The sequence below is a fragment of the Diceros bicornis genome, chromosome X (genome assembly GCF_020826845.1).
Source record: "Diceros bicornis minor isolate mBicDic1 chromosome X, mDicBic1.mat.cur, whole genome shotgun sequence".
NCBI lineage: Eukaryota > Metazoa > Chordata > Mammalia > Perissodactyla > Rhinocerotidae > Diceros > Diceros bicornis.
Genome location: NC_080781.1, coordinates 45,996,526 through 46,140,704, shown reverse-complemented (window position 1 = coordinate 46,140,704; position 144,179 = coordinate 45,996,526). Strand labels below are relative to the sequence as shown.

General features: G+C 39.6%; 1 protein-coding gene and 1 non-coding gene across 6 annotated transcripts; one reads left to right on the top strand and one right to left on the bottom strand.

Moving 5' to 3' along the window:
- Positions 1-38,606: 38,606 nt before the first annotated feature.
- PHF8 (PHD finger protein 8) lies at positions 38,607-141,726 on the bottom strand. 5 transcript variants are annotated; one of them, XM_058535922.1, is made up of 23 exons: positions 141,063-141,726; positions 140,617-140,844; positions 139,964-140,146; positions 117,610-117,695; positions 117,111-117,219; positions 114,099-114,259; positions 113,338-113,479; positions 111,564-111,750; positions 108,775-108,937; positions 100,896-100,983; positions 100,432-100,538; positions 98,744-98,835; positions 95,832-95,921; positions 93,666-93,968; positions 92,788-92,891; positions 88,485-88,663; positions 88,105-88,190; positions 87,457-87,590; positions 86,534-86,847; positions 68,908-69,003; positions 43,704-43,813; positions 39,662-39,998; positions 38,607-38,726 (listed from the first exon to the last, which is right to left on the bottom strand). In XM_058535922.1, exons 3-23 carry the CDS (start codon positions 140,059-140,061, stop codon positions 38,638-38,640), a joined length of 3,075 nt encoding a protein of 1,024 aa, XP_058391905.1. In that variant the 5' UTR covers positions 140,062-140,146; positions 140,617-140,844; positions 141,063-141,726; the 3' UTR covers positions 38,607-38,637. The 5 variants fall into 5 exon arrangements, with proteins under 5 accessions (XP_058391905.1, XP_058391904.1, XP_058391903.1 ...); XM_058535921.1 differs by having other exon boundaries at positions 139,964-140,142; XM_058535920.1 differs by lacking the exon at positions 140,617-140,844 and having other exon boundaries at positions 139,964-140,142.
- A 1,136-nt stretch (positions 141,727-142,862) lies between these two features.
- On the top strand, positions 142,863-142,970 carry LOC131401531 (U6 spliceosomal RNA). Its single transcript, XR_009217729.1, has one exon. It is a non-coding gene; the product is annotated as a U6 spliceosomal RNA (small nuclear RNA).
- The last annotated feature ends 1,209 nt before the right edge of the window (positions 142,971-144,179 follow it).

The window sequence follows — 144,179 nt, the reverse complement described above, 5'->3', positions numbered from 1 at the left end:
TTGGATTAATGACTCCTCCTAGTACATCAATATCTTTTGTTGCTAGTCCAGAGCATCCTTTTAACAAACCAAAGGTGTTTCTGGGAAATTGTACCCCTATCCCAGTAGGGACTATAGATTGCTTCTTAGGGGGCAATTGAATAGAATAAACAGTGGTTAAGTCCAATTCAGCCGCTTCGGCCGTGGCACGAAAAGACGGGTTAGCAGATTGAGTCAAGGGCCAACAGGTTAAGGTCATAAGCTCATGGGTGGTGGCTGCCACTTTTGTAATCTTTGCTGGTAATAACCTTGACAGAGGAGCAGTACTTAGATGTTTGCGCCACCCCTTTAATGAGCCATGACTGAGTTTTTTCAATTGTTGTTTAAGCAATCTATTTATTCATTTTATGAGGCCTGCAGCTTGGGGATAATAAGGTATATGATAAATCCATTCTATACGATTTTTTTTTGTATAAGTTTGAATCAACTTACCTGTAAAGTGGGAACCGTTGTCATTCTGAATCTGCCTTGGTGTTTCATAGAATTTTATGGCACTCTGTTGGGTGGCTGCTTTAGCCGGCATAGCTAATAAATAACGAGAATATGTATCAACAGCAGTGCAAGCATAAACACATCCACAAGAATTTGGCAATGGTCCAATAAAATCTATTTGCCAGGTATGGGCGGGAAATAATCCCTTTTGAATATGACCTTGATAGGGGTGTGGAACTCCCCGTTTGTTTAACTGTTGGCTTAATTGACATTGTTGTACTGCAGTGGCTATATCATCATGACAAGGATTCCCCTTTGTTGTGCCCACCTGTATGAAGTTTGTTCTCCCAAGTGCCCACTCTTTTCGTGGACCCATTGTGCTAAGCCTGGGTTGTGTGCTGTACGACTTTGCATCAGCTAATCAGCATAAGAGTTATACTTTTGTTTTGTAGAAATTAAAGAACTGTGAGCATCAACATGAAATATAGTAACAATTGTATTTTGGCACCATAATCATATGTCTTTTTATAATTTTTTTAAGTTAAAAAAATTTTAATTTTGGCAGAAGTTTATTAAAAATATCAAAAGATTTAATTAATTAATTAATTTATTTATTTTAAAGAGAATTCTCAGTTTATAAACATTTTATTTATTTATTTTTTCCCCTCAAAGCCCCAGTAGATAGTTGTATGTCATAGCTGCACATCCTTCTAGTTGCTGTAAAAGATTTTAAAACAGTTGATTAATTAGGAAATAATTTTTAGTTATTTATTTAATCAAGTTGACAACAGAAACAGTCAAAGGCAAATAGAGTTAAAATAGTCAAAAAACAAAAAGAAAAACCTTAATAGAGAGATTTTAGTCCTTTTGAACATAGGAAATTATTTTAACAAAACAGGTGTTTTGTTTTTTATATAGATTTATTTAAAGGAATATCTTTTAATTTTTACATAAAGAGCAGACTAAAAGTTTAAGAAAATTACCTTTATAAAAGAGAAAGTCAAATTTTAATTTTTTATTAGCTTATTTTAGCCAATTTGATTATGTATAAAATTTTTTAGGGCTTTATTTTTATAAATTTTTTGTTATTTATTTTTTATATTTAGAATGTCTCCCATGTCTTTTATTTTAGTATTTTAGGATAAATTTATTTTTTAATAAAATAAATAAAAATATTTTTATTTTTTATATTTTTTTATGGATAATATATATTTTGGTTTTTTTGTATATAGATTTTTTAGAAATGTGTACTTTTTGTAGAAAATTTCTTAACATGTATAGAACATGTTTATCCATAAATGTAAGTATCTTTTAGTGTCTCTGAGATAAGAAACCAAAGGCAGACAAATCTATGTTTAGTAACAAATTTTTAATGTTTTATCTTATGTGGAAATGACCCAGAGACTCAATAAATTTTTATTAACTTAATTTAGCAAAACTCTAAAGTTTTAAGTCACCAAAAAGATTTTGGAAGCTGTTTTTGAAATAACTTTGTCTTTTAGAAGTCTCTGTGTATTAATTAAAGATTGCATTTCATCGTGAGAGGTTTTGAATCCTCTCTTTTAAGAGTGACCCTTAAGGTGAACTCATCTGAAACAGAAGTTTTCCAGAATAGCCATCACAAGTTTAAATTACTTCAAAAGTTTATTTATTTTTATTTGTTTAATTTCAGATCAGGAATTTCCGGGGAGTTGAAGCAGGGAAGCTCAGCAAGAGAGGGGAGAGGAGCAGCACATTTAGCTTGGGCTGCTGGCATGTTTACTTACTTAATTATTTTCTCTTAAAGAGGCAGTACAGTATTTCTGATTTTATTTAAAAACCTCAAAAGATTAAAATAGGCTTCCCACTAGTTGTTTAACTTTTTAGCTGGCTTTTTCCAATTGCATAAGCAAATATATCAGTTTTGGTAAACTGAAATTGCCCCGTTTTGGCCATTTTTTCTCTGGAGTCTATGGGATATTGTGGCCATGTGGTGTTACAAGAAAAAACTATCTTCTTCTTGGACATGGGCTCCTAGCTGAAGTCAGCCCATTTAGCCAAGAGGTGGCCCAGAGGGCTTTTTTTTGGGGGCAGATGGAATTGCCCCCCTTCAAAATTACAAACATACAGAACAGACAGTCAAATGGGATCCCAAACAGAACAGACAGATGCATCTAACAGATTCTGGGTAAAAGTCCTACAACTATTCCCACTCCAGTAGGGATAGCCCTGCCTCTTAAAGAGACAGGACCCCAGATGGAAGGGAAGGGAGTTGGTTTAAGCAAAAACAAATAAACAAATAGACAAACAAACAAATAATTCTAGAGCCTGTTTCCCTGTCATAAGAAAACATGTCCAGGGTCAGTGGTGCCGGGTCAGATGGAAAGCACTGGGAGCAGTCCCTAGGGCAAATCACCCAGGCAGCTGCTGGACTGTTTCCCAGGACATCCCACCCGGCCCAGGGCGGCGGAGGCACGGACAATGAGCCTCCCAGCTGGCTCGCCAAATTATTATTGGACACACATTCAGGCTATTTGTCACTTAAGAGGGGCCAAATAAAACTAGAATGCCAGGCTCATGGCAAGGAAAGTGTTCCTATTTTGGGTGACATCAGCCAGGACTGTAAATCTGAAACTTTCTTTTTCAAGTGTACCTTCTCCCTTGTATTTTATCCCTATCTTCCACAGCCCGATGATAAGCAGTCAATAAACACCAACCTCACCGTGCCAGAAAAGAAACATCATCTCTTTCTTTTTTTTTTCCCACCGTCTGCAAAGCTTTGGTCACATCCAATGATTCATATCTCGCAGACGAACATCCCAAGATTCACATAATCCTGACCTATGAGCCCACTCCCCAGCCAGAGTGCAAGAGGGAGGGTCCTCATCCTGGGATCTCTTCCACCTTGGCTTCAGTTACCTTTTGTTTGAATAGGAAAGCCATCTCCTTAATCGAATCCTGCTCACAGCGCCAATTATGTTGAGAGGTTCGGGGATTTGATCGGAGACGTAAAAGAAACTTTCCACTCCAAACAAATGGACTGAAGGTATATTTTATTATATAGAGGATAGTAAAGGCGATAGTCCGCAAATAGATCCGAATAGGTCAAATAATAAGAGGGAAAAAACACCAGCTCGACTGGAAAGGGAAAACATTTAAATCAGCTGAGATAGCAGCAGATTTGAATAGGTCATATAATAAGAGGGAAAAATATCAGATCTATCGGAAAGGGAAACACCAGATCGACTGAAGGGAAGTGACACAAATTAACTGGAAAGAGAAACACCAGGTTGACCGAAAAGAGAATACATCAGATCAATTGCTTTATAATAAATCAATTTCTCATAACATCCACGCCCCACTGCCGGGAGAGTCCTGTCAATCGACACGGCTGGGGAAGGATCACATGTCCTGGGCAAGGTGTCTCTTCCACAGGTGGAATTCTCACCAGGCCTTGGTTTTCAGCAGTTTATATAAGCAGTTACAGAGTTTATAGAGCAAGTATTTAGTGTTTCCATGCACAAATGGTTATCAGTGGCATACGTGCATTGAGCCCCCTGGCTATCGTCCCAGCCAAGTAGTTGTGTACATGCATTGTTTACCCTGCTTATCGTCCCAGCCCAGCACAGATGGCCAGTCTGTCCCAGGCTGCGGTGCCCAAAGGGCCTTGAAATTTTTACACATTGTAACTATCTCCATGGGAGAAGGGCCAGTTCCCACCATGCAGAAAGCAGCTTTTATATTTCTTTTTGTGCTGGTGGCTGTAGGTCAATGGAGCGGCCAAACATGGCTGTACTCATGTCAAGACAGGCATTTAGGAAAAAAAAAAGAACTTGTGACTCACAAAGTTAAAAAATTTAGATTATCACCAGACTTTTCAACACAAACATTTTGTACCAGAAGAAAAGGGGTTCACATATTTAATATAGTTAAAGACAGAAAGTGTGAGCTAAGGATTTTATATCTAGCAAAACTGACTTTCGGTTATAAATGACACAGAGAAACTGTCATCAATATGCAATACTCAGAGAATATCGTTCCCATGAGCCCTTCCTGAAGAAGAATCTACTAGAGAACCAGCTCCAGATAACCAGATACATGTTTATAACCAGACATAAAGACCGGTTGTGAGCATTAAACATATAATTATTGTGGAACTAAGAATCAACATGTGTTAAGTGGGAGAGAGTATTATATAAACTATATGCTCTGACGATGTAAATATAATATGACCATTTTAAAAAATTGGTGGAGGAGGAAAATGAGAACATGTGCCACAAATGTTTTAATATCTCCAGTAATTATATTGGTAGTATTATTGGTATAAATACAAATGGTAAGGAAGGGAAAAGATGAAGGAGAGATCTCTAGATTTGTGGGCAATATTCAACTATAGTGTCTAGGGATTCACATTTAGGTGATAAAACTACAAAAAAATACAAGGAAGTAATTACTGTAAAAGTCAGGATAGTGGATTCTTATTGGGTGCAGGAGAGTCTGTGATTGGGATGTGGCACACGGAAGGGGCTTCTTGGGTGACTAGCAAAGTTCTATTTCATACCTGGGTGCTTTTCACTTTGTAATAATTCATTAAGTCATATATTTGATTCATGTGGCTTTTTGTTTCTATGTTTTATTTTACAACAAAAAGATTATTTTTAAAAAGAGAGTCTCAGAAATAGATTTAAAAGTTGTCCCCTTCCCTCTGTAGCTACAGAGAGTTACCATTCTTCATCCCAAACTATTTAAAAGAATCTGATTTGATAAAGTGTTGTTGGCTTGAAAACATTCACAATATAAATTTTGTTTCTCTGTGCAAAATAGAGACTTTTGTGTATTGAATAGCTGTTATCAGTTATTATATTCTCTCTTCATATAAATCTAGCCTTGGAAATATCATTTGTACAACAGGATCTTGTAAGATTCCAAATCTTGAGAAATTGTTGCCACGTCCTGTGAAAATAGCCTCTGAAAGGAACCAGTAATTCTGATTGTCTGGTTGTCTTATTTGATAAATTTTTGCCCTGATAATAATGTTGTAATTGGCATCTCTATGTTACTAAAGGATTTAAATAATTATTTGTAAGGTTGCTCTATCAAATCAGAAGTCAATCATTGGCACTTTTTCCCCTCCCATATCAATGATTTTTGAAAGCCCCCTTACTTTGAAAAATTTCTCATTTTAACCAAAAAAGTATATTACAAGATGGAAAACTCTATAATAGTGATAATGAATGAGCTACCGTTAGACACAACAGGGCTGAATTTCACAAACAATGCTTAGCAAAAGAAGCTAGAGACAAAAGACTATCATACTATATAATTCCATTTATGTAAAGTTCAAAAACAGGCAAACCTCATCTAAAATGTTAAAAGTTATGATATTGGCTAATATTTGGAGAGACTTAGTGACCAGAAGAGAGCATGGGCGGAGGGGAATCTTATGAGGAGAAATAACTAGGAATACATTGAGGTGGGATCCTACCATTACAGTTGTAGGTGGTATCAAGCTAGCAGGCATTTGGAATTGCATCTTATTTTTCATTTGTCATTTTCCCCGGCATGTATCTCTGCAGTTAGAACTTTATTGGAGTGTTGACAGCGATCTGGGGAAAGATTCCATTATCCCTGGGTCCTCTGACAATCATATCATCTTAATATCATAAAAATTATACCAAAATAAACCAAATTCCTGGGAGAGAGACTCAGAAGATCGATTCATCAAAATGGTGGAAGAAAAACAGTGCAACCACAACAAGACTCTAATTCAAAAAAGAAAGAAGAGATATTTAGTTATTATCATCTGTTCAGTGCATATATTGCATCCAGCAGGGCACATAAGCGACAGGACAGTGAATCTCATGTCATCAGTTGTTGGATTACATCCTTGGAAGGGAAACAAGTCTCTTGCCAGCAAATCTGGCTGCCCTAGGTTCTACCTCCTGGCAGATTTCCCTTGTCTTTGTCCTTCAGGGACAGTCCTGGGAGGAACACTGGGGATGATTGACCCCAGAAGGTTGTATGGCTACATCAGCCCATCTCTGGCTGGGGCTGGTATCTTTCTCCTGGAGCCTAGGGATTTCCAGAGAAGCTAAGACTCCCTGCCATGGTGGGTTAAGTCATACACAGGCCCCTGTTCTCGAGGCTTGGGGTTTTTCTGGTGACACAACTCTTGTTGGTGATCTGTCAATTTTGATTTTGTTTTGAAAGACTCTGTTGTCTATAGGCCAATGCCAGAAATTGCTCCACAATCTTCTAGCATTCAAATTTGGGAATGAAACTACTGAAGTTAGTTTGATACCCTTTCTTTTGTAAGTATCCCTTTCTGTATGAAAAGTTAGTGCAGTGGTTCACAATTACATAGATCTGATTTTTTTAACCTTAAAATGTTTTTTTATTTTGAAATAATTATAGATTCACAGGCACAGATCTTATTTTGAGTCTCAGCTCTGCCACTTGTCAGCTGTGTCCTTGGCAAGTTATTTAAACTCTCTGAACATAAATTAAGTCCTTGTAACATTTCCACCACTGCACTTACCCTCACACCCAACTCTCAGGACCATGCACTTGCCAACACCGATCCCCATCCACAGAAGCACTCCATCAATTAGACGCTGAACCCGAACTTACAGCATCCTCTCCACTACCCCATACCCAGTGCACTAGGCAACACCACTGCATCTACCTTACAGCATGAGAGTCCTTGAAGTTCCTAGGGCCAGAAACACATGGTCCATTATGCTGGCTTTGGAACTTCTCCATCAGTCTGCAACAGAATTCCGATAGTGTTAGTGTCCGTTAACCTATGGTCAGAAAACAAACAAACAAACTAACTTATGGTCAGGACTTACTATCTTGACAATCTAGTGACCTAGCTAATTCCATCCTGCCTCCAATCCCTGTTTTGCTCGGTCACTGCCCAGATCAATGCATTTTCTCATTTTTCCTCTCTCTCTCATGCTCTTGCTTCTTCTACTTTCATGTACTGCAATCTACCCGTTCTCCTTGGTCTCTCAGGTACTTATAATGTGTTCCCTAGAACTTGTGTTCTGTGATACACAGACTCTCCTACATTTTCAACTTCTCTGAATATTCTTTTCTTTTCTTGCCTTAACTCAACCCTAGCTATCCCCAGTCACCCTACTTCTACAGCAGCCCTCTGCAGTGAGGATACTCATTCTCATACTCCCCACATATAGCAGGGTGGATACATAAATTTGGTGTCATTATGACTCCACAGTGCTACTGTCAACCAATAGTCCCTCTCTATCATGAAAAGGGCCATGCTCCTTTGCGGCTTCTGCCATTTGGCTCTACCACTCTTCATCACTGCCACCTACAAACCCATTAGACACACCTCTTCATACATTTATAACATTGGCACTTGGTTCACAGTCCTCTTCATCTCAACTCCTGCCACCATCCTGGATAAATTCAATATTCATCCTATCCAACAACCTGTTCTCCTTTCCTTGATCTCATCTCTAATGCCCTTTTCCTCCACTCATCTCAGTTCCTTATGTCTACAATCACATTCTGGATTTTCTCATAAAGTGAAATTTCTCTACTTCAGAAACTTCTTATTTAAATATCCTACTCTGACCAAAGCCTTCTCACCTTACAGTTTGATACTCTACTGCTTTCACTCCACCTCTTCTTAGATGTCATCAAGATTGATAGGACTGACCCATCTACTTTCTCCCTTTTTTTTCTTTTTCCTCTCACCTGTGTTCTTTTTTCCCCTATCCAAATTAGAATCCATGGTTCGTGTTTTCAATCACTGTCTTGCAAATACTCCCAATTCCCTTTCCCTATTGAGTTTTCTTTGCAACCATTAGACAAATCCCAACCATGGATCACTATGTCCCCTCCCTGCTTGCACTTGGCTGCCAAGCACAGCTACAGAATGCCGTATAATGTGTCATAATGTTACCATTCTAGATAAATGGTAACAAATGAACCCTTTAAACTGCCCAGGGATGCTACTGTACTTCTCTTGTGAATTTACTCCTTCATTATCATCAGATCTCTCACTCTACCTCCTATCTCCTCATACTCAGCAAATGACCTTGTCTTCTCCTTCACGGAGAAAATAAAAGCTCTCAGTTGGGAACAACCTAACCTTTCCACTACTAAATCTAGAAAGCTATCCCTATTTGCACCAAACCTCCCTCTTTCCGTCCTCTTATCCAAACCTCATGCACCACCTGTACTTTCTTCATCCTTCTGGCATTCTCATTATCTTGAAGTATTGGTAATCCCATTTGCTGCTGTTTTTTCAAATTACGTGTATTGAAAGAATAGTCTATATGGCACTGTCCTCATTTCCTCATCATTCATGCACTTCTCAACCTCCGTCAGTCTGGTTTGAGCCTCAACCACTCCTAAACATTCTCTTGCTCAGCTCATCAATGACCAACAAAATACTAAACTCAACGGCCACTTTTAAATCCTCATCTCATTGACCGCTCAATATCATTTAACACAGAGTTGATTACTTTCTCACATTTTGAATAGGTAGCCTTAGCTTTCTTGTTAAAACATTCCTACCATTTGCCAGAAACGTTTACTATACGCAACAATTTACTTTGAAAACTCTTGATATATTTCTCCTAATGCTCGTCTTCTTTCTTCCTCTTTTTTTCTGTACTTTCCTCTTAAAAAAATCTCATACACACCTAAGGATCAAAGTACCATCTGTATGCTGATAAAAAATACTCATTATAAGAAATTCAAGCAGTACAGAAAGGTACGAAGAAGAAAGCAAAAACATCACCTTAAAATGCCATACTCCAAAACAGCCATCATTAACATCAGGTGAACATCATTTCAGACACCTCCCAACGCATGAGAAAATGTTGTTGTTAGTTTTTCTATAAGATGATGCACTAGTGGGCAATTTTCTTCTCTCCCTTGGGTTGTGTTTTCCTTCAAACTAGGTTTTAAACCTGTCTTTGCATATTATGTTCCTGCTTACTTTGTTGCTTTACTGTGTTTGTATAATAGCTTGTTTCTTTTCATCTTGTTCACGCTTAAATGGAAAGCCGTGTTCTGTCCACTGTTTTCTCTGATATGGGGTGGGTGAATTCTCCCACACTCATATTTACCTTATCTGGAAACTTCTTGCCCCCCTTCTCAGGACTACACTGTAAGCTCTGTGTCTAATTGTCCATCTCACTGTAGCTTAAGTGTTCCCGGAATGGTGGTAATAGTGGTGGTGGTGAATAGTCACTTGGAAGGTCTGGGCTCTACCACTTTTCAAATTTATGGCATGAGCTTAGCTTCCTTCCTTGGTTTGTTGTGGCTTGGTGTGCTTTTTGCCGGACTTTTCTATTTTTCTTTTGGGTTCATTTTAGTAGGCACTGGAGGAGGGAAATTCTGTGATTTGACTTTATGCCACTATGTTTTTCCCTGGCAGCTGACAGCATAATTTATATTTCCAGTCTGGACTTCTCTTTTGCTCTCTAGACCCATATAACCAAAAGAGTCATTGAAATCTCCCCTTCTGTGTTGTGGCAATCACTGTCCTTGGCCTGCCCAACAACGATTTTCCTGCCCCGCCTTTCCCATGCAGATACTTCACAGAGATCCCTTGATTTCATGGAGGAAATGAGAACTGATCTAAATGAGCGATAGTGTTCACAATCCTCTTAGTTATTGATTGGCTTAAGAGTGGGCGTGCAAGAGAGGCTAATTCCATGCAAGAGGAATTCTACTAGGGAGAACCTTCCTTTTCTGAACAAAATGACAAAGCCCCAAAGGAAGGAAAGAAACCTTTTCCCGCTTATCCCTTCTTCCTGCCTTGGACTTGGATGCATTGAACAGCATTTGTGACCATGAAGAAAAAAGCCAAAAGAATGATAGGGATGTCAACATCGACATTTTAAATCACTGAACCAACTCCAACAACCAGCTTCACCTAGACCTTTTGTTTTGTCAAGGTTCAAGCCCCATTTGTTTCAACTACCCCTAGTTGGGTATTCTCTTGGCATCTGCATTGGTATCAGCAGCCAAAAGAATTACTAACTGTGACACATTTATTGCACACACCTCAAAATGAACATAAGTGAACTCATGATCCTCTCCACTAAACTTGATTCTCTTCCAGTCTCTTCTGTCTTAGTAATTTTTACACCATCCACTCAGTTGTCTAAGTCAAAAAACATGAGTTTCCCTTGAATCTGCCCCCCCACGCACACCTCAACATTTTATCACCAAATGTTGTCAATTCTCTCTTAAATATCTCTCCAATCTTTCCATATCTGCTGCCACCACTCTAGTCCAACTCGGCAGCATCTATTGCCTGGACTACTGACAATGGTACTCACCACATTTCCTCTGGCCCATCTCCAAAACATTCTCCAAAACCAGTAATAGTGATGTTTTTAAAGAAACATATCTGATCAAGTCCGTCCCCTTGCTTAATATTCTCTAGCAGTTTCCCACTTAGAGTTAAGTCCAAACTCCTTACAGGGCCTATAAGACCTTAAGTGATGTGAACCTTGCCCACCTCTCTAGTTGCATCTCAAACTTGTTCCTCCTCAATCTCTAGACTGGCATTACTGGTTTTCTTTTACTTTCTCAACCACTGTAAGCTCTTTTTCATGTCAGGAATATATATATAATATTATTTTATGTATATATAATATATATTATATATCATTATATATTTTATTTTAATATATTTTTATTTGAATATATATTTTTATATATATTATATATAAAATGTATATGTAGTACATTATATTTATAATATAATTATATATTTTATAGAATGTATGATGTGATGTATAATATATGACATGATATGCTATATAATATATGATATGGTATATAACATTATATATATAATTGTACAATATATAAAATGTTATTATAAGATCATATATTATTAATTATGTATTATATAATTCCCTCAGCCTAGTACACTTTTCTCCCAAGCTTTGCCTCAGTAACTCTTACTCATCGTTCAGGTGTCAGCTAAAACGTCATTTCCTTAGTAAGCCTTCCATGGACCCACGAGACTAGGTCAAATCCTTCACTGAATGCTACCACAGCACCATGTTCCCTTTAAGCACATATGACTTCTAATTATTTACTCTGTTTTTCTGCTGGACTGGAAACCCCTGAGCACAGGCACTGTGTCTGCTTTGAAACAGAACCCTCATCTTCCCACCAACAAATCTTTAAATCTATGTTAACTCTACACCCAACTTCTTCTTCCTCCTGTTACAAGGGAGAAAATGCCTCTCCTCCTAACCCTTCACTTGTACTTTGGATCCCATCCCCCCTCATCTTCTCAAGCACTTTGAACATATGACTCCCCCCCGAAACACACACTTTTCAGAGTCATTAATCTCTCCCTCTCCTCTGGGTCATTAACATAAGCATTTAAGCATGTTCTAGTAGATCCCATCTTAAAAAGAAAGAAAAAAAATAAACTCTCACTTGACTCTACATCTGCCTCCTGCTACTCTACTACTTTTCTACTCTCCTTCATGGACAGTTTCACAATGAAGAGATTGGCAAAATTTTGAGATTTTAGAGAGTAGAATTTAGATAGGTATTTATAGTAACCTAGTGAAGTCACAGATGCCCATAATCTATGATCCAGCAAATTCCACTTTTAGGTGTATATCATAGAGCAACACTTGTTCAAATTGCTGGCTGTGACACTTTAGTGAATGTGTTGTGAAATTAATTTAGTGGGTTGTGACTACCATTAAACAAATGAAGTAGAAGAAAACAATAGAAAATATCAGATTGTATTGCACGTAGTAAGGGTAAGTATTGTTTTATGAAAATTTTATTTCATTTACATATACATGGGGGTGCTTGTATGTGTGTAAGTATGTAGATGAATGTTTGTGTTTTCCAGGGCACAATACAAAACATATTTCATTCTGGAGTTTCTGTCAAAAAAGTTTGCAAAACACTGTCCTAGAGAATCTCTTGAACGTGTGCCAAAGGAGATCCGTACAAGAGTGTTCACTGCAGCATTGATCAAGCCCTAGGAAAGAGGCTGACTGGCTTGCACAGAGGGTCCCTTATAATTCACCTAGTCATTAAGAGCCTCCTTCACAGTAGTGGCTGTTTGGTGAGCATTCACATGGGACACTAATATTCTCAAATTCTGGGTCTGTTTGGAGAGGTCCATCCACATACCTCCTCCTCAAACCTTGTTGCCAATCTGCCAATCTTATTCCATCTCCCAATCATTAACCCCATACATCAATGTAAATCCTGACTTCAGTCCTCTGTACCTTTTGGGAAAATGGGCAGACAGTAAGATGTATTTATCAAAGTTCTGCTCACTGTGAGGATTTCCCTTTCCCCACTGTACTTCAGGGCCACATCTCATTGGGACTGTAATATCATAGCAGTCCATTTCCACGTGGTTCCAGCTCATCCTGTAGAGCCCTTCATTAAACCAGACTATGGGGTCTTTCTCCCCAGTCACCAGGTCATAAGAAACTCCCAGCGAACCCGTATGTGTGGGTTGAGGAACAGGTGACGGCATAGGGAGGAATAAAAGCTCAATTTTGACTATACCCTTTTCCTTTGGTGATGGAGTTCTACCGGCTACACTAGACCTTATGACTTAGTGGATTCGTCAACACCCAGTGCACGATGGGCGGCTCAAGTCACATATTATCTGGTTTCTCACAGTCAGTCTCTACCAGGGCCAGTAGCAAGCTAGGAGCTGTTTCTCAAAAAGACAATAGCTAGGCAAGGATTTGCTTCAAACCTATGGTCCACTGATATGATTCTCTTATCAGGGATTACCGCAGACTCCACATAGTATCGTGATCTGTTACAGACACTTCAAGCACCACTGGACTCCCTGGGTCATAAGGGCTTCACGGCAGAGCTGCTTGAATTGCAGCCTGGGACAATCAGAGGGCTTCCATTTGCTCTGGGTCCCACTCAGTACTGGCCGTTTTACTTGCCACCTACAGAATGGGTTGGAGCAGGACACCCAAACGTGGAAAATTTTATCTTCAACATCCAAATTGGCCCACCAAGCACTGTGCCTTATTACTGGTAGGGGATGAAAATTGAAGTACCTTGTCCTCTACATTGGAGGGAATATCTTGACATGTCTCAAGCCACTGGCTCCCCAGCAAGTTCACAGAGGGAGCAGGCTCCTGTAATTTCAAAGGATTTAGCTCAAAGCCTCTGGAACTTCATGAGTCTTTCCAAGGTATCTAGGGTACTTGCTCCTTCCTCCTCTCTAGGTCCTATCACCATGATGTCATCAACAGTGGACTAGCATAATTCCCATTGGATGGTGGCGTGGTTAAAATCTCCAAAGACTAAACTGATGATCAGACTTGGAGATATATCTCTGGACAGGACAGTAAACATATAGAATTTTCTATGCCAGGGAAAGCAAACTGCTTTTAGTGTTCTCTGCTTACTGGAATCTAGAAAAGAGTATTGATTTGCTTCAGTAAAGAGGCCACATCTGGGACAGCAACTGCTGTGGAGTCACCACCTGATTATATTTATGATAATCCACAGCATGAGCTCCAAGGTCCATCCATCTCTTGCACTGGCTAAAATTGGAATGGGAATGAGATACAAATCACTACCTCTGCATCTTTTAATACTTTCTTGGTGGTACAAAAGTTCTGGCATTTCCACAAGTGTGTGATATTGCTTTTGATTTAGTACCCTGTTAGGGAGGGGACAATCTAGTGACTTCTTAGCCCTTCTTAGCACAATAGCTCTTACTCCATGGATTAGAGAGGCAATGCGGGAGGTTCTTCTAGTTCAAAATTCATCATCTGACCCTCATGAACCTCCCTCTGGCTGATGGACCATGGTGACATTCTGCATTCCAAGGCATTGGTATTAGTTTAGAGTCAGTGTCCAATAACCACTAAAAGGTTTGGGTGTTTCCCTTTCTGTGGTGCACATGTGCTTAACTAAACGGCTGCAAGTCCCTTGGAGAAATGCTAGAATGATGGTTCACATTATACATTTGTGTTTGTTCCCTGGCTTTCCCTTCATTTGAAGGGCTCTGGGTCTGTGAATTGACTCAAGACAGGGACTGAAGTTCAGTGGATGGTGATTCAGATGACTCTTTCTTCAACAGACCTCCAGGGTTCTAAAAATTGTCTTTACACATATAAAATATGCCAGTTTGCAATCAGTTTTCTTTTTTTTTTTCTTCTTCTTCTTTTTTTTTTTGTGAGGAAGATCAGCCCTGAGCTAACATCCATGCCAATCCTCCTCTTTTTGCTGATGAAGACCGGCCCTGAGCTAACATCTATTGCCAATCCTTCTCCCTTTTTTTTCCCTCTTTTGCTCCCCAAAGCCCCAGTAGATAGTTGTATGTCATAGTTGCACATCCTTCTAGTTGCTGTGTGTGGGATGCCGCCTCAGCATGGCCAGACAAGCGGTGTGTCGGTGCATGCCCGGATCCGAACCCGGGCCGCCAGTAGCAGAGCACGCACACTTAACCGCTGAGCCACGGGGCCGGCCCCTGCAATCAGTTTTATTTCAGTCAATTTCTTTGATTAACATTTGTTCCTGCATCTGGGTACAACTTTCTTCCTCTTGAGGTACCTGTTTAAAAGTTCTTTCAGTCCATGTTTGCCTGAAAATATCTTTATTTTGATCTCACTCTTGAAGTGTAGTGTAGCTGGGTACACAATTCCAGATTGTCTCCTGACTTCCATTATTCCTTGCAAAGTCTTCAGTCAGTCAAATTTTCATTTCATGATGGTAATCTGTATTATCTCTCTGTCTGCTTTGTCTTTGATGTTCTGTAGTTTTACTATGATGTGCCTAGTTATAGCTTTCTTTCTTTTCCTTCTTTCTTTTTTTTCTTTCTTTCTCTCTTCCTCTCTCTCTCTCCCTCTCTCTCTCTTTCTTTTCTCTCTCTCTTTCTTTCTGTCTCTCTCTTTCTCTTTCTTTCCTTCCTTCCTTTCCTTTCTTTCTTTCTTTCCTTCCTTCCTTCCTTCCTCCCTCCCTCCCTCCCTCCCTCCTTTCTTTCTTTCTTTTCTTTTCTTTTCTTTTAATCCTGCTCAGGATTTGTGCTTCCTGAATCTAAGGATTTGTGTCTTTCAGCAATTCTGAAATATCCTCAGCCATTAACTTTTAAAATATCTTCTCTAGACACTCCTCCTGGGACATATATTAGATGCATGTTGGTCCTTCTCAGTCTATCCTCTGTGTCTCTTAACCTATCTTTCATAGTCTCCATCTTTTTACCCCTTTGTGCTGTTATTCTGGATAATCATATCAGACCTATCTTCTAGGTCATTACTTCTCTCTTCAGCTTAATGGTCTGTTTAACCTGTATATTAGGTTTTTCTTTTCAATGACTATATCTTTCAGTTATAGAAGCTTTCTTTGATTCTTTTCACATCCATCCTTTAAAAATACAATCTTGTTCTTTTCTTATTTTTGCATTTCTTCTTCTACGTCTCTTACTTTAACATAACTATTTCTTAGCCTCTGTATGATCATCCTATTAGCTGAAATTCCTAGGGGTCTAATTATGCTGTTTGTTGTTTCTACTGACTCTTGTTCATGGCAGATTGTTTCTTCCTGTCTTTTGTGATCTTGAAATTTGGGCTCTTATTTGGCAGGGCCTTGTGGGAATCCTGTGGATAGTGCCCCTCCAGAGAAGTTTTGTGTTTGCTTCTGCTGGGCAGACAGCCTGAGGTCTCACCAGCCTGGGAGCATATTCAATGTTAATTTATCATGCTGAAGGATCATGGACCATAGATGGAGTATAAATTCTAACCCCAAATCATCTGAGACATAGGCTCATTTTCGTTTCCAACTCCCTACCAACAATGGCTCTAAGGTCTTGTCTCTCATCCTCACATGGTCATTGAAACCCAATTGCTATGTTACCAAAACCAGTAACCTACCTCAGAGAAGCCATGGTGTCAGCTTATGTGCATACAGCATTGTGTTTTGGTTTTCTCTTCATTCTTGGCCTCTGTGTATTTCCTTTAATATTTTTGTGACTTCAGTTATACATTTGAAAGAAGGTTTGTTCCATTTATCTAACATGTCTAGGAGTTTTGTAGTATGTGGGAAGGGAGAGGGTGTTAAATCAGGATATCTAGTCTTATATATTTCTAGACACAGTCATTCTTTAAATCTCTCTCTGTCTCTGTCTCTGTCTCTGTCTCTCTCTCTCTCATCTCTGTGCCTCCATACATGCTATTTTCTCAGCTGAGAATACCCCTTTCTCTGCCTTTTGCCTGGCTAACTCCTTCTGATGCTTCAGGTCTAAGTTTAGCAGTCAGTTCCTCCAGGAAAAGTTTTCTGATGATCCTTGCCACATCTGTGCTCCAGTAGCTCCTGTATTCTCCTACTATGGCACCATTACACTGATTCCTATCAACATGTCTACCTTCCCTTCTAGCCTATGGTAGTAGGTATCTTGGCTCATGACTGTTTCCCCAGTGTCCCCACAGTGCCAAGCACATACTTGTTGATCAACAAATATTTTTTGAGTGAACGAACTTTCCCTCAGCCACTCTAGCTTTGGGAACTCAGGAATGAGCCCAGAGTCAGCACTCCAAGCTATCTGCCTCACTCCATCTCACCATGTCAATCTTGTTCTGCTCATAGGGGATGTCAATGCCACAAAGAATTCCCCAAATCCCACAAAACCTTAGTGGGTGTCCATCAGATTCATGCCTCCAGACTCCGTGATTAGTTCACTATAGCTAGTGATCTGTAATATCAAGCCATTGTGACAACCACCTTGACTTTGCTGCCCATTGTGATCACCACAGCCACATTCCCTGTGATGTTAAAATGTGATTACCTGGCTTCTGCCATTCAGGGATCTCCACGTCTTCATTGAAGCCAGGGATTCCGGTTTAACCCCAGTGTCTGCCAACAACATTCCATGCCTGTTGCAAACATCTGATAAAGCATTTTTAAAATATACTGGCATTTTCTTCACCAACATAGTCTCAAATTGTGGAGGGAGACCCTGTGGTCCCACTCAGGTGACATAGTCAGGGATTAGGGTGACATACATGATAGTTCCCATCCTGCTTTCCCCAAAGTTTTTAGTTACTTTCCCTACAACATACCAAGGTATTTCTTGTATTTCAAATTGTTTTAGAGAGAACAAGGAATGGATCTAGTTCATGTTAACCATCCCCAGAAACTCATAGAGCCACACTTAGCTGCTGGAGCTAGCCCACAAATTCCAAATTTTTCAAAGTGCATCCGTGTTGGCAACTCAGCTCAAAGTAAAAGTGTGTCTCCCTCTACCTTCCTACATACTACAAAACTCCTAGACATGTTAGATAAAATGGAACAAATGTTCTTTCAAACTGGACAGCCACATGCAAAAGAATGAAAGTGGACTATCTGCTACCGCCATTCACAAAAATTAACACAAAATGGATCAAAGACCTGAAGGTGAGACCTGAAACTATAAATTTCATAGAAGAAAATATAGGCAACACACTATTTGACATTGGTCATAAAGGAATCTGTTCGGATGACATGCCTACCCAGACTAGGGAAACTAAAAAGAAAATAAACAAGTGGGATTTTATCAGATTAAAGAGCTTCTACAAGACAAACGAAACCAGAATCAAGATGAACAGACAACCCACCAGCTGGGAGAGAATATTTGCAAAACATACATCTGACAAGGGGTTGATCTCCATAATATATAAAGAACTCACACAACTGAACAACAAAAAAAAAACCCGATCAAAAAAATGGGCAGAGGAAATGAACAGACACTTCTCCAAAGAAGATATACAGATGACCAATAGGCACATGAAAATATGTTCAACATCACTAATCATCAGGGAAATGCAAACCAAAACAACACTAAGATATCACCTCACGCCCGTTAAAATGGCTATAATCACCAAGACAAAAAACAACAAGTGTTGGAGAGGATGTGGAGAAACAGGAACCCTCATACACAGCTGGTGGGAATGCAAACTGGTGCAGCCTCTATGGAAAACGGTATGGAGATTCCTCAAAGAATTAAAAATAGAGATGCCCTATGACCCAGCCATCCCACTACTGGGAATCTATCCAACGCACCTGAAATCAACAATCCAAAGAGGCTTATGCACCCCTATGTTCATTGCAGCATTATTCACCATAGCCAAGAAGTGGAAGCAACCTAAGTGTCCCTCGACTGACGATTGGATTAAGAAAATGTGGTATATACATACAATGGAATACTACTCAACCATAAAAAAAGACAAAATCGTCCCATTTGCAACAACATTGATGGGCCTGGAGCGTATTATGTTAAGTGAAATAAGCCAGACAGAGAAAGACAAACACTGTATGATCTCACTCATATGTGGAATATAAACCAACACATGGACAGAGAAAACTGTATTATGGCTGCCAGGGGCAAGGGGGGTGGGGGGTGGGCACAAGGGGTGAAGGGAGTCATATATATGGTGATGGACAAACAAAAATGTACAACCCAAAATTTCACAATGTTAAAAACTATTAAAACATCAATCAATCAATCAATCAATCAATCAATCAATAAACAAACTAGTTTGAAGGAAAACACAACCCAAGGGAGAGAAGAAAATTGCCCGCTAGTGCATCATCTTATAGAAAAACTTAACAACAACATTTTCTCATGCTTTGGGAGGTGTCTGAAATGACGTTCACCTGATGTTAATAATGGCTGTTTTGGAGTATGGCAATTTTAAGGTGATGTTTTTGCTTTCTTCTTCGTACCTTTCTGTATTGCTTGAATTTCTTATAATGAACATTTTTTATCAGCATACAGGTGGTACTTCTATCCGTAGGTGTGTGTAAGATTTCTTAGAAAGATTGCAGAAAATACACAAAAGTATTAGGCGATATCTCTGAGGAAGTTTTGTATTTATGGTTGCATATAGTAAAAATTTCTGACAAAATAGACTTAGAAGAGTAACCAGAGGGTAGGAGGTAAATCTAGAAGTGTTATATCAAGGAAGATAAGGCCAGAATGTAGTTTAAATGGGAGGGAGTGATAAGCTTTGTGTTGAATGCTGATGAGACGTCAATGAGATGAAAACTAAAAGTGGTCATGGAGTTTAGCAATATTTTTTTCATTACCAAAGCACTTTTAGGAGCAGTGGAGGCCCAACCAGACTTATGTGGGTTGAGAAGTGCATGAATAGTGAGGAAATGAGGACAGTGCCACATAGAGTATTCTTTTAATACACATGTGTATTTTCATACTTATGAGATGTAGTCATTAGAGAAGGAAATGTTGTAATACAGTAACATAAGGGGATAATGACTGAAGCTTGACGCTAGAAAATGCAGGAAGGGAACTAAGTGCAGGTGGTGGGTGAGTTTTAGTTAACAGGAAGGAAGGAGAGGAGGTTGGGGAAAACGGAGATAGGTTTATAGATTTAGTGGTGAAAGGTGTAGTTCATCTATACTGTAGTATGTTTCAGTACTTCATCCCTTTTTATGGCTGAATAATATTCCATTGTATTGATATACTACATCTTTTTATCCATTCATCTGTTGATGGACATTTGGCCATCATGAATAGTGCTGCTATGAACATTCATGTACCAGTATTTGTTTAGATACCTGTTTTCAGTTTTGATGGGTGGAGTATATACCTGGGAGTGGAACTGCTCGGTCATATGATAATTCTATGTTTAACTTTTTGAGGAACTGAAAAACTATTTTCTACAGTGGCTGCACTATTTTACTGTCCCATCAGCAATATACAAGAGTTTCAATTTCTCCATATCCTTGCCAATAATATTTTCTTTTTAAATTATGAGAGCCATTCTAGTGGGTGTGAGTGGCATCTCATTGTGGTTTGAATTTGTATTACCCTAATGATGTTGAGCATGTTTTCATGTGCTTATTGGTCATTTGTATTTCTTTTTTGGAGAAATGTCTATTCAAGCCCATGTTTTAATTGGGTTGGTTGTCTTTTTGTTGTTGAATTGTAAAACTTCTTTATATATCCTGGATATTAGACCATTATCAGATATATGATTTGCAGACATTTTCTCTCATTCTGTAGGTTATCTTTTCACTTTCTTCATAGTGTCCTTTGATGCATAAAAGTTTTTAATTTTGATGAAGTCCAATTTATTTTTTTTCTTTTGATGCTTGTCCTTTTAGTGTCATATCTAAAAATCCATTGCCAAATCTAAAGTCATAAAGATTTACTCTTATGTTTTCTTCTAATAGTTTTTTATTTTTAGTTCTTACATTTAGCTCTTTGATTCATTTTAAGTTAATTTTTGTATGTGGTGTGAGATAGGGATCCAATTTCATTTTTTTGCATATGGATATCCAGCTGTCCAAGTATCATTCTCTTGCAGTTGAATGGTCTTGGAACCCTTGCTGAAAATCAATTAATCATAGATGTATTGGTTTATTTCTGGATTCTCAACTCTATTTCATTGATATATATGTCTATATTTATGCCAGTATCACACTATTTCAATCACTGTAGCTTTGTATTATGTTTAAAATAGGAAAGTGTGGGGGCCGGCCCCGTGGCTTAGTGGTTAAGAGCGCACGCTCCGCTACTGGTGGCCCGGGTTCGCATCCTGGGTGCGCACCAATGCACCGCTTCTCCAGCCATGCTGAGGCCGCGTCTCACATACAGCAACTAGAAGGATGTGCAACTATGACATACAACTATCTACTGGGGCTTTCAGGAAGAAAAAAAGGAGGAGGATTGGCAATAGATGTTAGCTCAGAGCCGGTCTTCCTCAGCAAAAAGAGGATTAGCACGGATGTTAGCTCAGGGCTGATCTTCCTCACCCACACACAAAAAATAGTTTACCACTTTTGGTTGCTGAGTAGTATTCAATGGCATGGATGTACCACAGTTTGCTTAACCATTTACCTATTGATGTACAATATGTAACCTTTTGGAACTGGCTCTTTTCACAAACATAATGCCCTTGAGGTCCATACAAGTTGTATATATCAAAAGTTCAATTCCAGTTTTTTGCTATTACAAATAAAGCTGCTATGAACATAAGTGTAAAGGTTTTGTGCAGACATATTTTCATTTCTTCAGGGTAAATGTCTAGGAGTAGAATTGCTGAGTCATACAATAAGTGTATGTTTAGTTTTTTAGGAAACCAAAAAACTGTTTTCCAGGGTGGCTGTACCATTTTACATTCCCACCAGCAATGTGTGACAGATCCAGTTTCTCCTCAGTTTTGTCAACATTTGGTATTGTAATTTTTTTATTTTAGCTGTTCTAATAGATGTGTGGAGATATCTCATCATAGTCACAATTTGCATTTCCCTAGTGGCCAATGACATTGAACATCTTTTCGTGTATTTATTTGCCATCTGTATATCCTCTTCAGTGAAATGTCTATTCATGCTTTTGGACCATTTTCTAATTGTATTGGTTTTTTTTTTTTAATGTTGAGCTTTTTTTTTTTGTATATGGGATGCCACAACAGCATGGCTTGATGAGTGGTGCAGCGGGCTGCTCCCCGGATTTGAACCTGCGAACCCCATGCTGCCGAAGCGGAGTACACGAACTTAACCACTATGCCACCAGGCCAGCTGTAAATGTTGTTTTGAGAGTTCTTTATGTATTCTAGATATAAGTCCTTTGTCAGATACATGGTTTGCAAATATTTTCTCCCAGTCTTTAGCTTGCCTTTTAATCCTCTTAATGGGGTCTTACACAGAGCAATTTTTGTTTTTTTTGGTGAGGAAGATTGGCTCTGATCTAACATCTGTTGCCAATGCTCCTCTTTTTGCTTGAGGGAGATTGGCCCTGAGCTAACATCTGTGCCAATCTTCCCTATTATGTATGTGGGTTGCTGCCACAGCATTGCTTGATGAGTGGTGTAGGTCCATGCCCGGGATCTGAACCTGTGAACCCGGGCCACTGAAGTGGAGCATGCTGAACTTAACCACTATGCCACCAGGGTGGCCCCCCAGAGCAAAATTTTGATGAAGTCCAATTTATCAATTGTTTTTCTTTTATGGACTTGTTTTTAGTGTTATGTCTAAAAACTCTTCACCAAGCTCTAGGTCCCAATGATTTTATCCTATGTTATATTATAAGAGTTTTATAATTTTATGCTTTACATTTAAATTTATGATCCATTTTGAGTTAATTTCTGTATAAGGTGTGAAGTCTAGGTTGAGGTTCACTTTTTGCCTACAGATATCCAATTGCTCCAGCATCTTTTTGTGGAAAAGACTATCTTTCCTCCATTAAATTGCTTTTGCATCTTTGTCAAAAATGAGTTGACTGCATTTCTGTGTAGATAGGTTAGCTATTTCTGGGTTCTCTATCTGTTCCATTGATCTCTGTGTCTATCTTTCTGATAAAACCACACAGTCCTGATTAGTGTGGCTATACAATGTGTTGAAGTCAAGTAGAGTGATTCTTCCAATTTTTTTTTCCTTTTCCAAAATTGTTTTAGCTATTGTATTAGTTTGCTAGGGTTGCCATAACAAATTATCTGTCACAACCTTGGTGGGTTAAAACAGCAGAAATTTATTCTCTTATAGTTCTAGAGGCCAGAAGTCTGAAATCAAGCTGTTGGTAGGGTCACCTTCTCTTCAAAGGCTCTAGGAGAGAGTGCTTCCTTTCCCCTTCCAGCTTCTGGTAACTCCAGGTGTTCCTTGGCTTGTGGCTGCATAACTGCAATCTCTGCCTCCATCTTCACATGGTCTTATCCTTTGTTTCTGTGTCTTCTCTTCCATCTCTTAGAAGGACAGACAGCATTGCATTTAGGGCTCACCCAGATAATTTAGGATGATCTCATCTCAATATCCTTAATTTAATCATATTTGCAAGGATCCTTTTACTGAATAAAGTCACATTCACAGGTTTTAGGGGTTAGGAAATGGACATATATTTTGGGGGACCACCATTCAACCCACTAAAGTTATTCTAGTCCCTTTGCCTTTCCATACAAATATTAAAGTAATCTTGTCTATGTATAAAAAAATCTTGCTAGGAGCTTTGATAGGAATTACATTAAACTTTGTCAATTTGGGAGAACTGATATCCTTACTATGTTGAGTCTTCTAATCAATAAGCACAGAATGTCTCTGTTTATTTAGATCTTCTTTGATTTCTTTTATCAGCATTTTGTAGTTTTCAGCATACAAGTCCTATACATGTTTTGTTAGATTTACATATAAGCATTGCATTTAATAGCGATTGTACATCTTAAGTTTACATATTTTAATTTAAATAATCTTAATTAAAGCTTTCAGGTGTCAATTTCTAGTATATAGAAATACAATTGATTTTTTGTATGTTGATCTTATATCCTGTAGTCTTGCTGAAGTCACTTATCAGTTCCAGGAACTGTGTTCATACTGAATCATTTCTATTGTTCTATCTTCAAGTTCTCTGATTATTTTCTCATTTGTCTTCATTTTGCTGTTGAACCCATCCACTGAGTTTTTTGTTTTAGTTATTTTATATTTTAGTTCAAAAATTTCCATTTGGTTCTTCATTATATCTTCTATTGCTTTGCTGAGACTTTTTATTTTTTCATTTATTTCAAGTAGGCTTGTAATTGCAACACTTGTCAGATGATTCTATCATCTGTGTCATCTTGGTGTTAGCATCTGTTGATTGTCTTTTCTCATTCAATTTGAGATTTTCCTGGTTCTTAGTATAATGAGTGATTTTTTATTGAAACCTGGACATTTTGAGTATTAAGTTATGAGATTCTGGACCTTAGTTAAATCTTCCATTTGAGCTCGCCTCTTCTGAGAAGGCTCTGGCAGGGGAAGGTATGGTGCCATCTCATTACTGCCAGGTGAGGGCAGAAGTCCAGGTTCTCTACTTGGCTTTCTCTGACACTACCTTGGTGGTGGGTGGAGGGAGGTTGGAGCCTTTCATCACAGCCTGGAAAGAGTCTAGGTTCTTGACTCTTTCTTGGTGAGGGTTGGGGTGGAGCCATAGTTTTTCTGTAGTTGGCTAGAGAGGAATGGTCATTGTCTAAAAGTTTTCTGTGTTGCTAGGTTACCCTTTATTGATCCTTTGGCTAGAGAAATCAGGCTTTTCTTCGGGTTTTTGTCTGCATCTGTTGGTGTTTGTGGGTTGCCAGCTCCCCCAGTATCCAGGCTAGGATGCATGAGGCAAAAAGAAAACCAAGGAACTTACTACTGTGTTGTTCCTCAGGTCCCAATGCTTTTAGTTGATCTGGCTTCTCTCTACCTTTCAAAGACCTATGTTTGTTTTATATATAATATCCAGGGTTTTTAGTTGTACTTAGTGGATGAAATAGGGAAAAGTATATCTTTTCCATCTCCTCTGAAGTGGAAGTTTCTGACTTATATTTTTTAAAAGATCCTTCTTGGGGCCGGCCCGGTGGCGCAAGCGGTTAAGTGCGCACGCTCTGCTGCGGTGGCTTGGGGTTCTCCGGTTCGGATCCCGGGCGCGCACCGATGCACCGCTTGGCAAGCCATGCTGTGGCAGCATCCATATAAAGTGGAGGAAGATGGGCACAGATGTTAGCCCAGGGCCAGTCTTCCTCAGCAAAAAAAAGAGGAGGATTGGCAGATGTTAGCACAGGGCCGATCTTCCTCACTAAAAATAAATAAATAAATAAAGATCCTTCTTGATTCCATGTGTTAAGATTGGACCATAGGGAAGCAATGGAAGAAACAGTGAGATGGGTTAGAAGGCTATTGTAATTTTCCAGGTGAGAAATGATGATGGTTCTGGTCAAGGCAATAGCAGTGGAGATAGTGAAAAGTAGTCAGATTCTGGAAATATTTTGAAGGAAAGCCAACAGGATTTGCCTACAGCTTAGATATGGGGAGTGAAAGAAAGAGATGAATCAAAGATTAACCAAAGTTTTTGGCTTGAGCAACTGGAAGGATAAAATTGCCATCTACTAATATGAGGGAGGCCAGGGGAGAAGCAGATTTGGGAAGGAAGATCAGGATTACATTTTGGATACATTTCCAAGTGAAAATGTTGAGCAGGCAGTTGTATGTTACTTTTCCCATCTGTTCCCCCTATTTATTCGTTCTGTAACTTCAATTACTCATTTGTGAGACCTTCTCATTCTGTCCTCCAAATATCCTAGCCTCTTATCTTTTTCCTCTATTTAACTCTATGTGCTATTTGCTGAGTAATTTCCTAAGATCTGTCTAATCTATGTTTAACTCATTCATTGAGCTTTTAATTTCAATTATGGCATTTTTCATTTCTAAAAGTCTCTTTTGCTTCTTTTTTTCAAATCTGTCTGTTCTTTTTTTAATGGTGCTTTTTGCTTAGTAAATTTTAACATACTTTATTAACTCTATTAGATTCTTCTACTATCTGAAGTTCATGGAGGTTTAATCCTACAGTTTGTTGTGTTTGTTGACTCTTGTTTATTGTGGATTATTTTGTTCATGTTCAACTGGATTTTATCTATGAAAATCCTGTTCAGCCTGGCTTGCAGGCATGTTCATACTGAGAGATTTGGTGTTGGCTTTTGCCAGATGCTTCAGAGAGACCAATTTTTCTGTTAATTTCACAAGTTGTAGGTTTTGGGACCATATAAATATTATAGGCTTTAACTATAACAAACCCACGTGAAGCTCAGTTGCATGGTTAAGAATTCATAAAGGAAAAATTTGTCTCCCATCCAAAGCCCAGGCCAAGACAGACAAGCTGCCTCATTGTGTCCCTATGCCAGTAGGAAGGCTATTTTCTAGTCCCTTTCCTTGAGGGTATAGCTCTTTAAGGGCCTCCTCATCTCAAGTGGGCTGATGAGAGCATCTCCTATCTCTTTCATGTTAAGACTCAATCCCCTAGGTGCTACTTATTATATTTCTTGAATTGGGTAATGATTACATGAATGTGTTCACTTTGTGACAATTCCTCAATCTGTACATTTAGAGTTTGTGCCCTTCTTTGTATTATATTATATTTCAACTAAAAATTATATAAAAATCTAAAAGTATTTTAAAACCCTCAACAATATGTCAATTCTCTCCAAATTGATCTATAGATTTAATGCAATTCCTTTCAAAATACCAGTAAGGTATGTGTAGGCACAGAAAAGCTTATTCTAAAATTTATATGAAGAGGCATAGGCCCTAGAATAGCTAAACAATCTTGAAAAAGAAGAGTAGAGTGGGAGGAATCACTCTATTTGATATTAAGCATTACTATATAGCTACAGTAATCAAAACACGGTGGTATTGGTGGAAGGATAGAAACATAAGATAAATGGAACAGACTAGAGATTCCAGAAATAGACCCATACAAGTCTGGCTACCTGATTTTTGACAAAGGGGCAAAGGCAATTCAATAGAGAAAGAGCAGTTTTTCAACAAGTGATGTTGGTACAATTGGACATTTTATAGGTTATAAAAAATAACTTTCACCTAAACTTCTTATCGTATACAAAAATTATCTCAAAATGGATCATAGATATAAGTGTAAAACATAAAATTTTTAGAAGATAACATAGGAGAAAATTTTCATGACTTGGGGTTAGTCAAAGAATTCTTAAACATAATAATCCAGAAAATAAATAAAATTGAAAAATTAGAATTTATCAAAATTAAAAACTGTTGCTCTGTGAAAGATACTGAGAAGAGAATAAAAAGACAGCTACAGACTGGGAGAAAATATTTGCAAATTAGATATCCAACAAAGAATTTGCATCCTAAGCATATAAAAAGCTCTCAAAGCTCAACTGTGAGAAAACAAACAACCCAATTAAAAATATCAAAAGACTTAAGCAGGCACTTCACCAAATAGGATGTATAGATGACAAGTAAGCACAAGTGGAAGTATTGTGTTATGTGCAGTCACCTTGTTACCATGAAGAAGTATCCTGGAGTCAATGAAGAAATCAAAGGAGAAATAAAAACATACATGGAGATGAATGAAAGTACGACACACCAAAATCTATGGAATGCAGCAAAAATGGTACCAAGAGAGACAATACAGGCCTACTTCAACAAACCAGAAAAATCTCAAATAAACAACCTAGCCTTACACCTAAAGGAACTAGAAAAAGAACAAATGAAACCCAAAGTTAGCAGAAGGAAGGAAATAATAAAAATCAGAGTGGAAATAAATGAAATAGAGACTAAAAAGACAATAGAAAGGATCAACGAAACTATGAGCTGGTTCTTAGAAAAAATAAACAAAATTGACAAACCTTTAGCTGGACTCAGTAAGGAGAAAAGAGAGAAGACTCAAATAAATAAAATTAGAAACAAAAAAGGAGACATTACAATGGATACCACAGAAATACAAAGGATCATAAGAGATTACTGCAAACAGCTATATACCAACAAATTAGAAAATCTAGAAAAAAAAATGGATAAATTCTTAGAATCCTACAACCTTCCAAGACTGAACCACGAAGAAATGGAAAATCTGAATAGACTGATCACTAGTAAGGAGATTGAAACAGTAATCAAAACCTCCCAAAAAACAAAAGTCCAGGACCAGATGGCTTCACTGGTGAATTCTACCAAACATTCAAAGATTTAATACCTATTCTTCGCAAATTCTTCCAAACAATTGAAGAGGAAGGAATGCTTCCTAACTTATTTTATGAGGCCAACATTACCCTGATACCAAAACCAGACAAGGACAACACAAAAAAAGAAAATTACAGGCCAATATCTCTGATGAACATAGATGCAGAAATTCACAACAAAATATTAGCAAAACAAATACAACAATACATTAAAAGGACCATACACCATGATCAAGTGGGATTTATTCCATGGATGCAAAGATGGTTCAACATCCACAAATCAATCAACATGACACACCACACTAACAAATTAAATGATAAAAATCTTATTATCATCTCAATGGAAGCAGAAAAAGCATTTGACAAAATTCAACATCAATTTATGATAAAAACTCTCAAGAAAATAGGTACAAAAGGAAAGTGCCTCAACATAATAAATGCCATATATGACAAACTCACAGCTAACATCATACACAATGGTGAAAAATTCAAAGCTCTTCCTCTGAGAATAGGAACAAGACAAGGATGCCCACACGCCCCACTTTTATCCAATATAGTACTGGATGTCCTACCCAGAGCAATTAGGCAAGAAAATGAAATAAATCCAAATTAGAAAGGAGGAAGTAAAGCTGTCACTACTGGCAGATGACATGACTTTATATATAGAAAACCCTAAAGACCACCAAAAACCAATTAGAAATAATAAACGAATATAGTAAAGTCACAGGGTACAAAATCAACATACAAATATCTGTGCATTTCTAAACACTAACAACAAACTATAAGAAAGAGAAATTAAGAAAACAATCTCATTTACAATCACAACAAAAACAATAAAATACCTAGGAATAAATTTAACCAAAGAGCTGAAAGATCTGGACACTGAAAACCATAAGGCATTATTGAAAGAAATTGAAGATGACACAAATAAATGGAAAGGTATTTCGTGCTCATGAATTGGAAGAATTAACATTGTTAAAATGTCCACATTACCTAAAGCAATCTACAGATTCAATGTAATCCCAATCAAAATCACAATGGCATTCACAGAAATAGAACAAAGAATCCTAAAATTTGTATGGAACCACAAAAGACCCCAAATAGCCAAAGCAATCCTGAGAAATGAGAACAAAGCTGGAGGTGCCACGCTCTCTGATTTCAAACTATACAACAAAGCTATAGTAAACAAAACAGTATGGTATTGGCAGAAAAACAGGCACACGGATCAATGGGGAAGAATTGAGAGCCCAGAAATAAACCCACACATATATGGACAATTAATTTATGACAAAAGATCCAAGAACATACAATGGAGAAAGGAAAGTCTCTTCAATAAATGGTGTTGGGATAACTGGACAGCCACATGGAAAAGAATGAAAGTAGATCCCTATCTTACACCAGACACAAAAATTAACTCAAAATGGATTAAAGACTTGAATCAAGACCATAAAACTCCTGGAAGAAAACATATGCAACGCTCTCTTTGACATCAGTCTTAGCAACATCTGCCTGAATATACCTCCTCATACAAAGGAAACAAAAGAAACAATAAACAAATAGAACTATATCAAACTAAAAAGCTTCTGCACAGCGAAGGAAACCATCAACAAAATGAAAAGACAATCTATTGAATGGGAGAAGATATTTGCAAATCATATATCTGATAAGGGGTTAATATTCAGAATGTATAAAGAACTCATACAACTCAACAATAGAAAAACAAACATCCCAATTGAAAAATAGGCAGAGGATCTGAGTAGACATTTTCCCAAAGAAGATATACAAATGGCCAACAGGCACATGAAAGGATGTTCAACACCACTGATTATTAGGGAAATGCAAATCAAAACCACAATGAGATATAACCTCACACCCCTTAGAATGACTATTATTAAAAAGACAAGAAATAACAAGTGTTGGAGAGGACGTGGAGAAAAGGGAATCCGCATACACTGTTGGTGGGAATGTAAATTGGTGCAGCCACTATGGAAAACAGTATGGAGATTCCTCAAAAATTAATAGAAGTACCATATGATCTAGCTATTCCACTTCTGGGTATTTATCCAAAGAATACAAAAACGTTAATTTGAAAAGATATATGCACCCCTATGTTCATTGCTGCATTATTTACAATAGCCAAGATATGGAAACAACTTTAGAGCCCATTGATAGATAGATAAACATGTGGTATATATATGCAATGGAATACTACTGAGCCATAAAAAGATGAAATCTTGCCACTTGTGACAACAAAGAAGGAACTTGAGGGTATTATGCTATGTGAAATAAGTCAGATGGAGAAAGACAAATATCATTATGATTTCACTCATATGTGGAATATTAAAAAACAAATGAACAAACAAAACAAAAACAAACTAATAGAAGCAGACAACAGATTGGTGGTTACCAGAGGGGAAGAGGGGCGGGGGGAGGGCGAAGTGGGTAAAGGGGGGCAATTATATGGTGACAGAAACTACATTTTTGGTGGTGAGCATGCTATAGTATATACAGATGTCAAAATATGATGTTGTACACTTGAAACCAATGTTATATGTTATATATATATATGTTATAAACCAATGTTATCTCAGTAAAAAAAACGGAAGCGTCCTGAAGACAAAGCTAACATACACAAAAGAGGGCAGAACTGAGATCATCAGAACCAAAGCTCTGATTAAATTGTGCCTAAAATCCACATACTTCCAGATTTTTCAATTACATGAGCCTATGTCCTATGCTTGACTTGCGTTTTCTGTTATTTGCAACTTAAAACATCTTTATGTCTACCACACTTATTACCAAAGTCAATATCTTTCAAAAGTTAACTCCTTCACCTCCAGGAACTTTTTCATGGCTGCTCAATCCCCTTTCTCCCTTTTCCCTTTGAGCTCATGTCAAGAGTCTGCGTCACTCACCTTCTCTCTCCCCTCTCCCCTACCCCGTTTCCCTTTCCCTCACGGCCCCCACACACCTTCCAAATGCTTGTGGCACCTTTGTGTTGTTTTACCTCATTTTCCATTCTTTCCTCTGTTATAGCACTGATCTTGGTGAAATGCAACATTCTATATTTGTTACACTGAATTGTGGTTGTCAATGTTTCTGTCTCCCCCACAAGATTGTTAGCTCCTGAGGGCCTGGCAGTCCTTTGACTCAACTCCTCTCTGCTTTAATGTTTCATGCATTGACCCATAAAGATGAGGCTCAGTAGGGGGAGAGGAGGGAGGCTGAAAGACATCTATCCAAGTTCATTTACTAATGCTTGTGTATCCCCCATGATTATACGCCTTCTGGACTGCTAGAGAGGGAGCCACCTAGGCTCTCTTTATTTACCTGGATCATCTTTCTATTTTCACACATTCCAAATCCTACCCTTTCAAACTCAAAGCCTTCTCTGAAAGGGTAAGTGCTGTGATTGACTGGGAAGGGACACATGGGAACTTTCTGGGTCGATGGTAATGTTCTGTATCTTGATAGGGATGTTGGTTACACAGGTATATAGATTTATCAAAACACATGAAATTATACTCAAGATATGTGCATTTCATTGTATGTATAATTTAGCTAAAGAAATAATCACAAACATATATTGAACTCTAGCTAATGGCATGCATGCAGAAGTGTCTAAGGGGATGTGTACAGATGTCTAATTTTGAAATGCATAAAAAATAAGATGGGTAGATGAATGTATAGAGGTTTGAATAGGTATGTGTGACAAAGCAAGTGGACATTAATTGTAGAATCTAGATGGTGGATATATGAGTGTTCACGGTACAATTACTTTGACTTTATGAAAATTTGAAAATCTTCATAGTAAAATGTCAGGGCTAAAAAAGGGGGTGGGGGTTTACATCTCTGGTATCTTTACAGCCACTGCCCTGGTTTATACCTCATTGCATCTTAACTGAAATCTTGCAATCACCTTCATGCTGGCCTCCACACTAACCCACTTCTGTCTCTCCCCACTCCAAGGATCACCAGAGAAAACATTTTGAAACATAAATTGGACCTCTCTGATAGGGTTCCTGCCAACCTCTTAAGCTTCATCCCCCAACTTGCCATCTTACTCTAGCCTGTACACCAACCCAACTCAAAGGCTTGTAGTTCCACCCACACACCAGGCTGCCTTGACTTTCTACTTTTGCTTATGCTGTTCCTTTTGCTTGGAATGCTCTATTCCAGCTCATCCTTCTGCCTTCCCTTGCCGGGTGAATGCCGTTCAATATTCAACTCAGGTGTTGCTTCTTCCTATAAGTCTTTCCTGCTCCTCAGACTGGGTTCAGTCTCCTTCCTTCACGCTCCCATAGCACCTGGTACTTATTTGTAACATAGTATTTATCCCAGTGTGCTATACTTGGGTTTTCATGTCTGCATACTAAACCACATGGTCCTTGAGTTTCAAGCCCTTCAATGGCACGCACAGGGCCTGACACAACAGAGACTTTGATAAATCATTGTAGAACTGAACCAATCATATTGAACTGGCATGGATGATTCTCTGGCACCTTCCGGCAACTTTGTATCATAGATGTAGCTATATCTCCTCTACAGGAGTATAAGGCTCAACACATCTGTTGTCTCAACCATCTCTCTATGTCCTTTAAACAGTTTCCTCATGAAGCCAACTTGATTTCCTGTTCCAGTTTAAAATATTCTCTCCACTTCCTTTAAAGGCATATTTTCTCTCTAGTCTTTATAAGATAATAGGCCTTGTTGGGCAATTTTTAACTGGGAAAAATTAAACTAGATTCACTGATCACTTGACTGCCAGACACTGAATTAAGTTCTTTAAGCTATATAACCACTATATATTATAGCCACTATAATTCCTCCCAATAACCCTATGAGGTAGGGATTATATCTTCATTTTACAGATGATGAAACCGAGTCAAGGAAATATGAAGTAGTCAGCTCAAGATCATATAGGTGGCAGAGCTGGAATTGAATCATTGGTCTTAATTCCCAGGCACATCCTCTTTCCACCACAGCCCACTGTCTCCAGATTGGGCCAGGTTCTGGAAGGCCTTGAAACCCAGAAGGTATAAAAAGCAGTGGGAAGCCATGGATGTTCATAAGCAGGAGGAGATGATGAAAATAGGACTTTTGAAAGATAACCCTGAAACACTGTATGATAGAATGGAATGGTATGGAATGTGAGGGAGGCTTGTTGGACTCCTGACAAGGAAAATATAAAATGGGTATTGTATTTCTCTTACCACATTCATTGGTGAGTGCTGGCATTATGTTGTGGTCCTACGGGGAAGGAGAGGGCCTGGAAAGATGAGCTATTTTGAGAATTAAAAAGATGAAAGGGGATGGAGGAGTGCAACTTGTGTCTCTTGGGTTGTATGAGTGGCTGACTCCATGGTTCTGCCTCCTGGAAATGGCCTGGGATTTCCGCCCTTTATGAGATGCAGAAGTCCAGAATAAGTTCAGAATTGACTGGAGAGTTGGGTAAAGGCTTCTTTATGGAAGTGGAATTCAGTGGGGCATTAGAAGATGAGATGGTGCCTTCCCCATCCCTCCTTCAGTAACTTCCTCACTGGTCTCCCTGACTTCATCTCTTTCCCTCCTAATCCACTCCTGACTATGACTGGCAAAGAGATCTTTTTTAAAAGCAAGTTGGATCATGCTGTTTTCTGCTTAAAACCTTTTGATGGTTCTGTCGTTCATGGGATACAGTTAAAGCTTTTGACAAACATCAAAATTACATAACCTCCATTATCCGAAGTTTTAAAATAAACATTATGCCTAAAAACGAATCAATTTTGAGCATATGCCTTCTCAAACTATACATTCCCTCTTGGAGATTCTGCATATGCACCCCCAGGTGAATGTCACAGCTGCAGTTATACTAAATTGCTTGTTCTCTATATGCACATGGGTTTTTTTCCCCCCACTTCTGTTTTTATTCATGCTATTGCCTTGGCTTGGAATACTCTTTCCACTGTTCTCTGCCTGACTGGCTAAATTACTTTTCATCCTTTGCCTCAGGCATCACCCCTGGCAGAAAGCCTTACCCGAATTCCCTGCTTCCCTGGGACAGATTCCCTGACCAGCATCCTGTGCTCACCTCTGTCACCACACTGTACCATATGGTGTTCTTCTCCTCCACTCAGCTTATTGGAGGACAAATCCCATTTCAGTCAACTTGGCATGAACAGGGTCCTGATGGAAAGGGAGGAGCCTGTGTACTCGAGGCAGGGAACACAACACAAGCAAGCAGAAATGGGGATCTGTACTCAGGACAGGTCAGGGCTAGAGGATTCAGTTTGGGAATCAACAGCATCCAGAAAGTTTAGGGGTGACCATACTTCTAGAGAGCTTCATATTTGAGACAGTTCCATCTGGAAAATGTAGAAACTGAGACCCAGACAAGCAATCTCCCCCAGATTACTTGGTTAGTCATGAGAAGCCAGGCTCTTACCGACAAGTCCTGTACACTTTTCCACTCCATATTGGAAAGAGGGAAGACTAAAGTTGGGTGCCCTTGTTCTTCTTCCAATTTTTAGACAGGAGCCTCTGATCTGCTGGTACCTCCTGCCTAGTTGAGGAGTAAGGTGACCAAGACTCTAGCTTATCCTCTAACCTGAGGCTAGTGACAGTGCTTTGGCCTCTCAGTGGGGAGGGTGGGGTGGGAGTTGGCCACAAAGAGAACCCAGCCCACCATTCCTGAAAGGGCTCTGAAATCCCTCCCCTCTTTCCTATTGCCTTTTTACCAGGAGACAGTTCCCCATACCCCAGACAAGAACCTTCTCTTTCCAAATCCTGCCTAATACCAAGATTCAGATTGGGAGAACTGGAGAAGGTCATTTAGCCAGTAAGTGACAAACCCAGACTCACCCCAGACTCACAGAAGCAGAATCTCCAGGATGAAGAAATCCTGATTGGCTTCAAATTCCTTTTACAGTGATCCTAAGACAGTAAGCAGCCTGCTCCGGGTCACACAAAGAGTCAGGGTGGTGGTGAATTTGGAACTGAGGCTCCTGACATCACCCCAGGGGCTCTCCTCAGGATACAACTCTCAATGCTACATCTTGCACACAACTGATGCTCAATAAAAATCTGTTGGGTCATTGAGCTGCAAAACATTCTCTAACATGGTAAGGGGAAAGAACATGAGTTTTAGAGTCAGGCAGATCCTGTTGTGGAAGACCACTGGCAAGCTTCAGTCTCTTTCACTGTAAAATAAGGCTAATAATTATCTCCCAGGATTGTCAGTGAAGATTAAATGAGATATCCTAAGTAAAACCCCTAGCCCAATGCCTGCACAGAAAAGGCACTTAATAAATGGTAGTGGTTATCAGTGAGAGGTGGCAGAACAGAGTGATAAGAATATAGACTCCGGGGCCGGCCCTGTGGCTTAGCGGTTAAGTGCACGTGCTCTGCTGCTGGCGGCCTGGGTTCAGATCCCGGCGCGCACCAACGCACCGCTTCTCCGGCCATGCTGAGGCCGCGTCCCACATACAACAACTAGAAGGATGTGCAGCTATGACATACAACTATCTACTGGGGCTTTGGGGGAAAAATAAATAAATAATTATAAAAAAAAAAAAAAAGAATATAGACTCCGGAAGCAGCCTGGCCCCACAACTTATGATGTGTGGCGCTGGAAGTTTTCTTTACATCTGTTTTCTCATCAGTAGGATGAGGATGCTGGTGAGGATGAAATGAATCAATATACATAGAACACTAAGAGCTGTGCCTGGCACAAGGAAATGCGCATGATGTGTTAGCTCTAATAATTATGTTCTATCCCTTGCACCAGCCCTAAGCATAGTAATCAAGTTCAGCCTGGAGGAACATATCAGACAGAGAGGGAAGAAGAAAAAAAAACCCAAACTCCACATTTGCAGAAAGAGGACATAGGCGTAGCCACTAAAAACAGCCCATGGAAACTATGGAAAGCCTTCCCAACAAACTTGTCAGGCCCCTTTGAATTGTTGCACCCTTCATTTTGTGCTCATTGTACTTCTGATTATTTGTTTCTGGTGTGTGAACTGTGTCTCTCGTGAGGGCAGGGATCCTGTCCCCTCCCCACCTCAGGTGTGAGGCTGGGCACCAGGGAAGGGCTGAGTTGATGGCAGGGAGGGAGGGAGAGAGAGAATGTAAAGAGAAGGCGGCACTCCTGGACCCCATCACCCCACCCCCCTACCCCCATCCCCACCCCATCAACAAAAACAAGAATACCAAGCAAAGCAATTGCCAAGATAAATCACTTTTATCTCTATAGGAAAGGGAAGATCTAAAAAAAATATAAATTACATTAGTAACACAACTTAAGAAAAAAACAGGGGGAAAAAACAACAGAGAAGTCTGTATGACCCTATTCTAACCTGTTTATAAAAAGGCCCTGCATCAGAAATTCATAATCCTACCCACTTCTAAAAATATATTTAGACATGTACAGAAGCGGTGGGCTTGTTTTTAAATTGTTTGCTTTTTTGTAAAAATATATTAAAGGTGAATAGAAATCCTCTCTCCCTGCCCCCTATCCAACCCCCAGCTCTGTGCTGGGGATTGGAGACCAGAGGTAACTCTCTCATCATGTTCCAAACCTTGGTTACTACCACTCCCAACCCCTCCCCAACTCACTTCACTTAGAACCTGAAACAATTAAAAAAAAAAAAAAAAAAAAAGCACACTAGCCTCTTTGGAAAAGCATAACTCTGAGGGTAAACTTGTTTTCCATTTGAAACACAAAACAACAAACAGGAGGCTCTGAGAGCCCAACTAAACTAAACGGAAACCCAGTCAAATGGCGGTTGGGTTTCAGCTCCACAGAAACTTCTAACAAAGAAGCAGAGGGGAAAGAGGACCGGAACCAGGGAGATTTGCTAGCAGTTAGCTGCCTTTGAAAGATCAAGGGGGTGGGGTGTTAATGGGCAGAAGGGCTGGGGTCCTGGTCTTGGTTACAGCAGTCAGGGCCTAGTCAGGCAGTTGCCAACACAGGGACACAGGCTGTCCCCCCTTCCCTCCCCTCTCTACCCTCTGCTGCCTTGAAATCCCGAAGACAAGCAAAGCTGGGTGGAACAGAGGAGAGGGGAGTGGGGACCTCACATGCTAGGGGGAGGTAGCCAGGCTTTTTGCCTTTGGTGTGACTAGATAGAGAACTGCTTGGCCCCTGCAATCCCCAAGATAGAAAAAGCAAATGGGGCTAAGGGACCCCTGATTCCAAGGAAGGAGAGTAGATGTGGGGCTGTGGAGAAAAGAAAGACAATCTGGAGACACAAAGACGACAAGGGAAGCCTCACATATTCCCTGTGGCCTGCATGGTAGCTGTTAAGTTCCCCAGAAGCACTGGGCAAACTGGGGTCAGGCTGGGGTTAGGGGGTAGAGGGCAAGGATGCACTCCACTCGGGCAGTGCCAAAATGGAAGGAGGGGGGCATTCTCCATCCAGTCCAGGTTGCCAAGGAGGCAAGAAAGGCAAAGGTGGAGGGAGCTAGGGAAGGGGGAGGGAATGGGGTGGGCACTGTCTGGATGATAGAGACATCCATAGAAGACAGGGAGGGGAGAACAGATGATCTCTCCTTTACAGATGGGAGTCTCCTCTCCTAGGCTCAGGCTCCCAAGTGTCCCATCTGCACTGTGCTTGAACAATGACCTGATGTCTGGGAACGCAAAGGCCCAGGAGTGAAGATCTGAGTTCTGAGGTCTTCTTCAGGCCAAGACCTCAGGTCGGGAAAGAAGCAGGGAGGCTCCTGATGGAGAACCCAGGAGTGAGCTGTCCTGCCACATCCTCTCCGGAAGGTCCAGGCTGTGCTCTGTGGTACAGGTGAAGGAAGCAGGCCGTAGGGCCAGGGTTATCTCCTTCAGTGGCAGGTGCTTTCAGGCTTCTGGGAGATGGTTTTTCACCTGCTGGGGCCCAGCCATAGCCACGTGGATAATGTTCTGCAGGACTTCAAAATCCGGGCAAATCCCTGGAGCTCACCCTGGGACAGGGGGCTTCATCTGTAGCCACCCAAAAGTAGCTTCCTCCAGTGGGCTACAAAATCATGGTCAAAGGCTTGGGCGTCGGTCCTCTCCCCACCTTGAGAAGTGACAGGAATCTCTCTTCTTCCCAAGGATGAGTGAAGTCAGCCCATGGCCTTTCTAGGCCATCTCTGGAAATGGCCCACAGTGGGGCAGTAAGGAGACTCTGGGCCCTCCTCTTTATTTCCATGAAGCATTTGGCAAGAGGGGGCAAAGGCCAGACCCTTCTCCCAGAAACGAGTCTGGAGTAGGACACGTCCACTGGGCTGGGGGGAGGAAGGGGAAGGAAGAATGGGCAGACGTGGGAAGCCCTGGAGACAGGGCTGGAACTACAGAAAGTGTTGAGCCATGGGCCTCCTGCTTCATGATCAGGGAAGTACCAAGGGGGCCAGGTTCTTCTCACGCCTCTCCTCATCCTGCCTTTCCAGCTCTAGGTAGGGATGAGAGTAAAGGGCAGACAAGGCCAGTGAAAGAGGAATGGGTTGGAGCAGCAGAAAAGAGGGTTTTAGTCAGCTTGAAACCTCTCCCATTTACCTGCTACTCAGAGGTATGGAGAAGGAAGGCAGGATGCTCTAGTGGAATTGGGGAAGGGAGTTAGGGGAGTTGGTGAAGGGGCCCGTGGGGGAGTCCGTGCCTTTGGTCAGTTCCAAGAAAGCAGGACAATGCGCCTCAGCACCTTGTCTGGGGCCGATAGGATCCAGGAGCGCCCCGAGAGTTGACAACGGAGAAGGCAGTGGGGGTAAAGGGGTAAAGGGCTGGACACAAGGGGGCTCACAGAAGTAGTTTGCCATTTCTGTGGATTTTCAGGATACGGCCGAGTCTCTGCTTTGCTGTGGCCAGGCCCTTTTTAGGACGCTTTCCTGTGGGGAAAGAGAGAGGTAAGCAAAAGCTATGGCAAGGGCTCTAGCAGCAACTCCAGCACCAACTGTCCTTGGGCCACCTCCCTCCTCTTTCCTCTACCTGCAAAGTCTCCCCCTCCTTATGCCTGGCTCCAGGCCCATCTTAGGCAAGAAGCCCTCCTTAACTACTTCCATCCAACACCACATGCCTTGGCTCTTCCTCCTGTGACCTCCAGCAGCAGCTACAAACTCCCTGGTTAGTCTGTCTGGTTTCTTTTTCCCATTGATTTCTTTGGTCTCAATCATTTTCCTTCCTAAATTCTGCAGGGAAGTGATTGTGCTTCCCTGTCCTCTTATCCTGCCCACCAGGACTGGAAAAGTGCCTGATTAGTGATTACAGCTCAGTGTCCCTGAAGTTGTCATCCTCAGGGCCTTGTTTCATTAGAAAACCCCAACCTCATCACCCCAGTGCCACACCAACCTCACCACCCTTGAGCAGTGTACTCTAGGGACTGGGCTTTGAGGGCCAACGAGAGGAAAAGGACTTGAGTCCTCCCCTCTTGCCTCTTCCTCTCTTCCCACATCAAATCACCTCCTATGTTCCATGTGACCTCCTCCATTTTTGATAATTTATCCCCTCCTTCTCCACTCCCTCTGCTAGACCCCCAGCCTCTCTTCACTGTAGCCTGGGCCTGTGTATGCGCCTCCTCCCTAGACTTCCCACCTTCAGCATACCCTCCACTCTGGCCACCAGAAGGATCTTTCTAAACCCACATCTGAGCTTGTCTGTACTTAACACCAGTTAATGTCTCTTCACGGCCTATGAGATTAAGTCCAAGCACCTTAGGTTGGCCATCACTATCCCTCCCAGGTGTTCTTATCTACCAGAGTGCTTCAAGTTTAGAGCGAGTGGCCCTAAGATCCTTCTCAGTTTTACAACCATATGGCAGTTGTACCTTGCCCTGCTTGATTGCTCTGGGAGCCAAGTGAAGGGCGCCGCTGGGTCAAGAAGACACCAGGGGCCATGGGTGTGGTGCTGCGGTTTGCCTGGGCCATGCCAAAGGCGTTGGGACGAGCAGTATACTCGTGGTCAGCAAGACTTCCTGAGAGGGTCTCTTGTTTAGGTTCAGGAGGAGGCAGGGGGGAGGAGGAGGCAAGAAGCTGGGGTGTAGTGCCCAGTGTTGAGGCTGGTGCTGCCATGCTGAGATTGGACTCTTGAGGGCGAGGCTGTTCTACCTCCTTCAACAAAGCCTTCTTCTTGATATATTTCTTCTTTTGGGCCTTCTGCAGCTCCTGAAACACAAGCCAAGTGGGAGGGGAGAATTCAGGAGCAGAGAAAAGAGAATTTCCCAGATAGGAAACTAGACGATGATCAATGTGATTCTGCAACCCGCCCCGACCCCAAGTCTAGCCTGGATGTATGTACACACAATACAGGCCTTTCAGTACCTGAAGTCACCTCTTTGGTACCATCCATCCTTAAGTTATCACTGCCACTAATCAGTACAGTGGCAACAGAAGGATAAATGAGTTCAGAGACTTGGGTTTTGGTCCTAGCACTGCCACTTATGAGGTGGACCATGGACACTTCTAATAATAATAGCTAAATTTATGCCAGCAGCTGAGGCACTTTATATACTTTATCTCATTTAATCCTCAGGGCAGCCTGAGAAGGAAAATCCTTCTGTTTACAGATCAGAAAACTGAGGTGCAGGGATATTAAGTAACTTGAGCCCAAAGCCTCACAGTTGAGGAATTGTTGGGTCCAGGATTCAACCAGATCTATCTGAACACCCACCCTGCAAACTTCTCAAAATGGGACATCTGAGAGTGAAAGAGTAGAAGCTTTGGAATGAGATAAACTTGAGTTCAAATCTAGGCTTGTGTTCCCTAGGTAGGATAACCTTGGTTAAGTTACTAACCTTTCTGAATCTCAATTGCTTCATCTGTAAAATGGGCAAAATATTATCTGTTTTTCAGGGTTGTTAGAAAGATTAAATAATGGTGTAAAAACACATAGCACATAGTTGGTACTCAACAAGTGGTAAACTATTATTCTATCTTCATCTCTTACAGTGGTTTCTCTTTCTCGTGCTGGTCTTTTTCTTTTAATAGAGGACTTGACAATCCTCCAGGTCACTGGGTCTTAAAGCCTCAATTTTGGATGGAAGGAATGAATAAAGAGTGTGTCACTTCTCCCAGTATCTTGGATTTCCATCCATCCATTGCTCTGTGAATCTACTATCCACTGTGTAGTGGGTACCTGTATAGTGGGCACCTGGAGCCCTGAGAACCTGGAAAGGTGGTGCTGAGAGCATGTGAACGACTTCACCTTCTGAAATACTACACAGCCACACAGACCAACTCAGTGATTACATTTCGTTGCCTTTCCTTGGCAACACGGGCCTACTCCTGACTTCGGAGGATCTGACAGGCTGTGGCTACCATAGGAATTTCTGGGGGACAAGAATAATAATATTAGTAATACATGCCAGGCACTGTTCTACAATTGAACTCATTTAATACTCATAAGAAGTATGAGATGTAAGAATTATAATCCCATTTTTAGGAGAAGAAACTGCGGCACAGAGTGGTTAAGTCGTTTTCCCAAGGTTACAGGACCAATAAGTGGCCAAGCTGGGATTCAGACAAGCCATCTGGCTTCAGAATCTCTTTTCTCAGCCACACTGCTATTCCACCCATACCAGAAACTGCATTTCTGTCCCCATTTCTCTCATCCAAATCTAGAAATTCTCTCTTCACACCTAGATCATATGGCCTAAATTTTTCTACCTTTGTTGCCAATCTCCTTCTCATATAATTCATCCAGATTCCTCCACAGAAGACTGTCTTATGACAGGGCCACTTTCACCTTGCCAATTCCCTTGCTCAAAAAGCTGTTAGCAGGCCCCCACCCAAGTGCAAACTCCCTGGCCTGACATTCATGGTCTTCCACAGTCTGGCCACTTACACTTAGCCAACTCAAAATGATAATGATGAAAAGCTAACATGTTTATAGTACTTACTCTGTGGCAAGTGCCATTCTCAGAGCTTTTACATATATTACCTCATCTCATCCTCAAAGTCTATGAGGAAACCGAGGCACAGAGAAATTAAGTAACTTACTCAAGTGGTAGAGTGAGGATTCGAACTCAGGCAGGCTGGCTCCAGAATCCATTTTTTAACCTCTATTTATCTCATCCCAACATGAAGCCTCCAATCCAGAAAGATTTGCTCATTCATATATTCATTCACACACCCAACACTGACAAAACACATACTTAGCATAGTGGACATACGAAGTTAAATTAGATATAGCCCCACCTTTGAGACACTTATAGCTTAATAAGGGACACAGAGAAGTACACTTATGATTATAAGTACCATGAGAGAATGCCATGGAAGCACAGGAGGCCACTGAAATAAACTGGTGGTAAATGGTGTGAAGGGGTGTTAGGTAAGGCATCAGAGTGGGCCTGATTCCCAATGGGCAGACAGAACAGCTTGTACAAAGGCACAAAGGCATGAGACAGTCTGATACACTGAGTGAACTACAAGTACCATAGCGCAATAGTATGGCGGGTGTAAAGGGCATGCATTAGGGCCTGACAGGAGGTCAGGGAGGAGAGGTGATCAGAGACTAAATCAAGAGTGCCTTGTGGGCTGTACCAAGGAGTTGCCCTCTCCTGGAATATCTCCCTGTCCCCTCTAAAAGCTTAGCCTGCAAAACCCCTCCCCAATTTCAAAACCTCTTCTTTGAGGTCATCCCTGATCAACCCAAACAGAAGTGAGCTCCTTAGAAGGCACTAAGAGTAGTTTTCACAACTTCAATTAATTTTTCTGTTTATTTAAAGCAGTAGAATCCTTTTTCTTCAAATTACATCTTACATGGCACTAGGATATATATAACAGGGAGAAGTTCTGGTCAAAGGGCCACCTGGCCTGCTTGGTCTCTACTGGCTTCCAACAATAGCCTCTGAGACATTTCTAAGCAACACCAGAGCTCCATAGAACATCATATATTAAAAACATCATTCTATTAAATTTTATTTAAATAGGATGTAATTACTGAATTATATAAACATTTAACTATTTCGTTTTATTTAATAGCAAATAATATGAAATTCAAAGTTAGATGATATGAGTTTAAATCTTGTCTCTTCCATTTACTGGCTGTATTATCCTGGACTAGTCACTTAAAGAGAGCCTCATTTTCTTGACCTGTAAAATGATAAAATATCACCCATTGAACAGGGCTATTGGGCAGATTACATGAGACATTGTACATGGAAGTACCTAACATAAAGCAGATACTCAATAAATGCTCTAAGCTATAGGATGTGGCATAAACAGCTAAGGGGATGTTGATAAGGAAAGAAATAGAAGATTCACCTCCAAGTGCTCCCAGGGTTGCTAACCACATTACACACATTAAAGAATTTTGCAAACTGTAACATGCTAGGTCAACTTGATTCTAGTGAAGTGACCCTTTAGGACAAAAATTAGTAGGTGAAGTTTTCTTGGGAAGCAGGGGGTGAAGATCAAGGCAATAGTATTTAGTATAGAGGATAAGAAAAGCCTCTCCCCAAAAAACCAAATTCTGATACTGGTGGGTGGCTGAGAAATTGAGTGTACTCAACTGAGTCACCTCTTCAGGGCTTCATCTGAAGGCAAATGCTCTCACCGAAGGACAGACCTGGTCCTTCCCATCTGAGAGGTTTGTATACACCCAGAAAGGCAAGTGATATCAGCAAGGGCTTTTCTCTGGCCCCCTATTTTCTTTCACCCTAAATCATGTCAACTGTGTGACCTGGGAAGTAGCTTGTCACTGAGTTGGGATGTGAAGGATATAGGGAGAGGGCTGGGATACTGCCATTGATAAAGATCACTCCCCAGTGAAACAACAGTGGGCTTCTATTAGCCTGAAGATCTGAGTTTTGAGGCTCTAAGCCAAACTGGGATCAGTAGCAGAGCCATTGCCTAGGTGTCATCACCTACCTGCTGGGCCAGCTTTGCAGCTGCTGCTGCCAAGCCAGTCTCAATGGAAGCTACCCGGGTCCCCTCACGCACAGGACGGTCCTGCTTTGGTAGAGTTGGGGTCACACGGGCTGCAGAGGAAACAGGATGAAGACATTATCTGAATGCCAAACATGTTCCCTACCTCTGAGCCCCCTCAAAGGTGGTCTCATTGGTCTTCCCGCTTCTAGCTTTTTCACAAAGCCAGATTTTGCTTCCTGTCAGGTAAAAAGCTAATTCACAAATGTCCAAAGTACACAAAACACACACTGATTAAAAGATAAAAGTTAACTTCTCTGAATTGGCATTTAAGGTTATCCATGTTCTGCTCTTGGCCTACCTACCTCCCAGCCTTATTTCCACACCCATATTCTCAGCTTCTCCAGACAGAATGGCTTCCTTATTACACCCCCAGAATATGTGCAGCTCATCTTCTCTCCGTGTGTCCCTTCATCCTCACCACCTACACTGCCTGGAGTACCTTCTTCCCTTTTGTCCATCTCTTTAAAACCTGTCCATCGTTCAAAAGTAAGCTGAAATCAACCTTCTATGCGAAACCTCTGGGACCTCTCTGGCTCACATTGACCTCTCCCTCTCCTGAACTTATGATATGTACAAGTCACTTGATACATAACACATACCATCTTGTCTCATTCCCTAATGTTGATGTGTATTATTCTGTCTACCAACCAGGCTATGAGCTCCTGAAGAAGATCGTCTTCTTGTATAACCCTTTTATAATGCCTTAACAATCTTGAATCAAAAAATAGTTACTGGGGCCGGCCCCATGGTATAGTGGTTAAGTGCGCATGCTCCGCTGCTGGGGGCCCAGGTTCAGATCCCAGGCACGCGCGGACGCACCGCTTGTCAGGCCATGCTGTGGCGGCGTCCCACATAAAGTGGAGGAAGATAGGCACGCGTGTTAGCTCAGGGCCAGTCTTCCTCAGCAAAAAGAGGAGGATTGGCATGGATGTTAGCTCAGGGCTGATCTTCCTCACAAAAAAAACCAGTAGTTACTCATCCCACATTTTACATAGGAAGTGTATTTCAGGATAACCAAACAGTCCTGGATGATGAGGGAAAGCTCTGCTTTACAGAAGAATGCCAGCTAATAAATGTAGAAGGAATGACAGAAGTAGAAAATCACAGATTTGCAAGCCCTAATGAAACAACTGATTCCAGGGAATTGGATATTCACACAGTACCAAAGTATTACCTCACAGATTACTTGCTAGTCTCAAGAAGAAAAAATTAACTTTACAATGGTGAGATCAGGAGATCACTCCCTTAACTAAGTATTAACCTTATGTCACTAACAATGAGACAGCCGACTTCATGCGCCTCCTGATCCAACGCAATAGGAAATTCACAGCGTCACTTGGGAAGTAGTTTTGCCAAAGATGTAAAATCAAGTAAGTGGTTCATATTACTTCCAGTTTTTAGGAAACACAGAGATAAAAGAACAAGTTAAATGACACCGTGAGAAAACAATCAGACATTCTACAAGATAACTAGCCTGGTTTCATTAAAAAGACAATGTCACAAACACTGCATGATTTCACTCATATGTGGAAGATAAACTAACACATGGACAGAGAGAACAGTTTGGTGGTTACCAGGGGAAAGCGGGGTTGGGGAGTGGGCACAAGGGGTGAACAGACTCATCTATATGGTAACTAACAAAGAATAATGTACAACTAAAAGTTCACAATGTTATAAACTATTATGACATGAATAAAAAATAAAAAGAAAACAATGTCACAAGGAAGCAAACAAACAAATCTAGAAGGTAAGATTGCTACAGGACAATTATACTAGTTTTTACAACAAATCAATAGCAAAAACCAAAAAAGGGAGTACTCCTTCAGATTAAGAGACACTCAAAAGGCATGACAGCCTAATGCCATATGGACCCTGTTTAGATTCTGATTTAAACAAACCCACTGCAAAAATACCTTTTTTTGGTTAGACAATTGAGGAAATTTGATTATGGACTTAGTATTAGATAACATCAAGCAATTATCAAATTATTACTAATTTTGTTATAACAAGATTGTGGTTATGTGAGAAAATGCCCATAATTTTTAGAGATGCATACTGAAGTACATGTGGAAGGAGTGATGCAATATCTGGAATTTGCTTTAAAGCACAGACAATTTTGAAAAGAAGATAGTCACAGACAAAACAAATATGACAAAATCTTGATAAATGTTGATTCTCAGTGGTGTGTGTATGGGAATTCATTGCACTATTCTCTCTATTTTCAATAACAGAAAAAAGTCAATGTCACAGAATAAAAAGAGGTGGTGGTGATACTGATCTAGATTTAAAGATTCCTTGGTTGGTTAGCTATTGTTATTATTATAAAGGAGACTTTCCGTATAAGCAGTATGCAGATTCTAGAACAGACAATTCAGGATGCTGAAGTCCTTTCTTTAAAGGTGATATTTGTTTAAAAAATGATCGGAAGCAAATCTAGCAAAAATGTTAATGCACAATTTTTGGTCATGGACTCTTAGATATATTTCATATTTCCTCTATAGTTTTGTATGCGTGGTGGTCCTAAATTCTTTGACACTTTTCCTTTTGATAGGTGGGGTCTATGTTCCCTCACATTGAATCTGAACAGGCTCATCTGCAGCGTATAGAATGTGGTGGAAGTGATACTGCATGACTTCTGAGGCTAGGTCAGAAAAGGCAATTTCAGTTTCCACATTGCTTACTGGAACACTTACACTTAGAGAGCCCTGAGCAGCTATGTAAGAAGTTTGATTGCTTTGAGGCCACCAGACAGTGAGGAAGCTAGTCACGTAGAAAGGCCACATGTTGGCACTCTGCTTGGCACTTCTAATCTTTTAGTCCTCCCAGCCCGGGCACCAGGCATGTGAGTTAATGAGACGTCAAATTATTCAAACTCTTGGCCATCAAGCGAACCCCAGCCTTCACATTTTCCCAGCTGAGGGCCCAGATATCATGGAGTAGAGATAAGCTGTCTTCACTGTGCCCTTCCCAAATTCCTCACTTCATAATAAATGATCAAGTTGTTGTTTTAAGCTGAAAAAAAAAAACCCTCCTCGATTGGACCTGGGTTTTGGAAAAAAACACTATAAAAGACATTTTGGGGAGACAGTTGAGAAAATCTGGTAATGGACTGGGTATTAGAAGATCTTAGGGAATTATTAAGTGTTAAGTATAATAAAGGTATGTGTTTGCATAGCAGGATGTCCTTATTCTTAGGAGATACAGAAGTATTAAGGGGTAAAATATAAATGTTATGACAGCTGCACATTACTTTGAAGTGGCTCAACAAAAACTATAGATAGACAGATATAGATAAATGGATGAAGCAAATACAGCAAAGTATTACAATGATAGGATCTAGACATTGAGAATATGGGTGTTAGTGTACTATCTTTCTACGTTTATGTATGTCTGAAAATTGTCATAATAAACAATTTTAAATAATGAATGAGACTAAGATATTAGAGTAACCAGGATGAAATGTATAGTTCTTGAATAGATCCTGGTTTGAATAAGCAAATTATAAAAGATATTTTTGGTACAGTTGGGGGTAATTTGACTAAGGATTTGGTATTAAATGATATTAGGAAATAAATGCTACTTTACTTAGGTGTCATATAATGGTACTCTGGTTATGGAAGAAAATGTTATTTTCATAGACGTGCATACTGAACTATTTAGTATGTCATGATGGATGACATCAGCAAAAATGGCAAAGTTAAGGGCCTCCAAAAATTCACTCCTGAATTAAAATAATGAAAAATCAGGCAAAAACTGTCAGAATAAACTTTTTCAGAACTCTGGAAATTAACCAAAAAGGCTTACAGCAACCTAGAGAGCATTTATTTAAGAAAAAGAGCTGAATCTCAGTAACAGCAGTGAGCTGTGTGGTATTTTAACTTGCCCTAGACCCATCCCCCTCTCCCCAACTTAGCAGGAGCCTTGAAAAATAACAGCCCACATTGCCAGTCATGTAGGGAGTGGAAAGGAGCTAGAGCTTTCTTTCAAAGCCTAGAGAATCTAAAAGCTTCTCCCCATGGGGATTTATCAAAAATATTTAAAGGTAAGTGCTTAATGTCATAGCTGCTTAAGGTGATGGACAACAGTTGTGGCAAACAATAGACTACCCAAAAACATGAAAGGAAAAGCTGAGGAATGAGATATCCATTGGGGATTAGAAAAGCTCTTACATATTTCTAGGACTCTAGAAGGCCATATAGATGCAGAGGGGCTGTGTGCATGATCAGTAAAGATTTCAGAAAGCCCTAAGCACTCAAGAATTGGAAGTCCTAGCTAGAGCAATTAGGTAAAAAAAAGAAATAAAGGTTATCCAAATTGGAAAGGAAGAAGTAAAACTGTCACTATTTGAGGGGGGCTGATTTTATATGTAGAAAATCCTAAAGAATCCACCAAAAAACTACTAGAAAAAATAAACAAATACAGTAAAGTGGCAGAGTAAAAAATCAACATAAAAAATCAGTTGCATTTCTATACACTAATAACGAACTAGCAGAAAGAGAAATCAAGAACACAATCCATTTACAATCACAACAAAAAGAACAAAATACCTAGGAATAAATTTAACCAAAGAGGTGAAAGATGTGTAGGCTGAAAACTATAAGATATTATTGCAAGAAATTGAAGAAGACACAAAGAAATAGAAAGATATTCCATGCTCATGGATTGGAAAAATAACATAGTTAAAATTTCCATATTACCTATGGACATCTTATGTCCATGTAGATTCAATGCAATCCTTATCAGAAACCCAATGACATTTTTCACAGAAAGAAAACAAAGAATCCTAAAATTTATATGGAACAACAAAAGACTCCAAATAGCCAAAGCAATCCTGAGAAAAAAGAACAAAGGGGGAAGCATCAATTCCCTGATTTCAAAGTATACTACAACGCTATAGTAAACAAAACAGCATGGTATCAGCAGAAAAAGAGATGCACAGTTCAATGGAACAGAACCAAGGGCCCAGAAATAAACCCACCCACATTTACGACAGCTAATTTTCGAAAAGGAGCCAAGAACATACAATGGAGAAAGTCTCTTCAATAAATGGTGTTGGGAAAACTGGACAGTCACATCCAAAAGAATGAAAGTAGACCACTTTCTTACACCATACACAAAAATTAACTCAAAATGGAATAAAGACTTGAATGTAAGACCTGAAACCATAAAACTCCTAGAAGAAAACATAGGGAGTACACTCTTTGACATTGATCTTAGCAGTATCTTTTTGGGTATGTCACCTCAGTCAAGGGAAAAAAAAAAAAAACAAATGGGACTACATCAAACTAAAAAGCTTCTGCACAGCAAAGGAAACCATCAACAAAACGAAAAGACAAACCACCCACTGGCAGAAGATATTCGCAAATCATATATCTGATAAAGGGTTACACTAAAAACTATAATATACAAAGAACTAATAAAACTCAACAACCAAGAAACCCAATTACAAAATGGGCAGAGGAACTGAACAGACATTTTTCCAAAGAAGATATACAGATGGCCAACAGGCACATGAAAAGATGTTCAACGTGACTAATTATTAGGGAAATGCTAATCAAAACCACAATGAGATATTCACCTGATACCCAACAGAATGGCTATTATTAAAAGGACAAGAAATAACAAGTGTTAGAGAGGATGTGGAGAAAAGGGAACACTCATACACTGCTGCTGGGAATGTGAATTGGTGCAGCCACTACAGAAAACAGTATGGAGACTCCTCAAAAAATTAAGAATAGAACTACCACATGACCCAGCTATTCCACTTCTGGGTATTTACCCAAAGAACATGAAAACACTAATTTGAAAAGATATATGCACCCCTAAGTTCATTGCAGCATTATATGCAATAGCCAAGACTTCGAAACAACCTAAGTGCCCACTGACGGATGAATGGATAAAGAAGTTGTGGTATATATATACAATGTAATACTACTCAGCCATAAAAAATGATGAAATCTTGCCATTTGTGACATGGATGGACCTGAGAGTATCATGCTAAGTGAAATAAGTCAGACGGAGTAAGGCAAATACTGTATGATTTTACTCATATGTGGAAGATAAAAAAAACAACAACGAACGAACACATAGATACAGAGAACAGACTGGTGGTTACTAGAGGGGAAGAGGGATATGGGGAGGATGAAAGGCATAAAGCAGGACATTTATATGGTGATGGATGGAAACTAGACTTTTGGTGGTGAACACGATGCAGTCTCTATAGAAGTCAAAATATAATGATGTACACCTGACACTTCTATAATGTTATAAACCAGTGTTACCTCAATTAAAAAAAAAAAACTACCAGAGGAGGTGACGTCAGCAACATGGCAGAGTGAGCTGTTCCCTTTGTCTCTCCCCCTTCGAACTACAACTAAAAGGACATTCATTGATCAGCAGAGGATACCCACATAGCACATCAGGACGCCTGAGAGACCCGAGCAGCGATACATCTGAAGGTGGATGGACTACCCTCCAAGGAGGTGATGGAGATAGGTGAGCACACTCTGGACCCCAGGCAGCCCAGGACACGCATGCAGCTACTTTCCCAGCTGGAGCGATCATAGCATCACTGTGGCCCCGAAGGCGGAAGGCGTGTCTCGGCGGGACTGTGGGGGCAGGTGGCAGTAGTCCGGAAGCCCCGTGTGATCACTCTCTCAGCTGGTGGAAGAAACCACAATCTCACTGCAGTACCAGGGAGTGGCTTTGGCTCGGTCCCAGGGGGGAGGCCCCACCCACCAAGCACAATGGCTGGTGTCACCTGGGAGCAGAGGGTGGCTGAGATCCCAGTCTGGGTGAACAAGCTTCCAGCTGCCATGAATGCTCATAGTACCGCTGAGGCCCTGAAGTGGGGAAGCATGTCTCGGTGGGACTGTGGGAGCAGGTGGCAGTAGCCCTAAGCCCCCGTGTGATCACTGTCGCCTGGTGGGAGAATTGACAATCTCACCCAGTCCCAGGGAGTGGCTTTGGCTCGGTCCCAGAGTGAAGGCCCCGCCCACCAAGCACATGGCTGGTGTGACCTAGGAGCAGAGGGCGGCTGAGCTCCCAGTCCAGGCAAACAAGCTCCTGGCTGCCGTGAACACCCATAATACTGCTGTGGCCCAAGGTGGGAGCACAACTCTGTGGGTCTGCGGGAGCAGGCGGCAGTAGCTCTGAGCCCCTATGAGATCACTCTCTCGACCGGTGGGAGAATCCACAATCCCACCGGGGTCCCAGGGAGTGGTTTTGGCTCAGTCCCAGAGGGGAGGTCCCACCCACCAAGCACAATGGCTGGTGCGAACTAGGAGAAGTCAGCAGCAGAAACCAAACGAGCTTGGGGCTGCCATGAATGCCCACAGTACCGCTGCAGCCCTGAAGGAGGGAGCACAACTCAGCGGGACTGTGGGAGAGGGCAGCAGCAGCCCTGAGCCCCCCGTGTGACTACTTTCCCACTTGGTGGGAGACCCCACAGCGGCGCTGCGATCCCAAGGAGTGGCCCAGGCTCGGACAGGCACAGCTGACAGGGATTGCAGCAGTGGGCTCAGATTACACACCTACTTCCCTCCCCCAAATGGCAGCAGATGGAACCTGCATCCAGAAACTATCACTATGCGCTGGCACAAATCCACTCCATCAAACGGTATAAAGAAATATATTAATATTCCATACCAGAAGGAAAAAGATAAACACCCAGAAATCAACCCTGAAGGCATGGAAATCTACAATCTAAATGACAAAGCATTCAAGACAGCTATCATAAGAAAACTCAACAAGCTACAAGAGAATTCTGAAAGAGAATTCAATGAAATCAGGAACCAAATTACTGAACAGGGGGAACTCTTCACAAAAGAGACTGAATCTATAAAGAAAAACCAAACAGAATTTTTAGAGATAAAAAACAGAATGGATGAGATAAAGAAAAATCTGGAGTCCTTAAACAACAGACCTGACAACATGGAGGACAGAATTAGCCATCTAGAGGATAGGAATATAGAAATGCTTCAGATGGAGGAGGAGAGAGAACTTAGGCTAAAAAGAAATGAAGAAATTCTCTGAGAAATATCTGACTCAATTAGGAAATGCAACATAAGGTGCACAGGTATTCCAGAGGGCGAAGAGAGGGAAAAAGGAGCAGAGGGCTCGTTCAAAGAAATAATAACTGAGAACTTCTCAAACCTGGAGAAGGAGCTGGAATTACATGTAAAAGAAGCCAACAGAACTACCGATTTCATCAATGTAAAAAGACTTTCTCCAAAGCATATATTAGTAAAGCTGGCAAAAGTCAATGACAAAGAAAAAATATTAAGGGCAGCAAGGCAGAAGAGAATAAACTACAAAGGAGGTTATTCAGGCTTTCAGCGGATTTTTCAGCGGAAACCTTACAGGCTAGGACAGAGTGGAATGATATATTGAAAATTTTGAAAGACAAAAACTTTCAGCCAAGAATAGAATATCCAGTGAAAATATCCTTCAGACATGATGGAGAAATAAAAACTTTCCCAGATAAACAAAAGCTGAGGGAGTTCATTGTCACAAGACACCACCTACAAGATTTGATCAGGAAGGCCCTCATACCTGAAAAAAAAAGAAAGGGTTTATAAAGCCTTGAGCAAGGGGATAAATGGTCAGACAAAATCAGAAAATTGCAACTCTCTATGAGAACAGATTAGCAAATACTTAATTATAACTCTAAAGATAAAGGGAGGGAAAACATCAAAAATAAATATTATCACTTCATTTTAACCACAAATTCACAACACATAATGGAATAAGTTGTGACAACAACTTAGAAGGGGAAGAGGGAGGGGTAGAAACATGCTTAGAGTAAGGGAACAAGAGGTGATCAGGGAATGGACAATCTCATCTACGAGATCTTTTATACAAACTGCACAGTAACAACTAAACAAAAAATCAGAAAAAAGACACAAACGATAAATGAAGAGAAAACTGAGAAAACCATCATAGAGAGCCACCAAACTAAATTACCAGTCTGAAATACACTGGATGAGAAACAAAGGAAATAGATAACAACTGAAAAAAAGCAATAAAATGGCAGTATTAAGCCCTCATATATCAATAATCACTCTAAATGTACATGGATTGAATTCTCCAATCAAAAGACACGGAGTGGTTGGATGAATTAAAAAACAAGATCCAACAATTTGCTGCCTCCAGGAAACACATCTCAGCTCTAAAGACAAACACAGGCTTAGAGTGAAGGGATGGAAGACGATACTCCAAGCTAATGGCAAACAAAAGAAAGCAAGTGTTGCCATACTTACATCAGATGAAGTAGACTTCAAGATAAAACAGGCAATGAGAGAAAAAGAGGGGCAATATATAATGATAAAAGGGACACTCCATCAAGAAGACACATCACTTACAAATACATATGCACCCAACACAGGAGCACCAAAGTACATAAAGCAACCATTAACAAACCTTAAAGGAGATATCAACAACACAATAATAGTAGGAGATCTTAACACCCCACTTACATCAATGGATAGATCATCCAGACAGAAAGTCAATAAGTGGACTTAAACGAAAAACTAGACCAGATAGACTTAATAAATATATAGAGAAGCACTCCATGCAAACACAGGAGATTACACATTCTTCTTAAGTGCACATGGAACATTCTCAAGAATAGACCATATGTTGGGAAACAAGGCAAGCCTCTATAAATTTAAGAAGATTGAAATTATAACAAGCATCTTTTCTGACCATGATGCTACGAAACTAGAAATCAACTACAAGAAAAAAACTAGGAAAGTGACAAAGATGTGGAGACTAAACAACATGCTACTGAAAAACCAATGGATCATTGATGAAATTAGAGGAGAAGTCAAAGAATATCTGGCGACAAATGAAAATGAAAATACACCATACCAACTCATAAAGGATGCAGCAAAAGCAGTCCTGAGAGGGAAATTCATAGCAATACAGGCACACATTAACAAACAAGAAAAATTCCAAATAAGCAATCTTAAACTACACCTAACAGAATTAGAAAAGGAGGAACAAACAAAGTGCAAAGTCAGCAGGAGGGAAATAATAAAAATTAGAGTAGAAATAAATGAAATTGAAACCAAAAAAAGAGTAGAAAGGATCAATGAAACAAAAAGCTGGTTCTTTGAGAAGATAAACAAAATTGACAAACCCTTAGCCAGACTCACCAAGAAAAAAAGAGAGAAGGCTCAAATAAATAAAATTAGAAGTGAAAGAGGAGAAATCACAGCAGATGCCACAGAAATAGAAAGGATTATAAGAGAATACTATGAAAATCTATATGCCAACAAATTGGATAATCTAGAAGAAATAGATAAATTCTTAGACTGATACAATGTCCCAAAATTGAATCAAGAAGAAATAGAGAATCTTAATAGACCAATCACAAGTAAAGAGACTGAAACAGTAATCAAAAACCTCCCAAAAAACGAAAGTCCAGGACCAGATGGCTTCTCTGGAGAATTTTACCAAACATGCAAAGAAGATTTAATACCTATACTTCTCAAACTATTCCAAAAAATAGAGGAAGATGGAACACTTCCTAACACATTCTACGAGGCCAACATCACTCTGATGCCAAAGCCAGACAAGGGCAATACAAAGAAGGAAAATTACAGGCCAATATAGCTGATGAACAGAGATGCAAAAATCCTCAACAAAATATTGGCAAACTGAATACAGCAATACATTAAAAGAATCATACACTATGATCAAGTGGGATTTATACCAGGGACACAGGAATGGTTCAACATTCACAAATCAATCAATGTGATACACCACATTAACAAAACAAGGAATGAAAACCACATGATCATCTCAGTAGACGCAGAGAAAGCATTTGACAAGATCCAACATCCATTTATATAAAAATTCTCAACAAAATGGGTATAGAAGGAAAGTACCTCAACATAATAAAAGCCACATATGACAAACCCACAGTCAACGTCATACTCAATGGGGAAAAGCTGAAGGCCTTCCCTCTGAGAACAGGAACAAGACCAGGGTGCCACTCTTGCCACTCTTATTCAACATAGTACTGGAGGATCTGGCCAGAGCAATTAGGCAAGAAAAAGGAATAAAAGGAATCCAAATAGGCAATGAAGAAGTGAAACTCTTGCTGTTTGCAGATGACATGATTTTATATATAGAAAACCCTAAAGAATACATTGGCAAACTATTAGAAATAATCAACAACTACAGCAAAGTTGCAGGGTACAAAATCAACTCATAAAATCAGTTGCATTCCTATATTCTAATAATGAACTAACAGAAAGATAACTCAAGAAGGCAATCCCATTTACAATCACAATAGAAAGAATAAAATATCTAGGAATAAATTTAACCAAGGAGGTGAAACACCTATACAATGAAAACTATAAGACATTATTGAAAGAAATAGATGATGACATAAAGAAATGGAAAGATATCCCATGCACATGGATTGGAAGAATAAAGATAGTTAAAATATCCATACTACCTAAAGCAATCTACAGATTCAATGCAATCCCGATCAGAATCCCAATGACATTCTTCACGGAAATAGAACAAAGAATCCTAAAATTCCTATGGGGCAACAAAAGACCCCAAATAGCTAAAGCAATCCTGAGAAAAAAGAACAAAGCTGAAGGCATTACAATCCCTGACTTCAAAATATACTACAAAGCTATAATAATCAAAAGAGCATAGTAGTGGTACAAAAACATACAGATCAATGGAACAGAATTGAAAGTCCAGAAATAAAACCACACATACATGGACAGCTAATCTCGACGATGGGGCTTAGAACATATATTGAGAAAGGAAAGTCTCTTCAATAAATGCTGCTGGGAAAACTGGACAGCCACATGCAAAAGAATGAAAGTAGACCATTAGCTTTCGCCATACACAAAAATTAACTCAAAATGGATCAAAGGCTTGAAAGTAAGACCTGAAACTATAAAACTGCTAGAAGAAAATATAGGCAGAACACTCTTTGACATTGGTCTTAGAGGGATCCTTTTGAATTCCATGTCTACTCGGATAAAGGAAACAAAAGAAAAAATAAACAAGCGGGACTTCATCAGACTACATAGCTTCTGCAAGGCAAAGGAAACCAGGATCAAAATGAATAGACAACCCACCAGCTGGGAGAAAGTATTGGCAAATCATATATCCGACAAGGGGTTAACCCCCATAATATGAGAAGAACTCACACAACTGAACAACAAAAAAACAAATAACCCAACCAAAACCAGACAAGGACAACACAAAAAAAAGAAAATTACAGGCCAATATCACTGATGAACATCGATGCGAAAATCCTCAACAAAATATTAGCAAATCGCATACAACAATACGTTAAAAAGATTATACACCATGATCAAGTGGGATTTATTCCAGGTATGCAGGGATGCTTTAACATTCGCAAATCAATCAACATAATACACCACATTAATAAAATGAAGAACAAAAATCACATGATCATCTCAATAGATGCAAAGAATGCATTTGACAAGATACAGCATCCATTTATGATAAAAACTCTGAATAAAATGGGTATAGAAGGAAAGTATCTCAACATAATAAAGACCATATATGAGAAACCCACAGCTAATATCATCCTCAATGGTGAAAAACTGAAAGCCATCCCTCTAAGAACAAGAACCAGACAAGGATGCCCACTGTCACCACTCCTATTTAACATAGTATTGGAAGTCCTAGCCAGAGCAATCAGGCAAGAGAAAGAAATAAAAGGGATCCAAATTGGAAAGGAAGAAGTGAAACTGTCACTATTTGCAGATGACATGATTTTATATATAGAAAACCCTAAAGAATCCACCAGAAAACTTTTAGAAGTAATAAACGAATATGGTAAAGTTGCAGGATACAAAATCAACAAACAAAAATCAGTTGCATTTCTGTACACTAACAACGAAGTAGCAGAAAGAGAAATTAAGAATACCATCCCATTTACAATTGCAACAAAAAGAATAAAATACCTAGGAATAAACTTAACCAAAGAGGTGAAAGATCTGTACACGGAAAACTATAAAACATTTCTGAAAGAAATTGAAGAAGACACAAAGAAATGGAAAGATATTCCGTGCTCTTGGATTGGAAGAATTAACATAGTTAAGATGTCCATGCTTCCTAAAGCCATCTATAGATTCAATGCAATCCCTATCAAAGTTCCAACAACATTTTTGACAGAAATAGAACAAAGAATCCTAAAATTTATATGGAACAACAAAAGACCCCGAATAGCTAAAGGAATCCTGAAAAAAAAGAACAAAGCTGGAGGTATCACACTCCCTGATTTCAAAATATACTACAAAGCTATAGTAACCCAAACAGCATGGTACTGGCACAAAAACAGACACACAGATCAATGGAATAGAATCGAAAGCCCAGAAATAAACCCACACGTCTATGGACAGCTAATCTTTGACAAAAGAGCCAAGAACATACAATGGGGAAAAGAAAGTCTCTTCAACAAATGGTGTTGGGAAAACTGGATAGCCACATGCAAAAAAAATGAAAGTAGACCCTTACCTTACACCATACACAAAAATTAACTCCAAATGGATTAAAGACTTGAATGTAAGACCTGAAACTATGAAACTTCTAGAAGAAAACATAGGCAGTACGCTCTTCGACATCGGTCTTAGCAACATCTTTTCAAACACCACATCTGACCGGGCAAGAGAAACAACAGAAAAAATAAACAAATGGGACTACATCAAACTAAAAAGCTTCTGCACAGCAAAGGAAACCATCAACAAAACGAAAAGACAACCTAACAATTGGGAGAAGATATTTGCAAACCATACATCTGATAAGGGCTTAATCTCCAAAATATATAAAGAACTCACGCATCTCAACAACAAAAAAAACTAACAACCCAATTAAAAAATGGGCGAAAGACCTGAACAGACATTTCTCCAAAGAAGATATACAAATGGCCAACAGACACATAAAAAGATGTTCAAAATCACTAACTATCAGGGAAATGCAAATCAAAACTACAATGAGATATCACCTCACGCCCGTCAGAATGGCTATAATTAACAAGACAGGAAACAACATGTGTTGGAAAGGATGTGGAGAGAAGGGAACTCTCATACACTGCTGGTGGGAGTGCAAACTGGTCCAGCCACTATGGAAAACAGTATGGAGATTCCTCAAAAAATCAAGGATAGAAATGCCATATGATCCAGCTATTCCACTGTTGGGTATTTATCCAAAGAACTTGAAAACACCAATTTGCAAAGGTACATGCACCCCTGTGTTCATTGCAGCATTATTCACAATATCCAAGAATTGGAAGCAACCTAAGTGCCCATCAAGGGACGAATGGATAAAGAAGCTGTGGTATATATACACAATGGAATACTACTCAGCCATAAGAAACGATGAAATCCAGCCATTTGTGACAACATGGATGGACATTGAGGGTATAATGCAAAGTGAAATAAGTCAGAGGGAGAAGGTCAAATACCGTATGATTTCCTTCATTAAGTAGTAGATAATAACAACAATAAACAAACACATAGGGACAGAGATTGGATTGGTGGTTAGCAGAGGGGAAGGGGGGAGGGAGGAGGGTGAAAGGGATAATTCGGTACATGTGTGTGGTGATGGGTTGTAATTAGTATTTTGGTGGTGAACATGGTGTGATCTATGCAGAGATAGAAGTACAATGATGTACACCTGAAATTTTTACAATGTTATAAACCAATGTTACTGCAATAAACAAAAAATTAAAAAAAAAAAAAAGATGTGGTATATATATACAATGGAATACTACTGAGCCATAAAAAATGACAAAATTGTCCCATTTACACCAACATGGATGGACCTGAAGGGTATTATGTTAAGTGAAATAAGCCAGACAGAGAAAGACAAACACTGTAGGACTTCACTCATATGTGATACAGAAACTAACACATGGACAGAGAGAACAGTTTGGTGGTTACCACGGGAAGGGAGTTGGGGGGTGGGCACAAGGGGTGAAGGGGCACATTTATATGGTGACTGACAAATAATAATGTACCACTGAAATCTCACAATGTTATAAACTATTATGACATAAATTTAAAAAATAATAGATATAAATAAAAAAAGATAATACCTGAAAAAAAACACTACCATAGTGACATTTACATGTATGAATTTATGACAAAAATTAGCAGCTTGAACTTGGAGCCTCAGAAATTTGAGTGTCCACAACTCTTACGTGTCCATCAGCTGACGAATGGATAAAGAAGTTGTAGTATACATACACAATGGAATATTAATCAGCCATAAAAAACAAGGAAATCCTGTCATTTGTAACAACATAGATGGTCTTTGAAGGCATTATGCTAAGTGAAAAAAGTCAGACAGAGAAAGACAAATACAGTCATGGGTTGCTTAATGACGGGGTATGTTCTGAGAAATGTGTCATTAGGCAATTTCGTTGTTGTGCAAACATCATAGAGTGTACTTAGACAAACCTAGTTGGTATAGCCTTCACATATGTGTTTTCACATATAGATTTCACATATAGATTTCACATATGTGAAATCTAAAAAACAAAGAAATTCATATAAAAAGAGATCAGATTTGTTGTTACCAGAGGTGGTAGGTGGGGGAAAGGGGAATTGGAGAAAGGTGGTCAAAAGGAACAAACTTCCACTTAGAAGATAAATAAGTACTAAGAATATAATGTACAGTATGATGACTATAGTTAACACTGCTGTATGATATATATGAAAGTTGTTAAGAGAGTAAATCCTAAGAGTTCTCATCACAAGGAAAAAAAATCATTTTTTCTTTTTTTGCTTTCTCTTTATATTGTATCTATATGAGATGCTGGATGGTAACTAAACTTATTGCAGTAATCATTTCACAATATATGTAAATCAAACCATTATGCTGTAACCTTAAATTTATACAGTGATGTGTGTCAATTATATCTCAATAAAATTGGGAAAAAAAGAGAAAAAAGAACTAAAAGAAAGTATTAGAATGATGTTTCACCAAACAGAGAATATCACTAAACAGACATAAATTATAAAAAGGAATCAAGTAGCTATTTTGGAGTTGAAAAGTAAAATAACTGAAATGAAAATTTCGCTAGAAGGTTTCAACAGCAGATTTGAGTGGGCAGCAGGAAGAATTAGTGACCTCGAAGACAGGTCAGTTGAGAATATCCAGTCTGATAAGCAGAAAGATAAAAGAATGAGGAAAATGAGCATAGCCAAAGGGACCTGTAGGATGCCATCAAATTTACCAACATTTGCATATGAGAGTCCCAGAAGAAGAGAGAGACAGGAGCAGAAATACTATCTAAAGAAATAATGCCTGAAACTTTTCCAAATTTGATGAAAAACATTAATCTACATATCCAATAAGCTCAACCAACTCCAAGTTGGATAAACTCAAAGAGACTATACATCATAACCAAAACCAAAGACAAAGAGAGGATCTTCAATTGAGCAAGACAGAAGCAACTCATAACATACAAGGAATTCTCAATAAGAGTGACAGCTTCTTTATCATCAGAAACCATGGAGGATAAAAAGCAGTGGGATGACATATTCAAAGTGCTGAAAGAAAAACCCTGTCAACCAGGAATTCTAAATCCAGCAAAACTATTCTTCTAAAAAGGAGAGATCAAGACATTTCCAGATAAACAAAAACAGAGTTCATTGCTAGTAGACCGGCCCTATAAGAACTGCTAAAGGGACCTCTTCAGGTTGAAATGAAAGGACATTATACAGTAAATCAAATCCTCACGAATAAAGAGCACTAGCAAAGGTAACTACATAAGTAAATATAAAAGATAGTATAAACATATTTTTTGTTTTATCTCATTTTTTTCTATTAAAAAGACAGCTGCATAAAGCAATAATTATAACTATGTTCATGGACATACAACGTATAAAGATGTAATTTGTGACAGTAATAGCATAAATGAGAAAGGAATGGAACTATAAAAGAGCAAAGTTTTTGTATACTATTGAAATTAAGCTGATATTAATCTGAATTAGAATGGAATAAATTAAGACATTAATGTTAATCCTCAGGACAATCACTAAGAAAATAACTGAAATAGATATAGAAAAGAATGGAATTAAAATGAGACACTAGAAAATAGCTATCAAATACAAAAGAAGGCAGTAATGGAAGAATTGAGGAACAAAAAATAAATGAGACATAGAGAAAACAAACAGAAAAATGGACAATTTAAACCCTACTTTGACAGTTATTACATTAAGTATAAATGGATTACATTCTCCAATTAAAAGGCAGAGATTGGCAGAATGGATAAAAAACCATAATCCCACGATACGCTATCTACAAGATACACACTTTAGATTCATACACAGACTGAAAATAAAAGGATGGAAAAAGACATACCATGACAGTACCCAAATGAGAAATGGAATAGCTATACTAATATTAGACAAAATAGACCTTAAGACAAAAATGTTATTAGAGACAAAGAAGGACATTTTATAATGATAAAAGGGTCAATCAATCAATAAGATATAATAAGCATAAACATATATCACCTAACAACAGAGCCCCAAAATACATGAAGCAAAAACTGACCGAATTAAAGGGAGGAACAGATAATTCAACAATAATAGTTGGAGACTTCAATGCCCGACTTTCAATAATGGATAGGAGAATTAGACAGAAGATCAGCAAGGAAACAGATGTCATGATATCTGAAATTTCCCTTGATATGCCTTGAAACAAAGGATGAAGCAAATATAGCAAACTGTTAATTATTAAATCTGGGTGATAAATACACGGGTGTTCGCAGTACTAACCTCTCTAATTTTGTGTACATTTGAAAATTTTCATAACAAAAATTTTTTAAACATATAAAAGGGAAAATATTTACTGATTATTCTTGTCTTTGTGACCACATTAATTTGACTATTGTAGCACTATAGTATATTTAAATATCTTATATGGCGAATTTCTTTTCACTTACTTTTTCTATTCTCAAATTCTTTAAACTAATAATACATGTTTACTCTTATAAATTAATTTTGGAATGAGTTCTCCACAAAATTCCATTAGGATTTTGATTTGGCATAATGTTAAACATATACTAAACACATACATTAAATTAAATGACCCTTTACAATACTCAGTCTTTGTAACCAGGCACATGGTACATCTCTACTCATTCAGATCTTCTTTTATGTCCTCAGTAAAGTTTTGAAGTTTTCTTCATGTAGTTCTCACACACATCTTCTTAAGATTACTCCTGGGTATTTTATATAATTGTTGTTATTGTCAATAGGATCTTTTGTTCTCAGTGTATTATGGTTATTACTGATATATGACAATTCTTGATTTTTGGATATGTGGTTTATATCCAGTGATTACCCAATTTATTTAATTCTCATATTAGTTCAAACAGTTTTTCAGTTGATTCTTTTGCATTTTCTAATTATACAACCACATCATTTTTTTCACTTGTCAAATACTTATTAAATACTTCCCATGGCCAAGGCATTATGCAAAGTGCTACAGATACAATGATGGACAAAAATATACAGGATTTCAACCCTTAGTGAGCCTCATATCATGATTGTCTGATCTTTTAATTTCTAATAGTTACAGTTGTTTCTGCTTCATTACTAATTATGCTGTCTAGAACTTTTAGAACAATGCTAAATAACAGCAGAGATGATGGATATATTTGTCTTATTCCTTATTTTAATGGGAATACCTTTAGTAGAATGCCTCAATCTTTTTTGGGTTAAGAATCCACTTTGAAAACATGATAAAAGTTATTAGCTTTCTCTCTAGAGAAATATTGAAGAAATACAGAGATGTTAATTATCTGCTCTCTGAACAGGGAAACAATCGGTAAGATCAACTTTTGATATATAAATATTCAGAATTTTTACGTAGAATGAGGAAAATATACCATAAATAAATTATATATATATATATATATATAAACGATGACTATTCCCTTTATCAAAAGGGCAATTTGAAAAGCCTGAAGACCAACATGGATAAATGGGCAAAGCTCAGAAATAAAATTTATAAAAGAAGAAATTCTAATGCTAATACAAACATATAGAAAATATTTAGTCAAAGAAATCCAAATTAAATCAATGAGATACTGTTGTTTGCTTGTGAATTACCAAAGATCAAAAGAATATCATGGTGGAGACTGCTTGTTATCAACCTCAGTATCATTCTCCCTTTCTTGCTTACTAAAAAAGACATGACTTTGTGGGACAGCAATGTATCTAGCTAAAAACTACATTTCCTGACCTCCCCAGCAGATAATCTTGGCCATGTGACACAATTTTAGCCACAGAGATATAACAAAATGTGGAACTTAAAACTCTTTGGGCAAGGGCGCTCAGCAGGCCTGTTCCTTTTTCCTTTTGCTCTTCCTCTTCTTCCTGATTGCAACTCAGACCCCTCTGCTGTAGGTAAAGCAGCCATCTTGTGACCTTGAGGGGATAAGCACTCACTAAAGATGCCTGAGAGGTTTCTGTTACTCACAGGCAAACACTATTCCTAACTGATATGCTCAACGCCTGTAAGGATTCATAAACAATTACTCTCACACATGGCTGGTGGGAGTGTAAACTAGTACAACCTTTCTGGAAAGCAGCTTGGCGATACATATCACGAGCTTTTAAAACATTCATGTTAACAAATTGTATTGGCAAAGGTGTAGGGAAACAGGCACTCTCATGCATTGCTTGTGGGAGTATAAACAATCTCTAAGACGTAATTGTTAAGTGAAAACAGGAAAGCACACAGTGTGTAAAGTATGCTTCCAATTGAGTAAAAAAAGAGAGGGAAAGAAAATATATACCCATATTTACTTGTATATGTATAAACTACCTCTGAAAGGATAAACATCAAACTGATAACAGTGGCTGACCCCAGGTGGGGAACTGGAAGGCTGCAGAGCAGGGGTGGGAGGGAGACTTTTCACTGTATACCCTCATATACTTTGGCCCTTTTAGACTTTCATGGGGATCCATCCTAAGTAAAACATCAGAGAACATAAGAGGTGAGTGACGTCAGCATCATGGCGGAGTGAGCTTTCCCGTGAATTCTTCCCCCACAAAATACAACAAAAGTAACAGCCACAGACCAACAACGGAATCCCAGACAGTCAAAAGCTGGAGCGGAGGGATCCACACTGCCGCACATCTGAGAGCGGAACGTGCTGGGCCCCCGGAGGAAGTGGGGAGAGGTAAGGAGAACTCCGCTCCCTCCCCATCAGATCAGCGATCCGGTCCGCGCGGCTCCCAGAGAGGGGGGAGGGGCGGCCCTCGGCGGGAAACTGTAGCTCTTCGGGCGCTCTCAGCCAGTGGGAAACTCCCGCACAGAGGGCTCAGAGGAGCCACAGGGCTACCATCAACATCTGAGCAACCCAGAGAGCGGATAAAGAGGGGCAAACGAGAAGCCTCCCACGTCAGGGACCCAGAGGGCAAAAGAGAGAGCTCCCCCCTCCCCGCAACCCGGAGTCTGCAGCTCGACCAGATCTAGCGGTCCGAGGCAGACCTGAATAAACTGGACTGGACCCGTGGATCGCAGTGGGGAAAAGAAACAAAACAAAACAAAACAAAACTGCGGATCGCAGCAGAAAAACTGGGGCAGAGCGCAGGGGGCTTAGACTACACAGCCCTTTACCACCACACAGTGGCGGCAGGTGGAAATTGCAACCAGAGACTTCCAGGATGAGGAAAATCAAAACCAACACAGGAACCACAATGCAAAAATATATGAAATCACCAGACCAGAAACAAAATGACAAGCACCCAGAAATCAACCCCGAAGACACAGAAATCCATAAACTAAATGACAGAGATTTCAAAATAGCTATCATAAAAACACTCAACGAAATACGAGACAACACAGACAAACAATTAAATGAGATTAGGAGTTTCTTCACAAAAGAGATTGAAATCATAAAGAAAAACCTATCAGGGCTGATGGAGATGAAGAACACAATGGAGGAGATAAAGGAGAATCTGGAATCTTTAAAGAACAGAGCTGACAATATGGAGGAAAGAATTAGTACTTTAGAGGATAGGAATACAGATATACTCCAGATGGAAGAAGAGAGAGAACTAAGACTAAAAAGAAATGAAGAAAGACTCCGAGAAATATCGGACTCTATTAGAAAATGTAACATAAGAATTATAGGTATTCCTGAGGGAGAAGAGAGGGAAAGAGGAACAGAGAGCCTATTCAAGGAAATAATAGCTGAAAATTTCCCAAATCTGGGGAAGGAGCAGGAAATACCAGTAAGCGAAGCCAACAGGACTCCTATATATATTAACAGACAAAGGCCTTCACCACGACACCTAGTGGTAAGGCTAGCCAGGGTCAACGACAAAGAAACAATATTAAGGGCAGCTAGACAAAAACAAAAAATAACGTACAAAGGAACTCCCATCAGGCTCTCAGCGGATTTCTCAACAGAAACTTTTCAGGCTAGAAGAGACTGGAATGATATATTCAAAATACTAAAAGACAAAAACTTTCAGCCAAGAATACTCTATCCAGCAAAAATATCCTTCAAATATGATGGAGAAATAGTAACTCTCCCAGATAAACAAAAGCTAAGGGAGTTCATGGCCACGAGACCGCCACTACAAGAAATACTCAAGAAGGCCCTCAGGCCTGAAAACAAGAAGAGAAAGGGAACACAAAGTTTGGAGTAAGGAGAAAAGTAGGTAGACAAAATCAGAGAAATAGTAGATCTTTACCGGAATAGGTTAGCAACCACTTAAATACTAAACTCAAAGATCAAAGGAAGAAATTCACCAAAAATAAATTTAACCTCATCACTGTAAACACACAGCCACAACACAAGATAGAATAAGGTATAACAAGAGCAACTTAGAAGGGGAAGAGGAAAGTGACTGAATTGACTTAGTATAAGGAAATAGGAGGCTATCAGATAATGGACTATCTCATACAGAAGATTTTTCGCCCAAACCTCAAGGTAACCACTAAACAAATAATCAAATTAAAACCACATATGATAAACAAAGAGAAAACTAGAAGAATCATAAGACAGAACAACCAAACTGAATTGGCAGTCCAAAACAAATGGGACAAGAAACAAAGGAAATGCAAAAGAACCAGAAAATAAGTGACAAAACAGCAACATTCAACCCTCATATTTCAATAATTACCCTAAATGTAAATGGATTGAACTCTCCAATCAAAAGATACAGAGTGGCAGGATGGATTAAAAAGCAAGACCCAACAATATGCTGCCTCCAGGAAACACATCTTAGCACTAAAGACAAGCACAGGCTCAGAGTGAAAGGATGGAAGACAATACTCCAAGCTAATGGCAAACAAAAGAAAGCAGGTGTTGCCATACTCATATCAGACAAAGTAGACTTCAAGATAAAACAGGTTAAGAAAGACAAAGAAGGGAAATATATAATGATAAAAGGGACACTCCATCAAGAAGACATATCACTTATAAATATATATGCACCCAACATAGGAGCACCAATGTACATAAAACAACTATTAACAAACCTAAAAGGAGAAATCAACAACAACACAATAATAGTAGGGGATCTTAACACCCCACTTACAGCAATGGATAGATCATCCAGACAAAAAGTTAATAAAGAAATATTAGACTTAAATGAAAAACTGGACGAGATGGACCTAGTAGACATATACAGAGCACTCCACCCAAAAACAGCTGACTACACATTCTTCTCAAGCGCGCATGGAACGTTCTCTAGGATAGACCATATGTTGGGAAACAAAGCAAGCCTCAATAAATTTAAGAAGATTGAAATCATAACAAGCATCTTTTCAGACCATAAGGCTATGAAACTGGAAATGAACCAGGAAAAAAAAACTGGGAAAGTGACAAAAATGTGGAGATTAAACAACATGCTACTGAACAACCAATGGATCATTGATGAAATTAAAGGAGAAATCAAAAACTATCTGGAAACAAACGAAAATGATAACATGCCATATCAAACCATATGGGACGCAGCAAAAGCGGTCCTGAGAGGGAAACTCATAGCGATACAAGCCCACCTTAACAAACAAGAAAAAGCCCTAATAGGCAACCTTAAATTACACCTAACAGAACTAGAAAAAGAAGAACAAACAAAGCCCAAAGCCAGCAGAAGGAGAGAAATAATAAAAATCAGAGCAGAAATAAATGATATTGAGACCAAAAAAACAGTAGAAAGGATTAATGAAACAAAGAGTTGGTTCTTCGAGAAGATAAACAAAATAGACAAACCCTTAGCCAGGCTAACTAAGTAAAAAATCAGAGACACAAACACTTACATATAAAGATATTCACCTCAAATGCTATCACTAATTGTGGAAACTTGGCAATAGGCTAAATGCCCCCACATTAAAGGAGAAGTTAGGTAAATTAGGTATACCCATGGAATAGAATATTTTGTAGGCATTAAAATATTATTTATAAACAACAGCACAGGGACATGCTTATGATATAATATTAATTTAAAAGGCCAGATATATTTATTGTTTTTCAAATTTACAGTCAACCTCCAGTCAATGTAGAGTATTAACTGCAAGACAACATAAATGTTAACATAGACAATGTAAATGAAAGAGTGTGGCTCATAGAAGGTTGGAGGGAGGAAGAAAGAAGCACTACTGTCCATTATCTTAGAAAGTGGGTAATCAAGAGAGACTGACAGAAGCTGATGCAAGGAGAGATAGAGATTAAGCTGATAAACCAAGAAATGGTGGTATAAACCCTATTATCTTGAGTTTTGGAGGAAATTACCAGAAAAATAAGAAACCAGAAACTATGAGGTTGCCTCTTAGGTATGGGATTGGAGGTGGAAAAAGCAGAGGCAGAAGACCATTGCATTTCATCCTGAACTCCTCTATATTATTTGATTTGCTACCAGATATACACATTATTTTGATTAAAAGGCAAAAAATTTTAAAGTAGGACATAAAAAGAAAATGCACAGGAAAAAATACCAGAAGGAAATATGTCAAAATATTAACAGTGGTTCCTTCTGGGTGGCAGAATCACGGGTGGTTTCTTCTTTACACTTTCCTCTATTTTCTGTATTTTCCAAATTTGCTATTATGCTAATCAGCCAGAAACTACAGGAGAAAATAAAATCAGAAAATAGGTCTGAAGAAAGAAAAAAGAAACATTTGCTGACTGACTCACCGAGAGAACACTCCCAGGACTGCCCTGCCACCCACCCCTCTCTCCCAACCCCAAGCAAACACCAGAAAGGCCAAATAGAGCTGGGTGGGGACAGCGGGCCCTTGGATTCCTGAGGAACCACAGGTACTGAGATGTCAGCACCCTCTGAGGCAGACTGCTGACAGTAATGGCTCTCAATGTGCTCACATCTCTTTGTATGCATAGGAGGATTTTGCAGCTCCCTCTCTCAGGAGATAGAATGTATTTCTCCACCCCTGGAATCGAGGCTTAGCCATGTAACTTGCTTTGGCCAATGGGACAATAGAAAACATGACACAAACAGAGGCTTCAAAAGTGCTTGCACATTGGGGCTTGTCTTCTCTTGCTGTTCTAAGCCACTAAGTTTTGGGTAGTTTGTAAGCAGCAAAAGCTAACTGACACACCCTCCGATGTGAAAACCATCCAGCCAATGAGATGAATAAAATTCTTTTATTACCCTCTAAATTCCCTGTTCAACTTAATAATCATTCTTTCTTCCTTCCTCAGAGATAGCCTCTCAGCCAGTACAGGTGACAGTCTAAGGAGTCTTGGGCCTTGTAGAGCTCAACAGTGAGCACAATTTCCCTCCTTTGACAACAATAGTACCAAAGAGCTGGGATTATGGCAGCAGAATGTTTTCAGAAGCCTTAGATTGTTTGCTAAAATTTGTTCAAAGTCTTCCTCTTTTCATCTCAAGCCACATAACATTGGAAACAGCATTTCCATTACCTCCAGCTTTGCTGAACTGAGTACATGAACTCTGTGTCTTATTGATCATTTTTGCTCCAGAACCTAACATGGTAGCTGGCACACAACAGGCACTCAATAAATGTTTGCCACATAAACAAATGAGTGACTGAATCATGTCTTCCCATATTAAATATCCCACCTACTCCCAGCCTATTTTTTTCCCCAACCACCCCCACAGAGTTTAAGGACAGAATACTGGATTACCTTTAGGACTCCATGGAGCGTCATCTGAATTCTTCTTTTTCTTGGGTCGAGATTTCAAAGCAGGGTCATCATCATCAGACTCCAGGGAAGGGTAAACTGCAATGAGAGGAAAAAGCAAGGTAAATTAAGATCTCATCCAGAAGGGTGAAAATAGAATGATACCTACCTTAGCTCCTCACACTCCCCTACAAGTGGACCCTTTACTTAATCCATACTCAACTGCAGGAGTCCCTGAAAGTGCCACATACTTTTTATATCTTTCTATTTTTGCACCCTCGCTGCAAATGTCCTCCCAGTGTCATCTAATTCTGATTCACTCACCCAACATCCATTTAGTGAGTAATTTCATAAGTTACTTTACTGACCCTACAAAATTCAGCTGTAAATTCACTTCTTAAAGAAGCTTTCCCTTGGGGCTGGCTCCGTGGCCTAGTGGGTAAGTTCGGCGTACTCCGCTTTGGCAGCCTGGGTTCAGTTCCCAGGCATGGACCTACACCATTCATCGGTGGCCATGCTATGACAGTGACCCACATACAAAATAGAGGAAGATTGGCACAGAAGTTAGCTCAGGGAAAATCTTCCTTAAGCAAAAAGAGGAAGATTGGCAATGGATGTTAGCTCAGGGCAAATCTTCCTCAGCAAAAAAAAAAGTAGCTTTCCCTTGTTCTCCTAATCTGATTCAGATGTCTCTTCAACTCTCCATAGTATCCTGCACACACTTGCATTGGAGTCATTTGTTATATAGTATTTAAGAGATGATTAGTAAATCTGTCACCCACAATTTACTGTGAGGGCAGAGATTTGTATTATTTGATTTCAAACTAAGGAAGCCTAACACAATGCAGAGTAGGTGCTCAGTAAGTGTTTGCTGAATTAATGGAAAGAGAAATGGTACACACAATACTCACACAAAGGGAACAAAAAGAACACTTGGGCTGAATTGGGAAGAAGATTACTGGAAGTGAATGATCTGAATGACAAAACACACATATAAAAGTATCTCATCCTATACAAATACAAACAAACATCCAGTTTTATCACATTCTCCTCACAATCCACATGCAACACCTATAGGATTTAATGGGAAGATGGTCTAGAAAGGTCCTACCGATGAGGTCAAACTGCTGCTGCTACTGCTAAACCTAAAAGAGAAGTAAAATGACAGTGAAAACTTCCTCATAATGACCCTACTCCCACTCCTCCTAATGACCAGCTTCAAACTTCTCTAGAATTCTACTTCATTAGAGGAATCCAGTCTCCTACTTCCTTCCAGAAGGGCCTCTGTAGGAACATGAGTCCATTTTTCAGGTCTTCCTCCTTAAGCAAAGAGGCAAAACCCCTGCCTCCTGACTTATGAAAGAATTTTTTTGTAAAAAAGAGGGATAATTGATTGTCCCTAGAAAGAAATGACTACTGGTAATGGAGTTGTTTGAGAAAGGACCCAACCCTACTAGTCCCAATGGCTGTCAATGTTATTTTGTTGAATCTGAAAGTTTTTCCACCTCAGGGAAAGAAGTGTGGTATGGTAGAAAGACCTTGAGTCTCAGGATCAAACAGTCACTTTGAGATCCTGGACGAACCCATTAGCTTTATAGCCTAGGAGAACTTTTCTAAGTTTCACTATCTTCACCCGTAAAATTAAAATAATAGATACCACCTGCCTTGCAAAGTTGTGAAGATTGAGGGATACTATGTATAAAATAACATGCAAAAGGAATTCCTTTCAAGGTTCATGTCTTATTCAAGAGGGGATAAGATGTAGATAATAATTAAATCTAGACATTTAAAGAAAATACAAGTTAAAGTATACATATTAAAAATATAAGGATGGAAGGAGTGATGCCTCCCAAAATGGTGGAGTTGGGAGCTCCAAGGATCTGTCCCTCCACTCAAGCAACCATTAAGCTGGCAAAAACTGTAACAATCAACTTTTTTGGGGCTCCGGAATCTAATAAAAAATGTACAATAGGGGAAATGCTTAACAAAGAAAAAGTCTGCTTAATTAAGGCATTTAAAGAAATCTCTGTCAAAAAATCTCAGCTGACAACTGAGGCAATGGAATGGACACTTCAGTGACCAACACAAGGAATGCAGTCTTTCCAAAAAAATCATTTGGAAAGTCTAGTAACTCTAGAAATCATATTTTCTCTCCTCCCCAGAGTTTGCTGTTGTTGCTTATTGTGAGCTGCAGTTATCTGTTTATTTAGTGACTTTCCAAAAGAATCATTCGCAACAACAGCAAACTCTGGGGAGGAAAGAAAACATGATTCCCAGAGTTACCACATTATAACATTCAAAATGTCCAGTTTTCAACAAAAAAATTATGAGGCATGCAAAAAAAAAAAAAAAACAGGAAAGTATATCTCATTTACAGGAAAAAAGAAATTGATAAAAACTGTCCATGAGGAATCCCAGACATTGGACTTACTATAGAAAGACTTTAAGTTAACTGTCTTAAATATGATCAGAAGAACCATATCTCAACAAAAAAGAGAATATCAATAAGGAGACAGAAAATATAAAAAAGAACCAAATAGAAATTTTGGAGCTGAAAAGTACAATGGATTGAATTAAAAATTCACTAGAGGGCTGCAACAGCAGATTTTGAGCAGACAGAAGAAAGAATCAACAAACATAAAGAAAGCTCAGTTGAAATTATCCAGTCTGAGGAGCAGAAAGAAAGACCGAAAAAAAAAAAATAAACAAAGGCAAAGGGACCTGTGGGACACTATCAAGCTTACCAACATATTCATATGGGAGTCCCAGAAGGAGAGGAGAGAGAGAAAGAGGCAGAAAGACTCTATGAAGATAAAATGGCCAAAACTTTCCAAATTTTATGAAATACATGAAAACAGACATCTAAGAAGCTCAACAAATTCCAAGTAGGATAAACTCAGAGATCCACACTGAGACACATTATACTCAGACTGTCAATAGACAAAGACAAGGACAGCATCTTCAAAGCAGCAAGACAGAAGCAACTTGTCATCTACAAAGGATCCACAGTAAGATTAACAACCAATTTCTCATCAGAAACAACGGAGGCCAGAAGGCAGTGGGATAATATATTTAAAGTGCTGAAAGAAAAACTGCTAACCAAGACTAATATATCTGGTAAAGCTATCCTTCAAAAATTAAGGCAAATTAAGATATTCACAAATAAACAAAGGCTGGGGATTTCATCATTAGTAAACCTGCCCTTTAAGAAATGCTAAAGACAGTCCTTCAGGCTGAAATAAAAGGACATTAGAGAGTAACTTGAAGCTATATGAAGAAATAAAAAACACCAGTAAAAGTAACTACAGAGGTAAACATAAAAGCCAGTATTGTTGTATTTGTGGTTTCTGACTCTTCTTTTTGTTTCCTGTATTATTTAAAATTCCAATGCATAAAACAATAACTATAAATCTATGTCAATAGTAACACAATGTATAAAGATGTAATTTGTGACAAAAGTAATACACATGGGTGGGAAAGCTGTATATGAGCAGAGTCTTTGTATGCTATGGAAGCTAAATGATATTGATTCAAACTAGACTGTTACAAAGTTAGGATGTTAACAGTAATCCCCAGGGTAACCATTATAAAAATAACTAAAAAAACATACAAAAAAGGAAATGAGGAGTGAATCAATTGGCATGCCACCAAAAAAAAAATCAATTAAACACAAAAGAAAGCAGTAACAGAGGAATTGAGGAACAAAAAAGATATAAAACATAGAGAAAACAAAGAGCAAAATAGCAGAAGTCCTTCCTTATAGATAATCACTTTAAACATAAATGGATTAAATTTACCTTTTAAAAGGCCAAGATTGGTAGAATGGATTAAAAACATGATTCAACTGTATCCTGAATACGAGACTCACATTAGATCCAAAGAAACAACTAGGTTGAAAGTGAAAGCATGGAAAAACTTTATTCATGAAATAGTAATGAAAAAGAGAGCTAGGGTGGTTATACTAATATCTGAAAAAATAGGCTTTCAGTAAAAAATTGTTACAGGAGGTAAACAAGGGCATTACATATTAATAAAAGGGCCAACCAATCAAGAACATATAACAATTAGAAACATATATGTACCCAACAACTCCTGGATGGCTCCTGGATGGGGGCTGGTCACCAGAAAGACCAAGCCATGATTAGAAGTTTGGAATTTTCAGCCCCACCCCCCCATCCTCCAGAGAGGGGAAAAGGGCTGGAAATGGAGTTAATAATTGATCATGCCTACGTGAGGAAGGCTCCATAAAAATCCCTAAGTTACAGGGTTGAGGGACCTTCTAGGTCGGTGAGCACATGGAGGTGCTGGGAAAGTGGTGTGCCCAGAGAGGGCATGGAAGCTCCACACCCTTTCCCACATACCTTGCCCTATGCATCTCCTCCATCTAGATGTTCACCTGTATCCTTTATCATATGCTTTTATAATAAACTAGTAAACAGTAAGTAAACTGTTTTCCTGAGTTCTGTGGGCCACTCTAGCAAATTAATTGAACCCAAGGAGGGAGTCATGGGACCCTCAGATTTCCAGCCTATTTTCAGAAGACAGATGACAACCTGGACTTGCAGTTGGCATCTGGAAGTGGGGTGGGAGCTGTATTGTGGGACTAGGCCCTTAAGCTGTAGGATCTGATGCTATCTACAGGTAGATAGTGTCAGAATTAGTTGAATTGTAGGACACCCAGCTGGGGTCACAGAGAACTGCTTGGGGGAGAAAAACTCCCACACATCTGGTATCAGAAGTGTGAGTGTGGTAGTAGCATGGGAGTAAAGGAGAAACACAGGAGGAGGAAGGACTGAGGTAGTTTTTTAATACACAGGAGGCAAAGAAGGGCATTACATATTAATAAAAGGGTCAATCAATCAAGAACATATAACAATTATAAAGACATATACACCCAACAACAGAGCTCCAAAATATATGAAGCAAACATTGAAAGAATTGAAGGGAGAAACAGTTTCACAATAATAGTTGAAGACTGAAATGGAAGACTTGAACAACACTATAAACCAACTATACCTAACAGACATATACAAACACTCCACTCAAAAACAGCAGAATACACATTTTTCTCAAGTGCACATGGAACATTCTCCAGAACAGACCATATTTTAACCTGCAAAACAAGTCTCAATAAATATTAAAAGACTAAAATCATATAAAGTATCTTCTCCAACCACAATGGAATAAAACTAGAAATCAGTAACAGAAAGGTAACTGGAAAATTCATAAACAGGTGGAAATTAAACAACATACTCTGAAGCAACCAATAGGTCAAAGAAGAAATCACAAGTGTGATTAGAAAAACTCTTGAGATAAATGAAAATAAAAACACAACATACCAAAACCTAGGGGATGCAGCAAAAGCAGTGCTCAGAGAGAAATCTATACCTGTAAATACCTACATTACTAAAAAAGAAGAAAGATCTCAAATCAGTAACCTAACTTTACACCTTAAGAAACTAGAAAAAGAACAAACTAAATCAAAAGCTAACAGAAGGCAGGAAATAATAAAGATTTAAGAAGAGATAAATAAAATAGAGAATGGAAAAATAATAGAATCAATGAAAGCAAAAGTTGGTTCTTTGAAAAAAGATGAACAAAATAAGCAAATATTTAGCTAGACTGACAGAAGAGAGAAGACATAAATACCTAAAATGAGAAATGAAAGTGGGAACATTACTGCAGACTTTACAGAAATAAAAAGGATTGTAAGAGATTACTAAGAACAATTGTATGCCAACAAATTAGATGAACTATAGAAAATTGACAAATTCCTAGAAGCACACAAATCACCTAAACTGACTTAAGAAGAAATGGAAAATCTCAACCAACCTATAACAAGTACAGAGATTAAATCAGTATTCAAAAAGCTTCCAACAAAGAAAAGTTCAGGACCAGATGGCTTCACTGGTGATTTCTACCAAGGATTTAAAGAATTAAATCAATCCTTGTCAAACTCTTCCAACAAATAGAAAAGGAGGGAACCATCCTAACTCATTCTACGAGGCCCTGATAGCAAAGCCAGAAAAAGATACTACAGGAAAAGAAAACTACAGACCAATATGCTTTATGAATATTGATGTAAAAATCCTCAACAAAATACTAGCAAACCAAATTCAGCAGCCTATTAAAAGGATTATACACCCTAACCAAGAGGAATTTACCACAGGAATGCAAGAGTGATTCAACATAAGAAAATCAATCAAACAACCTAAGTGTCCATTAACAGATGAATGGATAAAGAAAATGTTGTATATATATAATGGAATACTATTCAGCCATAAAATATAAGGAAATCATGCCATTTGTGACAACATGGATGGAGCTTGAGGGCATTATGCTAAGTGAAATAAGTCAGAGAAAGGCAAATACTGTATGATCTCATATGTGAAATCTAAAAACAAAAAACAAAAAACCTCATAAAAAAGAGACCAGATTTGTGGTTACCAGGGGGAAAGGAGTAGGGAATGGGAGAACTGGATGAAGGTGGTCAAAAGATACAAACATCTAGTTATAAGATAAATAAGTACTAGGGATATAATGTACAACATGAGGACTATAGTTAACACTGCTGTATGGTATATTTGAAAGTTGCTAAGAGAATAGATCCTAAAAGTTCTCATCACAAGGAAACAACTTTCTTTTTCTTTTTTTTTTGGATCTACAGTCGTGTGCCACATAATGATGTTTCGGTCGATGATAAACTGCATATACAACAGTGGTCCCATAAGATTACTACCATACAGCTTAGGTGTGTAGTAGGCTATACCATCTAGTTTGCCTAGGTAAGTACACTCTATGATGTTCGCACAACAAAATTGCCTGCTAACAATACATTTCTCAGAACATATGCCCATTGTTAAGTGACACATGACTGTATATGAGATGATGCTTATTAACTAAACTTACTGTGGTAATCATTTCACAATATATGCAAGTCAAGCCATTATGCTGTACACTTTAAACTTATACAATGTTGTATGTCAATTACTTCTCAATAAAACTGAAAGAAAAAAGAAATAAATGATATTTTTCAAAACTGTATGAAGAAGATTAAAGTCATTTAAGGTTTAATGACAAAAATATATTTTCTTTTTCCAAAAAAAAAAGAAAATCAATCAAGAAAATACACCACATTAATAAAATCAAAGAAAAAACATAATCCTCTCAGTCTATGCAAGAAAAGCATTTGACAAAATCCAACACCCGTTCAAGATAAAAATACTCAGAAAACTAGAAATAGATATTTTTAGATTCCACACTTCAATATGGTAACAGGTGTTTGTGAAGACCCACAACTAACATCACATTCCATAGTGAAAGACTGAAAGATTTCCCCTAAGATCAAGAATGAGACAAGGATGCTCACTTTCACCACTACTATTAAACATTGTACTGGAAGTTCTATCCAGAGCAATTAGCTAAGAAAAAAATAAAAGGCATTCAAATTGGAAAGGAAGAAATGAAACTATTTGCAGATTACCTTATTCTATGTATAGAAAATCCTAAAGAATCTTCAAAAAAACTATTAGAGCTATTAATAGAATTCAGTAAAGTTACAGGCTACAAGATCAACATATAAAAATCAATTGTGTTTCTATATACTAGCAATGAACAATATGTAAAGGAAATTAAGAAAACAATTCCATTTGCAACTGCATCAAAAAAAAATAAGTAGCAATAAATTTAACCAAGGAGGTGTAAGACTTATATACTGAAAACTACAAAACATTACTGAAAGAAATTAAAGAAGATCTAAATAAATGGAAAGACATCCCATATTCATAGATTGGATGTCTTAATATTTTTAAGATGGCAATACTACCCAAAGCATTCTACACATTCAATCCAATTCCTATAAAAATATCAATGGCTTTCTTTGCAGAAATGGAAAAGTTGAACCTAAAATTCAAATGGAATTGCAAGGGACCCTGAACAGCCTAAACAATCTTGAAAAAGATGAATAAAGTTGGAGGATTCACATTCCCCAATTTTAAAACTTACTACCAAGTTACAGTAATCTACACATTGTAGTATTGGCAAAACGACAGACACACAGATCAATGGTCTAGAATTGAGAGTCCAGAAAGGAACCCATACATCTATAGTCAACTGATTTTTGACAAGGGTGACAAGAGCATCCAATGGGAAAAGGACAGTCTCTTTAAGAACTGGTATTAGACAAAGAGAAACAGTAAAAAACTCAATTGATAAATTAAAATGCAATACTAAAAATTATTCAAATAATCCAAATGAAGGCAGGAAATGAGAAATAAAAAGCAGATGTAATAAAGAAAAAAGAAATAAGAAAATGGTAAGCCTTCATCCGAACATATCATTAATTACATTAAATGTAAATGATCTAAAAACAGCAATTAAAAGACAGAGATTATCAATAAGGATTTTTCAAAAACCACAAGATTCAACTAAATGCTGTCTAGAAGAAACTCATTTTAAATGTAATCATATAGGTAAGTTAAAAATAAAAGGATATAAAAAGATATACAATATCAACACTAATTAAAGAAAGTTAGATTGGCTATATTATCAGAAAAGGAACTTCAGACCAAGGAAAATTACCAGAGGTAAACAGGGATATAACATGATGACAAGAGGGTGAACTCAACAGGAAGACATAACAATCGTAAATGTGGATGCACCTAACAGCAGAGTTTCCAAATATATGAAACAAAAATTGATGGAACTAGAATAAAAGGGGAAATAGATAAATCCTCAATTATACTTGGAGACTTCAACACATCTCTCTCAGTAATCGATAAAACAAGTAGACAGAAAATCAGCAAGGATATAGAACATCACCATCAATCAACTTGATCTAATTGAAATTTATAGAACACTTGTAGTGTAAGCCCTGGCAGTTGTTTTTTTCTGTTTTGTAATGCAAGTGCCTGACTTCAGCTTTGATTGCCAAGGCATCCATTTCAAAGAGGCATCCATTTCGAGAGGGCTATCTTGAATAAACACATTGCCAGCCATACAACTAGATAAAGAGCCAGGTCACCTCCCCCCACTGAGGCTCCCTTGTTTTAGAAATCTTGTTTGATTACAATAAGTGATAATTTGGGGCCACCTGGGTTTTTTTTTCTCTTCTCTCACTTTAAATTCCCACTCTTATGTTTTAAATTCATCAATAAAGAGTGAGCCCACAAAACCCTAGGCACCCCCCTTGACTCCATTAAAGCCAAACTCCAGGCCTGTACATTCTCTCTTTCTCTCTACCTATGGCCTCACTGTGTGGCCCCAAGTGTGCTGTGTAATTTCCAGGTCCTATGAGTAATAAACCTTTATTTTTTCAAAGTTTCCTGATGGTTATTGCTGAAGGGCAATAAGTGCTGATCTCACAATCATAAGAACCACAAGGGCCAGTCCAACCACAATATCAGTTATTAAAGGCTGAGACAGGCACAAAACAACACTCAACCCAACAATAGCAGAATACACATTCTTCTCAAGTTCACAACACAAAATTATCAATATAGACAAACCCTGGGTAGTAAAACAAGTCTTGATAAATTTTAAATGAAACCAAAAAGCTGGTCCTGTGAAAAGATCAATTAAATTGATAAAACACCAGTAAGAATGACAAAGGAAAATAAAAGACGACACAAATAACTAATGTCAAGAATTAAAAGGGAGATACCACTAAAGACATCACAGACATTAAATGGATAATAGGGGCATACTACAAAGAACTCTATGCCCATAAATCCTACAATTTAGCTGAAATGGACCAATTTTTTGAATGATACAAACTATCAAAACTTACCCAAGATGAAATAGATAACCTGAATAATCCTGTATCTACTAAAGAAAATAAATACATAGTTAAAACCTGAAAAAGAAATTTCTAGGCCCAGATGGTCTCACTCACAAATTCTACTAAACATTTAAAAAAGAAAAAAAAAGAAACACTAATTCTACACAACCTCTTCTAGAAAATAGAAGAGGAGGGAACATTTCCCAACTCATTCTTTGAGGGTAGCATTGCCCTGATACCAAAACTAAAGACAGAGAGTACAAGAAAAGAAAATTACAGACCAATATCATTCATGAACATAGACATAAAAATGCTGAGTGAAATATTAGTAAATCAAGTTCAATAATATATAAAGAGAATAATACACCATTATCAAGAAAGGTCTATCCCGTGATTTCAAGTGTGGTTCAATATTTCAAAATCAATCAATGTAACCTACCATATTAATACACTAAAGAAGAAAAACCACATGATCATATCCACTGATGGAACAAAAACACTGGGCAAAATTCAACATCCATTTATAAAAAACTTTCAGCAAAATAGGAATAGAAGTGAACTTCCTTAATCTGATAACCTACAGCTAACATCATAATAGTGAAAAGACTGAATGCTTTCCCTCCTTAGACTGGGAACAAGGCAAGGGTGTTCACTCTCACCACATTGTGCTTGAAATCTTAGTCAGAATAAACATGCAAGAAGAAAAAAACACATATGGATTAGAAAGAAATTAAAACTGTCCCTACTTTCACATGACATGATCATCTATACAAAAAAATACCAAGAATATACCAAAAAAAACCTCCTAGAATTAATAAGTGAGTTTACCAAGGTTGCATGATACAAGGTCAACACACAAAAATCAATCATATTTATATGTACTAACAATAAACAAATGGGAACCAAAGGTTAAAACATAGTACCATTTATAATATCTCCTAAAAATACAGAACTTAGGGATAAATCTAACAAAACATGTGCAGGATCTGCATGCTGAAAACTATAAAACACTGATGAAAGAAATTTTTAAAAGTCTAAATGTGGATGGACATACCATGTACATAGATTAGAAGACTCAATATACCTAAGGTGACAATTCTATTGCAGTTGTTACAGAAAACAGTTTGGTGGTTCCTCAAAGAGTTAAACATAGAATTATCCTATGACCTAGCAATTCTACTCCTACGTTTATGCCCAAGAGAAATGAAAACCTATGTCCCCACAGAAACATGCACCCAAATGTTTACAGCAGCATTATTCTTAACAGCCAAAAGGTGGAAATAACCCAAATGCCCATCAGCAGATGAATTGATAAACAAATTGTGGTATATCCATACAATGGAATACTATTCAGGCATAAAAAGGAACAAAATACTGACACATGCTACAACTTGGATGAAGCTTGAAAACATTATGCTAAGTGAAAGAAGCCAGACACAAAAGGTCACATAGTATATGATATATCCATAATAGGCAAATCCATACAGACAGAAAACAGATTAGTGGTTACCAGGGGAAGAGGGGAGGAGGACATGGGGGAACAATTACTTAATAGATACAGGGTGTTTTCTGAGGTGGTGAACATGTCTTGGAAACAGAGAGAGGTGGTGGTTGCACCACATTGTGAACGCACTAAATGTCACTGAATCGTACACTTTAAAATGGTTAATTATGTGTTATGTGAATTTCACCTCAATAAAAAATAAAGATGTCAATTCTCCATGAATTGACCTATAGATTTAACAAAATTCCAATCAACATCTCAGCAGAAATTTTTGTGGATTCAAATTGACTCTAAAATATATATGGATAGGAAAAATTGAAGAAATCATATTACTTGATTTTAAGAATCACTATAAAGTTAAAGTAATAAAAGCAGTGAGGTATTGACAAAGGGACAGACGCATAGATCAATGAAAAAGAATAAAACAATTCAGAAACAGACCCATACAAATATGGCCATTCACTTTTTGACAAAGCTACAAATGGAAGCGAATGGAAAAAAAGACAGTCTTTTCAACAAATGGTGTTGGAACAGTTGGACATCCATATGCCAAAAAAAAAAAGGTGAACCTCAACCTAAACATCATACCTTATATACAAATTTATTCAAAATGGATCATGGATAGAAATGTAAAACCTAAAACCATAAAATTTTTAGATGAAAAAAGAGAAAATTGTTATGACCTGAGGTTTACAGAAACAGTTGTTAAATAAGACACCAAAAGCATAATCCATAAAAGATAAAATTGATAAACTGGACTTTCTAGAAAATGTAAGTGTTTGCTTTAAGAAAGAAAGTGTTAAGAGAATGAAAGACAAGCTACAGACTGGGAGAAAATATTTGTAAATCATATACCTAACAAGAGACTTGAATTTAGACTACATAAAGAACTTTCAAAGCTCAACAATTAAGAAAAAAAATAACTCAATTAAAAAATGGGCAGAAGTCATTCAAAGTGTCTGTTTAAAGATATTTCAGAAAAAGAAGATATATGTATGAATGACAAATAAATACATGAAAAGATGTTCAACATCATTAACCATTAGATGAGCCATTAAATGAGATATCACTACACGCTTATTAGGATGGCTAAAATAAATATACTGACAATACCAAGTACTGATAAACATGCAGAGCAATTGGAACTCTCACACATTGCTGGTGGGAATGTAAAATGGCACCAACACTCTGGGAAACAGTTTGGTAGTTTCTTTCAAAGTTAAAGTATCCACTGCTCATACTGCCCAGGAATCCCATGCCTAGGTATTTACCCTAGAGAAATGAAAACTCATGTTCACACAAAAGCCTGCACACGAATGTTCACAGCAGCTGAATTCATAATCACCCAAAGCTGTAAACAACACAAATGTCCTTCAATGGGTGAATGGATAAAGAAACTGTATATCCATACAATGGAATACTACTCAGCAATAAAAAGGAACAAGCTATTGATATGCAATGACATGGATGAATCTTAAAGGCATTATACTGAGTTAAAGAAACCAGTCTCAAAATATTACGTACTGTATAATTCCATTTACATGACATTCTGGCAAAGGCAAAATCACAGTGATGGAGAACAGATCAGTGGTTGCAGGGGTTAGGGGTAGAAGGAGGGCATAACTACTAAGGGATAACATAATGGAGTTTGGGGGGATTCTGCATCCTCATTGTGGTGGTGGTGGTGGTGACGGTTACAAGAATCTAAACATGAGTATACCAACAAAGCCAATTTTACTTCATGCTAATTTAAAAAATAAAATTTAAAAAACTCTATTAAAAGAGAAAACAGACTGAAAATAAATGAACAGAGCTTTCAACTCAAGATGTTGTACAAAAAACATGAAGAAAAAGGAATAAAATAAAACCAGAAATTAATAGTAAACAAACACCAAATAAACATTAGAGATCATTAGTAATCAAATAAACTAGACAAACTACAGTCATGCGCCACATAACAACATTTCAGTAAATGAAGGACTGCATATACGATGGTGGTCCCATAAGATTAGTACCATGTAGCTTAGGTGTGTAGTAGACTATAACATCTAGGTTTGTGTAAGTACACCCTATGATGTTCACACAATGATAAAATCACCTAACAACACATTTCTCAGAATGTATCCCTGTCATTAAGCAATGCATGACAGTACTGTTAAACACCATGATCAAGTACAGCTAATCCCAAGAAGGAAACGTAAATTCAAAATCAGTAATTCTATTAATGTAAATCACCATTAACAAATTAACAGAGAAAAAACATGTATTTATATCAAAAGATGTCAAAAAAAACATTTGAGAAAACCTAATTCCACTCCTGATTTTAAAACAAACAAAATCTCTCAAACTAGAGACGGAGACTCCCCTGAACTTTGAGAGTAATCTACCAGAGACCTACAGAGCTCTATATATTAAGTGGAGAAATATTGGTACCTTTAAAGTCAGAAACAAAACAACGATGCTCCCTCTCACCATTACTACTCAACACTGTAAATAAAACTAGAAAAATCTAGAGGTATGAATACTAGAAAGGGGATCTTATTGGCTGAATTGTATCCCCCTCAAAATTCAAATGTTGAATTCCTAACCGTAGTACCTCAGAATATGACTGTATTTGGAGATAAGGCTTTTAAAGAGGTAATTAAGTTAAAATGAGGCTACTAGGGTGGGCCTTAATCCAAAATGATTGGTGTTCTTTTAAGAAGAGGAGACTTGGATATACAGAGGGACACCAGGGGCCCATGTGCACAAAGGGATGCCCACATGAAGAGGCAGCAAGAGGGTGGTCATCTGCAAGCCAAGGAGAGGCCTCAGGAGAAACCAACCCTACTAGCACTTTGATCTTGGACTTCCAGCCTCCAGAACTGAGAGAGAATAAATTTCTGTTGTCTAAGCCTGTGGTATTGTGTTGTCTAAGTCTGTGGTATTTTGTTATGGCAGCTCTAGCAAACTAAGACAGGGGACATAGATCACCTACTTCAAGAACCCAAGACAATTAACTGAAAAACTAATAGAACTAATAAGAGTATAGTAAGGCAATCCAATACAGGATCAATATGGAAAAATCAATTATTTTCCTGCATACTAGCAACAGCCAATTGGAAAATGTAATAGGTAAAAAGGTGCCGCTTTCAATAAGAACCAAACTATAAAATAAAATACCTAGGGATAAACTGAAGAAGAAATATACAAGAAAACCTGAATAAATGGAGAAAGAGACCACGTTTGAAGATAGAAGGACAAGATGGCCTGTTTTGTGATTGCTCATACCCAAAAGGTAAACAGCAGAATGACATCAATGCCATCCAGAAGTTGCACTGGTTCAAAAGCAATTTTCCCTGGCATATTGTTTTTAACTAATCAGTGGCAAATTTTCTCACAATTACAAAGAAAGCCTTAGCAATACATGAAGACATACAGACAAAAGCTAAAAATTCTGCAATAGTGCCTCCCATCAGAGGAAGAACAAATGGTAGTTCTGTTTTCTACAAAATTAAGCTCTATTGGGAGAGGAGGATGGCTGAGAGAGCAGATGAAAAAGTTGTAAAGACACTATCCCCTGTGTTTAAAGAAAAAAAAAGATTGCTGAAGGTTAGGTCCTGGATCAGATTTTAATTTGATGAGGTTGGTATCTATCTTATTAAGCAAATGCCCTCAAGAACCTACATCTTGGAAGGAGGAAACCCGAGCCCAGGGTTTAAGGTTACAAAAGATCCACTGACTCTGATGCTGGGTGCAATTGCCAATGGGCTGTAACTGGGCAAGGATTATTATCAGGACTGTCGTTATTTGGATCAGTGTTTTGGCTTCAAAGTCACAGAGATTTTGAGGGGTGTGCCCCTAATCCTCTTTTTCTTATAAGCCCTATTATTTTTAGTGTACAAATTTTCAGGACATGAAGTTTTTCAGGAATGCATACATCCCATTACAGCAGAAAGGCTTCTGATGAAAGATGTCTCCATAAATTAATCTAGAAATGCCATGAAATTCTAATAAAAAATCCTAATAGGATTTTTCACAGACTTTGATAAGCTGATTCTAAAATCCATCTGGACTAGAAAAAGCTCAGTAATGCCCTAGAAATTCTGGAAAAATAACAAGTAGGTAGGTATCTCCTTGTTAAACTGCCTTTGTAGTGTTGCTGGGCAAAGCAGGGAGGGGGAGGGGAAAGCAGAGGCTGAGTAAGCTGTTTGTTCTGAGGGGACTAGTTAGACTAGGTCTGGATGTCTTGGCTGTAGGTCGATGTGATTGTCTGCTGAAGGTAGGGTGGGTGGCCAGGGGAACTTGGCACGCCCCTAAGACCAATCACAGCTTACCCCAGAGATGGGCTTGCTGAGAGCATCTGAGCTCTCCTCAGGTCTAAAGCAAGTTCTGCAGAGGGGATCTGCCCTGCCAGACACAAGGCCTATAGTAACTAACCTATGTGGCATTACCACAGGAATAAGACAAATCGATTTTATGGAACAGAACAATATTAACAATATCTAACACGCAGCAGTTATCATGTGCTGGGCAATGTTCTAAGTGCTTTATGTATATTAATTCATTTAATCCTCACAACAACCTATGAGGTAGGTACTATTATCACAGAGAGGTTAACTAGCTTGCCCAAGGTCACATAGCTATTAAGGGATAGAAGCGGGAATAAAGTAGAAAAACAAATCCACATATATATAGGAATTTAGTTTATGACAAAAGTGAAACTTCAAATCAGGAGGATAATGGCGAACTAGTCAACAAATGGTGTTGAGGCAAATGACTATCCACATGGAGAAAAGTAAACTTAGATTCTTACCTCCCACAATTCACAAAACTTAATTCCAGAAAAAGAGCTAAAATTTTAACTTCTATACAAGTTTTGGGTGAAAATAAGAAAGACTTCTTACACAAGACATAAAATACAAAAAAATTGATAAAGATGACTATGTAAAAACTGAAATCTTCTACATGCTAAAAAACACAATAAAATTAAAATACAAACAACAGACCAGAAGGAAATATTTTTCAACATTTCCAGAACATATAAAAAACACTCCAACAAATCTAGAATATATAAAGAACTCCTACAAATCAATAAGAAAAACAAACATCCTAATAGAAAAATGGGTGAAAGACTGAATAGATAATTCACAGAAAAGGAATAAAGAAGAGCCAATAAACACATAAAACAAACAAACTGAGACACCATTTTTTGCCATCAGATTGGCAAAAATTAAAAAGGCTAACATCCACTGCTGATAAGGCTGTAGGGAAACAGGTATTTCTCATACACTGCTCATATACAGGCCCTTTTGGAGGGGAATTTGGCACTATTAACATTTATTTTACACATATCCTTCAGCCCAGCAGGTCTAGCTACCCTAGAGAAATGTTAACTGGCACATGGGCACAAAGGGTTATTTACAAGAATTTTCATTGCAGCATTGCTAGTAACACTAAAATATTAGAAACAACCTAAATGTTAACCAGCAGGGAATGGTTAAACACATGATGGTACATCTATGCTATAGACTACTATGCAGCAGGTAGATCTCAGTGTATTGAAGTAGTTCTCTATGTACTGATGTTGAAAGATATCCAAGCAAGTTGTAGAATTACACACATTAAACAAAACTATACCTTTATCTATCTCTGTCTACATATGGGTGTAAACACAAGAAAATGAAAGGTATACATCCAACTGATAATAAAGGTTACTTTTGGGTAACCTTCCTCAGAGGGGGAAGAGTGCTAGTCAAAGGGAATTTTTGCTTCCTCTGTCTTGTTCTAATTTTGGTCAATGAGCATTAATTTTTTAAAAATAATATTAAAACAAAAACCCACACTAAAGTCAGCTGCACTATACAAAAAAGTGCTTTATATATTGTAGTATTCAATAAACCTTATCTTAAAAAAAAGGAGTCATCTCTTAAATGTAAAAAGCCCACTGCAAGGCCATTATATACCTTTGCAAAAGATGAACTGAATGACACAGAACACAAATGCTATAAGTGATGGAAGTAAAATAGGCAAGAGGGAAAAATGTCACCAGAAGTGAAGGTTGGACAATGCTAAAAATGGATGACAGCTAATTATAATAGCTACCATTTTTTGAGGCCTCCCATGAGCAAGACACTGTGCCAGGTGCTCTATGCAAGCATCATCTCTAATTCTTATATCAACCTGTGAGATATCCCCATTTTACAGATTAAGAAAATACAGCTCAGAAAAACCAAGTATCAGGTTTAAAGGCCAGGCCTTTGCTCACTACAGGCTGTCTGGGATTGGGACTGGGATTGGGACTGGGACTGAGATTGGGGCTGGGGGGAGCCTTTCTGGAATGGACCCAAGTGCTCAGCTGCCCTTACTATACTCTGCATCCTTGAAGCATGCTCCCAAGCTGTCCTGTTCATCCAGACTGGCGTTCTCCTCCTCCTCCTCACTCTCGGTTCTCCAGTATGCTGGACGCTTGATGGGCCGCTTCCCTGGGGTGCGCTGGGAAGCAGGACTGCTAGACACTGTGCCCAGCCCACTGCTGGAGCTCCCACTGCTTCGGTCCTGTCCCCCGGTCCACCAGGCCTGCAGGCTGGAGGTAGCGGGTGAGGATGATGAAGATTGCAGATTGGCCATGCACAGCATGCCCTGGATGGCCTCCTGAGTGCTGGGAGAGGCAGGGGCCTCGCTGCAAAGGACAGAGGAGAAATGCTGAGGGAGTTTCTCTAGTTGTCAGAGGAAATCAGTCATCAGAATAGGCAGGGAGGAGGGACAACAGCTTCGGGGCTCAGGGTAGGAGGAAAGAGGAGAGAACCATCCCAGGTGAAAAACTAAAAATCAAACTAAAGGATCAAGATAGTATCAAAGACAGTTTTCATGAAAAGGCCAGTCCTTCTTGCCTCAAGTCTCTCCACAGACAGCAGGCAAGATGGCAAAAAGGGGGGCGCACCTCCCTCCTTGTTCACCCATGCTGCATCCTTTCGCTTTTTTAAACAAGGCCCAAGAAAGGCCCAGTTCTCCTTCCATGCCTCTTCCAGCCCTTCTTCCAACTTCCAAATAACCCAAATTGATTCTCCTTGAAGTCTACACATCCTCTCTCCGTCAGATCTTAAGTTCCTCAGGACAGATTTCATGTCTACTTTATTCTTTCAGCCCAAATGCCCTGGTTAATACTTTGTCCCTTTAAACGTCTTGAAAAATATCTGCTGATTGGCTGACCTAGCCCTTTGGGCAGCGGGGGGGGGGGGGGAGGTGCTGTCTGATCACCTGCAAAGGGGAGATCAAAGCCAGTACTCACGTGAGGGCAGCATAGTCAGGTCCCCCCACCTGCCTGCTGGCCTTGAGCAGATCAAGAATTCCACCAGCTCCACTCCCATTCCCGAGCTTGCTTTCAACTCCTTCTACCATGTCCTCATCTGTTGTGTAGTCCTCCTGTTTGGGAAAGAGAATATCACCTCAGCTGCCCAGAGTTGGTCTGGTAAGGCCCCAATACAGGGTTGACAGTCTCACTCCTGATACTATCTTCTGAGCTTCAAGTACAGACCAAGTACCAAGCAGAATACTCACTCTTTCATCTTAATCTGCCCAGCATCTTTGTGAGGTAAGTATTATAATTCCCATTTTACAGATAAGGAAACTAAGGCTCAGTGAAGTTAAATAATTTGTGTAAAGTCACAATCAGATATTCCAAATCAGATACTCTTTCTGCTACATCACACTGCCTTTTATTCTACTCTGTTTTAAAGGATTTTAAAAGTATTTCAACTACATTATAATCTTCCATTTATATGCTCAGCAGCACTTAGCACACAATATTTTTCACTTAATAAATATTTTAGGAATTGAATACATAGGATATCTTTTTTCCTCCCAACTAGAATGATAATCTGTCCTCTGTCTCCGTAACCAGAATGAGCAGAAGACTAGACACAAGCCAGGCTCCTACCTCAATGTCAAATTCAACTTCTCCTGGTTCACGAACTCTGTTGGGGTCAGAGCAAGGCTTCGCACGGGGCAACTTTCGGGGAAATTCTAGAAAACAATAGAATGCACTTATCATAAAGCTAAGATTAGCATCTGAGCCAAACACTCAGGGAAAAGAAAATAAAACTATAACTTTCCTGAAAGTAATGACCATAGATGACTAATTTAGGGAGGTTAGGAATTAGCTTATAAATAAATCTCTAGAGGACAGGATACGTGGAGGCCTACAGAGCTGGTAAATCAGAATGTTAACAAGCTCAGGCCTAAGGTCTTAAGTCTATTAAGGGGACCAAAAACAAACGTGAAACAGGCAGGCAGGAAAGAGAAAGAACAGGTACACACTTGGTCTTATTATCAGGGTTGCCTTCTCCTTTCCCAATCTCTCATCAATCTGCAGTTCATCATCTGAATCTAAGTCAAATTCATCCTCCATCATCTGTTCCGCCACTAGCCTAGCCTTGTCTGCCTTCTTCGCAATCTTGGCTCGCCGAGACTTGGATAAGCTCTTTACCCTCTTGGTACTGGACAGAAAGAGAAAGAGAATATAAAAACAGTCACACTTTATTTAAGTTTATTTATTGTTAAGATGGCAATTTCCCAAACTGATCTACAGATTCAATGCAATCTCTATCAAAATGCAGCTAGCTTTTTTGTAGAAATTAATAAGCTGATAGTAAAATGTATATGGGCATACAAAGGACTTAACATGGCCAAACAAATTTTGAAAAAGAACAAAGTTGGAAGACTTATACTACTTAATTTCAAAATTTACTATAAAGCTATAGTACTCAAGGTAGTGTGATACTGGCATAAGGACAGACATATACATCAGTGGAAGCGAACTGTGAGTCTAGAACTAAACCCTTATATTTATGGTCAACTGATTTCTGACAAAGGTGCCAAGGCAATTCAGTGGGGAAAGGATGGTCTTTTCAACAAATGGTGCTGAGATAACTGGATATTACATGCAAAGAAATGAATGTGGACTCTTACCTCACATCATACACAAAAATTAACTCAAAATAGATCATAGATCTAAATGTAAAAACTAAAACTATAAAACTTGTAGAAGAAAATATCGGAAAATATCTTTGTGACCCAGGATTAGGTAAAATTCAAAATGTTTGTGCTTCAAAAGACACCATTAAGAAAATGAAAAGACAAGCCACAGACTGGGAAGAAATATTTGCAAATCATTTATCTGGATGAGAATTTGTATCCAGAATATTTAAATAACTCTTAGAATGCAATAATAAGACAAACAAGCCACTTTAAAAACGAGCAAAAGATTTGAACAGACATTTCTCTAAAGATGACATACAAATGGCCAATAATCACACAAAAAGATGCTCAACATCATTAGTCATTAGGGAAATGCAAATCAAAAACACAATGAGATACCACTTTACATCCATCAGAATGGCTATAATCAAAAAGACAGAGAATAACAAGTGTTAGCCAGTATATGGAGAAACTTATAATTGCTGATGGGAATGTAAAATGCTACAGACACTTTGGAATAAATTTTGGCAGTTTCTTAAAAAGTTAAACAGAGTTACCATATGACTCAAAATTTTACTCCTAACTGAGAAAAGAAAACATATGTCAACACAAAAACTTGTACACGAATGCTCATAGCACCATTATTCATAATAGCCAAAAAGTGGAATCAAACTAAATGATCATCAACTAGTGAATGGATAAACAAAATGTGGTATACCCACACAATTGAATACTATTCAGCAATAAAAAGGAACCAATTAATGATACATACTACATCATAGACGAACCTCAAAAACATTATGCTAAGTGAAAGAAGCCAGACACAAAAGACCACATATTATATGATTCCATTTATATGAAATGTCTAGAAAAGGCAAATCTATAGAGATAGAAAATAGATTAGTGGTTGCTTGGACCTGGGGAAGACAACCAGGATTGACTGTAAGTGGGTATGAGGGATCTTTCTGGGGGCATAGAAATGTTCTAAAATTGGATTGTGGTGATGGTTGCACATTCTTTAAATTTACTGTCATTTAATTGTACACTTAAAACAGGTTAATTGTACGGTATGTAAATCATACTTCAAAAAAGTTGTTAAAAATATATAAAGGAAGTAGAAAAAACTCAAAAGTGGCCTAAATAATCCTGTTACACATGGTAAACAATATTAACCAGTACAAATTGCTGAATAAACCTTATAGTTAAAAAGAAACAAGTTTCTGGTAAATCAGTACACTTGATACATTCAGAAATAGTCATTTGGCAAACTGGCTTTCAGTGAATTGGTTGTTATTAAATTGACCTGTTTTCTACCTATATGGTTGCCGGGAGGATTAAAAGAGCTAACGCAGAGACTGACACATGGCAAGTGCCCAACGGTAACTAATCTTATAATTAAATTCTCTGAGCCTCACTTTCCACATTAGTAAAAATGGGGATAACAACACTTACCTTCAGGATTGCTGTGAGGACTAAATAAAATAATGTATGTAAACAACTAAGATGGAGTCTGACACAGGGCAGGTGCTCAATAAATGATAGCTATTTGAACCCTGATCTTTTATTAACTTTTAATTATGAAAAATGTCAAACATAAAAAAATATAAAAGTATAACAAACTCCCATGTACCTATCACCCAGCTAAGTTTCAGCAACTATCGACATACTGCCAATTTTGTTTTATCCACACCTTAGTCCCTGCAAAACACTGGATTATTATGGAGAAAATCCCAGACATAACATCACACTGTCTGTAAATATTTCTATACCTTGACTCCCCAGGTTCACATAACAGCAGCCTCTGGCCGATGCAGGAGGTAATAGAAGCAGCACAAGAAAGACTGGCGGGGAAGGGGAAAATGTCTCATTGTGTCCTCAATAGCCATTATAGGCTGGACCCTTAGGACTCTCAATTTTCTCTTCCCCGGGAGACTGACCATGGGTTCTGGACAAGGGCAATGCTCAACAGTCTTTTTATCTTACTCTTTACTAACTAGGTTCTCAAATCCCAAAGATAGCTCTGCTGCTTTCAGAATCTGCCCTACTCTTACACTCCCTTTTCCTTTATTTCACAGCCAGGTGGACCTAGTACACTCGCCCTTGGGATCTGAAGACAGCCTTTTCCTACAAAACAGCTATTAAGGTATCCTCATCGCTTGTGTTCCTACACTGTTCATGCTCTGTACTTGGTTCTTGACTGCTCCTGTCTGGTGTTCTGAGTGTCCAGATGATAACTCTCACCGTCTGCCTCTGCCTCTGCCTCCCTACATGTTTCAGGATTTCTGATGACCTACTTATCTTCTAGCCATACCCACACCATCATCATCACTACCACCGTCATCATCAATTTCATCATATTTATAAGAGCTACCATTTATTAAGCATTTACTATGTGCCAGGCCTTGTGATAAGCACTTTACATACATTGTCTCATTTAGTCCTCCAACAACCCTAAGGTAAGTTTTATCTATAGGAGATATAATGAGGACACTGAAGCGCAGATGGATTAATTAACTTGCCAAGGTTGCACAGCAAATACATGTCAGAGCTGGGATTCAAACTCGAGATTGTCTGATTTTTGTTGTGAACAGCTTTTATTTTATTCTTTTAGAAAATGTTCTGTTAAAAATTATTTAAGAAAATATATGCTCATTGTATAAAATTCAAACGCTATTGAATTCCTCTCCTGCCTCCCCTATCCTACTTTCCAGAGATAACTACCGTTATAAGTTTGGCATGACAAGTATAAAATATATAACAAATATATTTATTTGCATGAATGTGTATAAATATCTCTGAAAGGAAATCACTGATATTGGTTGTCCATGGGGAGGGGAACTGAAGAACAAGAAGGGGTGGGAGCAAAATTTTCACTAAGTATTCTTTCACACTTTTTGAATTTTAAACTGCATTAATTTTAAACTTCTTCAAAAAAGTTAAATTAAAAATAAAGGAAAAAGTCCATATGTCACTCTTCTACAGAAGCACACACAAACGTGTGCACACGTGCTTTTTTTAAAAATTAAAATGGAAGCATTCCTATAAATTATTTTATAACCTGATTTTTTCACTTAAGAATATATCTTGGACATCTTTCCTTGTCAACAGATATTAAACTTATTCTTTTTAACAGCTACATGGTATTCTATTGTATAGATGTACCATAATTTATTTATCCAACCCTTATTGATGAACATGTTTCCAACTACTTACTATTACAAACAATGATGCACTGAACACTGAACATTTCTCTTTACACACCTGTGAAAATATTTCTGCAAAAAAATTTCCTAAAAATCGAAGCGCAAAAGGTATTTAAAAAACTAATGCTCTTAACCAGTATGCAATACTATCTCTCATTCCTGCCAGTGGTTCTGACCCACTGACTTGCTGAAATTTCCAGAACTTATACAAGACTTTTGTCAGGATTGCCAGTTAGATTCCGATCTCTCCCCCTACCCACCCCAACACTCCCATGGTTCTCTGAACTAAGCAACGATATCTGACAATATATGGGTATTTCCCCAAGTACAGTCCCTCCCCTACCCATGTCTTAGCCCCAGGTCCCAATTCTATGCCTTGTCTTAGTGGCATGTTGCCACCAACAGTCCCAGTATCTCTGTGCTCCTTCTTCCCACCTCACCTGCCATTAGACATCAATAGGGCCAGCGGGCCCTCATTCCCATCAAGGTCCAAGTCTGGTGAGTCATCGTCTGAGTCATTCAAGCAGGTACCAGTGATGTTGAACTGCAGAAGGAGGAGGCTCAGTTGTCACCTGTCTGGGACTCCCATGTGAATCAGGATGGCCAGTTCCCTCTGGTTTCACTGGTTGAGTTCACTGGTTGAGTTCACTGTCAAAACCACCTGAACCAAGGCCTTCTGCTAAACTGTCCCCCACTCCCACCCCAAATGATCACAGGAGCAAGAGGTTGAGAATATATGGCTGGCTCAGGAGAAACCCATCAATCTTGTAAAACATATTCCCTAAAAAGAGGAGGGAACATCCTCACATGCCCATGGAGGGCACCACAATCTTGAAGCAAGGTGGAGCCCTGGAGGAGGGCTTTTCTCAAGGACCTGTTCAAGACTCCAACATGACACTCATATACCATGTTCTCAAATGTCATTGCCATCTCAGCATTTCAAGATTCAGCTCAAGTGTCACATTTTCTGAGACGAGCTTCTCACCATCACCCCTACCCAAGTAGAATCATCCCCCTCTGTGTTTCAGGGTCCCATCTACACCCTTGATTGTGGCATCCACAACACTTCATTGCACTCATTTGTTTTTATGTTTATCTTTCTCACTAGCCTGTCAGCCTCTTGAGGGTTATGTCCACAGCACCTATCACAGTGCCCAGCACAGACAAGGTCTCAATAAATGCCTATTAAATGAGTGGGACTGGTAGCCAAACATCAGGGGCCCTAAGGGAGGTGGGAAAACAGGATAGCCTCCTTTTGATACCCTGCTTTTCCAAGGGACCCAAAAGGGTTGGGCTGAACCCATGGGCCAGCACCCACCTTTGCTTTCTGGGAAGAGCCTGTCTTCAGTGCCTGATGATTGTATGTGTCCATGAGATTATAGCTCAGTTGGCCAGCAGGCCCCAAGGCTGAGCTTTCCTTGCCCTTTCGCTCTGCCTTCTTGAAGAGTTCCTTGGGCTTCGGGGCTTTCTTCTTTGAACCACTTTTGGAGGGCAGTGACAGCCTGGACATGGATACTGAAGTGGAATGGGCTGGTCTGGTTAAGGGAATGGAGCCGGCTGGGAAGATCCTCTGCAGCCCAAAGATATTGCTCGTCTTCCCAACGTTCTGTTGGAAAATATCCTACAAGAGTGTTAGTACATGAGGCGGTTAGAGCTTACTCAAGGGTTCTCTCTATGCTAAGAGCAGAGGTCTGTTCATGGCATTGGTGGTACTGCCATGGAAGTGGCTTACAGATGCTCCACATATGCACACCCTAGTTTTTGCACAATGAGTCATCAAGAATTTACTGGGTGGCATTTTCTTTACCCAGCCATTGATGAGTAAGGAGAAGACGAGCAGAGGAAAAGCCCAGCACCACTGTCAAAATTGGAGAGAAAAGACTCCAAGAGCAGCTGACATGACAGAAAATAATTGAGTACAAAACTGTGTGGTTCCAACTCTAAGGACTATAGGATTTGAGAGATGGAGAGAGGTCCTAGTCCTAATTCTACTACTAGCTAGCTCTGTGATCTTGGCTAATTGCTCTGACCGCTCTGGGGCTCTGTTTGATAAGCTGTAAAATTAGACTGGAAAGGTGAACCAAAGATGTCCTGTGGCTCCTTTGAGCTTCTTGGGAGGAGTTCTGGGGACTGGAGGTAGATGGAAGGCAAACAAGAGGAACAAGTGGAGCTCCAAGCCTCCTGCCTTCATCTTATTCATAGCAGCTATGCTTTGGTTGTATATATTGGGATTCAACGTAAGATCTCATTTGAAAAAAAGGATTACATTGCTTTAAAACATTTGAAAGCCAATGGACCAGATATGATCCATCTCTAAGTCCTCTTCCAACCAGCCCAAAGTTCTGTGTATACAAAACTGGTTTAAGCAGGAAGAACCAGAGAAAAGCTAGGCCTTTTAACTAAACCCTGAAGGATTCTGACAGGTGGGAATGGAGGAGAATGAAGTAGGAGGTGAACAAGGTAAGCTATGGTGTAGGCAGTGACACATGCTGCAGGCAGTAAGGCTAGACTAGAAGCCCAACTTCTCAGTAGCTCACTCTGATCACCCTTCAGCATTGACTTAGTGCCTACATCCTGGGTGCTAAATGGAACTTGACAGCTTTTGAGCTAGAGGAAAGTTTAAACTTCCTCAAGCCCAACTCTCCTGTGGTGCCTCTGCTATTTCACCAGCCCACACTGAGTTCTCTCTTTGCTGCAAAGTCTATTAATAATGGCTCACATTTATTGAGTACTTACTCTGCCAGGCACTGTGTGAGGAGCTCTACATACATTAGCTCTTAATCCTAACAAAACTATGAAAAGGTAGTTAAATTCACTTTACAGATAAGGATACTGAGGCTCTGAAAGGCTTGCAAGTGACAGAACAGGAACCAGAACCCAAGTTTCTCTGAGTCTCTTACCACTACCCCTTACTGCCTCATGGTATATGCCACCTGTTGAAACATGGCTTTGTAATCATCTTCAACCCAGGAGAACTGTCATTTTGCAGAACGCAGAGACTGAGTCAAAATATTAATAACAACAACAACTACTACTATGATCACCACCACCCACCACTACCATGACCCACCATCAGAATTTATTGAGCACCTACTGTGTGCCAAGCACTATACTTAGTGCTCAACCTCAACTACCTTATTTAATCCTTTTAATAACCCTTGAGTAGGTATAATTATCCCCACTTTAGAGATGAGGAAACTGAGGGTCAGACAGGTTAACTTTGCCCAGGGTCCTCTACTAGATTGTGAGTTCTTTGTGGACAGCCACTGCATCATTTATGTATCCTAAGCACCTAGCCCAGTGTGTGGCACACTGGAGGCACACAGTAATTATTTGAATGAATGAATAAATGAATGAATGAATAGGGTCCTCGGTGGGGTCTTCCCAACCCTTCCCCTGAGCTCTCATGCCAACTGCAAAACCTGACCTGCCACTTGAGCCTCGAGCCCTTCCCAAACGCCTCCCCTGCCCCCATGTTTCTTACTTCCACCAGGCGGATCTCCCTAGCAAGATCTTTAATGAGCTGTACGGTCCGCACTGTCTCTGGGATCTCATCCTCGTGGTCTGGCAGAGCCTGTCAAACAAAAGTCATGAGGAACAGGCCCATACATAAATGGACAACTGATTTTCGACAAAGGTACCAAAGCAATTCGATGAAGAAAGCATAGTCTCTTTAACAAATGCTACTGGACCGACTAGATATCCATGTGCAAAAAAAGAACCTCAATCCATATCTTGCACCATACACACAGACACACAAATTCAAAATGGATCATAAACCTGAATGTAAAATCTAGAACTATAAACTCTTTAGAAGAAAACAGGAGAAAATCTTTGTGACCTTGGTTAGCCAAAGATTCTTAGGATACAAAAAGCGTGAACCATAAAAGAAAAGACTGATAAATCGGACTTAATAAAAAATAAAAACTAAGACAAACCACAGACTGGGAGAAAATATTTGCAAAACATATATTTGATAAAGGACAGTGTCAAGAGGTGTGAGGAACTCAGTTGTGGGCTTGGGCCACACCACTTAACAAGTCAAGGACCTCAGGGAGATCCCTGGGGACCACCTGGCCTCTCCACTTGTGAAGACAGAACTCAGTGCTGAGCAGCTACAGGCCCATAGCTAGCTTAACAGCAACCCAGGGAGAGACCTGTTGGTTGTCTCTCTTTTAATTTGTTTGCAATCTTTTTGAGTCCTTGAGATTTACATCTTTATGTAGACAGATCTCTCAAGCTTTCCCTTTGTGATTTCTTCCACCGGCTTTCACTTCACTACTGTATTCAGAGGACAGATAAAAATTCCTCAGCATATCCTTCTTGTTTCCCATGGTTTGATTCTTTTTTCCTTTAACTCTTTTAATCCATCTGGAATTTATTTTGGTGGCTGAGCAGGGGTGGGGGCTGAGAACCCATGTGACCCAGCTGGATAATCTTAATAGCTCCCTCCTCCCAGCCCAGGAGCTCAGGAAAGGTGAGGGAGTGCCTCCCATGGAAGTGGTCTGCACTTCACAAAAGACTTCTTCTTCCATGAGTGTGGGCTCCTCACATCTGTGTCCTACTCTCCTCCAGCTCCCTTTGGCCACGCTGTTTGGGGCCATCCCTTGGTCCCTGGGGCCATCCTGGCCCAGGGCATGAATGCTTAGGACCCACCTACCTCCCTCCCTTTTGATGTTCCCAGGATAGAGTCTCTCTGAAGTTCACTTCATGGGCTGGTCAGAGGAGAAACCCAAGGTAGCCACACCTGAGGGGTGTGGAGAAACAGAATCACAGGCTAAGGCCCAGCTGTAGGTGAGTCCAGGGAGCAAGAGAAGGCCCAAAACATGAAATCCAAGGATAGCTGAGGGGCAGGCTGGTAACGGGAAATGGGGAGATTGTGCAAGTTAAGCCTACAGTGGCTGAAAGGTCTCCTTAGGCCACTGTATGCAGGGGAAAGAGTCTATAAGAAGTATCAGAAGCATTAAGAGAATATATTGATATTTCTTCTACTTTTTTTACATTTCTTAAAATTGTTTTTTTAAAAACATTCAACATTTTGAGTAGGTAATCCATTCAGATAGTTCAAAAATCAAACAATATAAAAAGATATATATTGAAAAGCCTCAATATATATCTGTCCCTGCCATCAGTCCCATTAGCCTACCCCCACAGGCAACCACTTTTATTAGTTTCTTCTGCATCCCTCCAGATTGTGTCTTTGGGCAAATACAAGCACATATCAATATAATTCTTGTTTTCCCCCTTTTTACACATAAGGTAGCACACTGTACACATGGTTCTACACCTTTACTTGACAAATTCTGTAGAGCTTTCCAAATCAGTACATAGAGAGCTTACTTAATCTCTTTTATAGTTGTTTAGTATTCAATTGGATAGATGGATATTAGTATATTTCTTTTTTTCTTTCTTTCTTTTTTTTTTTTTTGGTGAGGAAGATCAGCCCTGAGCTAACATCCATGCCGATCCTCCTCTTTTTGCTAAGGAAGACCGGCTCTGAGCTAACATCTATTGCCAATCCTCCTCCTTTTTTTTCCCTCAAAGCCCCAGTAGATAGTTGTATGTCATAGTTGCACATCCTTCTAGTTGCTGTATGTGGGACGCGGCCTCAGCACGGCTGGAGAAGCGGTGCGTCAGTGCACGCCCGGGATCCGAACCTGGGCCGCCAGTAGCGGAGCGCGCGCACTTAACCAGTAAGCCACGGGGCCAGCCCCATTAGTATATTTCTAAAAAGCCATTGTAGCAGTATGCATCAAGAGTCTTACATTTTTTCATATACTTTGATCTAGTAATTGTTCTTCTAGGAATCTATCCTGAAGAAATAATCAAGAGATGAGGGACAAAGACCAATGCAAAGAGATACTCACTGCATGATTTTCTATAACTACCTCCCAAATAAATAAAAAGGAAGCCACAATAAACAAGTGGTTAGGTAAGGATGGTACATCCCTGCAAAAGAATATCATGTAACTATTAAATGTTTATGGAGAACTCTGGTGACACAGGAAAATTAAGACAAGCCAACCAATTCAGATACAAAATTGTATGTACAGGGAGATAGCAATTATGTTTTTAAAATGCATATAAAAAAGACCAGAAGAAAATACACCCAAATGTTAATGTTAATTCCCTCTGAGTGTTAAAATTACAGATGATGTTTTTCCTTCTTTACACTCTCCTGTATTTTTCTAATTCTCTAGAGTAAGCATGTATTACTTTTTATATAATCAGAAGAAAAGCTTAAAAACGTAATCCAAGGAGTCCTAGCCCAGTCCTCCACTCTAACCCCAGGAGCGCAAGCCTCCCTGGCCTCTTCCACCTCCCCAAAGCATCTCCCAAAGCCAGTCCCTACTGAGGGCAGAACTCTAGATGAGGTAGAGACGTAAGTATATTTACTTCTTTCCTTGTCCAGGCTCTAAAGGCCAAGTTCAGGGCTTTGCCACCATGGACCAGGTAGGAGGCAGGGTGTCTCCTATTTTCTCTCAAACCTAAAGGGGGAAAGAAGAAGGCAGAGTGTCAATGAAGCCATGCAGGGAAGTGAAAGACTTGTTACTTTTTTTAGGCAACTAGAGAAAATGCTCAAGGTTCTGAGCATAACTCAAGCTCTCAGGTCTTATAACAGTGTTCGTTTTTTTTTTTTTTTGTGAGGAAGATCAGCCCTGAGCTAACATCCATGCCAATTCTCTTCTTTTTGCTGAGGAAGACTGGCCCTGAGCTAACATCTTTTGCCAATCCTCCTCCTTTTTTTCCCCAAAGCCCCAGTAGATAGTTGTATGTCATGGTTGCACATCCTTCTAGTTGCTGTATGTGGGATGCGGCCTCAGCATGGCTGGAGAAGCAGTGCGTCGGTGCGCGCCCGGGATCCGAACCCGGGCTGCCAGTAGCGGAGTGGGCGCACCCAACCACCAAGCCACGGGGCCGGCCCACAGTGTTCATTTAATGAGTACCTACTACGTGCCAGGCATTTAACATATATCTCATTGAATCCTTATACCCACCCTGTAAGCCACGTATCATTATTTTCCTTTTATAGTTCAGGAAATTGAGGCTGAGAGAGGCTAAGAGACTTAACCATGGGTACACACCTAGTAAGTGCCAAAGCCAAGACTGAAACCACGTATATCTGAATTCGAGGCCTGCGCTGTTTCCACCACATTACCCTGCCCCTTGGGTTTCAAACTGCGAACACTCAGGAGGACCATGATTGCCACCTACATAGATCTGAAGGGCCATTAATGCCCTTGTCCTGAGTTACTCCAGGAGGAGGTTATGATAAACAGCCAGATTTAGGTTCAATAAAGAATTTTCTACCGAACTGAGCTGTTCAGAACAGGTAATAAATGGTTAGTCATCCAGCCTCTGATTGAACATTTAAGTGACCATCTGTCTAGGTGGCAGAATAATGGCTTAACGTATTGGGTAGGTGACTGTACTCACTGGCCTCTGAGGTTCTTTGTAACTCTGAGATACTGATTCCTTCTGGCCAAGTCACCTTGAAGAATCTCAGGTCTAAGCAAGGGGGCCACTTTATTTCAGAGCAGACCAGGAAAGAGGAAACCCAGCAGGTTGGCTTCCACCTGGGCTGATACCCGGGAACCAACATAATGATGCCAGGATGGTCAGGACTGGGCCTTGTCCCCATGGGATGCATATCCAGGAAACCCTGAGACTATCCAGATTGAGTTTCTTACTTTAATTGGCAGGAAACAGGGATAATTTCACTGTGATCTAATCTTCTCAGCGACCTTTACTAAATAAAAAAGTTAAAATCCATGCTCTACCCTACATTACACTTAGTAAAAAAGCCAATCTTAAAACATCACATACTGTATGACTCCATTTTTATAACCTTCTTGAAATGACAAAATCAAAGAGATGGAAAACAGATCAGTGGTTTCTAGAAGTTATGGATAGTGCAGGGGGAGAGAGTGGGTGAAACTATAAAGGGGGTAGTGCTAGGGAGATCTTTGTGGTGATGGAATAGTACTGTATCTTGGTTGAGGTGATGATTACATACATACGCGCACACGCAAACACACTCAGGGGCGCAGGGCAAAAGGGACAGTTGGCAAAGGACTCCATACCTCGAAAGATGTCCAGGATGTGTTTTCCCACATACCAACAGATGGTCTCAAAGTTGGGGAACTTGAAGAGGTCTGCTGTGCTCAGCCGCTTCTCAATCTCATAGGCTCTGGAGGAAGAAGGCACAACGATAACAAGGATCCCCTTTACTCAGCACCTGCTATGTATCAGGTATTGTTCTGGATGCTCTGTATCCATTATCTCTAATCCTCACAACTACCCTGTAAGACCCTACTTTATGGGTTAGGAAACGGGCTCAAAGGTTATGTGACTTGCCCAAAGTCATTTAACTACTAAGTGAGGAAGAGGTATTCATCCTCAGACTGAACATCATCAGGAACCAGTATCCATTCCTTTCTGATGATCTCGTCTCCTTCTATGCTGCACTCCTCACTATAGGGGAGAACCCAAGGACTGTAGCAAATGGGAATGGCCAACTAGGGATCACCACAGCTTCAGGACTCACTTGAGCTGCATTTCGATATTAAGGCTGTGTAAGAAGTTCCCTCCAAAGGCAAGGCAGTCCACGGGGGTAAGCACAGCATGGATCCATCCTGCATTGTAACAAGGCAAAATCATAGCTGGCAGAGGGCCATTCTTCCTTCGGACATCTCTGCTGTTCGCTCGGCTCAAACACAACTCCTTAGAGCAACCAGCCTGGTAGCGACTCAGAACATTCTAAGCTCCTCTGACTCAAAACATTCTAGGTTCCTCCACTCTCCCAACACCCATCCTGGCCAAGTCTGCCATCATTATAACCCTGAACTGGACCAACCTATGAAGTTAATAAACTCCTTCTACTTCGCTCCTCTCTACTTCAAAATCTGTTGCCTTACCCATCCTCTCTCTTGTCTCTTAAGAAGGGCATCACCTCCTTGCCATGACTACCCCTTCTAACTCTGCTCTAATAAAATAAAGAGCTTTTATGTTGGACAGACATGAGTTCAAATTCTGCTGTTTCTAGCTAAATATCCACTTCACAGGTTGGTTGTGAAGCATGCACCTAGTTGGAACTCAATTATTCTCCTTGCCCTAGACCCTACACTGCCTTCTGGGATCTCGTCTTGTGTTTTTTTAATCATGGGCTAAATTCTTCCCCTTTCTTGGACATGAGAGATGTATCTGAGAAAAGCTGTCACTAATTATAATTAACTTTTTTTTTTTTTTTTTTTGTGAGGAGATCAGCCCTGTGCTAACATCCGCCAATCCTCCTCTTTTTTTGCTGAGGAAGACAGCCCTGGGCTAACATCTGTGCCCATCTTCCTCCACTTTATATGGGACGCCGCCACAGCATGGCTTGCCAAGCAGTGCGTCGGTGCACGCCCGGGATCCGAACCAGCGAACCCCGGGCCGCCGCAGCAGAGCGCGTGCACTTAACCGCTTGCGCCACCGGGCCGGCCCCTATAATTAACTTTTGAAGGACAAATTAAATGCTGTTTATAAGTTAAAGAATAAATATACGTTATGAATCCTCTAAAATTTTTTTTTTCTCTTTCTTCTTACAGTTTTCTTCTTAAATTTCTCTCATACTCATCTCCCCTTCTCCATTCATCCACCCTATCAATGCCTTGGCTTCAGATCTCTCATTATTTTTCACCTACGCTACTCACAACAGCTTCCAAACTCGCTCCTCTACATCAGCGGTTCTCAAAGTGTCGTCTAGGGAATCCTAGGGCTCCCTGAGACTCTTTCAGAGCATATGCAAGGTCAAAACTATGCTCATGATAATACTAAGATGTTATTTGTCTTTTTCACCCTCATTCTCTCACGGGTGTACAGTGGAGTTTTTCAGAGGATACATGACATGATATCAACACGCAGAAGCAGATTTGAGGATTCAGTCATTTTCTATTAACCCAGACGTTAAAAGGATTTGCACAAATGTAAATGTCACTCTTCTCACTAAATTTTAGTTTGAAAATACTTATTTATCATAAAAATTGTTACTTATGCTAATACGTAATGGGTTTATTATTGTTATTTCTCAATGAATAAATATTTTTAAATTTTCTGTTTTAATTTATAATATAGTAAATATTGATAAATATAAACCACATAAATAAAAGCTCTTTTGGATCCTCAATAACATTTAAGAGTATAAAGGGGTCCTGAGTCCAGAGTGTTTACAAAAACTGTGCTACATCAATCTTGACCTCTGAAGTCTATCCTCCACATCCCAACCCTAAGTGATATGTCTAAAATACAAATCTGCCCATGTCATCCCCTGCTCAAAATTCTTCAATGAAATGTACAACCACAGGAGAATGGATAAATTGCCGTATATTCATACAACAGAATACTGGAAAGCAAGTAAAATGAATGAACGACAGCTACATATATCAACATGGATCTCACAATCATAAAGTCTGAGAAAAAAGTAAATTGAGAAGAATACATCTAATATGATTCCATTTATATAACATTCAAAAATACGTAAAACAATACTATATATTGCTTAGTGGGGCATACCTATGTAATAAAGGGATAAAAATACATGAGGATGATAATCACCAACTTCAGGACAATGGCTAGCTCTGAGAGGGAAGAATGGGAATGTAACTGAGGAGAGGTATACAGGAGGCTTCAAATATATTTGTAATATTTTATATTTTTAGTTATGAACACATAATTGTTCATTATAATATTCTCTATATCTTTTGCTACATTTGAAATATTTCATTAGAAATTAAATAAACAGACAAATAAACCTTCAATGGTCCCTAGTTGCCTCTGGGGTAAGTTCAGCCTGCCTACTTTTTCAGCTTCATCTGCTCCCAGCCCTTGGTCTTTAGGCTTCAGCATCCATAAACTGCTTCACATAACCTTGCTTTGCTGATGTCTTTCCCTATGTCTGACAGGTCTTTCCTGCCTTTCTTTCCTTGGTCAGTCCCTACTTACTCTTCAGGTATCATTCTTCTGAGAGATTTTCACAAACCTCTGGCTAGACTAAGCGGTCTTCTCTGCGCTCCCAAAACTTCTGGTGAATATCCCTATTGTGACTATTAGATCATTATAAGAGTCCCCCCTTATCCACCATTTCACTTTCCGTGGTTTCAGTTAGCCATGGTCAATGGCAGTCTGAAAATATTAAATGGAAAATTCCAGAAATAAACAATTCATAAGTTTTAAATTGTGCATTGTTCTGAGTAGCATGATGAAACCTCAGGCCATCCTGCTCTGTCCCACCCGGGAAGTAAATCATCCCTTTGTCCAGCATATCCATGCTGTACATGCTATTCGCCTATTTGTCACTTAGTAACTGTCTCGGTTATCAGACTGCCAAGGTATCACAGTGCTTGTGTTCAAGTAACCCTTATTTTACTTAATAATGGCCCCAAAGCATAAGAGTAGTGATGCTGGCAGTTCGGATGTGCCAAAGAGAAGCCATAAAGTGTTTCCTTTAAGTGAAAAGGTGAAAGTTCTCAACTTAATAAGGAAAGCAAAAAAAAATCGTATGCTGAGATTGCTAAGATTTATGGTAAGAATGAATCTTCTATCCGTGAAATTGTGAGGAAGGAAAAAGAAATTCATGCTAATTTTGCTGTCGCACTTCAAATATGTATGTATAGGAAAAAATATAGTATATATAGGGTTTGGCACTATCCATGGTTTCAGGCATCCACTGGGGGGTCTTGGAACGTATCCTCCATGGATAACGGGAGACTACTGTATACTGAAATGGCCTATTGATCTTTTGTCTCCAGCACCTAGCCCAATGCTGGGGCAGACAGCAGACACGCAATGCTTGTGGAACTAAGTAGACTGCACCTAGTGGAACTAAGTAGACTGCACCCAGTTTGTGGGAATTTCTACCAGGCTGCAAATTAATCCAACTCAAATCTCTGGTAGGCAAATTCAATTCACCAAACAGTTACTAAGTGCCCAGTGTAGAAAGGCATTATGTGAGACCTGGCAAAGGATTCAAAGATAGGTGAATAAGTGCCTGGGAATAGGAAACTATAAAAGAGAAAAGCAGATGGGTATAGGAGGGTGGGGGGTGGGGGACTTATCTCACCATATATTAAACATTCTATAAAACCAATGTAATCAAATCAATGTGATACTGATATATGAATAGACAAATAGATCTGTGCAATAGAAAAGAAAATCCAGAATTATACAATATAATGTTAGACAAAGATGTTAGAATTATATGACAAGAATTTTTAAAAAGTCATCATAAAAATGCTTCAATGAACAATTACAAACATGCTTGAAACAAAAAAAAAAGAAATAGAAATAAAGATACAAATAAGAAACAAATGGAAATTTTAGAATTGAAAAATACTATAGCCGAAATAAATAATGAAACAGATGGACTCAACGAAGAATGGAGACAATGGAGAAAAGAATCAGAGAATTTGAAGACAGAACAACAGAAAGTACCCAATATGAACAAGAGAGGAAATAGACTGAGAGAAAAATAAACTCAGGGACCTGTGGGACTACAGCAAAATATATAACATTCATATAATCAGAGACGTAGAAGAAAAGAAGTTAGAGTATGGGGATGAAAAAGCATTCAAAGAAATAATAGCTAAAATTTTCACCAACATAGCAAAAGACATAAACCTATACATTCAAGAAGCTCAGTGAACACATACAGTATAAACTCAAAGAATTCCATGCCAAGACACATTATAATCAAACTGCTGAGGGGCCGGCCCCGGGGCTTAGCGGTTAAGTGCACGCACTCCGCTACTGGTGGCCCAGGTTCGGATCCCGGGCAAGCACTTACGCACCGCTTGTCCAGCCATGCTGAGGCAGTGTCCCACATACAGCAACTAGAGGATGTGCAACTATGACATACAACTATCTACTGGGGCTTTGGGGAGAAAAAGGGAAAAAAGGAGGAGGATTGGCAATAGACGTTAGGTAAGGGCTGGTCTTCCTCAGCAAAAAGAGGAGGATTGGCATGGATGTTAGCTCAGGGCTGATCTTCCTCACAAAAAGAAAACTGCTGAAAACTAAAGAAAAAAGAAAAAATATTGAAAGTAGCAAGAAATGACACATATAGGGGAAAAACAATTTGAATGACAGCCAAACTCTCATCAGAAATCATGGAAGCCAGAAGGAAGCAGCACAACATTCTTCAAGTGCTGAAAGAACTATCAACCCAGAATTCTATATTCTTCAAAAATGAAAGGGAAATAAGACATTTACAGATGAAGGAAAACTAAGAGAATCTGTTGCCAGCAGACCTACCCTGAAATTCTAAACAGAAACAAAATAATAAAAGAAGGTATCTCGGAAGACCAGGAAGGAAGAAAGAACAACAGAAGAGTAAAAATACAGGTAAATACAATAGCCTTTCCTTCTCTTGGGTATTCTAAATTATGTTTGACAGCTGAAACAACTGAAAAATTAAAACACTACGTGATGTGGTTCTCAATGCATGCAGAGGAAATACTTAAGACAAATAAATACATTACAATGGGAAGGGTAAAGGGACGTGAACAGAGGTAAGGTTTCAACCTTTCCCTCAAACTGGTAAAATGTCAATTAAAATGTCAATACCAGTATACTGTGATTAAAAGATATATACACACACACACACATATATATATAAACATAAAATAAAACTAGAGCAACCACTAAATAAACGTATACAAAACCTGAAGCTAACAGTTCATATGAAAATTCAAGGGGCCCAGAATAGCCATTAATAATCTCGAATAAGAAAAACAAAGTTAGAGGGCTGGCACTTCCCAATTTCAAAATTTACTATAAATGTACAGTAACTGAGACAGTGTGATACTGTCATAAGGACAGATATACAGATAAATGAAATAGAATTCGAAGCCCAGAAATAAACCAATACATCTATGGTCAACTGATTTTTGACAAAGGTGTCAAGACAACTCAATGGGGAAAGAATAGTCTTTTCAAATAGTTCTGGGACAACTGAACATCCACATACAAAGAATGAAATTGGACCCTTATCTTACATGATATACAAAAATTAACTTGAAATGGATGAAAGATCTAAATGTAAAAACTAAAACTATAAAATGCTTAGAAGAAACACAGGTGTAAATCTTCATGACCTTGAAATAGGCAATAGTTTCTTAGCTATGACAGCAAAGGCACAAGCAAACAATGAAAATACATAAACTGGACTTTCGTGCTTCATAGGACACTATCAAGAAAGTGAAAAGACAACTCCCAGAATGAGAGAAGATATTTGCAAATCACATATCTGATAAAGGTCTAATATCCAAAATATATAAAGAATTCTTACAACTCAATAATAAGAAGAAAAATTACCTAATTAAAGAATGGACAAAAGTTTTGAATAGACATTTCTCCAAAAGAAGATATACAAATGTCCAGTAAGCATATAGAAAGATGCTCAACATCAATAGTCATTAGGGAAACACAAATTAAAATCTCAATGAGATACCACTTCATACCCACTAGGATGACTATAATCATAAAGACAGACAAGAACAAGTGTTGGGGAGGATGTGGAAAAATTAAGACCCTCATAAATCGCTAGTGGGAACATAAAATGGTGCAGCTGCTTTAGAAAACAGTTTGGCAGTTCCTCAAGAAGTTAAACATAGTTACCATATGACTCAGCAATTCCTCTCCTAGGTATATACCCAAGAGAATTGAAAATATATGTTAACACAATAACTTGTACATGAATGTTCACAGCAGCATTATTCATAATAGCCAAAAAGTGAAAACAATCCAAATGTCTATAAAATGATGAATGGATAAATGTGGTATATCCACCCAATGGAATATTATTTAGCCATTTAAAGAATGAAGTACTGATAAATGCTATAACATGGATGAACCTTGAAAATATGCTGTGTGAAAGAAGCCAGACACAAAAGACTACACATTGAATGATTCCATTTATCTGAGATCTTCAGAATAGACAAATCCACACACAAAGAAAAGTACAAAAGTGTTTGACAGGGTTGGAGGGAGAGAGGAATGGGGAGTGACTACTAATGGGTACAGGGTTTCTTTTTGAATTGATGAAAATTTTCTAGTATTAGACAGTGGTGATGGTTGCACAACCTTGTGAATATTTTTTTAAAAAACTGAACTGCACCCTTTAACATGATAAGTTTTATAGTATGTAAATTATATCTCAATTGTTTAAAAAGCACATTTAACTAAGTGAAAATGAAAATACAACATATCAAAATATGTGACACAGCTAAATCAGTGCTGAGGGGGTAATTTATAGCACTTAATGCTTACATTAAAAAAAGAGGAAAAGTCTGGAATCAATAATCTAAGCTCCTGTCTCAAGACTTGAAAAAGAGCAAAATAAACCCAAAGCAAGCAGAAGGAAGGAAAAACAAAGATAAAAGCAGAAATCAGTGAAATCAAAAACAGAAAGACAACGGAGAAAATCAATGAAACAAAAAGTAGTTCTTTAAAAGGTTCGATAAAATTGACAAACCTCCATCAAGACTGACAGAGAATAAAAGAAGGCACAAACAACTAATATCAGGAATGAAACAGAGGATATCACTATAGACTTGGAAGACATCAAAAGGATAATAAGGAAAAACTATGAACAACTCTACACACATAAATTTGACAATTTTGATAAAATCAGCTAATTCCTTGAAAAGCACAAACTATCACAACTCACCCAGTATGAAATGAAATAAATAATTTGAATAGCCTAACAGAGTTTATGAAAATTTAATGTTAATTAAAAACTTTCCCAAAAAGAAATCTCTGGGTCCATTTGATTGCACTACAGAATTCTACCAAACATTTCGAGAAAATTTAACACTAATTCTGAAATTAAGGAATTAAGTAATCAAGGAAATTCTAAATAAATGGAGAGACATAATGTGTTCGTGGAAGACTCAACATAGTAAAGATGTCAATTTTCCCCAAAAGGACACAACTAGGAGGACTTTTTCAAAATACACACACTCAGATCCCACTCCAGACCTACAAATTCATAATTCTAGGGGTGAAGCCTAGGCATGTATTATTTAGGGAAAAAAGCCCCAGGTCATTTTTATTTATAGCCTACAATGCCAGCCTCCCGGTCACTATGCCTAGAGTCATGGGGCTGAGAGTGCTGTTCTTTATCTGTCCACTAAGTTGACACGAGCCCAGTGCAAAGGAGTCATCGACCTCCTCCTGGACTTCCCCACTTGTAGCCTCCCCAAGTGACCATGCTGGCCCCTGGCCATCACATGAATTTTCTTGAGGTCCAGTTCTGAGCCTTCAGCTGATATGAGAGGGATACCCCACATAATTAGATCAACACATTATGGGAAGGGGTTGACTCTGGTGCCACAAGCCCCCTTCCTCTTTCTGTCCTCCCCAAACTCTCCTCAAACTCGCCCAGGGAAGACCTGTAGGAATGAAAAGTGTCTGTCCTTGCTTCACGGAACACTTGTAGCACTTGTCCACCTGGTCCCCAAAGAACATCTCATTCTGGTTAGAGGAGCTGCTCCAGCACTCAAAGAGAGTCAGGTTGGCATTTGTTGGGCGAATCAGGTAGAAGATCTTTTCACCCTGAAACAGAAAGAGGTTGAAGTGCCAAAAATAGCAAGGGTTTCTAGAAAAGTCCTCCAAGGGGTCTCCAAAAGGATATTCCCTCTCCCATGCTCCAAGACCGTGCAGTATGCCAGAATTCTTTCGCAAACCCAACCAAGAATCATTTTTATGTGGATTTGGAAAACTTCAAAAGGTCCTTTTGCACTTCACACTTTTAAGCTTCTATAAGACTGACAAAAACAATCTGGAAAGGGCATTTCAAACAAAATTGTTCAACTTAGGACAAATGCCCACCAAAGGCTCCTATTTTACATGCAATGCCAGCGGAAAATGGCCTCTACAGATGAGTAGATCGATACTACCACCCCTAGGAGAATTTAACGCCACATTTTACTGATGAGAGGAAAATTGATTTTGCCTTTAAACGCCATTTACACAGAGTGTTCCTTCTCACACCTGTAATCAAAGCTGATAAAAATTTAAAAGTTCTGTTATCACCTGAGGACTTCTTGAAGATTATGTGTTGGGTGATTATCTGTTGGAAGAATATTTTATTTCCTAATCATGTTTTGCCTGGGTAATCACCAGGTAGATAATTTGGCAGAAAAGAAACAAAAATTCACTAGCACAAAAATATCCCCAACCCACAGTTTAACCAATATTTCACGATAATAAATTTCAATGTAGAAAAGCAACAACACTAGAAATTATCTATTGTACAATTGGAAAAATTTGAATCAGATCTGTAGATTAGGTTGTACTATTATATTAATATTAATTTCCTGATTTTGATAACTATACTGTGGTTAAATAAGAGAATGCCCTTGTTTTTAAGAAATACACACTGAATTATTATGAGATAAAGGGACATCATGTATGCAACTACTCTCAAATGTTTCAGAAAAAAAATATATATAACCATTTTATGTTTGCTTTATAGAAAGAGAGAATATAATAAAATGGCAACATTTGGGGAATCTGAGTGAAGGGCACACAGGAATTCCTCCTATTATTTTTGCAATTTTCCTATAAAAAAGAAATTATTTAAAAATAAAAAAGTTAAATCTAACATTTACATAATAGCACTTTCATGTGTAATTACACGCTCAAATTTCTTCATGATAAACCAAGGGAAACAACTGCTAGTCAAGGGTTTGTGATCATTTAGAAAAGAGCCATATCCAAGTTTTCTGCTCTTTCCTTGGCATTTCCAATAAGAAAACTAAATAGGGCCGGCCCCGTGGCTTAGCAGTTAAGTGCGCGCGCTCCGCTACTGGCGGCCCGGGTTCAGATCCCGGGCGCGCACCAACGCACCGCTTCTCTGGCCATGCTGAGGCTGTGTACCACATACAGCAACTAGAAGGATGTGCAGCTATGACATACAACTATCTGCTGGGGCTTTGGGGGAAAAAAAAAATGAAATTATAAAAAAAAAAACAAGAAAACTAAATAGTATAAACAATGGTGGAAAACAATCAAAATTACTTAAGAAATTTTTTTCCAGGCCTCAAAAATTCTTTATAGTCATTGACAATCGATATGCTAATTATAAAATTGTAACGATCACTAAAAGGGAAACTATCTATAGGAAGGCTGACATTAAAAAAACTTCTCATATATGCTCTATCTTGATGGTAGTGGCAATTAGCAACTATATACGACCCTCAAAACTCATCAAACTACACACTTAAAATAGATTAATGTTACGTATATAAATTATACCTCAAGAAAGTTGAGGGGAGGGGAAGTTTCTCACATTACCAGGAATTTCTTTAGTAAATACGGACATTTCCATACACAGTGGTAGGAGTATAGATTGGCTCAATTAAGAAGATAACAGTTGAGGGGCTGGCCCAGTGGTGCAGCGGTTAAGTGCTCGTGCTCCGCTGCGGTGGCCTGGGGTCTGTAGGTTCGGATCCCGGACGCGCACCGACACACTGCTTGTCAAGCCATGCTGTGGCAGCGTCCCATATAAAGTGGAGGACAATGGGCACGGATATTAGCCCAGGGCCAATTTTCCTCGGCAAAAAGAGGAAGATTGGCATCGGATGTTAGCTCTGGGCTGATCTTCCTCCCCAGAAAAAAAAAAAAAAAAAAAAACAAGAAGATAACAGTTGAGCCAGCCCTGATGGCCTAGTGGTTAAAGTTCAGCGCACTCCACTTCGGCAACCTGGGTTCGGTTTCTGGCTGTGGAACCACACCACTCGTCTGTCAGTAGCCATGCTGTGGTGGCGGCTCACATAGAAGAACTAGAAGGACCTACAAGTAGAATATACAACTACGTACTGGGGCTTCGGAGAGGAACAAAAAAAGAGAGGAAAATTGGCAACACATGTTAGCTCAGGGCAAATCTTTCTCAGCAAAAAAAAAAGATAGTTGAAGAAAATCATAGGCATCTGCTGTTATTCAAAAAAATGTAAAGTAGCATCAAAACTACCTGTTAAGCATCAAAACTGTAAAGTAGAGAGAGTTTATATGGAATATCCACTAAGCACTCAACCTTGATAGAGCAGTTATGTGGAAATGTCACCCAAACAGAATCTGGGAAGCAGGTAGGCCTCAGCAGCCTGTTCTGTGTTGTCACCTGAAACAAACAGGGAGGCCCAAGGCCTGGCTGCCTCCAGAAGCCATATCCATTCCCTACCTTGAGCACATGGTACCAGACTGAGGTGCCGCCAAAGTCAATGTGAAAGTCTGTATAGCTATCCCGCACGCTCATAAGGCAGTACTTCTGCACATTGGGCCTCTCAAAGATACACTCCTCCGGCCACAAGTTCTCCACCCATGAGAGCTTCCGAACAATCTTGGGTGTCTCCACAAGGTTAGAAAGCCTAGCAAGGAAGAGGTGGAGGGCAGATGTCAGCTGATTGGGAATTGAAAGTTGAAGCCTGAATAAAATGCCCCCCATCCCAGTGAGAGTCAGATAGGACAAAGAAGTTCTCTCCACAGAATCCCTAAGGGCACATAGGACACTTATTTCTATAAGTCTGGTCAGCATCCTCATTCCACTCAGCTCTAGAAGTCCCAAGTCCCAGCTCCACAGTCTTCCCCAGTCAAAGGTGATCATTTCCTCCACTAAATGCTCATACTCCCCCAACAAGGCCCACTCACATGGCATTTAATTTATAATAGTTATTGTACTGTGCCCATCTCATAGAGTCTTCTTTATGAGGAACCATTAGAGAAACCTCTCAGGGCTCAGTTCCAGACAAAGAAGTGTTTCTCCCAAACATCTGGTTGTATTTATTCTATGTAAAACCACAAATCTTATAATATTGCACTCCTTTCTTTGTTCTGACCTTCAGGAAATTCAGTGAAAACTCTACAGTCCTTCTCCACCAACTATCTAGACATTCATACATGCATTTTATGTGCAGATTACCCACGAGACGCAACCTATTTTCCCACCTTTATTTTCGTTTTGTTCCAACTTTCTTTTTTTCCTCTCTGCATCTCTATAAGCTACTTCAGTCTTTCAAGATGAAGTGAGGTATAAACGAACAGTTTTTTTAAACACTCTCAGGTTGTTTAACTTTGCATGTTAAAACCAACAGCAAGGGTTTTAAATACTGTACTATAGTTATGTAAGATGTTGTCATTGAGAGAAACTGGCTAAAGGATAAACAGGACCTCCCTGTACATTTCTTTGCAACTTCCTGTGAATCTATAATTATGTCAAAATTAAAAGTTAAACCAACACATGGGCAGTGAAAACTGTATTGTGGTTACCAGGGGCAATGGGGGTAGGGGGTGGGCACAAGGGGTGAAGGGAGACATATATATGGTGATGGACAAACAAAAGTGTACAACCCAAAATTTCACGATGTTATAAACTATTAAAACATCAATTAAAAAAAAAAGTTAAGTAAATAATCAGACAGTACACTTTCTAAGTGCAAAGAGATATGTTATGATTTTTTGGGATCTCCCATGGTTCTGAGCATAGAAAAGATTACATATATCTATTGAGTGCATGAGTCCAAACAGAATTATTTAAAGGTTATAAGCTTTTTTTCTTTTTAAATCTAAGAAACCTTATCCTTAGAGAAACTACTTGGCAGTAATTTTAGTAAGTCTGTTTCCAGGAACAGAGGATCTATCCCTGGGAGTTAAACAGTGACCATGCCACAATCTAAATACCAGAAAAGAGTCTAAAAAAGCTGTCCTAGGTCTTGAAAGAGACAAAAATTAATTAAAATAGCTACTGTATAATCTATCCAATGCTAGAAATTTTACAGGAGAAAAGGATTTTGTTGTTATAATGTGAGCAGCTACCCTAGAAAGTATAAACCAGCTCCCCATCCCAAAGGAAGAAACCACCAGGAGGAAAGGAAAGGAAAGGAACACTAATACATACTCAGTCTACCACAAGTTCCAGGCACTTTGTCAGGCTTTTTACTTACCCCTGCCCCTCCTACCTGGTATCGGAGAATTCCAAACTGATGACATTGAGGACTTTCTCCCTCTTCCCGCTGTAATAATATTTCACAAAATCACCAAGCTTCATCTTGCAGTCGGCCTGGCGGGTCACATCAATTACATCAATTTCTTTGTCTGAACCTGGAGTAAAGAAATGGCTTCTGCACCAAGTGGTCTCAAGGACCACAGAAGACTCTCTGGTCCCCTCACCAGTCCCTAGAATAGCCTTACACTCAAAACTTCTCAGACACTGTATTTGTATGTGCTTGTTTGGGAGGTGGAAGTAGGAATCCCTCACACTCTCCTTAGACCTACATGCCAGGTCTAGGCCTGCTAGGGCAACAAAACTACCTGACACACAGCCTCACTCACAGTACAGTCCACCTGCTTGGGCCCTGCTTCCTCACTTCTTTTCTTCCTTTTCCCAAAAACTCATGCCCTGATGACAACTGGAATGTGAGGGCAAAAGTCAAAGGCTTTCTCATCTCAACAGAGGACAAAGAGACCACCATGATCCCAAGAATTCTCCAGGTAAAAAAATAGGGCTCAGTCTGGGGTTTTGTGGTCTATCAGGAGGAAAAGGAAGAGAAGACCAGGATTTTGGTTCTAGTTTTGCCAAAGAATGACTCTGGGCAAGGCACTTCACCTCAGATTCCCAAGATGGCTAGAAAGGGAAGGCAAATGGTATACTGGAGGGGAAGGGTCACAGGTCTTGATGGGAGTAAACAATGTCACAGTTAAGAGGGTCTGTGGTACTTACCAACATAGTGTTCCACATCCCTCACAGTGAATGATGGTGAGGGCAGCGTCATCCCCAATCCATCCTTCTTCAAGACTAGGATCGGCACACTGAAGCTATTCTCTTCCAGGAATTCCACGGTCAGCTGACTTCCAGTGGGCTTCAGAATCACTTCATCTGAGCTGTGGGCCACAGGAGAGAAAGCCCGAGTCCCAGAGGCTCTGCCACTCAAGGCCTCACTGGATGCTGCCACTCAACCAAGGGGTTTTCCTGAGGGGACCTAATGTGGCTAGCAACTAATGGCATAAACCTCATGTGCCAGGGAAGACATGACTTATCCAAGGCAAGAAGCCAGGTCACTGGCAGAGGTGGGTAGCTAAACCCAGGATATCCTGTCAATAGGATGCTCTTCTCTGGATGACAAAGGAAGAAATCAGTCAATAGCCTGCCCAGAAAGAAAAGACATATCTGACAAGTTTATCATATTTACTCTAACCCAGAGCAGCATCACCCCATCTAAAACACTGGCAAATAAAGAGAAAAGACTGATTTAAAAAAAAACAATTTTTACAACCACTTTCTCTACACACGTACTTAGTAAACTAGAAAACAGGAGTTTTTAAAAAAATCATGCTGGAGAAAAGATAGACTATTTGACAAGTTGTGTTGGGACAAACATCTGGAAAAATATTAAGCTCAATGTCTATCTCATTCTCTACATAATTCTAGATGGATCAAAGATTGAACTGGAAAAAATAAAGCCATAGAGTAGTAGAAAAAACATGAGACAAACAAGGCCCAGTAGTCATTAAAATAGTAATAAACAAATTTAACTACATAAAAATTAAAATTTTCTGCAAGGAAAGCTATTATAAATCAGTAAGAAATCATCAGTAACCCAAAAGAAAAATCGTCAAACAACATAAGCAGGCAGTTAATAGAGAAAGAAATAAAGATGACTTATAATGTACAAAAATATATATATACCTCCTTCATAATTCAAGAAATATAAGTGGAAGCAATACTTCATTTTTTTCTTTTCTTTTCTTTTTTTTTGTGAGGAAGATCAGCCCTGAGCTAACATGTGCCAATCCTCCTCTTTCTGCTGAGGAAGACTGGCCCTGGGCTAACATCCGTGCCCATCTTCCTCCACTTTATATGGGACACCGCCACAGCACGGCTTGACAAGCCGTGCGTTGGTGCGTGCCCGGGATCCGAACCGGCAAACCCCAGGCCACCGCAGTGAAGCACGCGCACATAACCGCTTGCGCCACCGGGCCGGCCCCAATACTTCATTTTTATCTTATCAGAAAGGCAAAAAAAGTTTGATAATAAACAGTGTTGGCCAAGATATAGGGAAATCGGCACCCACACACATTGTCTAGTGGAGTGTGAAATGGTATATCCACTTTAGAAACAATTAGGCAATATTTACAAACATTTTTAAAGCACATACTCTTTAACGTAGTGATTTCATTTTTAGGTAATAAATCTACACATATATTCACCTGCATACGCAAAAACTTAAGTACAAAGACATTCACTGCAGCATTTCTTTTTCTAATAGCAAAATACTAGAATCAATTTAAATGGTCATCAATAGAAGATTGGTTAAATTATATATTCATATAATGGAATACTAAACATCCATGAAAAAGAATGAAGAACATGTGTATGTGCTGTTATGGATTGATCTCCAAGATATATAATTTAGTGTAAAAAGAAAAAAAAAGCAAGATGCAAAACAATATAGAGTGTTTCTACTTGTGTTTTTTTTTAAAAAAAGAGGGATACACACACACACATATATTCATGTTTGTATAAGCAAAAACCATTTCTGAAAGAATGCACAAGAAATTGGTTGACTTTGTAGAAGGGACCTGAGGGGTCTGGGGTAGAAAGGAGACTCATTGCCTTTATTTATTTATTTTTTTTAATTTTTATTTTATTTTATTTATTTATTTATTCCCCCAAAGCCCCAGCAGATAGTTGTAGGTCATAGCTGCATATCCTTCTAGTTGCTGTATGTGGGACACGGCCTCAGCATGGCCGGAGAAGCGGTGCGTTGGTGCGCCCCCCGGGGATCCGAACCCGGGCCGCCAGCAGCGGAGCGCGTGCACTTAACCGCTAAGCCATGGGGCCGGCCCTCATTGCCTTTAAAAAAAACAAACAAAACGGGCCGGCCCAGTGGCGCAAGCAGTTAAGTGCACGCGCTCTGCTGCGGCGGCCCGGGGTTCGCCGGTTTGGATTCCGGGCGCGCACCGATGCACTGCTTAGCAAGCCATGCTGTGGCGGTGTCCCATATAAAGTGGAGGAAGACGGGCACGGATGTTAGCCCAGGGCCAGTCTTCCTCAGCAAAAAAAAGAGGAGGATTGGCGGATGTTAGCACAGGGCTGATCTCACAAAAAAAAAACAAAAAACAAAAAACAAAAAATATTAAGTTGAAGAAACACTTATAATTCTAAATAAACTTCAATTACAGGAAAGCTGAAAATGGTCAAATGAATTAAAAACTAAGAAAAAGAAAGTGCTTTCTTCATTAATTTTTCTAACTCATTATTTTTGCTCAATTCAGTAATTTATTTTTAATAAGCCCATCTTATTTTTTTTAAAAAGGAAAAATACTCTTTTTATTGATTGTAAAATATGTGACCACTCAAAATTTTTTCTTTTTTAAGAGTTTCTTCTCTACAGTGAGAGAATTAAACTTTCTAATCTTTAAGACTCCTTCTAGTTGTAGCATTGCTGGGGTGTATGTAAATATCCTCTCCTGACTTAGGTGAAAACTGCCTCCCAATCTACCAAAAGTTTCTAAAGTGGACCTTAATGAAAGTCAAATGAAACTCAAGCAATGTTTCTCAGAAACTTACTAAAACAGAAGATCTCTCCCCAGAAGGAACTCACCAAGCCCTGCAGAGACCCTCAAACAGGGGAGATAGCTAATGGGACAGCCAGTGGAAAAGCTGGGAAGAGATGAGTCCCAGCCGCCCAGAGCCCTGGCGCTCATGAGCCCTTGGGGTAGGGGTCCTTACCTGTCAAAGGTCCTACTCCGGAGCTCTCGAATGAATGTAGGGCTTCCAGTCTTCACTGGCTTCCCCTTGTGTGTATCATGCCCCTTTGAAGACACTCGGCGTTTTTTCACTAAGCCAGAAAAAGATAGGAGACCGTGAGTCAGAATGGCCATGAGCTATGGTTCCAAGAGCAAAGGCCTCAGCAGATCCTGCTTCTCTTCCAATCAAACAACCCCTTGGAACATCTGGAGTCAACAAGGCCCTCACAGACTCGGGACAGTTCCTGGTGAGGACAGGTGCTTCCTCTGGGGAATACCCAAGAAGGGAGGGAGGTGAAGCTTTGCACTTCTGCCATCTCAGTGGGGCAGCTGCTGTCCTGCGGGGCCCAAACAGGCTTCTGCTATTTCCCAAGGGAGATGAATCTAAAGCACTCAAGTCAAAGGCAATCTCTCTTCCAAGCTTCCTTTGCTTTGTCTCTCCTCTGGATTGCCTTCTCTTGGAAACACCAAGATTTACTTACTGATGGAGGGTCCATGTAAGATCTCACAGTTGGGGCAGTGGTAGAGGTCAATGTCAGCAGCCTTCTCTTCTTCGACACCAACACAACTAGAAAAAAGAAAACCGGCCATGGTTCATGGAAATTTTTTTTTCATAAGATCTAGAACTGTGCTGTCTTAGTGCACATGGCTATTTAGATTCAAATTAATTCAAATTAAGTAAAACTTTAAATGCAGTTGCTCTATCACACTAGCTACACTTCAAGTGCTCAGCAGCCACATGTGGCTAGAGGTTACCATATTGGGCAGATTATCAAACTGTGGAAATTAATAAAAGAAATCTTAACCAAATTGGAGTCAGGAAGGCCTGTGGGGGGAGCTCTCACACCCTATCATATGTCATCAATTACTCGAAACAGAAAGAGGCATACACTTGCATCTCGGACAGGAAGTACTACTACTTTACTACTGAAGGAAGATTTCTTTCTCTGCCTGGCAACAGCCCAGGCAATAAGAAACACCACAGCTCAGCCAATGAGAAGCCACGGCTGTCCTGAATAGTTACTTTCCAGCGAGGGACTTCTGTTTAGAACAGCCCTTCCCTACTCTCCCCTTTTCTCTATAAAAGCAAGCTCCCCTCCTTTGTTTTCCAAATGTGCTCATGGTTCACCATAACATGCACATCCTGAATTGCAATTCTTTTGGCTATTCCTGAATAACTCGTTTTGAGGGTAAAATAGTTGGCGAATTTGCCTTTTAAGTTGACAAAACATTTTCATCAATGCAAAAAGTTCCAGTGGACCACACTGGTCTAAAACAATTAATACAGAACTAAAAATGTACAGATAGTAAAGCTTCATTAAGACTCAGAATGGTCAAAGCTAGAGGAGACTCCAGAGCAGTGCTGTCTAATAGAAATATAATGTAAGCCAAATATGTAATTTTAAGTGTTCTAACAGCCACATTAAAAAGATAAAAAGAAACAGTGAAATTAATCTTAATATTTTATTTAACCAATATATCCAAAATATTATTATTTCAACATATAATCAAAAATTTACTTTATTGGACTATTTTACTTTATTAAATGAAAAGGACTGAAGAGAGTATTTTACAGTCAACAGTGGTTCTCTCTGAGTGAAGGATTACAGGTAATCATTTTTCTCTTCCTTATCTGTATTTTCTAATTTTCTACAATGAACATGTGTTATTTCATATTGTAATACCTAAAAAAAAATTATTTAATTTTGAAAATTTGAGTTTGCATGTATGTGATATGGTAATCTCACAAAATTAAACCCTTCCTCACCAAAGAACTCATCGGTAGCCCTCCAAATAACTTCTGGCTAAGATCAAACTCCTAAAGTCTTTGGTCAGCCACACACAGCAGGGAGCATAAAAATAGGGCAAAGCTCCAACTGTTTCAGCCAAGATCAGGCTCACAAACTGACTTCCTGGGATCAGGACCCCATCACCTTCCAGACTGCTAATCCTATGCCTGTAAACCTGCTGCATATCAATAAATTGGGGGTATCACCATCAACTTGGTAGAATTTTTTTAGGGACTATTCAGATAATGTATATAAAGTGCCCAGCGCAATGAGCACAGTGTCTGGTACACAGTTAGTCGTCAATAAGTGATAACTAATATTATTTTTTCACCCAGTCTAGACCTCCTTCTTCACCTGCCTATATCTTCTTTAAATACATTCCCCAGACCTTGTAGCATTAATTCACTTCCATGGACTACATGCTTTCTGTCTTCCACCTTTGTTAGCCTTGGACACTGCTCAAGAAGGAACCTCTCCAGTCATCTCTCTCTCCTGAACTTTCATCCCACATAGGTATGTGCTTTCTCCATACCAAACATCCACTGCTCATCAACTTTCCCAACTTTTCTGTTGTACCCCCAGAAGTCCCATTCCTTGGTAAACAAACCCCTCTACATTCACATCCCCTTCAACAAACCCCTTCTTCACCTTCCTGGCTTAACTGAATGCAGCTTCTCCTATGAGAAATCCATTTTCTCTACACCAGTGCCACTCAAAGTGTGGTCCATGGACTAATGCTGGTTCGTGAACTGTTTACTACAGGTCTGTGATGATATAATACAGAAAGCGAGAGTAAGAATTCCAAAAACTTTTATGGCAATTCGGCAAAGTAATTTTATGTCTGTTGAATCTAATAATAAAAAATTGGAGCTATATTTTGTATAGCTTTTTTGTTCGTATCATTTTTCTAGTAATTCATTTTTCATTTTACAAAAGGATTGGTCCATTACGGACTGGAAATTTAAAAAAACAAAACACCCTGGTCCTTTGCCACAGAAAGTCTAAAAAGTACTATGCTAGAGCCCTGTCAGGTAGAAGCTGTACATTCTCCCAGACCCTTATAACCCAGGGCTGGGCTGGGGGTAGATGTCTCCCTCACTCTCCAGTGAGACTTCAAGATCATCTCTCCTCTACCTATATATAAGATCTCCTGTTCCTCTGAGTTTCATATCACCCAGCCATACCACTTCCCACTTCTCTTCACTGTTAGCTACTCATCTCCCAACATACCTCCTTCACTCACTGAAGAACCTGATCACAGATTCCTCTCTACTTCAGGTCCTGCCAACATCCCACATGACATCAGTATTGATGTAGAGGCCCAACATCCCAGCCTCTTAGCTCTTTGAACTTCTCATCTTCAGAGACTGCTGCCTCCACTCCCATTTCAGCTACCAACTCTCATGGCTATCCCCCAGACCTTGTCAACACTTGCAATTGCTCCATCTCTGGAATATGAAATTCATACATCACACTCTCTGACCTCAAGTATATCCATCCAGCTCTCATTCACTACACCTGTTCTTTGCTCTCAAAATCCCTTGAGCCTACTTTTCACCTATTCTTGACTTTACCCTTCCTCCCTATCTAGCTTAGATTCCAGCATTCCTCACTTCAACCATTCTCTAACAGATATCCTCAACTCACTTGCCCCACTCCCTTTCCATCACCCACCATGTGCAAATCTCAACCCTGGCTCAATCCAACTAGGTAACACTGGACCATTGGACACGGCTGGAGAAAAATCACCCATTGGATTGGTGCCACAATAAATTCACGCTGTCTAAAATATCTGAATCACAGAATGGCCAACACAATATTGAAGGAGAAGAACAAAGTTGGAGGTCGGATGCTACCTGACTTCAAGACATACTATAAAGCTACAGTAATCAAGATAGTGTGGTATTGATGAAAGAACAGACAAACAGATCAATGGAACTGTGCAGAGAGCCCAGAAAATAGACCCACATAAATATAATCAAGTGATCTTTGACAAAGGAGCAAAGGTAACACAACAGGAGCAAAGATAGTCTTTTCAACAAATGGTGCTGGAACGACTGGACATCCACATGCAAACAATGAATCTAGACACCGACCTTATACCCTTCACAACAATGAACTCAAAATGGATCACAGTAAAATGCAAAACTATACAACTCCTAGAAGATAACACAGGAGAAAACTCTAGATAACCTTGGGTTTGGCAATGACTTTTTAGAAGCAATCCATGAAAAAAATCCATGAAAAAAAATTGATAAGCTTGACTTCATTAAAATTAAAAATCTGTGGGGCCAGCCCAGTGGCAGAGTGGTTAAGTTCACGTGTTTCACTTCAGCGGACCAGGGTTCGCAGGTTCAGATCCTGGGTGCAGACATACACACTGCTTATCAAGCCATGCTGTGGCAGGCGTCCCACATATAAAGCAGAGGAAGATGGTCATGGATGTTAGCCCAGGGCCAATCTTCCTCAGCAAAAAGACGAGGATGGGCAACAGATGTTAGCTCAGGGCTAATCTTCCTCACCAAAAAAAAAAAAAAATCTGCTCTGTTAAAGACACTGTCAAGAGAATGAAGAGAAGCCAGAGACTGGGAGTAAATATTTGCAAAAGGCATATCCAATATAAGACTGTTATGCAAAATATACAAAGAAATCTTAAAACTCAACAATAAGAAAATAAACAACCTGATTAAAAAATGGGCAAAAGATCTGAACAGACACTTCACCAAAGAAGATATACGGATGGCAAATAAGCATATGAAAAGGTGTTCCACATCATATGTCATTAGGAAAATGCAAATTAAAACAACAAGGACATACCACTATACATCTATCAGAATAGCCAAAATCCAGAACACTGATACCACCAAATGCTGGCGAGGAAGTGGAGCAACAGAAACTCTCATTCTTTGCAAGCAGGAATGCAAAATGGTAACAGCCACTTTGAAAGACAGTTTGGCAGTTTCTTAACAAAACTAAACATACTCTTACCATACAATCCAGCAATCACACTCCATGGCATTTACTCAAAGGAAATGAAAACTATGTCTACACAAAAACCTGCACACAGATGTTTATAGCAGCTTTATTCATAACTGCCAAAATTTGGAAGCCACCAAGACGTCCTTCAGTAGGTAAATGGATAAATAAACTGTGGTACATCTAGACAATGGAATATTATTCAGTGCTAAAAAAGAAATGAGCTATCAAGCCATGAAAAGACATGGAGGAAACTTAAATGCATATTGCTAAGTGAAAGAAGCTAATCTGAAAAGGCTACATATTATATGATTGCAACTATATGACATTCTGGAAAAGGCAAAACTATACGGGCAGTAAAAAGATCAGTGGTTGCCAGAGGTTGGGGGAGAGAGAAAGAAAAAGGCAGAGCACAGAGGATTTTTAGGGCAGTGAAATTATTCTGTATGATACTAAAATGCTATAATGGTGGATATATGTCATTATACATTTGTCTAGACCCATAGAATGCACAACACCAAGAATAAACCCTGATGTAAGCTATGGACTTTGCAATGATAATCATGTGTCATCAATTGTAACAAATGTACCACTTTGGTGGAGGATTTTGATGATGGGAGAGGCTATGCACGTGTGGGGGCAGGAGGCATACGGGAAAACCTCTGTATCTTCCACTCAATTTGGCTGTGAACCTAAAACTATTCTAAAAAATAAAGTCTATTAAAAAAAAACCTGGGTCATGTTGCCTGATAATTCTCCTATATTTCCCTGCTCAGTTCTCCCTCCCACAGTGGCCATTTCAAATCTCTGACTCCACTATCTCCCTCTTCTCTCTCAGCAAATGACCCTGCCTCCTACTTACACAAAATGAAGTAATCAGGTAGGAACTACCTCCACTTCCCACACCAAATCCACCTCCTTCTGCACCCATCCTTTTCTCCTGTTACAATGAAAGAACTATCCTTCTTTCTTTCTAAAGCCAGCTTTTCTACCTGGATCACAACATTTTTTTTACCCTCTCAATCAATTATCCCTTCTTTCTGCAGTATCTTCAATCTCTCCCTCTTTACCTTCTCCTTCACAATAGCATTTAAACAAGCTCACCAACTTTTACAGATAAAAAAGACAAGATCCTCCCTCCTGTCAGCCCCTCTCTGCCACTTCACAGCCAAATATCTTTGGTTAAACCTACGCAGCTTCACAATGATTTTTATTTGAATAGGTATCAGCTATACATGTACAAAACTCAAAAGGTACAGAAGTGTATACAATGAAGTCTCCCTCCTACTCCTAGCCACCCAGTAGTATCCAGAGATGTGCTATCAGAGCCAAACCTATAAAAAGAATTTTTTAGACTTGCTGTGTACACTTTCTCACCCACTGCTGCAGTCTGCTTTTAGTCCCCACCTTCTTTAAAATAGATCTCACCAATGTCCTGACCTCCTTATGGATACATGCAATAAGTACTTCTCTCCTTTACCTCACTTGACCTCTTAGCAGCACTGCCAGTGCCAACTCTGTGCTCTCTCCACTTGAAATGCTCTCTACCCTTGACTTCCATGATGCCTCATTTGCCTGGTGTCATTCCTTCAGCTAACATTTAAGGAGCATCCGCCAGGCCCTGGTCTATATGCTGGGGAGACAAAAACACAGAACAAAGTATGTCAAAATCCCTGTCCTCATGGAGCTGACATTCTAGTGGGAGAAGCAGACAAGAAACAAGATAAATCAATGTAATCAGTGAAATATATTGTATGTTAGATAGTGAGAAGAGTTAAGTGGAAAAAATAAAGCAGGAAGGGAAATATATATGCACGTGTATCTAACTACCACACACACACACCGGGTGGGGGCTGAAGGGAACGGCAGTGGTACTGAAATTTTAGGTAGGGAAACCAGGGAAGGACTCACTGACAATATGACTTTGAATAAAGACTTGAAGGGAGTAAGGGAGCAAGCCATATGGATATGAGGGAAGAGCATCCCAATTAGAGAGAACAGCAAGTATAAAAGCCCTGAGGCAGGAGTGTGCCTAGATTATTAAAGCAACAGAGAAGGGGACAGCATTCTGGAATAGAGAGACCAAAGGGGAGAGTAATAGGTCAGAAAGGAAGGCCTCCTTCCGAATACGAGGCTCTGTGTCACTACAGGTGTCACACGCCCATGAAGTCAGCCCTGCTCTAAAAAGCCAGCTGGACTCTCAGTGCCATGTTCTTTCTGGTCTCTGGGTCTCATTACACGTGGCTCCCTGTGCTTAGAACATTCTTGCTCTTCCTCTTCCCTGCTGCCGTGGAATCCCCCCCACACTATCCCTATTTCAGCACTCACCGTGTGGACTTACAACTGCTCATTGACTTGCTATCTGCCCCCACTATATTCGGCAGACAGCATCTATATTGTTCACCAGAAGTCCTCATCTTATCCATCTCCTAGTCTTGCTTTATTTATTATTCAACCCAATTCAACAAACATTCATTGGGCTAGATAACTCCTCACATCAGGAAGGCAGATAGATAAAAATTAGGCTTCTGGCTGTGCTGTCTCAACAACTGTCACCTGGGACCAAGGGTCCTACATGCTATGTTGCTTCCTTAGTGAAGAGACAATTATCACAGCACCATTCAAGATTAAGATCAATTATTCCCAACGTGTACCACAGAGCCTGGTACATGGTAGGCACTGAATCAATATTTGTTAAGTAAGTGAATGCATAAATTCAATAAATATTGAGAACAGCCACTGCCCTCATGGAGTAGACATTCTAGAGGGAGAGACAGACAGGTGGTGCCAGAACAGTTTCATAAGTGCTATAAAAGCAACAAAGCAGGGTAAAGGGATGGTGAGTGAATGAGTGAATTTGAAGCCTGCATAAAAGGAACTGAGGAGAAAACTGAGCTACGAATTATATGTATATTATCACATTTAATCTCCACAACATATTAGGGCATTCTGTAGTATTCAGAGGCACTATAGCATGAGGTTAAAAGTACACACTTGGGAGCCAAACTGCCTGGGTTTCAATCTCACCTCTGCCACTTACTAGCTGTGTGAATTTAGGTAATTTACTTAACCTCTCTGTGCCTCAGTTTCTGCATCTATAAAAAGAGAATATTAACAGTACTCCACCTCATAGGGTTGTTATGAGGATTAAATGAGCTAAAATAGGTAAAGAACTTAGATAACCTGCCACATGATAATATTAGCTATCATCATCATTAATATTATTCTAATTTAACAGATGAGAAATCTGAGTGGTTAAGTAACTTCTTGGCCATTACAAAACTAATAAGTAGCAAAGCAGGATAAAAATCCAGATCTGTGTGACTCCACTATACCACTACAATATGTAACTAGAATATAATGTGAGGCTGTTAGTAGAGTCAAGTGCTATGAAAACACAAAAGTGGCCACTCAGCTCTTCCAGGGGTGTGGAACTGAGTAGGGGCTGAGTGTTGGAGAAGCTTGAGAGGTGACAAGGTTACTCAGGATCCTGTCCGGCTTCTTATCTGTTCAACCTCTGCTCTCTGAGGTCACCCGAAGAGCCAGGTCCTGTCACCACCTGTGCCCTGGAAAGACTATATCTTCATTCATAAATAAAGAGGAAAAAGAGCATATTTTACCTTTCTTCATTATTCAAAAAATACCAGAAAAATCCAAGTCAATTTCTGACTTTCTGCAACAACCTTGACCAGGACAAGCCCAATCTACAAAAACAGGGATGGACCATCCCTAGAAGCTGAGGCCCCCACTAATACCACCAGTGGCTCCCCTGCCTCCAGGCACACAGGACTTGGAGGAGTACAAAGGACACTAAGCAAGTTTCAGTGCACCGAGGAAGTCTCTTTTTGGTCTACTCAGTCCCTGGCACATAAGTTTGCCAATAATAGGCAACATTAAATTCTGGATGCACCAACAGAATCACTCCATATGCACTAACATGCACACAAACAGGCTGTAATCTCTCGCTCTCAAAAAAACCCAAACAAAAAATCCTCTTGTGACCCCTTCAGTCACTGCCCCATTACTCTGTTTCCCTGTATACCAAAACCCCTCAAAATGGAGTCATCCTTGAGTCCTTTCTTTCACAACCCCAATCCAATCTGTCAGCAAATCCTGTATCAATATATATTCAAAATCCAACCACTTCTCATCACCACTAACTCTGGTCCAAGCCACCACTGCCTAACTAGACCAGTGTTTCTCAAATATTAGGGAACATCAGAAACACCTGGATGGCTTAAGACACAGATTCCTGGGCCTCACCTCCAGACATCCTGATTCAGTAGGTCTGAAGTGGGGCCCATAAATGTGCATTTCTAACAAGCTCCCAGGTGATGTTGATGCTGCTGGTCCAGGGACCACAGTGTAAGGAATAATGATCTACAGTAACTCCCAAACTCTGATTCCACCCTTGCTCCTCACCTTGAGTCTGTCCTCACAACAGCCAAAGCCTAAACCAGATCACAACTCTCCTTTGCTCAAAACCCTTCTGTGGCTCCCACCCCACCTGGAGTGAAAACCAAGTTCTTACAATGGCTCATAGCGCCCTATACCTGTGGTTCTCAAACTTGTGTGTATCAGAATCACCTGGAGGGCTTGTTAAACCTTAGATCCTTAGGCTCCACCTCCAGAGTTTCTGATTTGGTAGGTCTGGGGTAGGATGCAAGAATTTGCCTAACCAGTTCCCAGGTGATACTGATCCTGCTGCTCCAGGGACCACACTTGGAGAATCACTGCCCTACATGATCTGCACCCCCTCCCCCACCCCTATCATCAGCTTCTACTACTCTCCCCTCACTCACTCTGTCCAATAACATTGGCCTCCTTGCTGTGACTGGAATAATAACATGCCAGGTGTGCTCCCCACTAAGGTCCTTTATTTCCTCTACCTGGAACACTCTTCCCCCACTTAACAGCATGGTTCCCTCCCTCACGTTCCTTCAGGCTTCTGCTCATGTGTTACCCATTAATAATCACCCTACATAAAATAACCACTCCTCCAGCCCTGGGGGTGGCACTCTCTCTCCTGCTTACCCTGTTTTACTTTTCTCTATACCTCTTATTATCACTTGACACACTATATATCTACCTGTTTATTGGTTCATGTTCACTGCTGTATCTAGAACAATACCTGGCACATAGTACATATCTATTGAATAAGTGAGTGCATAAATGAGTGAATAAATGAATGAATCCATCTTATTTTCTAGCCTGAGATAATCTAGAAGTCACAGCCTGTGCCTTCTTCATCTCTGTCTCCCACAGTTCTTAGCTCACTCCTTGGCAAACAGTAAATATTCAATAGAATATTTATTGCACGAATGTTCTAGGTAACAGCCAGAATTGAGTATCTACTATGTGCCAGGGACTGTGTTAGATGCTTTACAGACATTCTCTCATTAATCCTCACAACAACCATATAAAATATGGATTCTTTCTGTTTTAAAACTGAGAAAGTAGAAGCTTAGAGAGGTGAAATAACCTGCCCAAAGCAACAGAGCTAGTAAATGGAAGAGCTAGGATTCCAGGCCAGGTTATCCTGACTCCCAAGCCATGCTTTCACCACTATGCCTCTGTTTCCAAAGCAGACTTTCATTTAGCTCCCCTAACTCAGTCTTGGCATCATGCCTATCAGACCTTCCACTGTATCCTGAATTTTCATGACACTCCTCTTGGGGACACTGACCACCCATCCTTTGGTACATGCTTGCCATCCCAAACTCCTTCCAGGTGGGCTGGGGCAAAAATTATGCTACCCCTGTGGTGAAGGAATACTTCTATAGTTTGATTGTGCTGGTTAGACAAATCTACAAATGTGATAAAATTGTATAGAACTAAATACACATAACACATACACAAATGAGTGCATGTAAACTGGTGAAACCGGAATAAGATTGGTGGATTGTAACAACATCAGCTTCTTGGTTACCTTTATATAAGACATCACCATAGGGGAAACTGGGTAAGAGTACACAGGCCCTCCCCATACATTTTTTGCAACTTCCTGTAAATCTATAATTATTTAAAAATAAAAAGTTATAAAAGAAAATTATGCCACTCCAAGAGACATCCTAGGAGCCCTGAGAGAGCAGGCTGTCCTTCAATCCTTCTAACTCCATACCCTACAAGACCTTCTCCAGGGCAGGTATTCTACAGCCTACATATTAAATCTAGTAAACCCTGAATATGAACACCAAGACTTCTCTTCCCTTTGCTACACACTCCTAAAGCTCTAGGTTACCCTTCTGCTGCTTCAAAAAAAAGTGGTGTTCACTTTAACCTGATTTCACTTGGAACAAAAATCTGGAGTGTGTGTGAGTTTATAAGCCTGATTTTCTCTATCTCCCACAGCATCTTGAAAACAGCTTAACCTGAACAGTGCTTTATACTATCTCTACTATCATCCTATAGCATTAATCCAAGAGACCCAGATTTGACTTGTGGTCGAGCAACTAACGGGTTGTGTAGCTTTGTGCAAGTTTTTTATCTATCTATCTATCTATCTATCTATCTGTCTATCTATCTGTCTATCTATCTATTTATTTATGTGAGGAAGACTGGCCCTGAGCTAACACCCATGCCAATCCTCCTGTTTTTTGCTGAGGAAAACTGGCCCTGAGCTAACATCCACGCCTATCTTCCTCCACTTTATGTGGGACGCCCCCACAACATGGCCTGACAAGCGGTGCATAGGTGCACACCCGGGATCTGAACCCGGGCTGCAAGCAGTGGAGCGGGTGCACTTAACCGCTACGTCACGGCGCCGGCCCCTGAGCAAGTTATTTAACCTCCTGGGAGAAAATAATAACTCCAAAGAGCTATTATAAAGATTAATTGGTCAATTCTGGTTCTGAAACAATATGCAGTAAACACAACTTCTCCCTATTCCTCCCACAACTAAAAATCTTGGACATTACTTACAAAAAAAACCACAAAAGACAACTCTGAAAGGTGAAGAGAAGAAGGCAGCCTGGCTAGGGACAGCATGACCCGAGGCAGTGGGTATCAACAGAGACCAAGTGAGGAAGCTGGACTTCTACTCCTGCCTAGCAGTAATGAAGTAGCATCCCCTTCCCCCACCACTGAAATCCAATGTCTGAAGAAGCCTGCAAAAACGGAAGATTTAAATAATATCAAGAATCTCATAATATCTGAAATATCCACGATATAATGAAAATAATTACTTATATCAAGAACAAGGAAAATCACAACTTGAATGAGCAAAGAGAATCAACAATCTCAACACTGAGATGACACAGATGCTGGAATTATCTGATAAGGATTTTAAAGGAGGGATCATAAAAATGCTTCAATGAACAATTACAAACATGCCTGAAACAAATGAATAGACAGTGTCAGCAAAAAATAGTCTCCACAAAGAAACAAAAGATATATAAAAGAACCAAATGGCACTTTTAGAACTAAAAACTGCAATAACCTAAATGAAAACTCATTGGATGGGCTCAACAGCAGGATGGAGACAAAAGAGGAAAAAACCAGTAAACTTGAAGATAGAACAATAGAAATTATCCAATATGAACAACAGAAAGAAAATAGATTGAACTATAAACAACTATATACCAACAAACTGGACAACCTAAAAGAAATGGATAAATTCTTAGAAACATACAACCTACCAAGACTGAAACAGGAAGAAATAGAAAATCTGAACAGGGCCGGCCCTGTGGCTTAGCAGTTAAAGTGCACGCGCTCCGCTACTGGTGGCCCGGGTTCGGATCCCGGGCGCGCACCGACGCACCACTCGTCTGGCCATGCTGAGGCCGTGTCCCACATACAGCAACTAGAAGGATGTGCAACTATGACATACAACTATCTACTGGGGTTTTGGGGAAAAAAAGGAGGAGGATTGGCAATAGATGTTAGCTCAGAGCCGGTCTTCCTCAGCAAAAAGAGGAGGATTAGCATGGATGTTAGCTCAGGGTTGATCTTCCTCACAAAAAAAAAAAGAAGAAAATCTGAACAGATCAATTACTAGTAAGGAGATAAATCAGCAATCAAAAATCTCCCAACAAAGAAAATCCCAGGACCAGATGGCTTCACTGGTGAATTCTACCAAACATTTAAAGAAGAATTAATGCTAATTCTTCTCAAACTCTTCCAAAAATTGAAGAGGAGGGAACACTCCCAAACTCATTTTATGAGGCCAGCATTACCCAGATACTAAAGCTAGAAAAGGACACTACAAGAAAACTATAGGTCAATATTCCTGCTGAATATAGATGCAAAAATTCTCAATAAAATACTAGCCAACCAAATTCAGCAGCACATTAAAAGGATTGTCACCATGATCAAGTGGGATTTACCCTAGGATCCAAGGAGGGTTCAACATACACAAATCAATAAATGTGATATGCCACATTAACAGAATAAAAGGAAAAAATCATATGATAATCTCAATAGATGCAGAAAAGCATTTGACAAAATTCAATATCCGTTCATGATAAAAACTCTCAACAAATTGAGTGTAGAAGGAACATACCTCAACAGCATAAAGGTCATATATGATAAGCCCACAGCTAACATCATACTCAATGGTGAAAGGCTGAAAGTTTTTCCTCTAAGATCAGGAACAAGACAAGGATGCCCACTCCCACCACTCCTATTCAACATAGCAATGGAAGTCCCAGGCCAGAGCAATCAGGCAAGAAAAAGAAATAAAAGGCATGAGAATTAGAAAGGAAGAAGTAAAACTGTCTCTATTTGCAGATGACATTATTTTATATATAAAAATCCTAAAGACTCCACCAAAACAGAGCTAATCAACAAATTCAGTAAAGTTGCAGGATACAAAATCAACATGCAAAAATCAGTAGCATTTTTACATGCTAACAATGAATTATCTGAAAAAGAAATAAATAAAACAATCCCATTTACATCAAAAGCAATAAAATACTTCGGAGTAAATTTAACCAAGAAGGTGAAAGATCTCTACACTGAAAACTACCAGACACTGATGAAAGAAATTGAAGAAGACACAAGTAAATGAAAAGATATCCCGTGTTCATAGATTGGAAGAATTAATATTGTTAAAATGTCCATATTACCCAAAGCCGTCTATAGATTCAATGCAATCCATATCAAGATTACAATGGCATTTTTTTACAGAAATAGAAAAAACAATCCTAAAATTTGTATGGAACCGCAAAAGACCTGGAATATGGAATAGCCAAAGTAATCCTGAGAAAGAACAACAAAGTGGGAGGCACCATACGTCCTGATTTCAAACTATATCATAAAGCTATAGTAATCAAAGCAGTATGGTACTGAAAAAACAGACACAAAGACCAATGGAACAGTATCAACAGCCCAGAAATAAACGCATGCATATACGGTCAACTACAAATTGACAAAGGAGCCAAGAATATTCAATGGAGAAAAGACAGTCTCTTAAATAAATGGTGCTGGGAAAATTGGATATTCACATGTAAAAGAATGAAACTACACCCCTAACTTACACCACTCACAAAAATTAACTTGAAATGGATTAAAGACTTAAATGTAAGACATGAAACCACAAAACTCCTAGAAGAAAACAAGAAAAAAGTTCCTTGACATGGGTCTTGGCAATGACTGTTTGGATATGACACCTAAAGCACAAGCAACAAAATAAAAAATAGACAAGTGGGACCACGTTAAACTTAAAAGCTTCTGCACAGCAAAAGAAATGATCAACAAAATGAAAAGGCAACCTACAGAATAGGAGAAAATATTTGCAAATCATATATAGGATAAGGGGTTGATATCTAAAATACATAAAGAATTCATATAACTCAATAACCAAAAACCTAACAATCCAATTAAAAAATGGACAGAGGAACTGAACAGACATTTTTACAAAGAAGACATACAAATTGCCAACAGGTACATGAATAGGTGCTCAACATCACTAATCATCAAGAAAATGCAAATCAATACCACAATGAGATATCAGCTCATACCTGTTAGAATGGCTATCATCAAAAAGACAAGTGTTGGCAAGGATATGGAGAAAAGGGAACCCTTGTGCACTGTGGGTGGGATTATGAATTGGTACAGCCACTAACAGTATGGAAGTTCCTCAAAAAATTAAAAATATAACTACAATATGATCCAGCAATTCCACTTATGGGTATATATATATGAAGGGAACAAAATCATTACGTCAGAGATATCTACACCCACAGGTTCACTGCAGCATTATTTACAATAGCCAAGCCATGGAAACAGCCTAAGTGCCCATCAACAGATGAATGGATAAAGAAAATGTGATACACACATACACACCACACACACACAATTGAATACTATTCAGCCACAGATAAGAAGGAAATTCTGTCATCTGCAACAACATGGATGGACCTTGAGGGCATTATGCTAAGTGAAATAAGTCAGACAGAGAAAGACAAATACTGTAATGATCTCACTTATATGTGGAATCTTAAAAAAAAAAAAACTGATAGAAAAAGAGATCAGATTTGTGGTTACCAGAGGCAGGGGTGTGGGAAGTTGGGCAATTTGATGAAGGTGGTCAAAAGATCAAACTTCTAGTTACAAGATAAATAAGCGCTGGGGATGTAACATACAACATGATAACTATAGTTAACAGGGTTGTATGGTATATTTGAAAGTTGCTAAGGCAGCAAATCCTAAAAGTTCTCATCACGAGGAAAAAAACTTTTCTTTTTGTATTTATATTAGGTGATGGATGTTAACTAAACTTATTGTGGTAATCATTTTGCAATATATGTAAGTCAAGTCATTATGCTGTACACCTTAAACTCATACAGTGCTGTACGCCTTAAACTCATACAGTGCTGTACGCCAAATATATCTCAATAAAACTGAAAGAAAATAGACTGAAAAAAAAGAATAAACAGCTTCAGCAACTATAAGAGTAAAACAAAAGATAAACCCCAAGAAAACCAAACTGAGAAATAGCATAATCAAACTCCTGAACACAAAAGACAAAGGAAAATCTTGAAAGCAGTGAGAGAAATGACACATTACCTAAAAGAGAACACCAATTCAAACGACAGAGGATCTCTCATCAGAAACCATGGAGGCCAAAAGGAAGTCGCACAACAGTTTTCAAGTACTGAAAGAAAAGAGCTAGAGACCCAGAATCTGATATCAAGCAAAAAGATCCTTCAGGAATTCAAGGGAAATCAAAACATTCCCATATGAAGGAAAACTAAGAGTATTTATTGCCAGCAGACCTATCCTAAAAGAACAGCTAAAGGAAGCTCTCTAAACAGAAAGGGAATGATAAAAGAAGGAATCTTTGATTCAGCACCCCGGGGTTCGCAGGTTCGGATCCTGGGCATGGACCTACACGCTGCTTATCAAGCCATGCTGTGGCAGGCATCCCACATAAAATAGAGGAAGATGGGCACAGATGTTAGCTTGGGGCCAATCTTCCGCAGCAAAAAGAGGAGGATTGGCAACAGATATTAGCTCAGGGCTAATCTTCCTCACCAAAAAAAAAAAAAAAAAGGAATCTTTGAGAACATCAAGAAGAGAGAACAAGGGAAAGAGTAAAAGTATGGGTAAATACAATATATATTTCTTCTCCTCCTGAGTTTTCTAAATCATGCTTGACAGCTGAAGCAAAAATTATAACACTGTCTGATGTGGTTCTCAATGTACGTAGAGGAAATATTTAAGATAATTATATTATAAATGGGAGCATAAAGAAACTTAAAGGGAAGTAAGGTTTCCACTCTTTATTCAAAGTGGTAAAATGTCAATACCAGCTAATTGTGCTAAGTTATGTATGTATTATGTTAATACCTAGAGCAAGCACTGAACAAGCTATCCAAAGAGATACACTCAAAAAAACACTATAGATAAATCAAAATGGAATTCTAGAAAAGGTATAAGTAACCCACAGGAAGGCAGGAGAAAGAAAACAGAGAAAACAATGGAGGGAACAAACAGAAAACAAAAAATGACAGACTTAAGCCCTAACATATCAATAATTGCACTGAGTATAAATGGTCTAAATATACTAACTAAAAGAGATTGGCAGAGTGGATAAAAATAATACTGAAATATACACTGTCTACAAGAAACTCACTTCATATATAATGATGTAAGTTAAAAATAAAGAGATGAGGGGCCGGCCCGGTGGCATAGCAGTTAAATTCATGCACTCCACTTCAGTGGCCCAGGGTTCGCAGGTTCGGATCCCAGGTGTGGACCTACACACTGCTTATCAAGCCATGCTGTGGCGGCATCCCATATAAAGTAGAGGAAGACGGGCACAGATGTTAGCCCAGGGCCAATCTTCCTCAGCAAAAAGAGGAGGATTGGCAACAATGTTAGCTCAGAGCTAATCTTCGTCACAAAAATAAATAAATAAATAAATAAATAGATAAATAAATAAATAAATAAATAAAATAAACGGATGAAAAAAGATATACCATGCAAGCTTTAACCAAAAGAAAGCAAGAGTGGCTATATTAATATCATATAAAGTAGATTCCCATGCAAAGAAAATTACTAGAGACAGAGAAGGACATTACATAATAATAAAAGGGTCAATCCACCAAGACACAGCAATCCCAAATGTATATGCATCAAACAAAGCTGTAAAATGTGAAGCAACAAATGATAGAACTGAAAGGAGAAATAGACAAATCAACAATTATAGCAAGACACTTCAACACCTCCTTCTCAACAACTGACTGAACAACTAAATAGAAAATCAGCAAGGACAGAGAATTCAGCAACACCATCAATCAACAGGAGTAAATCTACATTTATAGAAAACTCCACCCAACAACAGCAGGATACATATTCTTTTCAAGTGACCATGGAACATTTACCAAGACAGGCCATATCCTTGACCATAAAACAAATCTCAATAAATTTAAAGGAATTGAAATTATACAGAGTATATTCTCTGACCACTGTGGAACCAAATCAGAAATCAATAACAGAACAATAACAGGAAAATCTACAAACACTTGGAAACTAAACAACACACTTCTATATAATTCATAGATCAAACATGAAGTCTCTAAGGAAATAAAAAATACATTGAACTACATGAAAAGGAAAAAATATCAAAATTTGTGGGACACAGCTTCATCAGTATTAAGAGAGAAAGTGATAGCACTAAGTGCTTACATTAGAAAACAGAAGTCTCAAATCAATAACCTAAGCTCCCACCTTAAGAAATTAGGTCAAGAGGATCAGAATAAACTCAAAGCAAGCAGAAGGAAGGACATAATAAAGCGCAAAAATCAATGAAACTGAAATAAGAAAGACAATAGAAAAAGTCAATGAAACAAAAAATTTGTTTGAAAAGATCAATAAAACTGACAAACCTCTAGCAAGTCTGACAAAGAAAAATAAGAGAGAAGACACAAATTTTCAATATCAAGAATGAAATGAGATATCACCACAGCGCTAGCCTGCAGATATCAAAAGTATATTAAGGAAATACTATGAACAATTCTACACACTTAAATTTGACAACTTAGATGAAATGGATCAATTCCTTGGAAAGCACTAACTACCACAACATACCCAACATAAAGTAGATAATTTGAATAGTCCTATAACTATAAAATAAATTGAATTCATAATTTTAAAAATCTCAAAAAAGTTAAATAAAGATTAGGCAAAGTGTTTAGCATAGTGACTGGCACATTAGCTAGTGCTCAATAAACAAGGACCATTACTCTTTTATTTAAATCATCACAACCACTCTCAGGGAAATTGAGGCTTCACTGAGATAAAATCCTTTGCTAAAAAGTAACAGAGTCCGAATTGGAACCCAGATCTGAAGCCAGTGCCATTTCCCCTAGAGTTTAGATTCCACAGCACAGCCACCCCCTTGGGCATATGCCAACCAATACTTCCTTTATAGATAGGAAAACTGTAAAAAGGTAAGGTTTTGCCAAAGCTCAAACATCAATAATGCTCACCAACTAACTTTCTCCATCACTGTACAGCAATGATTCTCAAAAGTTAGGATGCATCAGAATCTACCTGGTTTGTTAGAATATGGATTGCTGGGTCTCAGCCAAAGAATTTGCATTTTTAACAAATTCCCAGTTAACGAACTACACTTTGAAAACAACAATGTACAGTAATAATATGTTAGCCTGCCCATCCCCCAACATAAGAAGCTGTCACACTCCACAGAAAGGGAAGGAATTAAGACAGAATAATGCTCTAAATCAGTGGTTCTGAAGGTGGCCCCCATTCACCTACTGAATCAGAAACCCCACAGGTGGGGCCTACCTATCTTGCCTTTTAATAGGTCTTCCAAGTGATTCTGATGCATGCTCAAGTTTGAGAATCACTGCTCTACAAATCAAAGTGTTTTTGCAAAACCAAGCCCCTTACGGGAGGAGGAATGGAACTATACCATCTTTTTTCCACTTTTGAGAACCTGGGCTCTGAAGCCAGTTAATTCTAAGTTCAAATCCAAACTTAGAAAATAACTTAACCTCCATGAATTCCAGATTCTCACCAGCAAAATGGAATAGTCGCCTTCCTTGCTATAACGCTTCCAGGCATTAACTTGGCGTTACTAATCCCTAACTGGACTTTAAGAAACGTAGCCTATGGAAGTCATCAGAGATGTGAACAGACTTATATCACCTATAGACATTTGTGGGCTTAACTACTATGAGCAACCATGAAAAGTCCACAATATTTAGTAATTTTCAATTGTGCTGAAGTATAAACTTAAACGGAGCACTGTGAACCTGGTGTGTGTATGTGCGTGTGTATGTGTGAGAGAAAGAGAGCAGTGCACTGAGTAAGCAAGAGCAACCACCCACCAAGGACCTGATTCTCAGCTGGCTTCCTTGTTCTCTGGTAGCCCATACAGAGAAGCATGAGAAGAGGTAAAAACTTGGTCTTTTTCATAGAAAAAAAAAAAAGGCAGTTAATTTGTGTCAGGATGTACACAGAAACACAGGACTCACCACAGAAATGTGCTTAAGGAGAGGCCTGGCCCATAAACCTATTTCCATATTTGTAAATTTGGAATTCTTAAAGGCGTTAGCGGTGTTCCTTGTAAATGTCAAATCTCTACTGTCCAAAGATGTTCACCACAATGTTTTTCTTTTTGTTTTAACCAGCATCCATATCAAAATGCAAAACATTTCCAGAACCCCCAAATTTCCCTCACATCACAATATTATCTATAATATAAAAAAGTAGAAATAACATAAGTATCCAACCACAGAGGAAATGACCAACTGATGACACATATATATGGTGGGATATCAGAAATCAGGTTTAAATGAATATTTAATGACCTGGTAAAATATATTATAATCTTAAGTAGGAATAAAAGTCAGGTTACCAAATGGTATTTATAACACAATCCCGTGTTGTAAAAATATATGTTTATATTCTAAGTCAAATGACAGGAGTTAATGCAACAAAAAATTTAACGGTGCACTGTGCTTGATATTAGACTTACAGGTGATTTTTTATTTCCTTCTTTATTCTTTTTGTATATTTTCTACAATGAGCATGTCTCACCTACGTAAATCAGGAAAAAATTTAAAACATTATTTAAAAAAATATCTAACTTTCAAGGTTGGGTGTGGACTGAGAGAATTTATGCAAAGTCCCTGTGAAGGGCCTGGCACATAATAAGCACTCGGGAAGCATTCGGTCCTGTTTCCTGTTCCCTGACTGTGGAGTTAGGGTCTCTATATCGTGGGGAGGAGTTCACTTTCCGGGTTTGAACCTACACACTTTCCACACAATCCAAAGCAAGGGCCACAGGCAATAGCTTTTTTCAAGAAGACTCACTCATTCCTTCATTCAAAAATGTATTCAGTATCTGCTACATATTTAGCATTGAACTAGGGGATATGAGAAATGAAAAGATATCTCTGCCCTTAGGTAGCTCTGACTAATGAGTGACACAGATGTATTTATAACTATGATATGATGAAATAATTACTTTCAATAAGGACGTACACAAAGTGCAATGGGAACCCAGAGGAAGGAGGCCTTTTACAGACAAGGTAGGCTGTGAGTCATAAAAGGGAGGACATTAGTGGGAATAGCATGTGCAAAGACAAAGTGGCATAAAGGAGTATAAAAATTTCCCAGAACTATAAGTGGTTCAGTCTTGCTGGACATAAAGAACAAGGGAGGAGGAGTGTGGGAAATGAGACTAATCAAGTAGATCACAAAAGGTCTTGTCTGTCACAGAAACGAGATGGAATTTTATTCCGTAGGGGAACCACCCAAAGAATTTTAAGCAGAGTGACTTGATCAGCACTAGCAAAGATACCAGGAATCCTGAAAGACATCTTAATCCCCACTTATTTCCAGGGGACAATAAAAGGCTCCATCCTCTAGGTCTGTTCCCTCATAAATGAAATAATATGAGGCAGTAAACAGAACTCTGCACCAGACACACAGTAAATACTCAATAAAGATCAGTTGAATACAAATTTGGATGTGCTGCATGGGACAGTCCCTGCTGAGAACAAAATTTTAGCAGCACCAGCATCTTCAGTTTGGCTTGGGTATGATAATAGGAACAGCTCCTTTGGAAGGGACTAGTGACAAATGAAAATTCTACAATCTAACAACATGCAACAGGAGGAGGGAGCCATACACTGCTTTGTTGTACAGCAGTCCCCCTTCACCTTTTGTCAAACACAGTCTGCAAATATTAAATGGAAAATTCCAGAAATAAACAATTCATAAATTTTAAATTGCGTGCTGCTCTGAGTAGTGTGATGAAATCTCGCACCATTCCACTCTGTCCACCTGGGTGTGGATCATCCTTTTGTCCAGTGTATCCACGTTGTATATGCTACCCAACCTTTAGTCTCTTAGTAGCCATCTCAGTTATTAGATTGACTGTCGAGGTATCAGAGTGCTTATGTTCAAGTAACCCTTATTTTACTTAATAATGGCCCCAAAGCACAAGAGTAATGATGCCAGCAATTCGGATGTGCCAAAGAGAAGCTGTAAAGTGATTCCTTTAATTGAAAAGGTGAAAGTTCTTGACTTAATAACAAAAGCAAAAAAAATCATATGCTGAGGTTGCTAAGATCTACTGCAACTTTTGTTACACTATATTGTTATAATTGTTCTATTTTATTATTAGTTACTGTTGTTAATCTCTTACCACACCTAATTTATAAATTAAACTTTATCATAGGTATGTATACATATAGGAAGAAACACAGTACATACAGGGTTCAGTACTATCTGTGGTTTCAGGCATCCAGTGGGACATATGCCCCGTGGATAAGGGGGGACTACTGTACTTCTGGGTACAAATCCCTCTCATGGTTTTCTTTCCATAGCTGGAATTTAAGTCTCAATAATAGGATAATATTACAGTTTTATTCCACACACTAACCGCTCTGGAATCCTGGGTGACAGGTGCTTATGTGCACACACGGTTAACTGAACGGGATTCATTAGTGGTTTTACTCCTGCTGTTTTACCCAATATCTCTTCTGCTTAAGTCAATTTAGTTGGATGGTTCTGCAGATAAATACTGTAGAAATAAAATACTATTGCATTTCTGCCTCCATTTACTGAGTGCGTGCAAAATGCTTTAAATAATCAGGAAGGGTGTATTAGATACATTTTATAGGTGAAGACAATGAGGCTCAGAGAGGCAAAGTAACTCGTCCAAGGTTACTCTGATAGTAAGTTGCAAAGCCACAACTCAAATCCTTATTTGTTGGACTCAAATATCTCAAAAATGCAGTACTGTCTCCTCCAAAGCCAGTATCTGAGGCAAAACAAAATTGCCAGAATACAAAAATGATACTTTCTTTGTGGCTGAAAAGAAAATATTTTCTAAACAAAAAATTCAGAAGAAGGGTGCAAAGAAAAAATACATATGGAAAAAGAGGAGAAACCAGAAAACAATGTCAGCTAGGCCCTAGTTTGCAAGGAAGGATGGAAGAACCTGGGTCTGGGAGGTGGGTTGGAGTTAATTCTCTGCAAGAGAGGGGGAAAAAGTTTCTGAGTGGGAACCTAAAACAGAACTGAGAAAGGAGCGAGCGAGTGAGCACCTGGCCACTGCACCCTGTCTAGCCTGGCTTGCCCTCCTTACCTGCCATGAAACCAGTCCTGGCACATGTCACACTCGATCATGAAGCGGGTCACATCGTAAGGCAGCCGGCAGAGGCAATACACCGGCACCGAAGCCATCTTCGCCAGGCCTTGGAGCGTTCTGCTGCGGGGCAGATTCTTAGCGTCAAGACGAGCAGGAGGCGGCAGCACACGTCCTTTCTGGCTGAGCACAAACAACACTTTTTACAGAGTGAATCAGGTCCCCCAGGGTACCAACCCTCACTTCACAAATGGGCAGTTACTGCTGCTCAGATGCACACAGCTGGTGCGGCTGTAGGGGGCAATCAGAAAGTCCACTGGCCTCCAGAATTTCTTTAACAAATAAAGAAGGCGCTCTGCCGTCGAGGCTTTTTTTTCTCCCTACCTCCTTCGGCCCCCCAAGTCAGTGATAACTTCTTTCTGGTTTCAGGGAAATATCTGGCGCCTTTTTAGGAAGCTTCGTTAATCCCTCACTGTACCCTCTCCTTGCTAGCAACTTTGCTTCCCAGGGCTCTCTATTATGACGCAAACCATACGCTAAAGAATGAGGCTGGGGGTACCTCAGAAAAAGCTCCTTATCTCACCCCCAAAATAGGGGCACCTTGAGAGAGATGAGGGATCCCTGAAAGACGTATCAGATTACTCGAAAATTACCTTGATGCCTTCAGGAACAAGGCAGACAAGAGTAGGCGCCTAACTCAAATCATAGTTCTGGGGTTGTTCTGCGAGTTGAAACGATCTTCTCCCTCACTCTCAAAATCATTCCATCCCCGACCAGTCGGGAGTCTCATCACCCCAACAACTCAAATAAATCTCAATTTCAAAACTGATCAGATCGTCTTCTACTTCAAAGACGACAGCGTTCTCGTTGCACCCCTGAAACTAAAAAGGATCTTTTCAAAACCCCTGAAACTGACTAGAATTTCCTCACACTCCTGCAACTCAGCAAGGATTTTTTCTTTCCACCGCTCGGAAACTGGCAGGAATCTCCTCACAGCCCCCTGAAACTGACGAGGATTCCCCTGTCCCCCCAAACTGACAGGGATCTCATCATAGATCCCCAAACTGACAGGAATATCCTTGCAGCCCCCGAAACTTACGAGAATCTCTTCACGCCTCCCAAACTGACAGGAACCTCCTCATGCCCCAAACCTGACAAGAACGTGTTGGGTCCCGGCCCCTACAGGGACCTCCTCAACCACAAAGCTGCAGGGATTCCTCACGCCCGCGAAGCTCAGCCCCACCGATGCGCCGGCGGCCGGGCTAGCTGCGGAGCCGCTCGGCGCCTCGCTCAGCGGAGGCTGGGCCGGCAGTTCCGGCCCCAGCGGCGGCGCGCGCCGAATTCTGGGATCGTCACGGGAACGCTGCGACCCTGGCTCGCCTTCCCCTCGAACCACCCGCTGGGTCGCGCGGCCCTGGCCGCCCGGCGGTGCTTCAGGGCAGCTTTCTCCACAGCTCTGCTCAGGGCCTGGCCGTTAGGGCCTGCTGGAGACCGCAGCTCGGGCCTAGTCCGGCGGTCGCCCGGCGAACCGGCAAGCGGCGTTGTCGCTAGGCCAGCAGGAGATCGCCGCGAGCAAACCAACAAGGAATGAAATGAACCGGCAGCCAGGTCGGAGAAAAATGGCCCGGAAAGTCGCCGGGAGAAGCCTGGTGGTGGTGGTAGGCAATTCGTAGTAGTCAATAAAGTTTATTCAAAACAACGAGGAAGTTGAGGCAGAGAGGGGAGGGGAAATATGGGGTAAACAGCTACCATATTGAGAGTGGCGGCATCGCCGCGAAGAGGCGACCCGACCGCCATCTTATGAGGACCGGGTACACGAGGTAACCGCGGCAAAGGCGGGGAAGGGAGAGCTGCCAGCTCCCGCGTGACGCCATCAGGGGCGGAGCGCCACCTTGAGAAAGGGGAGGCGGGACTCAGCTACCCTTGGACCCGCTCGTCTCCTTTAGGTACCCAATCGATGCTGAGGGCCTTGAGGCGAGAGCCGGGGAAGCCGCCATCTTAGGCGAGGCAGTCGCTTGGCTCCATTTTGAGTGGGGCCAGACCTTTCCCAGGCTTCCTCCTCCTGCGGGTAAGCAGGGAGGTAACCCTACCCCCGGCCGCCGCCACCACCACATACACACTCCTCCTCCCCAGCCTTCTCCTATGAGGAGGAGTGACTGCCAACTGCAAAATTAATAGGTGGCGGCAGGGGCGGGCTTGGGCCAGGGTAGAGGCGGAGTGCTCACGGCGGCTACCGTTCATTGAGTACCTTAAGCGAGCTCGGTTCTTTCACACAGTCTCTTCTAGTCGTTTATTCTTAACCGTGTAAGGAAAGCTCTGTTATCCTCAAGTGAGGACACGGGCTTAGGGAAGCCAAGTGGCTTGAGTTTCAGAGCCGGGAAGTTGAACCTTGCACCCTCAACTACCCCCGCGTTCTGTCCCTCAGTCTCTCGGTCATAGTTCCTCCGTAAAGCTTATGTCAACTTCCTAGCTCCCTCTGAACTCTCTTCTTTGACCCTTACTGTTTCAGTTTAGTTCAGTTCTGTTCAGATACAGTTAGATTTCCATGCACATATCCCATGATTTCCTGAGGGTGGGGCGAGAGAAGAGGTGGAGTGAATGGAACTCCACTCCACACAGAGCCTTCAAGATGGCGCTGGTTTTCTCAGACATTCTGGAATACTGTCTAGGAATCCTCTTACTATTGCATGTTTGTAAAGGGTCCCACTGCTTTGAAGAAGAAGATGTGTGTGTGCACACCAATTTCCAAAGTGATGGTGGGTTAGCACTTGGGGATACAGTGATGAAAAGAGAGACTGCAGTGGGAAATTTGCTAGCCAGTGCAGGAGACAAGCTTGCAAGTAAACAATTAGAATACAACATCCAGTAAGCTTTCTTAGCTTCACAAGGAGCCAGGAGGGTGCTTGCTTCAGCAGCACATATCTTAAAATTGGAAAGACGCAGAGATTAGCATGGCCGCTGCACAAGGATGACATGCATGCAAATTCATGAAGAGTTCCATAATAAAAATGGGGGGAAAGGGTGGCAGGAGGGAGGAGGCTGTTGCATTAGTCACGGGGCGGGGTGGGGGGGGCGATGACACAGACGACACGGGGACGAGGATGGGACACAAGGACACGGACGTGGATGAGGCCTGAATCAGGATACTTGCAGCAGGGATGGAAAAGGATCAGGATCAGATAAGTGAAATTTTTTGGAGGTTGAATAGGCAGGGCTTGGGGACTAATTGAAAATAGTGAGTGAATGAGTGAAAGGAGTGTGAGTTCATTTCTGGGTTGGATGTCAGAGTGGATGATGGTGCCTTTGACAGAGCCAGGGGACACAGAAGGAAAAGCAGGTTTGGTGGGGAAGAAGAGACCAAGTTCAGTTTGGAGTGTGTTGAGTTAAGGTGTGTGTGGAACATTCACTCACTCAACAATGCCTTATTGAGCATCTCCTATGCACCAGGCACTGTGTAACCGCGGGCCCTCCAGGACCAGTTCAGATGACCCCATCTTATCAACAAGGTAACTAAGAGTGGGTTTTCAGGAACTAAGACCCCTTGCCCAGTTCAGGCCAGTTGAGACCACCAACCCATCAACTAGGCCTGTGCAAATGCTAAACAAGCGACCTTTTTGACATCAAGGAGCTAAAAACTCCACCCTCAGATCATGGTAATGCTGCACTTTTGTGAACATGCATGCTATGAATAAGCAAGAAGCTTGACTATGCTTGCGTAGATCATCAATTACTTCTCCTTACCTCCAGTCATCTGTCCCCACACTTCAGACCACCTTGCCCCCTACCCCATAAATATCCCTGAGTCCCCATTTTAGGGGAGGCAGATTTGAGACTCATTCTCCTGCTTCCTCTCTTGCCTGCCTTGTGATTAAATCCTCTCTCTGCTGCAATCTTGTCATCTTGGTGATTGGCTTTCTGGGCAACGGGCAAAAACAGACCTGGTTCAGTAACAAGTGTGTTAGGTGCTGAGGATGTAGTGGTAACCCAGATGAGGTCCTGGCCTTTGTGGTGCTGGCATTCTACTGGGGGATCAGTCAATAATCAAACAAATTTCATTCATATATTAATTGAGCACCTCCTATATACCAGGCACTGTTATAGGCACTGGGGATTCAGCAAAAGTCCCTGACCTCCTGTGATTCACCTTCCAGTGAGGGAGGCAGACAATAAAGTGAGTCAAATAAGAGAATTTCAGATTGCAGTGAGTGCTATGAAG

Coding starts and splice junctions, on each gene's coding strand:
- PHF8 (XM_058535922.1), bottom strand. CDS start 140,061: ATGGCTTCGGTGCCGGTGTATTGCCTCTGCCGGCTGCCTTACGATGTG. Junction 69,004..86,533: donor CTTCAAGGATGCAGAGTATA/GTAAGGGCAGCT, acceptor CTCTCATTGCAG/TTTACCCTTCCCTGGAGTCT. Junction 39,999..43,703: donor CTGCAAAGCTGGCCCAGCAG/GTAGGTGATGAC, acceptor CTTGTGTTTCAG/GAGCTGCAGAAGGCCCAAAA.